Source organism: Physella acuta, unplaced genomic scaffold (assembly GCF_028476545.2).
Source record: "Physella acuta isolate Inbredline_101_S28 unplaced genomic scaffold, ASM2847654v3 ptg001176l, whole genome shotgun sequence".
Classification (NCBI taxonomy): domain Eukaryota; kingdom Metazoa; phylum Mollusca; class Gastropoda; family Physidae; genus Physella; species Physella acuta.
The window spans coordinates 236,169-379,004 of NW_026732693.1; the positions used below are offsets into that span (position 1 = coordinate 236,169).

Sequence of the window (142,836 nt, forward strand, 5' to 3'; positions counted from 1 at the left end):
AATACATTTCTATTCTAAAGTATTTCTGGCCTTAATTACTTTATTGAAATCTTTGTTTATCAATGCAATTTGCTAATCTCTATAATATATAAAGCAAAGTTGTCGGGTGCCCGATATGGCACTTCCCGGCTCTTCAAATTTGGCAGGATCTTGCCTTGGGGCAACAGAACACGGGGGTCTGTTGGCCGAAAAATCTACGATGAGGGGGTCAAAACTGACCTCGACTGACCGGCGCCTTTTATGAGCTATAAATCGAAAAGAAATGTCCACGTAGGAACCTCTTCATAGCTCCTGAGGTCGTAGACCGACCCTCGGGCGAATTAATTAAGCATTCAAATTCTAAATGTTTTCGAAAGCCTAAGCGAAGCTGGGCAGCATGACTAGTAAGTGTATAAACTAAATTTTATTAAAAGAAGGAAAATAAAAATAAAGGCATATTCGAATGTAAATCAGATTTTTTTTTTTTTTTTTTTTTAATCAAAATTTTAAACTAGTTAAACTTCAAAACAAACTTATTAATTAATTTGAGTAGGTAATGTACAGAGATGATCGTTAAATCAAATATCTTGAACGTATTTGAATTACATAAAAGGACAAATTTATAAGAGGGGAGCGGTGGTGGGTCAGTGGGGGGGGGGGGGTGGGTGGGGGTTGGTTGGGTAAGGCGACCTAGATAGCGTGATCGTTTTTGCTACGCTGAGTAAACAAAAATCGTTCACTGGGAAGTTTGGTTGGGGGTGGGGGGGAGGGGGTTGGTTGGCTGTGGCAGGCCAGGCGCTGGGAGCGTTGTTGCGTGAAATGAACGCTGTGGTGTTACATTTATAGCGTCATGTTGCGTGGTAAGGGTACAAGGGGGAGATAAAATCTCCCAGTCTCACGATAAGAGTGTAAAACTAGTAACTTTTTACTTAAACATTCACAGTGAAACATTACCAGTGGGGGGATTTCCATGTATGGCAAAGTAAAAGGGTAGTATAGTTTCAAAGATTTCAAGTAACAGATTTTTACTCTTGCTAAGTGGTTGGGGTAAAGAGGGGTTGCAAAGATTATTTATAAGTAAAGTAAACAATAATTTATTCAAGGGTAGGTTTGAGTGAGGGGAGGGGGAAGTTGGTTGGGTGTGGCGGGCCATGTACTGGGAGCGGTGTTGCGTGACCTAACGGCTGTGGTATCATATTTATAGTGTGTGTGTTTTCCCTGTCAAGTCGTCTGTTAAAAATCAAGTCCAAAGTCTGTCTGTTAAACTCTGTCTCGTTGTATTTTGCCCTATTTCTGCAGTTCCAAATTATTTGTCTGTATATTGCTACTGTTCTTATTTTTTTTTCCAGTATAGTCCGGTCTTGTTGTTTTGGTACTTTGTTTAGCGTTATTCCTATATCAACATTGAAGGTCTCGTTCTTATTTCTTATTTTGGTTTCTAACGTTTTCTTCATGGTCTGGATGGTTGGGCAGTCTAGGTAGATGTGTGTTTCTGTTTCTGGGGTGTCTTGTTTGCATAGATAGCATAGGGATTTTTGTTTGCGTGTCGCTAGTGGTGTGTTGGTCTTGTGTTGGTGTCCGTGTCTCAGTGGTGTTGTGTTGTAAATCAGTCTGTATGTTATTTCCCTTTCCTTAGGTGTTATTGTTTTTGAAATGAAGGTTTTTAAAAGTGTCAGTCGTGTCTGTTAAAGCGAATGTCCTGCACCAGGATATTCTATTGTAAAGAGGGGTGGCAAGCTTCTGTACTAATTTCCTATAAATCTGTTGAGATTTCTTTTTTAAAAGGTTTTCGTTAGTTTTAAAGATTTGTATACATTCTGTATAGAAGTTGTTTAATTTTTGTCCTATGAAATGTGGGGAGTTATTGTTAATTTTTATATGTTTATTTAGATTAATCCCTATGTAATAATGTGCTAATGGGTGGTGTTGTGGTTCGCTAATTATTCTGTTTACATGTGTTAGCCTAAATGTGTTTATTTTAGTTCGTATGTCGTGTAGATTTATTCCCCCGTGTATTTTGCTTTGGACTAGTGTGTTGTGACTGATGTTGCCTATAGTGTGTTGGAAGATATGTAAATCAGATTTCTCGCTAAAGCGTTTATTGTGCTGACAAGAACGTAAGAAAAGTAAACTGGGAGTGATCTCCCCTAAACTTTCTCGAATCTAATATATAAAGCTCAATTCTGTATATAAAAATACATGTTTGTCGTTGACATACTTGGATGGATTAAAGTGTTAGACTATTATCGTGCGCATTTGTCTAAATTTATGAGTTAAAAAATTACTATTGAAAGGGTTGGGAAATAATTTTCATTTATCAAACTGAAAGTAATAATTGTCGACATGTTCATTAAACACAAGTTTAAAAAAAAATCACCTTTTACAAAAATTCTAATTATGTCTTTATTTAGTCCTATAGCACTTACTTCCCTTAGATAAATTAGGAAAACACAATTACTTCCCTTTATAAAACCATTGCATTAGTGAAAAAGAATTTACTTTTTATTACTTTGTTTTGGTGTTGGGAAAAAAAATAATTACATAATTAGCGGGGATTGATCAAGTGCAAATGTTGTAGGTATTTTACGGATAAGCTTGGAGTACTAAAAATTGTTCATTAAATTGAAACAGGCGCGTTCGTTTAAGTGAGTGCAAAAGACTATGAATAAGTTGAGGTACTATAGTCGTTCATTAAGCTAATACAGGTGATTCCGCCCCGGGCGTTTATGTTCGCGTTAGTGTTTTCTTTGTGTTTAGGTGGGTTTGCGTTAGTGGTTGCGTTTTGATTTGGTTCGTTTTTGTTCTTTCTTTTTTAGTTTTTGTTTGTGTTTTTTCTTTGGGTTTGTATTTTTTTTGTGTTTTTGGTTGGTTTTGCGTTTGGATTTGGTTTGTTTTCGTTTGCTTTTTCGTTGTTTTTTTTGTGTTGGTATTGGTTTTGTGGTTGGGTTTGTTGTTAGGTTTTTGTTTTCGTTTGCTTTTTTGTTTGTTTTTTCTTTGTGTTTGTATTGGTGCTTGTGGTTGTGGTTGGGTTTGTTGTTAGGTTTTTGTTTTCGTTTGTATTTGTAATTGTGTTAGCGTTATGTTTGCGTTTTGTTGTTTTGGTTTTGGTTGGTTGTGGTTTGGGTGGGCAATGCCGGGTTTATGATGATTACTAAACACACAGGTAATGGTCTTTAACAGAAAGGTTTTTCACAAAACCAGAGCAGGGCCTGGCCGGGACGGCTAGTATTCTTATATAAAACAACAGGGGATGGGAACTCGGGCTATAGACATGATTTTTAATCAATTTTAAATACTTAAAGTTTTAAAAATAGAATAAAATCTCGTAGACAAATGAATTGCACACCAAGTGAACGCTAAATAAAAAAAGTGCTTAATAGTGCGCAATATTATTAGTACTTTAAAAATTTACATTAGTTTTTTGAGAAATCGGAATAACCTAACCTTAGTCTAAATTAAAAACAAAAAAAACTTTTAACAATTTAATAAAATTTATTTCATGGAACCAATCAAAATATAAAAAAGAATAGATAAAAATTACTGACACAAAACAGACAAAACAAAACAAAACAAAAGAATTCATATATAACAAAACATTACGTTTTAACATTTGCTGGTGTTGCTCCGACTTATGATGTCTAGGATGGTCCAGGCCCTGACACACAGAAACCGCCCTTCATCCATTCTCGACATCCAAAAGTCCACACCAAACAAAACACTACGTAAAACCACTACGTACAATACGTTACGTACAAAACAATACGTACACAACAAACTTTTTACACCAAACAAAACAATTCATATATAACAAAACACCCAGCCAAGTCGCACAAACAACCTCACTCCACGCGTGCGGTGCGCCACGCGCCTACACAGAAACCTGACCCGACCTACATCTCGCCGCGGGTCAAAAAAAGGAAGAAAATCCTCAGAGCGGCCAATTTATACTGACCGCTTCGGACGGAAGGGGACCCCGTGGCCATTCCCCATTGGACCACCATGCACTCCCAGATTCGCAACAAATAAAATAATACAAAATAAATAATCCATTCACCCGCTCACATTCACCCCTTTTAAAAATCTTACAGTCCCTGTAAGACAAAAAATACATATAACAATCTTAAAATAAAACATGCACCCATCTCTTACACCAAGCCTATAAGCTTGAATGCAAGAAAAAAACAATTTCCATTAACATTAATCTTGCGTCTCTGTGCTCCCTAAAAAAACTCAAGGCACCAAGATAGTGCTCCCTTCACTGAGGGCTGATCCGCGCTACTAGTCCTGTCGGTCGTTCATCCGGAAGGACAAGGGGGGGAGGGTCAGCCTAGACCCGCCCGCTACTAATGACACGCCGTTGCAACGTCTCATCTGTACACGCATTCTGGTCTTGCGTCACCGTAGGCACACCGGTGGAGCGTCCGCTTGGTCGGTCCGGAGATGGCGCAACCGCCTTTCATAACTGGCTCTCCGACTGTTACCCGCCCCCAATGATCGTGCCTCCGTTTCGACACACCTGTGGGGCGGGTGTCCAGTAGTCCTCTTTGTGGGTCAAGGAATTGACGTCATAGGCCTCTCGTTGGTAGGGAGCGTCCGCTTGGTTGGGCCAGGTGGTGACGCAACCGCCTTGCCCCACTGGCTCTCCGACTGTTACCCGCCTCCAATGATCGTGTGTCCGACTCGACACACCTGTAGGGCGGGTGTCCAGTAGCCCTCTTTGTGGGTCAAGGGGTGTTCGCCGTAGGCCTTTCGATAGTAGGTCTGCCTCACACACCAGATCACGCGCCACACACCGCGCCTTGTCCCGCCTAGCACACTAGAGGCTCACTAATGCACATCTCTCCGCCAACCTGACAGGGTGTTTTAACAACAAACAATTCCTACACTAAACAAAAACTTAACACATATGGTTCCATAAAGGGCCTATCAAGAAACAAAAATTTATCTAAGCTACACTAGCCCTAGAAAAACAAAAATTTAACTAGACTAAAGCACTGACCTCACTCGTGCTACCAATTTGTAAGCCCTGCTAGGGGGGGGGGGGTACCTTAAAATCTATCTACCCTTCCCTAGGCTTATCTATTACTACTGTCCGGTCAGTGCAAGCCCGGCTAAACCCAGGCTGGTTAATAACCTAACCTTAGTCTAAATTAAAAACAAAAAAACACTTTTAACAATTTAATAAAATTTATTTCATGGAACCAATGAAAATATAAAAAAGAATAGATAAAAACTGACACAAAACAGAACCAAACGAAACAAACTTTTTACATCAAACAAAACAATTCATATATAACAAATCATTACGTTCGACCATTTGCTGGTGTTGCACCGACTTATGATGTCTAGGATGGTCCAGGCCCTGACACACAGAAACCTCCCTTCATCCATTCTCGACATCCAAGTCACACACCAAACAAAACACTACGTAAAACCACTACGTACAATACGTTACGCACAAAACAAACTTTTTACACCAAACAAAACAATTCATATATAACAAAACACCCAGCCAAGTCGCACAAGCAACCTCACTCCACGCGTGCGGTGCGCCACGCGCCTACACAGAAACCTGACCCGACCTACATCTCGCCGCGGGTCAAAAAAAGGAAGAAAATCCTCAGAGCGGCCAATTTATACTGACCGCTTCGGACGGAAGGGGACCCCGTGGCCATTCCCCATTGGACCACCATGCACTCCCAGATTCGCAACAAATAAAATAATACAAAATAAATAATCCATTCACCCGCTCACATTGGACCACCATGCACTCCCAGATTCGCAACAAATAAAATAATACAAAATAAATAATCCATTCACCCGCTCACATTGAAATACTCGAAGTAGAAAAAGTACCACTTCCGGTTATCGGAAATCGCTCAAAAGTTGATTCGGATCTACGATTTTGATAAAATACTTATATATGAAATTTCATCAACCTAGCTGTAACGGTACTCAAGTTATCGTGTTTACACACGGACAGACACACACACAGACACACAGACATACGGACAGAGTTGCAAATCCCAGTTTTTCAAACTGGATTACGCACAAAACCTCTTTATTTTGAAACATCTGGATTGATAATTTTTGCCCGATTAAAATAAGTCCTCTATACTTCGGATGTGATGAAGGACTGAGGTGTAATACGGTGAAAATTGTTAAAATTTCAATTGATTTTTGTGCACGATTACAATACTTTCTCTATACTACGTATATACGAGAAAGTAAAAAAAAAGGAATGGGCCAACAGCGTACGATTGAGTATCAGTGGTTATCGGCCCATGAACAAAAAAAATATTATTGCGCACCAGTTACCTCCTCTTTACGATCTTTGCCTTTGATCACCAAATTTCGCATTTCGTGTTTCAGTGTTTCTTTCAGACTTTTTCCTCCCCGGAGAGGGGTGGGGGTACTTGAAATTTTCGGGGGCGGGGGTAGAATTTTCTGGGAGGGGGCGGACACTGGAAAAAGTATATAATTATATTTCGTTGAATGGGACGGTAGACATGTTTTTTTGGGGGGGGGTGGGGGGTGGGGGGGGGGGCGGTGTGTGGAGGGGGCGGTGTGTGGAGGGGGTGAGGGGTGGGGGTGGGGGTGGTGTGTGGTGGGGGGTGGGGGTGGTGTGTGGGGGTGGGGGGGTGGGGTGGGGGTGGTGTGTGGGGGGGGGGTGGGTTGGTTTTAGTTTAGAGAAAAGAGACAGCACTATCAGCCTAGCGCCCGTTGTACCCTTCCTCAACGGGCCATTTTTCTCGTCTATAATAGAATGGAAAAGTGGTTCCAAAAGTGGTTCCACTTTGTGTTGCCAGAAAGCATATTTTTTAACCAAAATTAAATATTTTATAACATTTGTGAAATGAGTACAAAGTCACTTCCGGTTTTACTAAGGCTAGAAATATTCAAACTAAAAATTACTAATAATATAATAGTAATTGACCAAACATTTTTATTTTAATTTGGATTAGTATAGTCAGGGTGTTGTGGTGAAAGGGGATGTTATATTATTTAATATAAATAAACTACTAGTCTATATTCCATTGTAATAATAAGTAAAGCGTAATTAATATCAACATTTTAATATAGGCCTAATCAATCTAGATCGACCTCTGACTATGGGGTCATCTATTAACGATGTCACAACGATGCCAGACCTCCCCCTTCCCCAAAAAAGTAAACCTAAGCCAACACCCTCCCTCCCCCCCCCCCCGCTATTTTGTTTTTAAAGCACCGATTTTCATAAAATATTTAGACCTATGAGCTTTTCCAACATTCAATGTAGGCCTATTGATGAATTATTTTATAACAATTTATAAAACAACTTTTAATAAAGCAAATTAAAGGCTTAAATTCAGTTTCTTAACATGAGTGTTTGTTGAACATGGAAAAGTGTCATCTTACTTTCTGAACCCCCTTCCCCCCTGACACAAAGGTCCAAATCTCCCCCACTACCTCAAAGTCTTTTATGGACGACCACTACAGCATTTTGCTATTATTTATAGGATATTCATTAATTAGTCATACAAACCCAATTACATTTGTTGTTTTGATGGTATCTCTGCCATTACAATTATTAAATAGTTTATCTTAACTCAACATTTCCCCTAACCTCATTTACTATAGCTGCCTATCCTTATAGAAAACATCTTTTCCTTAAATATCTGGAATGCATCTGATCAGCAACTGTCTTTTTCTTTTGTAATATATTAACAATTACAACATGTTCATAAACTTGCACGGCCAATAACAACACATTACCAGGAAACAGGTAGTGATTATAGTTTGGTGTATTTGTGGTTGATGGTTAGTTATCAGCCATGCTTCACTAAGCCTGGTCTACATTTATATGCTGGTATGGCTAGAATTGACAAAAACCCATATTCTTGATTCTTCCCTTAACATTATGTTTAACATCTATGATAGATATATGCAAATGTAAGACTTTGGGACTACATATTTGTGAACACATTTGCTAAAGCAAAAGTTCTTGAGTTGAAATTTTAATCCTTTAGGTTGTCTCTGATTCAAATTCAAAGCAGCTTTAACTGGTACCTGACTGGTTATAGACAGTACAACTTAGTAAAAGCTGTTTGACATTTTGCTGACCATACAATTTATTAATATGGAGAGGCAACAAAACTAGGTGAAATCTACTTCAGCACCATATTCTTAAAAACTATAGTTCGCCAGTTTAAGTTAATTATTGAATTAAGGTAGCAATAATATAGTTTCCGCTTACACCAGCACACACAACCAGTGCTGAAAAAAAAATAAACATAACGAAGTTTATGATTTTCTTTTTTTAATTGCCATATTCATTCAGAACTAACATAATAAAAAATAGTTGTTCAATATGAACAAGTTTTCTTGGGTCCAACATGTATCCTTGGATCAGTTTTTAAATTGAGCTTCATCTTGACTTTTGTCTTCTCTGTATGCAGTTGTATAATCCACAGTATCTAAAAAAACAAAAATAAATTTCATAAACTGTTATATTAAACTCATTATGTTTACATACTTTCAACTCTTAATGTTATAAATAAAAATATTTGCCTGTCTTATAAAGATTATAAAGCAATGATGCGTATTTATGTATTGGATTGTATGGGCTATCTAACCATTACCATTCATTAAAAATATAGGTCTAATAATTTACTTTTAATATTTTAATGTAAGGTGTTTGTCATTAAATACAATAAGCCTTCAAAAGAGTCCAAAAGTCATGTATTTATTATTTAAAAAAAAGGTATCAATAAAGATCTACTACTTATGTTTAGCCACCTCAGGAATTAGTTGAAAATTGATATTCAAACTAGGCTACTATAACTATCATTAATTCATACTAGAATAAATATTAGGATAATTATATTTATTTTATTAGTAAGTTAATCCATCTTTCGGCTTTATCAACTATTCTGCGTTTTAAGTTCTAAAGATCACTACATAAGACTAAGAGTAGACTAAGTCATATATTAAGTTAATTAAGTAGAACTAAAATAAGCTCTTTACTAGTAAACCTACTCTTCTATTCAGTAATTTTTACTATTATTATTAGAGGCCTAAAATTACTGTTAGACTACTAATCTAGATTAAACTTAAATTTTGGATATTATTTAATGTACTAGTCTGTAACCTTTTATTTAGGCTACATGTAATTTTGACAGTTTAAAATTGTAGCCTTATTAAGCCTAGTTAACTTTGTTTAACTTACATACTAATACTAACTACCTACGCTATCACAGGCCTACTAGACTACTACTAAGCTACTACATCTAAATCTACAGTCTAGATAGGCTTACTGAAACTAAAAGTAATATGACAACTGTAAAAATTAAGCATACTTTATTTTTTTACAATACTATTTTAAGCCTATAGACCTACTGCTATTAAATATGAATCTATTAGTTATTAGACTAACATAAGTCATCATAAGTCTAATTAGTAATTACCTCTAACTAGGCCCTTATCATAATAACAATGTAATTGTACCATAGCCTATATTATTCTAAATAAAATGTATTTTGTAAGATCTAGTAATTTAGTAAGTATTAACTATTAAAATTAAATTAATATAGAAATTATTGGCCTACTAAATAATTTATTCACTAATGTCATGATTTTGCAATTATGAGGTTGTAAGTATTATAATATTTATATACCTAGTAACTGTATAGAGTAACTATACTTACTAATACTACTACGATAGTAAATATATTTACTACTATTTATTCGTACAATCATTATAGAATATCAGAGTTTCTTCCAGGCATTTTTACCGCCCCCCCCGAACGAAATGAAATTTATATAGAAAATATATACTTTTAACAGTGTCCGCCCCCCCGAAGAAAGTTTACCGCCCCCCCCCCCCGAAGATTTCAAGTGCCCCCCCCCGGAGAAAAATGTCTGGAAGAAATTCTATTAGAATATAGACCTCGATCTACTTATTGAAATTGAATTATTTAATATAGATTTTTATAAAATATATTAATATATATTTATTATATAACTTCTAGACTAGAGTAGATCTCTACTACTTGACTTACTTAATAGATCTAGAAATCTACTGTCCTACAATATAACGTTACTTAAGTTACTTAACTTTAACTAACTATAAGATCTAGATCTATAGTTAGTATTATTGAGTAGTATTAAGTTTATAAATTAAATAGAATAGATCTAGATATAGGCCTAGTATTTTTATATTTATTAGGCCTAAATAATTAAACATATTAAAAAGCCGTAACATACTAGATCTACTACTAGACTAGATCTAGATGTCTATATAGTATAGTATATAGTCTAGATCTAGATCTAGATTCTAATACTAGATCTAGATCTATCTAGTATCTAGGTCTAGATCTAGAATCTAGCTAGCTTCTAGTCTAGATCTAGATAATAGATCTCTAGTGTACTCCATCTAGATCTAGATCTAGATTCTAGTACTAGATCTAGATTCTCTATAAAAATATCTAGTCTAGATAATCTAGATCTAGATTAGATCTAGAAACTTATAGCTAGATCTCTAGCTTAGACTCTAGACTCTAGAGCACTCACAGAACTCACAGTCACAGTTAGTAGTCACAACACTGAACACAGGACTAACAAAAATAATGAAACGTGCGTTAAAAACATTCTACAAAGCATTGGTAATAATTAATAAGAATAATGTTAGATATTAGTAATCTGAGCATAACAGTCATAAAAAAATAAGCCAACTATAATGAAAAGGGATACAAACGAATTTTGAAAGCCTGAATCGAACTGAAAATATTCCCTAGTTCGCCATTTTGTTTTCTTGGATAACCTTGTTCGTATTTATCATGGACAATAAATATTATGACATTTATCGTTTTACTCTCCCTGGCCACTTCAGTTCAGTTCAAGGTGGGGTTGAGGGCGGTTTTATTAAATATTTAAATTTATACAATAATTCAAAATCATTTTCAACGGCTTATGTTCAACACAAAAATATGAAAATGAGTGTAATCGATGGTTCCTAATCGACTTTAATTTTTAAAATTGTAGCTATAATTTTATCGCTTGCCATATTTTTTAAAATAATTTTTAAAAAATTTAGTATGATTACATAGACTTTTCCACTCTATAATAGTTTCGCTGTCTGTGTATCTGTGTATCTATGTATCTATGTATCTGACAAGAACGCTCTAGAGAAAACACAAGCAAATTAAAAACCTTCACAGTGAAACGAAAACTAAGTATGACGTCATATAGTAGAAAATATCAAGCCGGAGAGTGCACACAGTAATATGACGTCATTGATTCTCGAGTAAACATTGAATAAAAAGGCAATTTCGTCTAATCTAAGTGGTTTGCGTGAAGAGTTTCTTTCATACAATTCTTCGGGTAGGGGCGAAGCCCTACTCCCGCGTAAGAACGTCTGAGCCCCCCCCCCCCCCTCCCCAACTCAAAAGAAATTTCCTCATCGATACTCTATAATAAAATTACCGCCTATTTAATGTGTCTAATTTAAAAAGTGGTTTTCTTGCAATTTCTTTATTGCAATTCTTCGGGTAGTGGCTAAGCGCGACACCAGTGTTTCTTTCAGACTTTTTCCTCCCCGTAGAGGGGTGGGGGTACTTGAAATTTTCGGGGGCGGGGGTAGAATTTTCGGGGAGGGGGCGGACACTGGAAAAAGTATATAATTATATTTCGTTGAATGGGACGGTAGACATGTTTTTTTTTGGGGGGGGGGGGTGGGGGGGGGGGGGTTTAGTTTAGAGAAAAGAGACAGCACTATCAGCCTAGCGCCCGTTGTATCCTTCCTCAACGGGCCATTTTTCTCGTCTATAATAATAGTTTCGCTGTCTGTGTATCTATCTATCTATCTATCTATCTGTGTATCTATCTGACAAGAACGCTCTAGAGAAAACACAAGCAAATTAAAAACATGCATAGTATTTCGAAAAACGAAGTATGACGTCGTCACATTTAGCATAGAGCAAGCCGGATAGTGCACACAGTAATATGACGTCATTGATTCTCGGGTAAACATTGAATAAAAAGGCAATTTTGTCTAATCTAAGTGGTTTGCGTGTAGAGTTTCTCTTCTGGTAGGGGCAAAGCCCCACCCCCCCCCCCCTCCCGCCCCCGGTAGAATGCAACAAACGCTACCAGTGTTTCTTTCAGACTTTTTCCTCTCCGGAGAGGGGTGGGGGTGCTTGAAATTTTCGGGGGAGTGGTGGAATTTCCTGTAAGGGGACGGACTGGAAAAAGTATATAATTATATATAGTTGAATGGGACGGTAGAGGTGCTTCGGTGTGTGTGTGGGGGGGGGGGAGGGCTGTGCGGAGCCCCTTCCTCCCAAGTAGTTGCCTGAAAGAAACTCTAAATGCGAATTTGTCATGATTGAGATTAGGTGCATGGTTTAGAGTTTAGAGCAGGGGTCTCCAAACTTTTCAGTCCGAGGGCCGCATTAACTATCAAATTTCAGTTCGGGGGCCAGTTTCTTCCAAGCATGTCTTTGATTTTTCTGGGCAAAGTTCCTCAGCCATCACCAACAAACGATTTTTCCTTGGACAAAAAGATCTCGGCGGGCCGGATGAGAGGACTTCGCGGGCCGCATTCGGCCCGCGGGCCGTAGTTTGGAGACCCCTGGTTTAGAGGTATGGCTACGACTATATTAAATATATTTAGTATATTTAGTATAAATGCGCGATAACTACGTGTAGATCAAGCTTAAATGCGATAAAAATGACGATTCTGGATACAAATCCGTTTTCAATGTCTTTTTTCGTTTCCGGTTAAATTTAATTAAGGGGGTGATTTTGGTTTTGGTTTTAGATCTAGAATCTAGATCTAGATCTAGTTTAGAGAAAAGAAAAACAAATATTTTTAATATCCAAAGCTGTATAAAGTATAAATTGTCCATGCCATCTCTAGAGTTCATTGTAATGAGAATGACAAATGCCTCAAATGGTGTCCTTATATAAGAAAACTGGTATTGGTTGATAACCACATTTTTTTCACACTTTTATTATTGCTTTTAAAACCTAAGTACTTCTAGACCTAAGTAGTATGCTTTATCACTAGATGCACTAAATGGCACTAAATTCTAAATGCAATTATGGAAATGTTAAATAATATTTAGATTTCTAGGGATCATCCATAAACAACAGCAAACTAATAAGGGAGTTCCGAATTGTGATTGTATGATGATGTGACAGTACTTTTGGTTTTTTAAAAAGTAATGTTAGAAACAGAATTGTATTAGTATTAGTTATTTTGCATTTTAAAAGATAGTTTTTGTAAATTGTAATGTAATAGAAATTGATTATTATAGTATACCTAACCGACAGAGCTCAGTAAATAATCTTGATCTAGTAAAAAATGTTTTAAAACAAAAACTGCAATTATGAAGGGGGTTGTCGGCTGAATGCCCTTTCAGCAGGGTTTGGGGTCTTCCTTTTTGTGACAATCCGTAGTAGGGGGAAATTTTTTTTTTTAAAAGCATGACATTGCTTTAGCTTTTTTTTTTTCCACACGGTTAGCTATTTTATTATTTTCAAAATACTTTACAAACACTTTTTAGGCATTCATGTGTATATTTATTTTTGTATTCACTTGAAAAATGTTTTGTTAGCATTGTTAATTATTTGTTGGTTTACTGTTTGTAAATTTATAAAATTATAACTGCTTCATTTTACAGCTGTATCAGTGTTGGACAAAAATGATGAGTCGGGAATTGTGGAGTTGTGTTATCGCTTACCAGGACTGAAGTTAAATAAAAAGGAAAATACTGTGAAAAATGGGGAAGTCAATGTCACACTTTCCGAATGGTAAGAACCAAAATAGACATGCTAATTCTGAAAATAGCTGTTATGTCTTCTCCATTCAACCAATCTCTCTACAGCAGTAAGTGTAGTAATGAGCTAAATTTTACAATAACTATTGTAAATAAGATTTTCTGTAGTGAAAATATTACCGCATTTTTGTACAAAGCATGAAGAAACTAGAGGCATCACATCACTGCTGCTAGTTGCTTGTCAGGTACATAATGAAGATTGTATCAGTATTAGTAGTAGTAGTTACTTTGTCAAGATTCCTTTATGATAATTGATATCATCCTTTAGAAATCTTTTTATACATTTGGTCTTGCGACATTATTCAACTTCTTTGGATTTAGACTTCAAATACCAATTAGGGCTCAAACTCATATTATATAAACATTTTTAAAAATGCATTAAAAAATGGTTAATTCACAAGCTTTTATGTAATAATGCACTAAAATGGAGAAAATAAATGATTTTTTAAAAATATAATATAATACTCTACGCTTTAAATAACAATAAAGAAAAGCGAATTGGATACTTTTACTAATATTTATGAAATGACCCACACTTTTCTTTATAGTTTTTTAAATAGTAGGCCTAATTATAATATATTTAAAATTTATTTTCTCCTTTATAGTGCATTTTTACATAAAAGCTTGTAATTAAAACGGTTTTAATGCATTTTTTCAGTACTTTAAAGTTTTAATACAATAGAGTTGCATGATTAAAAACTATTGCACACAGAATGAACATGTTCACATGGTTATAATAGTGGGGAAAGAGAAGTACTAGTACAAGACAACCTACTAACTTCAGGAAACTTTAATTAATTCCTAAAAATTAGTTAGTCATCCAATTTAGTCAAATTTAATGTCATATTGCATTGTCTTCAAGTCTTGACCCCCATGCCAACTTTGAAACAAATCTGTCAGTTAGAAGAACCCACAATTTCACTCGCCTGTTTCAATCTATGACGATAGATAGACTGTTGACATACAGACTGACAATAGACAGAGGAAGCAAGTTAAATAAAAGCTTGTAAAAATATGACATTCTTACCCACTTTCTTTACCCCATATAATATTATAAATTTTTCAGAAACCACCTCACTTATTATAGATTACTACATTTTCAAGGACACTTCGTCGCCTGTAGACGCACAAGCTGTTGTTAACATTTTGGGAGTTTAAAAATAAACTACGGCAACTTCTAACATCTTCATGAGAAATAATTACAAAGCCTATATTACAGTATTTAAAAAAATATATTTTTCAGTGGATTAAAAATACGTCTGTATGGTACAGTAACGGTTAAAAACCAAACACACTCATACCATCACAGCATCAACCAATTGCCTTCAAAAGTGAAAACAGGACATGACTTCAATTGGACGGTAATTGTTTTTATAAAAATTAAACATTATTTTCTCAAGTAATCTTAGTTTTGAAACTTGAATTATTGAAAGAAAAAAATATTATTAAAAGCTACAGAAACAAATCATAGGTCTGATGCTGAGTTTTGAAATTATTTTACTTGTCTTAACCTTAGAAGTATCTAGTGTGATCAAATATACATGCTGATGGCACTGTATAGCAGACCTGTTTACTACTTGAAAAGGTCAGTAATTAATTTTCTGAAGTGTGCTCTTGTATTATTTAAACCTTTTTATTGTTCTAGGCATTAAAAAATGGAGTTGTAGTTATGCTGAGGAAGGAAGATGTCGAGTTGTCTTGGCATGATGTAATGCTAAGTACAGGTCGTCTTGACCAGTTTGTCAGAACAGTTGATCACATGGCACTTGATCCTCCTACACCACAAGCTGTAAATAGTTCAACTAGGTTACAACAAAGTAGCCTAGTTTTCCAATTGTTGTAAACATGTACTGAAATTTTGTTAAAATTAGCTAAATTAGCCTACATTCCATTTTTTTTTCAATTGTAATTTTCTCATGGAGTGCCTGTATTTTTTGTTAGCCTTACACTTACACCAGGAGTGTTTTTTTTTAATCATGTGGCATAGGCACTATGTTTAATTTTATTCACAGATGCAAGATTTGCATCCTGGCTAATGCTTTTTGTATTAGATACTAGATAGAAACTATGAAGAGACTGGGAGACCAAAGACCAAACTGAATTAAAAGTAAGAATTAAGTAAGATCCATAATGATTCCTTATTTTTTAATGTTGAAAAATGAAATGTTAAATCATTTTTTTTTCTAAAAATATTTAGATCAAATTAAACTAGTAATAGCTAAATGAATTTTTTATTTCTACTGCATTGAACTAAACAACATAGATAACAATTAATAAATAATTTTTACCTATATAACTACATAATCAATTTTAAAAAAAAAAATTTTTTTTTGTAAAATGATAAATATTTATAAAAATATGCAAACACAAAATTTACTCAGCAATGTTAAAAGTGGATATAATTACATTTTCTTTCTTAAACTAGCGACAGCACAAAGTATGACATTATTACATTATCATGACTGATGAGTGTTACAAATGCAATCTTGGCAAATCTATACTTTTCTGTGAGATGAACTCTTTAACTTAAATTTTCTCATGTTTATTTATTCTTTTGAAATGAGGGTAAAGCAATTTGTATTGGTACTCAAAGCTTCCTCTGGGCATTCCAGAAACTGAGAAGGATCAAAGTAATTTATATCGCATATGTTGAAACCAGCAGTAGAGCTGTTGGCCATCCTCAAATCCCACAATCTCAATATTGGTTTAAGTTAAATCCTTACGAATGTTTCATGTCATTTGTTTTCTGTACACAACAGACACTTGCCTTCACTCTTCATGAATAAAAAAAAGTAGAGGGGCAAGTCGAGTAGCTTTCATTTGTCTCTAAAGTGCTAGTTAAACATTATCAAAGTAATACCAAACAAAAATATTAATTTAATTGATCTCATGTATTAAATCAAATTAGATTTGTTTTCTTAAGATTATTTAAATAATTATCTGACATCAAATATAATAGTATAATGGTTTTTTAAAATGTGTCCTCTCTCCTATGCCTATACTTGTTGTGACCTGGACAGATGCCACCAACGGATATTAAATTTACAGACTCTAGCAATGCCCGCCTAAAACCTGGTGTGCAGCCCCGGGAATGTTGATCACAAGTCAACACAAGTGGTGTGCTTGTTTGTCACTAGTGGAAATATAAGACATATACTAATATATTCAGCTACCAAACACTTGTGGAAATAAAGACATACAACTACCAAGCAGCTTTTGTGTTTATCCATACCTGAACCGTTGCTGGTGTACTTATCATAAGATATCTCTCCCGTACGAAAGTTTTAATGTTCTACTAAATTATGCTTCCCAAAAAATGTTTTATGACATTTCACAGTCATGGTATCTACTCCTGAATGTATTTTTGTATGTTGGATCAAAATCATGTTGACAGAATTTTTATAACACATTTCACATACATATTGCCTCTCTGCATAATGTTTATTTCTATGTTGCTTTAAATTACCTCAATGTGAAAATGATGTAAAACATTGCCTATCAAATTGTGACTGAATTAAGGAAGATTTGTTTAAAAGTAATAAAAGCACAAAATTGTTGCAAGACACACTTGACACTCATTTTGATTTTTATCTAGACGAGTAGTTATGTTTACATCAAGTATGATTATGACAAACATTTTTATGAAGCAGATTGTCCTCCGTAGTATGTGGCCTTTTTAATAATGTGTCAAATTTTATGGCAAGTATTACAGCTATGTGGTTTCTCTCCTATATGAAATTATTCGTGTAGTCTAATACTGAACATCTCTTTACCAGCAAAGTTTTTATCACAACTTTCACACTTATTTGTATGGTTTTTCTCCTACGTAAATTGTGTGGGGCCAAATCCTGCAGGTAAATCTTACATGATGCACATCACACTCATATGAATAGGTAACACTTCAGCACCCTCAGATTGCAATTTATATTAATTGAGCAGTTTCGCTTTACTTAGGCAATATCAAATTATCTAGCAGACAATACAGTATGGCCTAGCTGTATGTTATTTTCCTCTAAAGGAATCAGTTGGCCCAATCTACCAAATGAGGTTATATCCCTTTTTGGAATGGAAACCGCAATCATACTGATGGGGCTATGATTTGATACCTTGTGATTAAGGTGGCTGGGTCAATTTAAGGGAGGCACTAATCCTTCCCCCCCCCCCCCCCCCCGTGGCCAATGTTCATAAAGAAAAAGTCTCAGATCTATTTTTTTATTGGGTAGTGTAGTTGACTAAAGCTTCACCTGTGTACAACCTTCTAGTCTTTGTGAACATTAGCTTTTGAGTCAACACAGACAGCTAATGCTGGAACTTGTAGCAGGAAACCCCAAATCTAATAAAACTACATCTTAGTTTACTTATTGATAGTCAAATTATATGTTGGAAATAGCTAAAACTAAAAAATATGAAAACAAAATGAATGCTTTTTTAATAAGTAGCACAATCAACAATTTTATAATCATAAACTATGAAGCAAAAAAGGCTTTTTTAAACAACATTTTTAAAAAACCTATAATCAATAAATACACTGTGTACTATAACCATAATAGTAAACAATGGAATGTAAACAGTTTTAATTAAACTGTCATTTATAATACAAGGGTGAGTGTTATAGCATGTTTTTAAAAACAATAAAAACAGGCAACAGTACATGAAAATAATATGTACCTTTACAAATACATATGGGTGAATATTTTATGCTCAGCTAAAAAGGAAATTTTATGGCATCAGGAGTCAAGAGCTAACAATTATATCATTTTAATCAATTTTGTGCAAGTTTAATTAATTAAGATATGCATCTGGAACAATGTATATTATGTAAGTTAACCATATAAATGTATTTTGATTTTTTCATTAATTTGAGCTAAACACATATCTGCAGAATCAGTAAAGAAACTTCAGCAAATTAAACTATATGCACAAAATTGCTAAAATATGTACAGAGCCTATCAGTGCTAATAAAAAATATTACATAAACCAACAAAGTTTGTAAATAAATTAATTTTAAAAAATGTATATGCACTGTAGTAAATAAAACTATATTTATTTTTTGAATTTATAAACCTATTTATTTTTTCTGTATTATGTCAGAGAAATCAGTACATATATAACAGTCAAAATGAAATAATAACATGATTATTAAGGTAATTCAATATTTGTAGAATAAATATCAAAAGTCTGAAACTCTCTGTCCACTTCCCTTAGCAAAATAATGACTAAAACACTGTGATGACCTAGGACATGGGCTGTGAACCAAAGATCTCCTGGATCCTCTGGTTCATGCCATCTTCTCAATTTGACTTCAGGTGTAACCATGTGTAGTGTCAGCCTGAAGGTCGCAACACAGGTGTTTTTTTTATTTCTATTTGGCACCTTCCTTGTAGGTTTCACCTTAATGCTTGCCTAATGAAAGCTGTCTATGAATGTTAAAATATTTGATTCTTTGACATTTGGTAAAATAGATTTTAAAGCACTGCGAAAACTGAAGATGGATAGGAATATCAAAAGTATTTTGTGTTCTGCTAAAGTGATGTTTTCCTATGTCTTTGCCTTGATAATACTATACCTTGTACTTTGCTAAGGTTTCATAAAGTTTGTATGTAGAGCAAATGCATCAGCACCACAATAACACAAGGAGTGCTTTTTGATTTGGCATACAAAAGCTAACATTAATGTGAGGCTTAAGTGTTCAGAGCTTAGTGTGTTGTTGAATATTTAAGAAATACTTCCATGCTTCTGCATTGGCTTACTAAAAGTCATACTCTGATTTCACAAAGGCATTTAGTGTGCTTCCACTTTTGGTGGCTTAATAATATCCATGTTGTTTTTCCATCCAACTCTCCATTGAAGTGATGGAAATTACACAGCGTCATAAATTTATGTTTGTAATTATTTTCCATTGTTGTTCTGACTTTGGTAACTGAAAAAAGTTTTTTAAAAAAATATTAATGTTAGTCAGCACTTTAATTAATAATTTCTGATGCCTGTATTAGAAAATTCAGGACCTTGGATTCAAAGCAAAGTACATTTCATGGGATTTAAGATTTATTTGAAAACCCATCTACCAATACCAATTGAAAAACCAAATACTGCATCTTTTAAAGCTGAACAAAAAAACTAAAATTTTGAGTCTTTACATGGAACCAGAAATACACCAGAAATACTGAGATTTTAAGTCTTAAAATATACAGGACCTCATTTGGGAAGCAATATTTCAGCAAGTTGATATTATTTTTCAGGATAACTCTCTTAATAAACTATAATACATAAATTGAAATGAGTGTTTCTTATACATCAGCTGCAAAGTTAGTACAAGAATTGCCTGCCAACCTCAAAACTTTCTTTCACTTTAATTGCCAATAGTTTTAATTATTTAAGAAGTGGCAGCACATAAAATCATAAATACCTTGCCATGTCTGTTTTTACAAAAATTTTGTTATACAAGGGTGTGAAATGGGGGTGGGTCCATGCAAAAATAAGTTTGTGGTTTGGGCCTTGTGTATGATTTGCTTTCTAGAAAATCATGCCATACATACTTCAAGTGTAAATACTAAGTTACCTTGGCCATCACATCCATATGAGCTGAGTGGACTAAAGTTAAGTAGAAAATGAACTGTCATTCTTATATAGTGGGGTATGTATTATGGCAGCAGCCAAATCTCTCAAACAGATTTCTGTGTAGCTCCCTTAAACTGGGTCTATGAGAGTTATTCCAATCACAGACCCTTTTGAATTAGTATTCCTTTTCTTCTCGAGGACCTCATCGTAGCTCCTGATCAAATTTACCAGTACTGGCTAGAACAGCATTCCAAGAAATGTTTTTGTGTACCTTGACCAAAGTCGCTAAAATCCCATTGTTCTGAATCTTTAAAAAAAAAGAAAGAAAAATTCATCCAAAATGCAATATCTTTTAAATTTAACTTTAAAATAGATAATGAATAAAAAAATGTTTTCATCAAGATTCTGAGTCAGGCATCTAATTCAATCACAAAAGACATCTGAGATAGATCTAAACATTTTTGCGACAAACACTTTTATTATTGAAAGTTATTTTTAGTGCATTGAAGCCTTGTAACCAAATACTAATTTAAAATGTACAATTTAAAATTTTTTTATACCTCCCAGACACACTTGTTTATTTGAACCTGTGATGGCAATTTATTCACTGTAAGCCAGTAACTAAGAGGCTCTTTGCCTTTGATTTTTGAATTAACAGAAGCAGTCATCTCTAGTTTGTTCCCACTAAAATGATTGGAAAATTTATTAACATTACATTTTATTAAATGCTTTTTTTTTTTACGATATCATCCTATAATTAATGTGTTACTCTCTTTTCAGTCACCTATCAAGCTGATTTATACCTTTAAACAATTTCATTAATAAATATTTATGTTTAAAAAGAGGATAAGTACACTTTCATTCTTAATAATTGATATGAAAGGAAGCAGAGTTAATTTGTTTCTTTGATCTAAAAGGATAGAGACATTTAGAAGTATGCCCATCCATCTTTACTTTTTCTGAATCAGGTACTCATCAAACTTGGGAAGTTCAATAAACTTGAGCCCAGGAAATGACCTAAAAACTTGCAAGTAATTAAGAACTATATGCTCTACCACTTGATCATGCTATCAATATTGTGAACAAGAACTATAGTTATGAAATAAATATTCAAAAGTTAGTGACTTATTGTTAATGATGTAAGAAGAAAAAAAAACAGTTAAATTTATAACTGATCTGTAGCCCTACATGTCTGTTTAGTTTTTAAAATTATTAATGTGCTTACTTGTCAATGATTTCTAAACTAGCACTTCCATTTTCAGCCAGTTTGGGGTAACCTTTTTTGGGAATGATACCTGGAATTCTAATTACTACGAATACAGTCCCTAAATCATCTTCCGAATCTTCAACTGAAACTAAAATAATTTATTAAATAGAGTCTAGACCTATGTCATTTTGATTTTATGGTCATAGACTGGTAAACTTTCTGACCAGAAAAAAATTAAATAGATTCTAGATCTAGACTAAGTAACAGGTCTATTCATAGGATAAAGTAAAAAGTTAAATCTGTTAAAACTCTTTTGAGAATTAGACTCTGGGTGAAATAAAAAAGGAGGCTATTAAACTATTAATAAAAGGCTTAGGCTATTAGTAGTTTGTTCACTACCAATAGCCTTCTAGCGCAGGGGTCGGCAACCTTTTGAGACGAAAGAGCCAAAAGTTACAATTTACAAAATTTTCCATTTTTAAAGAGCCACTAACATTTTTATTTCAATACCTGGTATTTGATTAGGATTTGGAAAATAAGTTTAATTTTTTGTATTTAAAATAAGTAGCTTTAAATGTGAAATAATATTTATTCATATAAAAACATACAAATCTTTCGCACAAAACATATTAAATTATTTTAGCTAGCTCTGCTATGATATACTTAGTTATCAAATTAAAAAAAAACTATAGGACTATCCAAATCCACTTTAGAAGCTCTTAACTTTTTTTTTTCTTAACTGACATTACCGGCTCAGGAGGCAGGCCTCAACACGGCAAACGCCGACTAACTGGTTTGGATATCGGTTTGATTACCGTGTCTGGGTCACTTATGTCTTTTGGTTCTCACCGGGCTGATCTTCCACCCCACAGAGCTTAGGGAAACTCGTACCCCACCGTCCAGTACCCGGCTCAGCCGTAGGAAGCTAATAACTAAAAAACTACGTCACTCAGGTCAAATTAATTATTACTGACAGATAGGTAAATGCATTCTGAATAAAATAACATTCTCCATTTAACAATATTCGAAAAAGTCGGCTGTGGGGCTGAACTTGGTGCCCAAGCTGCTGTCAGCTGCCCGAAAACTCTCTACTCCCACCTATTCTCATTGTTCGCTGATTAGAGTTTTTATTATGTTTAAAGTTGTGTTTCTTTACAGTATATAATTTGTTATGGGTTTTGAAAATCAAATAATAATTTCTAATATTTGTGCATGGAACTCGAGAGCCGCCACTTGACCTCAAAAGAGCCGCATGCAGCTCGCGAGCCGCAGGTTGCCGACCCCTGTTCTAGGGCAATTCATACACTGGCTAATCAGAGTGAAGCAATTTTTTTTGTGATTCTGTAATTTCACTATTTATGTAATACTAGCATGCCTTGAGTGTACACTAATCACTCTACGTATTCGCGAGGTACAACACATTTTGGCAACTGCCCAGGCGTCAGGGACGTAGCGAGTATGGTCACTGGCTCAGTTAAATCATTGAATATTGTGTGCTACTACTCTGTCAATATTAAAGGGTGCTCTTTTAAACAAACATGGGCGCCATAGTCACATAGTAAAGTAAAAATAAATTTCCCTTTCAAACCTGACGGTCTATAGGGCAAGTGAAGTAGAGTTCACTTGTTTCTGTGAGCTCGGCATGTGAAGAGATAGTGTGGTCAGCACTATGCCCAGCCGCCTTTACTTTCCCTAACGTGAGTTAGGTACCCTTAGAGTTGGTTGGACTCAGGGACGGTCTACTGACTTGAACCCGGATTCGAACTCGAGACTTACGGGTTAGCAGTCCAGCTCTCTACCGCTAGACCACTCCGTGCCACATAGTGCTCATGGCATAGCCTGGGACGCTAAATCGCATCCCACCCTGGTGCAGGCAGACTCGTCTGATTTGATTTAGTAATCGATTAATTGTGGCCCACTATATCCTTAGTGTATCTCACTCTTTAATACAAACTTAGGTGCCTAGGCACCAAATCACACCTTGGCGGGGTGCCCAAGAATGTGTCTAATTCAATTTAGTGAATGACTATAATACCCAATCTTATCCATAGTCTATCAAACTGTTTATAGCAAACATGGGTGCCATAGTGACTTACGGGAAAGCCTGGAACGCCAATTAGTACCCTGCCAGGGCACCGCCCCTGCAAATTTTTTTTCCCCGGAAAGCACCCCAGGAGTAAGGATGATAAATATTAAAAATAGGTAATTATCATTTTAGGTACGTAAAATCGCCCGCGACTAGTAATTTGAAAAACAGGTGACTCCTTAAATTTTAATCATTATTTTACATTTTGAAGAGGATTTATGTTTTGAAAAATACAAAAATGTTTCCTTGTTTCATTTATGCACCTGTTTTTAAACAATTGAATTAAAACTTTTGAGTAATAAATGAAGACTAGTGATGTTTCCAACAAATGCAACCATGCTCATTTACTATGGCAGCCATCTTGTTTATATTTTTTATTGTTAACTTACAGCGCAAAATTCAGGGGAAGCCAAACTTACAGATGGCCGCTTTTTATATAGCAAATCCTGCTCGCAATCACTGCTGTTTAAAGTTAATTTCTTATCTATATTGATATAGTTAGCCATTGATTTAGGTTTATTATTCATTTATCTATATTTGACACAAATAAATCACAATATACTTCTATTAAAGCCTTGACAATGAGGTAACTTTTTCGCACATTACTAGTCTCGGACGATTTTATGCACCTAAAACAATAGATTACCAAAAAATAATATGATTGGTCGGCTAAAAATAAGGAAATATGATTAGAATTTGAAGACTAGCTTATTCGTCATAGTTCGCTACAATTGCACTTTGTAATAAAAAATAAAATAACACTAGATCTAGATCTATAATTTAATAATTAATTTTAAATAATGAGTAGGCCTACCTATTGCTTTTTGTTTCGCATCAGACATCACATCCACATAGTGCAGATACTACTAGATCTAATACTCTAGCAATAGTAAGTTTTTTAGTAAGTAATAACTTAATAAGTAAGCAAATCAACAATTCAATCAAGAAATCTAGATCTTCTAATATTACTAGATCTAATAATTATTACTAATAATAGAGGCATAGGATAGGTGTAGCTAGACAACAGGCCGGCATAACATTAACTTTTAACAACAACACCTCTTTTTTCTGGTTTCTACTTAGTACTTTCTACTTTTCTGACTAACTTCATCATAGATCTAGACTAGATCTAGATCTAGAAATCTAGATCTAGATTAAAAAGATATTGATTTAGAATTACTGAATTAGATCTAGAAATCTAGATCCAGATATCTAAGTCAAGATGATGAATGATTGAATCTTCTGTTTGGGTATAGATCTAGATCTAGATCTAGATTCTACCTCTGTTTGTCTGTGACTGTGATCAAATCAAGGAACAACAACAGTGGTTGTTAGTAAAGTTACTTAGTTGTCGGTTGATAGCTTACTTTTAGTACTATTACACTATAATTACACGGTACATGGTGTTTTACCCCTCTGGACTAGGACCTAACTATTCCGTACTTAACTAGATCTAGAATCTAGATCTAGATCTATATATACAATACTAGTTTATACTTTATAGATCTAGAAAAATCTAGATCTAGGCCCCCTAAGCCCTAAATGAAAAAATAAAAAAAAATAAAGCCGTATTCTAGTTACCGCGAACTAGATCTATCTAAAATCTAAGTCATTCTAAAAACTGTTTTAATAAATTGTAATAGGAATTGATTAAAATAAGACTATTTTGACAGAGTTCAGACAAGATTTTGGAAAAATTTAGATGTTTTTAAAAAAATTCAACTGCAATTTTGAGGGGGGTTGTAGGCTGAAGTGTGCCGTCATTTTAGGGGGGGGGGGGGGTCTGGCTATTTGTGACGATGTGTGACGGAGGGGGGGGGGGGTAAAAATCGCCAAAAAAGCGTTACGTCATTTAATATGTCATTTATGGATGACCCCTTAGTCTAAACTCTTTACTCTTAATACTTAATAGAAGTGCTGAAACCTAGATTTCAGGCGAACTACATTTTCTGTGCGAGGGGACATTGGTAAAAGTCTAGATCGATATTTTATATATAAAGTCTATTTCGTTCTGTAACGGGGGCAGTAGATGTGCTTTGGGAGATGGGGCAGAGGCGTAGCGATGGGGGGGGGGGGGCGGCAGGGGGTACATATGTCCCCGGGCGCCGGCCCTAGAGGGCGCCAAATGGGTTGTAAAAACAAATTAAAATGTCATTTTAGCTGCGTTTTTTGTTGGGGGGGGGGGGTGGGGGTGGGGGTGCAAATCGAAAATTTGCTCCCGAGGGGGGCGCCAAATTGAAAGTTTGTCCCCGGGCGCCGGGAAGGGTCGCTACACCTCTGAGATGGGGGTAGGGCAGTACCTCCGAAGAGATACTTAATACTTGTAAAAGCTCTTGTTAGTTTGGATCCCGGGTAGGACGATCCTTAACTAGTCCTCCCAGCTCTGAGGGTATATGTAACATCTTCTGAGTTGCAGGGCACAAAACCACTCCCCTTTTTTATGTTCTGGGTTTCCCCTTTTCGGGTTGGCGTAGCGTATGTAAAGCCGAGTGACCGCTGGCATCAGTCATTTTTATCCTACACAAGGAGCAGCCCGAAGCCATTAGTCTACGTACACAACATCCACATAGATAACAATAAAGTTAACACACCCCGCTAAGGCAGACACAAAGCAAGTGATACTCAACATGACGTTGCAAGAAACATCACACATATTAATTTTAAAGCAAACTAAAATTCGTTTTAATCAGTCTGGATTTAGCCGGACTTGCACTGGCCGGACAGTTTATTGAGATAAGCCTAGGGAAGGAGATAGTATAGTCATCCCACCCTAGCAGAGGCGTAGCGACCTTTCACGGCGCCCGGGGACAAACTTTCGATTTGCACCCCCCCCCCCTTCAAACTTTCGATTTGCACCCCCCCCTTATTTTTCCAACCCATTTTGGCGCCTTCTGAGGTCGGCGCCCGGGGACATATGTCCCCCCCGCCCCCGCCCCCGCCCCCTTCACTACGCCCCTGCACCCTAGCAGATATAGCCTATATAACCCAATCCTGCGCGCTATCTCTCATATGCAAAAGCTATTGCTCATAAGCCTGGCAGACTGGAGCACGGTTAAGAATAGAGCACTTATCCAGTGTATTGCGCCACCTGGTTTGGACATCAGGGCAGTTCGGTCAAGGGACGACCTACATTCTCAAGCCCAGGAGCCGAACTCGAGACTTTCGGCTAGACCAGGGGTCGGCAACCTATTGAAACTGAAGAGCCAAAAGTTACATCTACAAAATTTCCCAGACTTTAAAGAGCCACTAACATGTGTATGTGCACTTCGGTAGTGGAAAGCTTGGAACCATTGCCACAGATCTGGCCACAGCATAGTTGTGGGGCTGGGCTTAATGCCCTAGACTGTCAACTGTCCATATACACTCTACTCCACATATTCTCATTGTTTTTTTAATTTCGTTTAAAGTTATTGTTCTTACAGTATAATTTTTTTTACTTTCTATAATAAAAGAATATAATTATGATAGAACTAGAGAGCCGCATATTGACATCAAAATAACCGCATGCAACTCGCGAGCCGCAGGTTGCCGACCAATGCGTGCGAGTGATTTGGTTAACACAGGGTTCGGCAACCTTTTGAAGCGGAAGAGCCAAAAGTTACAATTTTCAAAATTTCCCAGGATTTAAAGAGCCACTAACATTTTTTTTTTATTTAAAATATTTTATTTTTTATTAAGATTATTAGTATTTGTTCAAGGAGCTGGAGAGCCGCATTTGGTATCAAAAGAGCCGCATGCGGCTCGCGAGCCGCAGGTTGTCGACCCCTGGGTTAACACAAGAAATCTTGTATAGATATTGAGAGAATTTAAACTGCGACATTTGGGTAGTGTTTACAAATCAGGAATTCATTTTATTAAAGCGAAGTTATCTTACATAATTACAATTTTCGTAATTTAATTAGGGGTATTTTTTCTATTAATATCAATAAACTTTTAAAGACAGACAAAATTAGTACATAAATTTTATTAATACTTATAGAAAAGAAATAAAAATCAACAAGGATTTACATAATTATTATATTTCCACTGGGGTATTGGTATTTTTTGTCAATTTGATAACATAATTTTAGTTGTTTCCCTTATTTGTATAAACAAAAAAAACCAACCCATATAATACATATCTATCAAGTTGCAACATTGCTGTGTCGTATAGAACAGGGGTCGGCAACCTTTTGAGACAGAAGAGCCAAAAGTCACAATTTACAAAATTCCCCACCTTATAAAGAGCCACTAACATTTTAATTTCAATATTACTATTACGATCTTTGAATAGGATAAGGTATAGGTATAGGTATAATATATATATATATATATATATATATATATATATATATATATATATGTATATATATATATATATATATATATATATATATATATATATATATATATATATATATATATATATATATATATATATATATATATATTAGAAAGTTGTTGAGAATACTTCTGGCGAGTGATCTGTAAAAAAAAAATCAAATTCGCAGGGGTGGCGCCCCGGCAGGGAGCGATTCGTTTTATGACAATTAAAGTTGATTGCGGATTGACACTTTTTATCCGATCGTCATGAAACTTTGTGGAGTTGATGAGAACACTCCAGGAGAGGTTTCTGAAAAAAAAATTTTTATGGGTAGTGCCTGGGATACACGGTTTGGCGCCCATTGTTCCAGAACGGATATGTTAGCACTTGGCATCCTTTAATCGGGACTCCTACATAGTGGGAATATAGATACTACTATATTCAGCGGCAAAACTGCAACAGGCGCAGCCGCCGGCACATCGTCGATAGCGCAACTTAATCAGTGTGTTCCTGTGTTATGACTATGTTAAATGTGTCGGATTTTTAGCTAGTTAGTTATTTCTTTGCTTTGTCACTAATATCGTTCAGCGTGTAGTAAAGCACATTGCATTTTGACCAATAACTATTTATAAATTATTTTCTTAAACAAGTACATTTTAAAATATATAGGCCTATAATTCACGTGAAACGGGTACCGACGGCTAGTTCTAATAGAATAGCGAGTGTTTATTGTTTAAATTTATTATTATCTGGTTCATTACCGAGTGTTGCAGACCAATAATTTTATGAGTTTTAAAATAAAATAAAATAATTATTAATATTTGTGCATGGAGCTGAAGAGCCGCACCTTGGCCACAAAACAGAGTTTCTTCCAGGCATCTCTTCGCCCCCCCCCCCCCCCCCCCCCGAAATTTTTTTACCGCCCCCCCCCCCCCCCCCCCCGAACGAAATGAAATTTATATAATTTATATAGAAAATATATACTTTTAACAATGTCCGCCCCCCCTCCCCCGAAGAAAATTTACCGCCCCCCCCCGAAAATTTCAAGTGCCCCCCCCCCCCGGAGAAAAAAGTCTGGAAGAAACACTGCCACAAAAGAGCCGCATGCGGCTCGCGAGCCGCAGGTTGCCGACCCGTGGGATAGACCACAACGTCTTGTTATAGCTTGTAAACAGAAGCTGAAAAGCTCATTTGACAAACAGGCAGGTTTAAGACTAAACAGGACAAAATGATTACATCTTTAAACACACAGGTTACTATGCGAAAATTTTCTACACCAGCACATCTTTAAACAAAACCATTCACGGTGACGACGGGAGTAAGACAGGGATGTTTGCTATCGCCAATGATATTCTTGATGGTAATCGACTGGATCATGCTGAGGGCCACAAAAACGACACAGGAATCCAGTGGAGTTTCACAAAAAGGTTGGAGGATCTTGATTGTGCCGATTTCATCTGCCTACTATCTCATCAGCATCAACACACACAAGCCAAACTAAATCGGCTGTCTGAAGAAGCCTCCAAAATTGGACTAAAAAAATCAATAAAAACAAAACAGAGATCATCAGAATCAATAACAGCCAGGACCTGCCGATACAGCTAAATGGAGAAGATTTACGAGAAACACATTCACATATCTGGGAAGCGTGATCAATAAGGACGGGGGAGCAGACGAGGACATAAAATGCCGTATCAACAAGGCTAGATGTGCCTTCAACTCACTGCGCCCGATGTGGAGGTCCACGGCCCTGTCACTCCGGAGCAAAATTGGGATTTTCAACACAAATGTTAAGGCAGTGCTACTATATGGCTCGGAGACCTGGAAGGTTACGAAGACAAATACTGATAGGCTACAGGCGTTCGTAAACAAATGCCTACGACATATACTCAAAATAAGATGGCCGGACAAAGTATCAAACAAAGACCTGTGGCAAATTTTAAAGCAACAGCCAATAGAGAAATATATCAAGGCCCGTAAATAGGGATGGATCGGACACACGTTAAGTAAAGAAAACATCGCAAAACATGCATTAGACTGGAATCCCCAGGGGAAAAGGAGTGTGGGCCGGTCAAGGAAAACATGGAAGAGAACGGTTGAGGAAGAGGCGAAAACAGCTGGGCTCTCATGGGCACAGATTAGAGCAGAGTTTCTTCCAGGCATCTCTTCGGGGGGGGGGGGGGGGGGGGCTTAGCCCCCCCCCCCCCCCCGAAATTTTTTTACCGCCCCCCCCCCCCCGAACGAAATGAAATTTATATAATTTATATAGAAAATATATACTTTTAACAGTGTCCGCCCCCCCCCCCCCGAAGAAAGTTTACCGCCCCCCCTTGAAGATTTCAAGTGCCCCCCCCCCCCCCCCCCCGGAGAAAAAAGTCTGGAAAAAACACTGGATTAGAGGAGCAGCCCAAAACCGAGTCCGCTGGAGATGTGTGGTTGCAGCCCTTTGCTCCCCAGGGGCCACAAAGGAATGATGATGATGATGATGATGACATCTTTACCAGTTCACAAAGTGGCGGTGAGCTAGACCAATGTAAGATGAGCTTAAAATTGAAAACGTTTTTCGTACACCCTGGCCTTATCCGATCAGTGTTTCTTCCAGACTTTTTTCTCCGGGGGGGGGGGGGGGGGCACTTGAAATTTTCGGGGGGTGGGGGGGGGGGGGCGGTAAACTTTCTTCGGGGGAGATGACACTGTTAAAAGTATATATTTTCTATATAAATTATATAAATTTCATTTCGTTCGGGGAAGGGGGGGGGGGGGGGGGTAAAAATTTGAGATGCCTGGAAGAAACTCTGTATCCGATGTGGTGACGGTATGATGTCATTTTTATTACTCTGGTAGCGGCTTCATTGTAATATAACTGGAGAGATCTTTATTGGCAGTTGGAGCCTATATTACATTTTAAAACACGAAATTAGCTAGTTAATAATGACTTCGTAATACACACATTGGCTCTTAGTCACAGATGTTTAGAATGTCATCTCTTCTCCTTTCTTCTCTTCCAGGAGCAAGTCTATAAATGACGTCACACTTGTGTGGTGGTGGTGGTGTGTGGGTGTGTGTGGGGGGGGGGGGGCAGGCTTCGGACTTTTTGTGACAGTGTGTGACACTGGGGGGGGGGAGAGTAGTGCGATGTCTTAAATTTTTTTTAAAGTAGATAAAAATGGGAATAGGGGAGGGGATATGCTACAGTAACAGTGTGACGTTACTTTAAGGAGTCTGACTTTTCATACTTAGTGTGTGTGTATGTGGGGGGGGGGGGGGCTTTGGGCAAAAAAATAATAATGTTGTTATATAAGTCTTGTTATCTAGATCTAGTACATAGCCTAACTAAGTTTGATGGAAATATATAATCGTACTTAACTTTTTAATTATTTATGTAGGCATACAGGTGTAACTATTTAGACCTAGAAAAAAAGATCTAGATTTATTTTCTAGATCTTGATTATACTCTATCAGATATTTTTCGGTATTTTAATAAATGTTCATTTTAAGCGAAACCTAAAATCTACCAAAATGGCGGATGCTAAAGTACATTGTATAGAATTAATAATCGAAGGATGATGAAGATTCCTTTGATTTATTATAAATAAGATATAGATCTAAAATCATTGTAAAAAAGCTAGCTTTTGAAATACTTTCCTGTCATTTTAAAATTAAAAAATGGCTAGCAGACATCGTACTTATTCGTAAGTAGATAAAAAAGTAGCCTACTTTTTTTTTTGTTTTTAATTTTTCGAGAGAGACCAACTGAATAACTAACTGAATGAGTGATGACAGGTGACTGAACTGAAACTGAGTAGTCAGTAGACAGTAGTGAGTAGATTCTGAATCTTTATCTTTGAACTGAACAAAAGAACAATGATTGAAGTTCTTGTTCGTAATAATGAGAAAAATTCAGGGAGAATTTTGGTAGGCCCTAATACTCCATTTTAGTGTATTTTATTCCCACTTCACGTTCACCCCCAGCCCCAGTTGTGCGTATTTTATTATAAACACAGGGTCCGTAGCGGACCTTGAATCCTTGAAAAACCCTTGAATTCCAAAAAAACATCTCAAGGCCTTGAAAAACCCTTGAATTTCCCCAAAAATGAGCAAAACCCCTTGAATTTTATAGATAAACCTTGAAAACCGTGCGTAAATCGAATTTAAAAAAAAAAATTCAATTCTGATGGATCTAAATTTTTTCTGTTTTTTTTTTGACGTGGGTCTGCGTTAACTTCGGAGTCTACTATTTCCAACCCTCTCCTTCGCTGAGCCTCGCGGTATGACCTCAAACTGACCAGTTTTGCATAGCCTCTTCCTAACATAGATTCTAGATCGTGACATAAACGATAGCCGAGGGCTAAATTTAGATCTAGATTCATTGTTTTCTGTTAGGGCCTACCTACTTGTACGGATTTGTCCGTAATTTTTCAATTTTGACACCCCTGTTGCGGAATTAGGCCGCAAATGTTACGCTAAAGCCCACAGTAAACATCAAAATCAATTTAGTGTCGACCTTTTTTTTTTCTTGTGTTAAATTTCCGTGTTATCCGGTTCTATGGTTTCAAACATCTTCAATCATAATCGACCCCCCCCCCCCCCCCCAAATCCCTTCCCGACAATATCTCGGCAGTCGTTGGCTCTATTTATATTGTGAACTTTATTGACCCCGCGAGTGGTCTGTTGTCTCCTGATCGGTGATGTCTGTAAAGAAAAAAATTGGAATGTGGCCTAAATCATTAAATTTCTGGTCGCGCATGGAAATTATCTCGATTATAATTAAACCTACATCCAGAACTAATATTTTTTCTTCAAGAAAATAAGCCTTAGGTTTAAATAAAAAAAGAATAGCCTGAACTATGCGAGCGTAGGTTTCTATTTATTTAAATTAAAATTTTCTCGGTGTTTGTTAAACACAAAAGGGCGAAACGTAGCTGCGGAATTACGGGTAAATAGCGAGACATAATTTATCGAGTTATTGTGTTCTGTTGTTTTAGATGTGCGAGAAGACATGTTTTTACGAACCTAGATCAATCACGGTTCTTTGTGTACCCCACGATAGCAGATGTTTCGGTCACTGCGACCTTAGAAGGTCTTCTAGGTCTATCTCAACTTACAGTGACCTCGCAGTATATTAATAATTAATATAGTCGTGGATCTAGATCTAGATTTTAACTATTAACCAACAAGATTTCCTAATGCCAATAGACATATTTATCACGTTCGTTAAAAAAACCAATAGCAAATGATGTAATCGTCAATCTCACGTGCGCTATGGACCAAATATACATTGACTGTATCAGATGGGTGAGGCTGTAGACAGAACTTTTTTATGTCATTCTTGACGTGGCTGTCTGGTTATTTATGACGATAGAGGTTGGTGTAAAATTCGCATTAATAACGTGACGCCATCAATGGGCTACCGCTAGGCTGTGTAATTAAAAAAAAACTAAATCCTAACATTACCAGCTCATTAGCATCGCCGATTGTCTTTTTAAAAAAAGGAAAGATTTTGCGCCGACGTAAAAAAAAATTTGTATTTATCAAAAGAAAAGAAAAATAATTTGAAGGACTATGACTGTGCTGTTTTCACTTAACTTTACGGACACTTTTTTTACCACCTCTCACTTCAAGGTCGCGCTGACCGTAAGACCTACGACACGAGACCAGGCGCGAGAACAGTTGTGTCTCGCGGTCAAGGCAGTTCTACAAACGCTGTTTATCTAATTTTAACGTGGTTATCTTTAACATTGGGCTTACTGCTAGATTTAAGCGAAAACAAAAACTAGATCTGCATCGTTTTAGGTCATTGAACAAAATATGTAGGTCTGCTATAATTTAGTTACACCATCTAGCAGGGTCTAGATCTAATTGATTTTTACTGTGGTAAAACGTCCTTGAAATGTTTAAGAAGCCTCGAATTACCGTGTTTGAGAAAATTGCCGCTGTCACTGCCCCCTCCCATCCGCTTGTAAAAAAAATCCGCTTTTTACTTTGTCGGGCGGCTACATCTCTGACATGAGTATTACTAGCGCAGTTACTTGTGAAATTGTTTAAAAAAACAACTTAATTCTGATATTCCGCGATATGAACTAACTTAAAACTTCCACGATATTTCTTTACGTCATCATGTATATCATAGGTGGGGACATTGGGGGTCGTCCATAAATGACGCCACACTCGTAGGGGGAGAGGGATCCGTAATCGTGTGACGGTGTGTGATGAGGGGATGGGGGAGGGGGGGTTCAGATCGTGTGACATCACACTTTTGCATTATTAAAAAGCAATGTTAGAAAACGAATTTTAGCATTTTAGAAAACTGTTTTAATAAATTGTAAAAGGAATTGATTAAAATACTCTATTTTGACAGAGTTCAGACAAGATTTTGGAAAAAAAATCCTATTTTAAGAAAAATTGAACTGCAATCAAGGGGGGGGGGGGGGGTGGGAGGGGTTATAGGCTGAGGTGTGACGTCATTTTAGAGGGCGGGGCCTGGCTTTTTGTGATGTGTGACGGAGGGGGGGGGGAGAGGTAATAATCTTTTAAAAAGCGTGAGGTCATTTATGACATTATGCAGGATAATTTCTACAAGCATAGCTAGGTTTTTTTTTGTTTCTATACGTGTCCAGAGTCCTTTTTAAAGGACTATCAGACAGACGAACCAATGCTTCCTTTTATGTATAATGACCTGATTCTGATTATCACTTGACATTGACAAGTCATTCAATTGAAGTTGGGTTTGTTGCTGACTCTCTAATAAAGTCTCTAGAAAAAATAAAAAAAGCAAGTGAGCTTCAAATTCTCAATTTCAAATCTGATTGTAAGACAACTTTGATAGGATTTTCATCAAATTTTTTTTTAAAATCTCCATTACTTTAGTCATTAGTGAGAGACTTAGCCTAATGCAAATGTTTAAAAATAGAGCCAGTTCACCAAAAAAAATGAAGGGAATTCTTCACATCCTAGTCAACAAATGGAAACTGAAATCAGCTGAGTGTGACCAAGTTCTGTTTCAATTTTCAACATTCATAGATACATGTACTCTAAATGGTTGTCTATTTAAATCTAATTGAGAACATTATAGGCTGGACATTTTTTTCATAGAACAGCTTGGTAGCAAAATTTCTTATGTGAACATTTGGAAAATTGTTAGACATCTATTGCTTCTGTCACATGGTCAAGCCAGTGTTGAAAGAGGTTTTTCTGAAAATAGAAGTTGGAGGAGTGTCATTTGACACCAAAGATACTGATTGTCTGAAAGTCCAGCATAATCCCTTTTGCAATCTCCTGAATTAGATAATTTTGTAATAACACCAACATTATTTTAAAAATTGTGTGTGCAAAAAACATACATCACCCTCATTGTAATGCCCGTTAGTGGTAGTTTATACCTTGAAATTCCCCCCAAAATCACCTTGAAAACCTTGAAAAAGCCTTGAATTTTCTTTTGGGATCTGGCTATGGACCCTGTTTGACACAACCGCAACACAAAAACCGTTGAAAAACGTAATGAAAACACTACAGTATTTTTAGTTATTTTTAAAGATTAAATTTAAATGATAAAACTGCCCTTTGATGATGCTTACCAATGGCGGTAACTTAATTGAAATATGCAAGCAAAATTATTATATAAAATTAAAATTAGAAAATCAGTGTCAAATTAAGGGGATTGGTACATCACTATAATACTAATAGTATAGTAATAGTGCTTGCAGTGTGCTTTTTCCAGACTACTTGAACTTCCTTGTTGCTATAACATGATATATCATATACCACTATATAAAACTTTATAAACATGTAGATATTCCATGAGACTGCCTCTCACAATAGTGTTAGTGTTACTTTTAGTTTTAGGGCTATGTGACCTTGTCATTTGTGTGTGGGTTTAGCTTATGAAAGCTTATGAAGCAGGGTTGACAGTGACAATCAACGTATCTAGTTTAAAAAAAAATGCTGAGTACATGCCCAACAAAGTGAACTTAGTGTTGCCATCAGAGATTCTTTCAGGCATCTCTTCTTTATATACAAAATATATACTACTTCATCTAGTGTCCATTAGAACTTTAATTATCCCCCTCCCCCCCCCTGAGAAGAATGTCTGAGGGAAAAAAGGCTGCCATGCACACCATATGCTATTTTAAATACTATAGGCCCTAATTGAAGTAATCCAACACCACAATGAAACTGTTATATTTAGTCACCAAATATAATGACAAGCAACATTTATAAACAGTCAGTAAAATGTAGTGTAGTATTAAAAGTAGAAAAAGCTTTTATAACTAAGTTGAAAAAAAGTGGTTTAGTTACTATCACCCATTGAGCCCTGGTTTACTTTTAGTATTATACCTATTACAAAATACTATAAAGCACAATCTAATTATAAAAATATAAATACTTTATGCAAATTGATTACAATACCATACAAATCCAAAATAAAACTAATATTCTCGTTACTAGATGCCTGGTCTATTGATAACATGCAGCAATCATAACAGTTGATCTTATGATTTGTGGAGAATCTCTATCATGCCTGCCTTTATTTAATATGTCACACATTCAATTTAATGAACTTAACTGGAAGATTCAATGTAATTTACAATTTTTGTATTGATTTAATATTTATTCTTCTCTGTTAGTTATATGATTTGTGTCTTTTTTGTGTTAATCAGTTATTTCATGACAATGATCAATAATCACCTTCCCTGTAAAATGTGTCAAAACCTACACCATTTTCTGGTATCAATAACATGAGTTGATTTTATCATTATGGGACGACATCGCCTGGTGGTAGAGATTTAGACTGCTAACCGGAAAGTCTTTAGTTTGAATCCGGGTTTAAGTCAATAGAATGTCTCTGAGCACACACAGCTCTGATGGGTAACTCATGTTTGGGAAAAATGGCGGCTGGGCATAGTGCTGACCAGATTAACCCTTCATATGCCAAGGTCTCAGAAGCAGATGATTTTATCATTAAAATGTATAAAATATAATGAATATCAATTATTGGATTAAAATAAGTTAAAAAATCATCTTACAAGGAGTATTTGACCTTGACATGCAAATTTTTTTACATGCGCTAGTGAATCTTTTGTTGTAGCCATACCTTATGAAATTAGTCTCAGGAAATAATGTCAGCAACAGAGGCTAAGCTAAAGGTAGTTTTAAAACCATGTTTATCCCTGTTATTTGCTAGACCAATGCCGCTGTCAAGAAAATTGGACAAATAAGCTGTTTTGCAGTGTTTTTGCTATGTATACAGTAATTCATTATTAATTAAGTAATTAAAAACCCTTAAAGTTGGGTTTTTAAAAATTGTTTATGTATATAAAATCAGTTACATGCATAGACATGAAATGTTGTTTTGCTAAAGATTTGGTTGGTTACCGTACACACTTGTACATACAAACTAGTCTCTGGTTAATTAAAAATGGAAAAACTGTTCATGTTAATACAGTATATCTTTGTATAGATTGTTCTCAATATAAGAAATGGTAAGTTACTGTATGTTGAGCTGTTCAGACTAGATTTTTAAAATTTGCCTTTTTAAAATTACAGATGAAAATGTTTTCTTTTCCATTGTCGTGCAATAATTTTTAAAAATTTGAGAATTATTGTCTTTAAAATTAAAATTTTGCTTTACTGTTTATTGCTTATAGATAAGTATTAAGAATAAAATTTTAAGCCCTCCAATTTATAATAGTTTTTGTTAGCCCTAAATTGTAAAATTTTAAACTAACAATAAATTATCCATGGATAATTAGCTTTAAATTGTTATTGTTTAAGAAATCACTGCAGCTTGATAACTTTTAATTTAAAGTCAGTTTAAAATAGATTTTTAACTAAAAGATAGCTCTACTCAGATTAACTTTTAATTACTAAATAAATGTAATGTATTGATAAACGAAGTCTTAGAAAACCCTTTTAATTTAGGTTTACAAATGTAGTTATTTACTATTTGATCCATTAATTTGTGATTGATAAACCAGAGCTTTATTTTGTTTTGTTAAGCAGTCATCTGATAAGTGTATGTTTTGAAAGATGAAATCAGTCCCAGCTCAATGTTAAAATATAATTGGGGGTTAAAAATCCGAAGATCTCTAAACACCATGACACCATGCTGACTCAGTCTAAGCCATTTGATCATGTATTCAGCACTGAGAGCATGACTAACAGCAGATTTAAAAAAAAAGAGAGAGAAAGAGAACTAAGGTAACTCAGATCAGATAAAATACTTAGAGTTGTTCTGTTCATAGAGAATAATAGTAAATCACTAAAGACAAATTTAAGCAAATGATGACTTAAAAAAAGATATCTACCATATAAAAGATAATTATCATCAGAATGAAGCATTCTCAACTATCATTATTTGTGCACACAGTATAACTGGTTGTTTTAACTTTAAAAAGATTAAAGGTGCCAGCTTTTTTTTTGTCCATTTAATATTTTTGTCTCAAACTGTGGTGTAATTATAATGTTGTTATTTTTTGCTTTAAGTACTGGTATTTTGTGTGTGTTTGATTGTGTCACAAGCAATAATAATTGTATTTGTAAGTTTATAATTATTCAAACGTAATTTTATAATAGTTGCGATAAGTACTTTTAGAAGTAAGTTTATATTCTCGAGACTGATTTTAATTGCCTTGTCTTCAAACATTCAACTACTTAGATTGTAAAGAAAAATTAACTTCTGATTAATTGGTGTTGGGAAATTGTATCTGCATCATTTCCTAAATAATTAACAGTAAACTAATTTGCTTTATTTTTTCCAGTCGCTCAGGGAATTCTTTATATGAGTTATTGGGCCTAAAGAAAGGAGCCACCAGTGATGAAATCAAGAAGGCATACAGAAAGGTATTATTATTACATCTACGACAGCATGCCTAGTTAATAGAAGTTAATAAATTACATCACAGAGACTACTTATACAAATTTTCTAAAAATTGAACAATTTTTAGATTATATATTTTTTCATGGGCACCATGACGCAAGCTGACTATCTAACTACCCCCCGGCCCCCTCCATAGCTTTCCAGTCTGGTGAGCTGTGGTTCACGCCAAATGTTTACAATCATAGAGCCAAGGCAAATTAGTGCTTTCACGGGGGGGGGGGGGGGGGGGGAATGGAGGGTAGTGTCCAATTCACAAATGATGAAATTACTGAAAAGTAGAAAATAACTAAATAGAGGCGTATGCTACGCAGCAGGTCGGGGCTCATTTGAATAAATAAATAAATATATAGTGAATACATTATACAAATTTTGTGTTCTCTTACAGCTGGCACTCAAGTTTCACCCAGACAAAAACAGAGACAACCCTGATGCAGCTGACAAGGTAAACTGTTTACTGTCTGGAAATATTCCTTGCTCACAGCATTGGTCTTTGCATGTAACGGCAGGAGAGGCCAACCACTCAACTAATGCCAGTTGCTAGCTAAATCTTTGACACAGCCAGAAAGAGCATTTGGAATAAAGTTTTATCAGACTTAGATATACTGCAACACATGTCGCTTTAATGTTTTATAGAGGGTTAGTAAATATGTAGTGTCGCTTTTGACCAACACAATATACACTGTACTAGAGTTGTAATGAAATTACTACTATTTGATGCTATTTTAGACAAAGAAATTTCTTGATGTATATTCTAGCAATTTTTCTTTTTTGGCCCCGATGTCTTAATTTAATGGGATAACATAGCAGCTAATAGTTAGCCTGCTGTTCCACTTGGGCATAGTTTATATAAGTGTCCTCAGTGGTAAGCCATCTGTGGTAGCTCCAGATAAGGACCTGTGTTATGCTGGTCATCATGCTTATAATGTGTTGTATAGGAGCAAGCCATATTTTCTTTGCCTCTGTTTGTTACATTTAATGGGACAGAATAGACAGATGATAGCGCATGTTTACTAAAGTTGAATTTTAGGAGACCTGAGTGAATAGAGCTTCTACCCAGCTCTTTAGTTAGGTAAAGTAAATTTAGCTGCACACACTGCTGACTATACAATCTTCTCATACACCATAATCAGTGAAACTGATGGACTCTACTTTATCTGACGTGTTGACTATCTGATCTAAATAGGTTCTTTATAAACCAATGTTTTCACACATCATGTAAACAAATAACTCAGTCTTGTAAATAAGGTTATAGTTTTATTTTAGGTTTAACATTTCAATTTTTTTACCTTCTCAGTTCAAAGAAATCAACCGAGCCAACATGATCCTTTCAGATGGCACCAAAAGAGGTATCTATGATCGCTATGGTTCCATGGGAATTTATGCAGCAGAGCAGTTTGGGGAAGAAAATGTCAACACATATCTTGTTCTAACCAGTGGGTGGTGTAAGGTAAAAAACATTTATCTTTTATCTGCTTTCATAAATCAGCAGTTCTCCCCTCACCCCTCCAACAAGGTGTCTACTGGAATAATGATGCTGACACTTCAATGTAATAATAATAAAGTGTGCTTAGATTTCTTCATGACTTGGTGATTGTTGGGATAGAGTATGTTTATGTTATCATCCATAGCGGAAGCAGGTACTGACACTACATTATAGCCTTTGTGTTTCCATCAGTTTACAAACTGGTGAATTATTTTATTTGAACAGGCTCTGGCAGTACAATTTATCAATTTTGTCTTTGTTTTAGGCATTCTATTTGATTATCCATGATTTTGTTATCAACCTATATTTTATCCTCAGTATATGACTGTGTATCAGCTATATATTTTATCTATATATTGACTTAACATCAGCTGTAAATTTTACCCTTCATGTTTGACTCAGGCACTGGCCATCTTCTGTGGCATCATCACTGGCTGTATATGACTATGTATCAGCTATATATTTTATCTATATATTAACTCAACATCAGCTATATATTTTACCCTTCATGTTTGACTCAGGCACTGGCCATCTTCTGTGGCATCATCACTGGCTGCTACTGCTGCTGCTGCTGTTGCCTGTGCTGCAATTTCTGCTGTGGCAAGTGTCGCCCTCAGTCACCGGAAGAAGATGGCGACTACGCAAACCTCCATGTGAGTAGTAAAGATGGGATGAAAGATGGCCAGGTTAGATACAAAAATTGAAACAGCAATTTTTTGCACGTCAATATATCGGAAGCTTCCATGCATAGGTAGCTTTATGCCTCTGTTGGTAGCATCATGCTGCTAAGAGTATTGCATTTACTAACTGCTTGCGCTTTTCAAAGATATTGCCTGCATATACATATTACAATCACTTATATGGCAAGATGTGTCAGAAACTTAAATAAGTCTTGAAATATTTATATCCATATAAAATGCAATTGTAATTTATTAAGATAAGGTTTTCAAATGTTTATATATTTATTTCGACAAATATTTTTATTATAAATTTTTCTTTAAAACGTAAATTGATTACAAATTCAAAATCCTTATAATTATTTATGTTAATTTGTAGATTCTAATTATTTCACTAATTAATCTGCTATATAGAAAAAATAATTGTAGTAATCAAAATAATAATAACTTTGCTTTATATCTCCCATTTAATGCAAGTTTACGTCATTTAGTTTATTCTGTTCTAGAGAACAATGCCGCAAAGTGTGCTTTGATTTTAGACATTAAAACAACTGAACTTGATATGCTGCAATAATAATGCCATAACCGCCACTCACTTCTACCTATGCTGCTCTTCTAATGCTTACTACTTTCATGTTGATGGGTGTTTAAATAAAGCTTGTTTAATCCTAGGATTAAGTCTTTTTTAAATAACAAGCAGAACAGGGTTCTTACTTTGTATGTAGATTAGCATAATATTTCACTGCTAAATCTATTGTAGTTTAGCCATTTTAAATACCCATTTACATTTTAGGATTAAATAACAAATAAAATGTTCTGGAAAAATGGAAACTTTTATTTACTAACAGTGGAATATTTGTGATAAAAAATGAATTCTGATTATTTTTTTTTTTAAAGTACAAATTATTAACAGATATAAACCTGATTTCTTATGCTTGTAGAGTTCCTATTTAACTCCCTTCTGCTTTGAGCATTCTAAATCTCAATCTAGTTTGCTATGCATTGATTTGGTTTCTTAGATTATGAAATAAATGTTTAGAAATTAAAAGTTAAATCTGAATTAAATTATGATGTAAAGAAAAAGAATTTAAAGTGATTTATTTTAAAATCAAAGTAAATATCTAGACATTTTTATATATAATGACTTTAAAAATTCTTCCGTTCATTATTTTGCAACGTTAATTTTTCGAATACAAATTAATGTAAATGAAAGCTCACAATAATACCAGTGACTTTTAGTTTTAAAATTTTCACTTGTTTCAAATTAATACAATTGATTCAAAATAACTGAAATTCACACACTAACACTTCAAAAAAATTCTTTTAATATTCCTAGAGATTACAAGAGCAACCTCTTTTTCAGGAGGAAATGAGCAACTCACCAAGTACCCCTGAGGATGCCATTACCTCACAGCCAATAGCCCTTGGTATGGGGAAAGGTGAGGAAGTAGAAGTGGATGATGGCGTTGATGAGAAGACCAACTTTAACACCACAAACCTACCATCCTATGGTGCCGATGACAGTTTGTCAGCCCCGGTGGCAGGGTCAGGTGACGTCACTAGTATACAAAAATAAGAACTTTTGATACCTGAGTAAAATGGGTTTTTTTCCTGTACAATGTACTGCCATTTTTGGGTTTTCTTTTATTATGTTATGAGTTGATTGATGTTACTCTGAGCCTTTTAGTGTTCACTGAATTTTTACGTTCATCAATTGTAGTTTTTTTTGCTGTTATGAATTTGTTAAATTAAATTCTGCAAATTTTCCCAAAGAGTATGATTAGAAAATTAATCACTCTATCGAAGTTAAAACATTTTTGTCATCAAAGTTTTAGACATTTTTTTAAATGAAGGTTTTGAGTTTTGTATTTGGTTAAGCTTTAACTTATGATTTTGCTACTTTACTCTTAGTTCTTTATAATTCAATATTTTAAACAACTTTAAATAATCAAGAAATCCCCTGTAAATGAAATAGAATGTAGAAGATTTTTGTTCCAAAACAAATCAATCAGAAACTGATCTCTGTATGAAATCATTATTATTTTTTTTTTTTAGATCATTAGTTACTTACAGTGTATATTAAATCTTGTAAAATACAATTTTCTTTCTTCTCTCTTTGTATTATAAATCTTGTCTGTAGAGTTAGGTATCTTTGATACATACACTGACCGCCCAGGCACAAAATGATTTGTGTTTAGATCACACATTTTAAAAAATTATAGGTGTCTAGTTATTGTATATTACTAGCACTTAAAAATGTATATTTCATTAACTTTTGCTTAATAACTTAAACTATCCTAAAATGAAAAAGAGCTTATATTTAATTATTATTCCAAGTATGAAATTCGGTAGTGGAATTTATACTCAGAAATATTTTCAGTATGTGTAAATAGATAAAGCTTTCTACTATCTTTCTACTCCATCTACTTAAAAAAATCTATGAATAACACCTAAATGTAAGTTATTAGCCCTTCTTTTGTCTGCACCTCTTTAGCCTAACAGAAGTAGGTATTTATAAAGTAAGCTAAAAATGATATTACATTTCGTAGTGCAATCTAGAGCTGATACCATTTAATGAACAAAATAATGTATTCATATATCGTTCAGACTTTGATTTTAGCTATTACAATTTAAAAAAAAACCATTCCAGTCTTACTATAATCTCTGGTTTTTAAGCCATGCTTTCTTTTTTTCATTACAATTTATTTTAAGTGCATTTAAATTGTATTTTTAATTCTTGAAATTAATTTTTTTTTACTTTAATGTGTTGGATTTAGTGAAAATAAATTAAATGTGTTTTGTTAAAGTCAAAATATTTTTTTCTAATTTAAAAAAAAAAATTATGTTAATAGCTTATATAATATTAAAGTAGCCAAAGATTATATTTTTAATGTATACCTATAAAGAACTATGTTTTTATGTGCTTTTTCTTTTTTAAATTAATTTAATGGTTTAATGTTCAGTTTAAAACAATATAAATGTCTTTGCTGCGACATGCAGATGTCAGTTTTATTATGTCTTAAATTTAAAAAAAATAGAGCATTTTTCTTGCATGGAATGTTGTAGTGAATAAATTCCATCATTCTTCCATTCCAAGTTGAGGTATATTTTCTGTGAGTTAACTACCTACACTTGCCTAATATATTATTTTGACTAACAAAAAGCATATTCTGAAGATTCATGTTTTAAAATTTTTGAACAGTTCCTAGAAGTATTGAATTAAAAAAAAATCAAATATAAAATTGCTAAATTGTGATATCAAACTGGTTGCAAAATGGTTAATTGAATGATATTGTTGTACTAAGTATTTATTGTGAATACATGAACATGTAGCTGTTTGTTATATAATGGTGTTGACAACTCCAGTCATGGTTTTAGCAACACTTTTCTGTTTGTATATTTTTTGTATTGTATTACCTAGCTCCCTTTGTAGGCAGTGTGAGCTGCCACATAGAACTTTTTTATCCTGATTTGATCTCCATCGACTTTCATAACATGTTTTAAACAGGTGTGATTTAGGGAATGTTCATTGAACTAACTAAACTATACTTAACATGCTATGGTTAGAGATACAGGTATTTAAAATTAAGTCTGATTAAATATGGTGACAGACTCTAGGTTAAAGAAAGAATAAATTATCTGATGTTTCTACCCAAGATTTTCATCAGCTTTACTTTTTTGTGAGAAATTTTTTTTTAATTTCGCCTTTGATCAGTATTTGTTTTCTGTTAATTCTTATCGAACTTGGATACAAATAAAATAAAATAAATAATTATTTCGTGTTGTTTAGGTTCCTAGCTTTATCCAAGCTCCCTATATATTTTTAAGATGTTGTTGCTCCCATCTTTTGTCAATATAAATTGTAGTTAAAAAGTATAAATAGAAGGAAATTATATATTTCCCTTTTAATGTAGTTTTAATAGTAAGCTTTCAGTTTCCTTGCTGAGACTAAGCATCATCTACTGCTATATTTATTAGAATATGGTTCCCTACTACTAATGAACAACAGTGCTATTATATTTGTTTCCTTTAATGTTAACTTGTAATCTATTGTAATTATACTTTTTCACTAGTGACACTATCCTGTCACATACAATGAAAATTGTGTAAAATATTACTTGTTTTTATTTTGTTTTTAATACTTATTGAATATTTATGAGCTAATAATAATGCAAATTAGCTGAACATTGTTAAACATTTCTTAAATATAAAAAAAACTGCATGCAATTTCATCATTATATATTTACTACAGGCTTGTTAAATTTTCGTCTTCTCTTCAATACACATTTTTAAACTGTTGTAAAAATTAGTACATTTTATGGTGATTTTTACTGTTAACTAAATATTTTTAGTTTAAGAAATTTTTCGTGTACAAATTACCAAAATATTTTTTACATGTTTTTCTTGTGGCTAAATACACATGAAAGCAACATTGATTCTAGATTTTTAGATTCCTTCCTCTTTTAGATTGCTTCGTTTTTTAAATTCCTTCCCAGTAAAAATAAAATGAAAAGAAAAATTAAATTTAATTATCTCAACCTCTAACAGGTTCCGAACTGACACCCGTGAAACATTCACGTAAACTCTCCCAGCAACTACGGATTATAAAGTTCACATTGAAATAAAACTTAACCACTTAGTTTTGAACATGATTTTGTATTAATTGCTTAAGGGAATGGGGACATGCATTATTGTCTACTTGTATATGATTTTTTTTCATATCTTTAATATTGTGATGCTTATGTATTTACACTGGATGATTGTATGTTGGTTTTAGCACATAGCAACAAAACCATTTAGAGCTTGCCATGCTGGTATTATTTTGTTTTGTTGTTCTGTGAAGCAGATTAGAAACTTAAAGAAACACATCAGCTTCAACTATATTGTAGTAGACTTTATATATCATTATTAATAAGGTTTTTGTATTAGTAGAACAATTTCTACTTGCTAGCTTTTGGTTTAGACAATATTTACTACTATAAAGAAATTATGGGTGATCTGGTCTTTTTTTAAAAAAAAAAGTTTATTAATAAATCTAATCTATTACAATATTTTTTGCTGTCTATGATTAGCCTGACGAATTTAAGAGTATTCTGTCCACATGGATAATCTCCCTTTGGTTGATGTACTAGGAGCTACAGTTTAAACTGAAATTTCTGTAAGCTTTTGTGCTTTGCACTTATTATCTATTGAGCAAACTGTCATCTTTAAAAATTATGAACTTATTTACTTAAACTTAAAAAAAAAAAAAAATGAAACATAACCATCAACAAAATAATGTATTTTATACAATACTAAATAGTAGGTTTTTTTTTTGTGAGCACTGTTTGAAAATAAATGTCTATGTTTAGGTTCTGTAAAAATCCATTTGTAATGAGCTGAGTCATCTTCATTGTTGGGTGTAAATATAGTTCTTAAGTTTTTTTTTAAAGAAAAACTTACATTTTTAGAGCTTATTTATATTTTAATTTTTAATCTTTAAGCAGTTGTGATTTGTAGATTCTCTTTGTACCTGATGGTACAAACTTTGTAATGTTAGTTGAATTTTCTCTGACCTTTAAAAAAATCCACCTTTTTATTGGGCACATAATTATACATGAAAGAATATTTTCATCTTGGCAATGAGCCGCACAATCATCTTTTTGTAAAGGCTGACAATTTCAAAATTTTTTCATTGAAAAAATTCACAAACTATATTTTTATGTTCTTTTTACTTCTAAATTATAAGTATACTAAACTGCTAATATATGCTGTAGCCGAGTTAGTTTAGTCAGAGTTAATTCCCCTAGTTTGCTGTTGTAATTTGTGACCTCTTGTCCTAGACTCATAATTAGGCAATAGTTTCTAGTGCTGAAAATATTTTGTTAAAAGCATGAGTTAATTTGTTTTCATCATGCTGTTCTGTATAGTTTTTAAAAAGACCCCCGAACTTCTTTTTTTTTCTCAACTGGGTAGATTCAGCTTTGCTTTGTGATAGCTGCATTATACCAACGGAAGAATGGTATTCGCGTTGACTCAACACTTTTTATAAACTTCGGGAACGGTTGTTTTGTCTGCAGACTGCTTTACTTAGCTTAACATTTTGCAGTTTCTCAAGAAAGTAATGGCCTCAACTTAAAAACAGTTAATTTTAAAACAGTTAAATCCTCAGTATTTGAAATTGATATGGTTTTTTCTATTATTATGGGGGTTCTATATCTTACTTATTCTTTTGTAGATATGAGATACTTAATAATAGTTTCATTTTTCCTGATTACTTTCTTTGTATAGTTAATTAACAAACTTTTAAGACTGATGCACTAAACTAGTAAATAGATTCAGTATAGATCACTGTTCAACACAAAATGTACTTTAGATTTCTTGCATAAATCAAACTCACATGTTTCTTTAATTCTGTTGATATTTTGAAAATATTTTTGAAATATTACTACTTTAGTTTGGCAAATGATTTCACTTTTTTTTTGTGAATTAATTTAACAAAATTGTTATTTGAGTTGAAAATGAAATTGTAGTGAAAGTTTTGCCAATCTGATTTTGTTGATCAAAAATACAGTTGTGACCTTGTACTGTTTAAAGATCAGTTCAGCTTGGGTGTACGTTTTTGAGCTGATTTCTATGCAGATCTGTATCAATGTGACTAATACGAGGTGGGATTTATATAAATTATGTCATCATTTAACTCTGTAGACACAACATATAACGTGATTTGTATTAATTTTGGTAGAACTTTATTTTAAGAAGGGGGAACTAACCATTGCCTTGTTGTAGTTAAACTATTTTTCAGGTGTGGTTATTTTCATTGAAAAGCTAGTAAGTACAATGTTTAAGAAGTCTTTGTTTGAATCCTAGGACATTATTATTTGTTCAAAAAATAATAAAAACAAAAACTTTTTGGATTTAAAATCTTGAATTTAGATTTCAGGAAAATCTGAGATATAAATAGAATCCAGCTATTTTTAGATTGTGCAATAGCTCCTGAAAGGTTAGATTCTGAACAATAAATTTAAAACAGCTTATTAAAATGAAATGCTTGATGATTGAGAACTTAAACTTATTCAAATAATTTGTTGACTGAATGTATTGAAGGGTCGCTATCTGTATATTATCTTAGTTTCAACAGCATGTATCAGTGTTAAGGGTGGGTCACCTTCGGTATAGTGTCTTGGCTTCTGCTGTGTATATCAGGTTGGTCACCACTAGTGAAGTGTCTTTGGTTTCATTTGTTTTTGGTTGATTCTTGTTTATAAACACAAGTGTGCAATTCCATCAATGTGAGTATGATTAGTTCCTCCCTACCCCCCCTCTCACCATTAAAACATCCATACTAACTCCACTTTGTTGTGTTTTTTTTTTTAACTAATGCATACCCACACTACATAGGGGTAGTGATACTTACAAATCTCCCTTATAAATGTAGGGATAATGGATAGTGATAGTTTAAGTTACATTACTTACAACCTCTCCCTTAATTTTGATGTAGGGACAGTGATACTTACAACCTCTCCCTTAATTTTGATGTAGGGACAGTGATACTTACAACCTCTCCCTTAATTTTGATGTAGGGTTAGTGATACAACCTCTCCCTTAATTTTGATGTAGGGACAGTGATACTTACAACCTCTCCCTTAATTTTGATGTAGGGATAGTGATACTTACAACCTCTCCCTTAATTTTGATGTAGGGATAGTGATACTTACAACCTCTCCCTTAATTTTGATGTAGGGATAGTGATACTTACAACCTCTCCCTTAATTTTGATGTAGGGATAGTGATACAACCTCTCCCTTAACTTTAATATGTAGAAAGTGATAGTACTTCTCTTTTACTCAATTTTAAACCTAAATAAACCATATACATTTAGTTAGCATAGCTGAAATAAAATTCACCTCTTTCAGTCAGTCTTTTCTCTCGGGGGGGGGGGGGGGGGAAAGAAAGCAGTAGACTGTTGGGGGGGGGGGGTGTGATCTCACTCCGCCAACCGCCATTACTTTCCCTAATGTGAGTCAGGTACCCATCAGAGCTGGGTGGACTCAGGGACGTCATACAGACTTGACCCACGGTGTAAAGGAGCTAAGTTGTAACTAGGAGAACTATGACAACAGTAGGAGGTGATGGTAATAGTACTTGAATCCTTGGGTTAGGTTTATAGGAGATATTAGATAAATCAATGTCTAATACAGGCCTGGCCATTGTAGACCCAGGTGTTCTTACTTAATGTGTAGGGACTACCTTAAAAGTAATTCCCTTACTGGAGTATTCTATGGGTTTGGCAGACATGCCTACCGTCCCGCCAAAATCGGAACCGTCCCGCTTTTTCACCTAAAAAAGTAATTTGTTCCGTCATTCCGAAATTGACTCAGTTGGTTCCGATTTTTTTGAAAAAAAAATTAATAAAGAAAGGTAATAAAGTAAATTGAAAAAAATGTCAGGAAAAGGCGATTATCTCCCTTTGGCACACGTTTCTGTTTCCTAGTTTACTTACAATATTTACACGTATCATCTAATACTAGATCTAGTTAGTAGTATATCTACTACTACTAGATCTAGAATTGTAACTAGATCTACTAGTAGATACTGAAATAGTGAATGCTGATCTATCTTGTAAGTTTAACTTAACTAGTAACTACTATTATGAAGAACTTAGTAAGAAGTAACTAGGAGTTTTACTAGGTAGATCAAGGGTCTTTGCTCGTAACTTATATATTACATATGATGAAGCCTTCAGCATTTGTTCATATAGCCTAGAACAAAGCAAGACATAAATAATCAAATCAATAATGTTATTTCAAAGCTATGATTTTTTTTTGGGGGGGGGGGGGGAGGGGGGGGGGGTTACTGGTTAATCTATTTAATTTTTTTTTAAATATAAGCTGTATTTAAATGTATCTTAAAGACTAGTTATATAGGACTAGAAGCCTACTAATTTCATTAGAGTAATTTTTAATTATTTTTATTTTTGACTTAGTAAAGTTGCGTCCGCGCGTATGTTCCTCTTTTTTGGCTTCAAATTCCTCTTTTTAGGCATAACTGTTCCTACTTTTGGCTGACAGGGGTAGGCATGTCTGCCCTAAATTAGGGTTATTGATATGTTTAGCCTAGGTATTAGCATGTGATATTAGTTAATCGTCTGCGACCAGTAACCTAATACTACCCACTTTAAAAAACAAATATTTCAATATTAATAATATTATGTCATTCTACTTTCTTTGACACTGGGTGAAACACGGAGGCCTACCCTAATAATATTAGTATTACATTTCAATTAGCTTATATTATGCAACATTTAGATCCGATGTTTGTTTGAACATAACCAAAATTGACAAAAGTCAGCTTATCTACATATATCAACACGAAAATGGATTGGGAAGCCTATCCCTCTCTATACAGGAATGCAGTGTTTATTTACGGTATATGGGTTGCAATACTAGCACCAGTGGCGTGGGCAGGATTAGGTCTCGCTTGAAACGAGATTTTAACCCTTTACAGTCCAATGCGCTCAAATTCTTCCTATGTTTAGTACATATTTATTCGGGTAACGGAAATCTCGCCGGCAATGAGGTTTGAAAGATACCGATGGAAGCAGGAAATCATACGTTTTACTCACGTTATCTTCTTGTTCTACCACTAGCGGTTAATTTTCTACGATAATTTGAAAAATAACGTTTTTTACTTTCTCGTATATACGAAGTATAGAGAAAGTCTTGTAATCGTGCAAAAAAAAAAAAATTGAGATTTTTACAAATCTCGACGTTTTACACCTCACTGATACGGAAAAACATAATTTTGCAATCTTGTCCGTATGTCTGTGTGACTGTGTGTGTGTGTGTGTGTGTGTGTGTCCGTGTGTAAACACGATAACTTGAGTACCGTTACAGCTATGTTGATGAAATTTCATATATAAGTATTTTATCAAAATCGTTGATCACTATCAACTTTTGAGTGATTTCCGATAACCGGAAGTGGTACTTTTCCTACTTTGAATTTTTCAAAAGCCTATAACTTGAGTTCTATTTCAGATAGATAAATGAAATTTCACATGTAAGTAAAAGATCTAATTCTCTACCTGTTAAATTTTGAGTAATTTCCGTTGACCGGAAGTAGTAATTTACGCTACTTCCGATTTCTCAAAAAACGAATGTAAATTTTTAAAGTACTAATAATATTGCGCACTATTATGCACTTTTTTTATTTGGCGTTCACTTGGTGTGCAATTATTTTGTCTTCGAGATTTTATTCTATTTTTAAAACTTTAAGTATTTAAAATGGATTAAAAATCATGTCTATAGCCCGAGTTCCCATCCCCTGTTATTTTATATAGGAATATTCGAGAAAGTTTAGGGGAGATCACTCCCGGTTTTTTTTTTTTAAATTACAGGTCATATAATCAGATTTATTAAAAAAATTAGAATGTCACTGCTGTTGAGCGGGGCTTTATTTATAATATAACTGATATAGATATCCAGAAATATTAAAATAATAAAGCAGTATCATTGAGTACGTTGACATTTTTTTTTTTTTTGCATTTTAAACACATGTTTAAAATTGAAATAGGCCCTACTATTTAAAATAGCCCTCGATTTTTTTTTCTGGAATTAATAGTAAAATTCCCTTTCAAAGCTTGCGGTCTATTGGGCAAGTGAAGTAGAGTTCACATGTTTCTGTGACCTACGCATATGAAGGGATAATGTGGTCAGCACTATGCCCAGCCGCCTAATTAATAGTAATTTTGTTCATTGTAAGTAAATTTTTAATCTGTATTTTTTTCTGTATAATGTTTTTTTTTGTTTTGTTTTTATCACCCTATTTTAAAATAATTTAAAAAAAAAGTGCCGTCTTTGAAAAAGTGCGTCTTGTTTTTGCCTGGCTATATGGGAAGCAGTGGCGTAGCGAGGTCAAATGTCACCCGGTGCGGTACTTAATGGTGTCACCCCCCAGAGCCGAAGCGACCCTTCCCGGGGACAAACTTTCAAATTATCGATTTGACCCCCCCCCTCAAACTTTCGATTTGCACCCCCCTTCAAATTTTTCTCTGTATATTTTGCTATTTTTTGCCTTGGTGTCACCCCCTAAATGGTGTCACCCGGTGCGGTCCGCACCCCCCTCACTACGCCTCTGATGGGGAGTGAAATCGTTTTTGTGCCCGGACAATACAAATGGTTTAGAATGTACAACAGTTGTTGTATGACAATCAGCATATTAAAACAGTAAACTTAAAGCGACGCCCCTGCGACACCCCTGCCTACGCCACTAACATTACTAGCAAACAAGTCGTGAATAGGCAGATTATCAGAGCTAATAAGATATGAGAACACACATTACAGCTTATCAACAGAACGTTTAAAGATCCACCCGTAAAACTGTAAACCCCTCTCTTCATATTGAGTTCAAAAAGATAAACACTATAAAAACAAAACAAGTTAATAAAAAGTCTAGTGACAATTTAAGCGCAATGTCCTTAATTAATTTTTTGTGAGCGAACGAAAGGATATTTTTGAAAACTTTCTTCGGCAATATTGTTCTAAATTATGGCAGGAATCGATTGGTAAATGTTTCAAGTCGCTAAGTGGTCTGGTTGCCGAGATATGGGCAAAAAACTGCATTTTTTCGAGGTTTTTAGGCTTTTCCGGGAAATCCAGGAAGGAATTCCGGGAATTTTTTTGGCCCACAATCATCCTCGGAACTTGCTTAACATATTTGCTTTTGGAACTAGTCCTCAATATTGCTTCGTTGAGGAGGAGATACGACTTAAAGCTGGGGACACACATCCATCCAGAAATGACGAGTTAATAATCGCAATTCCTGTAAGGAAATTGCGCTAAAAATCACCCCGCGTACTTTATGTTGATAAAGAGATTCAAGGATGATAATAAAGAAAATCACAATTTACAAGAATTACGTCCCTTTCGCCGTAAGAACACTGTTTAGGGGATTTATTAATATAGTCATGAGATGAAGGCAGACGGAAGTCGTGTCGTTTTATTTTTAAAACTAGGGCGGCCTCACTGAAGTAATGGGCTATATCAATATATCATGGTTAGGTGGATAAGTTAGACATCTGAGTTCACTAGCGTGGCCGTAGGTGTCACACGTGATGAGTAGAAATCGGATCGTTTTTTAAAATTAAAACGTTTTATAAAGGTAGGAAAATATTTTGTTCATAATATTGGCCCTTTGAATGGGGCAACTCATTATATTAATGTAAAATATAAAGAAACTGAGAATTTAAAAAAGTATTTCTGAATATATATATATATATATATATATATATATATATATATATATATATATATATATATATATATATATATATATATATATATATATATATATATACACATATATATATACACATATATACATATATATACATACACACATATGCATATATATATATATATATATCGAAACCATTAGTTATTTAAAAGCTCACACACATTAATATAATATATGAAAACTCGTGAAATTTTATGAGAATCTCTTACAAATAAGTAATTAGATATAATATTCATATAATAACTGTGTCAAGTAAATGATAACTGAATTGTAATATCTAAAAATATAATAAAATCAAACTGGATGTAGGCTTTATATAGAAATAGACATTATGTATACAGGCGGTAAACACAGCCCATATAATATACATAAATATAAATCTGTTGATGGTATTTGCTGTAAGGTTTTTCTTCTGTAGTAAATATCTCTGGGTCTATATCTTCCCAAAGATAAGGTCACCAGCTAACGAAATCTGCATCACCACCGTCCACCTTTACTTCAAATTTTTGCTCCAGTTTTTTTATGCCTTGTCTGTTAACTTCGTCTGCATGCACTTTTAGGAAACTCGAAAATTGTTCAGAAAATTGAATTAAAAAGGATATTTTAAAAAAAATTATAAGCTGTAGGCATATAAGCAAAAAATCTACATATTTTGCAGCGTTTAAAAAAAAATCAAAGCATAGGCCTACATAAAAAATTACCATTAATGTGTATTTTAATCAATATCCACAATACAAACATAAATAACTATAAATTGAGACCTAAACAATACTATAGATTTTGATCTCATGATAGAATAGTTGGATACTTCATTTGCACGTTATTTGTTTGTCAATCTAGGTTATCATAAGCATTTGGGGCTTTCACTTCCACGCCATTGGTTGTCTTGTAACCTTTGAAGATAAAAATATAATAATAATAATAATAATAATAGCAACAACAACAACAACAACAACAACAACAATAACAATAATAATAATAATAATAATAATAATAAATAATTAATTATATAAATTATTAGTTAACCCTTTTGTTAGATACTTGAAACTAGTAAGCGTAAAAAGCAACACTTTATTTGTTTTTCATTTATCGTTTATTATTTATTTAAAACCTCTTTAACAGAATTGTACTTAGGAGCAGTTAGACTATAGGGGTCGTCCATAAATGACGTCACACTGGGAGGGGGGAGGGGGGGGGGTCCGTAATTTTGTGACGGTGTGTGATGAGGGGGAGGGGGGGGGGGGTTCAGATGGTGCGACGTCACACTTTTGCACTATAAAAAAGCAATGTTAAAAAACGAATTTTAGAACATTATTTCGCGTTTTAGAAAACTGTTTTAATAAATTGTAATAGAAGTTGATTAAAATACTCCATTTTGAGTCTGGCTTTTTGTGACGACGTGTGACGGAAGGGAGGGGGGAGGTAAAAATCGTCAAAAAAGTGTGACGTCATTTATGGATGACCCCATAAGATTAACTTTTTGACAATTTATCACAATGTGTGACGATAAGCGAGAATGAAATCAGCTAAATAAACGTCACGCTATTTTATTGAAACCATCGCTAATTGTTTATGTTTGATGATAGCACCGTATGAGTTCATTCTTTCACAAGCTTACTCAGCGGAAATAAGAAAACTTAGAATATTTTTTTTTACTGTACCAACACTTGGCACAATATACACTCTGCATACAAAATTGCCACGAGTTTAATGAACAGTTAATTTAATGATAATTACTAATTTCAGTTTACTGATTGCAACATTGACTACCTGGGGCAAGCATGAAGCTTCACGCAATAAAAGTCCAGTTATGTTTCTGTTTTCTTACTGTTGTTTCTGGTAAGTGAAAAGTCAAAAAAAAAAAAAAAAAAAAAAAAAAAAACATTAATTGAAATGAGATATTAATATTAACCTAAAAAGTAGACGTGTTTGGCAGTGTTCTGTGTTCTTAAAGACCGAAATGCAAAGAGTTTAATCATATGTTACAGGGGTCGGTATGTGGCTCTTTTGGTGTCACGATGCGGCTCTCCAGCACCTTGCACACATATTAATATTTATATTATTTCAATTTCATAACTCATAACAAAAATTATACTGTAAAGATACACACGTTTAAACAGGATAAAAAAACTCAGCCCTGTGACAACCATTCCATGCTTGCCACTGCCCAAGTGCCGACTTTTTCGAATATCGTTAATTGGGGAATGTTAATTTAGAATGCATTTTCCTATCCGTCAGTAATAATTAATTTGACGTGAGTGACGTAGCTTTTTGTTAGCTTCCTACTGTTGAGCCGGGTATAGGACGGTGGGGTGCGAGTTTACACTGGGCTCTGTGGGGTAGAAGATTGGCCTGCTGAGAACCAAAGGACAGAAGTTACAGATACACGGTAATCCAACCGATATCCAAGCCAATTAGTCGGAGTTTACCGTGTTGAGGCCTGTCTGGCTAATGGGAGACACTTCCTGAGCCAGTGTTATCCGTAAAAAAAAAATTAAAAAAAAATTAACAGCTTCTAAAGTGGATTGGTGTAGTCCTATATTTTTATTTTTTGATTACTAATTTTATTTTTCTGGCGAAACATGTGTATGTTTTTATATGAATAAATATTATTTCATATTCAAATCTATCTGTTTCAAATAACAAATTAAATGTATTTACTTAATCCTAATCAAATAATTAAATATTGAAAAAAAAAATATCAGCGGCTCTTTAAAAACTAGGAAATTTTGAAAATTATTATAACTTTTGGCTCTTCTTTTTTTTTTAACGTTCCCTTATTTTTTAAATTTTCTTTATTTTTTTTATTATACTTTTATTTTCCAATTTAAAACAAATACAGTAACATTCCACGCCGTTTGGGTGGATATTTACAAGATAGTTACATTGGTGTACAGAGTATAGTAAATAAATAAGGAAATATGTAAATGAATACAAAAGATACATTGAATTTAAAGCTTGTTGGTTCAAAAATTGAAAAGAGGCTGGTTTGTAACATGTTTGCCATCAAAGGTGGTGGAGGAGTATAAAAGCGTATGGAAGATTAGTTGAAAACAGGGCTGGTTTATATGGATTTCAGCAGGTGTCTATTTGGTTTTTCCGTCTTAAAATGTATTATAAAATAAGATATCGTAATTTTAAAAAGAATATTTTTATTAAAGAAAAACAGAAACCGTATTCAATAAGGTGTACAATATACTTTTATGTGTTAGTTAAATTTAGAATTTTCCCTCCCCCACGCTTAAAATTATTTGTCTACTTAACCATTTTGTTAGATGGTTGAAACTAAAAAGCGTAAAAAGCAATACTTTATTTGTTTTTCATTTATCGTTTATTTGTCTGTCGGCTACGTGCAGACGGCCTAGTGTTGATTACCGCCCTTGATTGTTACAACGCTGTGAGAAAAATCTTTCGCAATATTATTTCTTTATAAAGGATCTATTTTAAATAGACTACGAAAATTTAAAAAAGTCATGCTCTGCTAGCTGTTTACACACAATATCCTTTTGCCTTATGGGCGTTCCCAGGGGGTGGGCTTTGTATGTCAGTCACTAATTTTAGTTCTTTATTAAATCTTATATTTATCCAAATATTGATATACAGTAATTACAGGAAGGAGTGGTTGTGGAGGAGGGGGGGGGGGGGGGGGAGGGGGTAGAGTGGGGGGGGGGGGGGGGCACAAGAAGGTTAATTTGGCCTCTTTGACCTGTGCTTAAAGTCATGCCAACACCTTAATGTTCTACATGCACGTTTTTAAAAAAGCGAAGTTAAGGCCTAAAGCACATGGCAGTGAATGACGTGACTTAGCTTTCCAGGAATTTCATTCCCACCACGCCCCGTTTACCAGAGTATCAAATAAAGCTTTCAAGGGAATAATTAAACTGCTTAAAATTGTAAATCAATTAACATTTGCCATGGTTAAGAAGTTTGTGTGTGTTCCTGAAAATTATCACCCTTTAATGTATTTTTGTTGGGGCAAAGGGCGGATAATGAATTTCTAAAGGTATTCAACTAAACTTAAAGAAACTAAATGCACTGTCACGTTTTGGTGCACCACTCTCACCCCTCTTCAACATCTTGACATCATTTATGAAAGGCGATTCAAAACCGGTTTTTTAAAATTTAGATTGGAATAAAAGACACGCATCGATTTCCAAATATCAGGGTCACTAATCCAAGATCAAAAGCAGGACACACTGGGTGGGGCAGGGGGTATGGGTGGAAATAAATGTGGGGGTGGGGGTGAAGACTCGGACTTGGTGCTTGGGCATGTGTGCTCCGTCTTATAAAGTCCATGCAATAGAGAAGTAGTGCATAAAATAATTTCTATTTTTAGAAGGATTACGTTTTCCTCTCTAGGTTTTACATCGATGTAAACGTATTCTTTAATAACTCATAGAAATTGCATATACATATTAATATATAATATATATATATATATATATATATATATATATATATATATATATATATATATATATATATATATATATATATCTATATACTACTAAAAGTCAAGTTTGTTTACATGTTTGAATATTTATTTGTTTGTTTGCCTGATCGAAAATTGTGATATGTTCGACTCTATCTGGAAAGCTGTAAAATGGTATGCAGGTAGAGAATAATTTTTTAATGCAGACAGACTGTTGATCACAAATTTATTTAAAGACGTTAATTAATTTATTGATTTATTCCTACGCAGAATAACCCATTTTTTTTTAAAATGTTAAAACCTTGACTAAACTTTGTGGGAATAGTGACGTCACAGGTTTTTGTTTACTCTTTAGTACAATAAAATGGCGGCGTCTATTGAAGAAAATTGTGTTCCCATTCAAAAGTTTAACGCGTTCTAAATCTAATTTTCTGTCGGTCATAACTTTAACAATACGTCCGTTTGCTGTATTTATTACGTTCCAACACTTATATCAATTTTCAACTGTCTTTTTCATTTAGTTTTACGATAAATTTCTCTAGATCTAAAGATCAGCTATCGAAGGAAATTTATGAATCTAGCCTAGATCTAGATCTAGCCTAGATGTAGGTCACTAGATTCAATGTAAATTCTACATCTAGAATCTATTTCAGGCCTTAATTATTTTATATAAATCTTTGTTTGGCTTATTTAAGATAAAATTTAATTTGAAAGTTAGTACTACTAGACTTATTTTTAGATCTAGATCTAGAATCTATACGCGTAAATCAAGTTGCATAAGGAGACACATAGTATAGTATAAAAATTCACTTGTGACGTCACGAGTAAATAGCTAAAATGGTAGCGTAGTCAGCTCTCATGCAGGAGGCACGGGTTCTAGACCAATATGTCAATGAAATTTTTTTTTTCAATTTTTTTTTTTTAGATGTGAATGATAACGTTGCCTATCTGAACTTGGCAAGATACAGGGCAGGTGAAGTAGAGTTCATCTGTTTCTTTGTCCTAAGCATATGAAAGGATAGTGTGGTCAGATACATGCTCGGCTGGAATTGTTTTTTAAACGATAAAAACATGTTGTCTGAGACTTGGCAGGACACTGGGCAGGTGAAGTAGAGTTGAGTAGGTCACCTGTGACGTCAGTTTATGAAGGGATAGTCCGAAATCGGTGTTTTCGGTGTTTTTAAAAGATAAAAAACATATATTTGAATGTGGGGTCTGTTTTTTGTGACGATAAGTGACACTGCAGTAGCGTACCGAGGAGGGGGGGGGGGGGACGGTAGGGGAGGGGAGGCGGGGGGTGGGGAGGGGAGGCGGGGGGTGGGGAGGGGAGGCGGGGGGTGGGGAGGGGAGGCGGGGGGTGGGGAGGGGAGGCGGGGGGTGGGGAGGGGAGGCGGGGGGTGGGGAGGGGAGGCGGGGGGGGGAAGGGGGGTGGGGAGGTGGAGGGGGGAAGGGGGGGGGGACATATGTTGGGGCGCCAAAATGGTTTGGAAAAATAAATTGATAGGTTGAGGGGGGTTCAAATCGAAAGTTTGAGTGGGGGGGGGTGCACATCAAAAGTTTGAGGGGGGGGGGGGGGGGGGGGTTCAAATCGAAAACTTTGTCCCCGGGCGCCGGGAAGGGTCGCTATGCCTCTGAGTGACAGACGTGATGTTTTTTGATGGATGACCCCCGAAACCCACAGTTATCCAACGGATGACGGGTATTCTAGTATACTACTAAAAGTCAAGTTTGTTTACATGTTTGAATATTTATTTGTTTGCCTGATCGAAAATTGTGATATGTTCGACTCTATCTGGAAAGCTGTAAAATGGTATGCAGGTAGAGAATAATTTTTTAATGCAGACAGACTGTTGATCACAAATTTATTTAAAGACGTTAATTAATTAATTGATTTATTCATATGCAGATTAACCCATTTTTTTAAAAAAGATTTGAAAAGCCACTAGACTCGACGGAAACAGTGACGTCACATGATGTGTTTATTTTTTTACATCGATAATGGCGGCCTATCGAAGAAGATTGTGTTCCCATTCCAATGTTTAACGCGTTCTAAAGCTAATTTTCTGTCGGCTTTAACTTTAACAATACGTCCGTTTGCTGTATTTATTACGTTCCAACACTTATATCAATTTTCAACTGTCTTTTTTCATTTAGTTTTACAATAAATTTCTCTAGATCTAAAATTCAGCTGTCGAAGGAAAGTTATGAATCTAGAATCTAGCCTAGGGCCTAGGTCTAGATTCTAGATCTAGGTCACTAGACTCAATGTAAATTCTAGATCTAGACTTAATGTAAATTCTACATCTAGAATCTATTTCGGGCCTTAATTATTTTATATAAATCTTTGTTTAGCTTCAATGATCATCTAATTCGAGAATACATGGGATTTTTTTGTTATCTAGGTTCTATATCTAGATATAGTAGGATTACTCACTAACTTGGAGGCGTGGTCGGCTGCTAACAACAATATGGCGTACGGACCGGATATGGCGTACGGACCGGACGCATGTCTTCCGACAATTTTTAGGCCATGTTTACCACGAGCAAGATGGCGGGTGTTTACATTATTTAAACATGGTATAGGTGGCCAGGGCTAGATATGCCAGAAAAGCATTTTAAAATTTGCTTTGGAGAATGAAGGCTAAATTTTAAAGTCAGTGTCATAAACATTAATAGAACTTTTTTTTTTTTTTTTACGTTTTCAATTATTTTTTCTTAAGCCCTATATGTGAATGATAAGGTTGACTATCAGGACCTCGCGGGGCACAGGGCAGGTGAAGTAGGGTTCATCTGTTTCTTTGTCCTAAGCAAATGAAGGGATAGTGTGGTCAGAGACATGCTCGGCTGGAATCGTTTTTGTTGTCTGAGACTTGGCGGGACACTGGGCAGGTGAAGTAGAGTTGAGTAGGTCACCTGTGACGTCAGTATATGAAGGGATAGTCCGGAATCGGTGTTTTCGGTGTTTTTAAAAGATAAAAAACATATTTTTGAATGTGGGGTCTGTTTTTTGTGACGATAAGTGACACTGCATTAGCGTAGCGAGGAGGGGGGGGAGGCGGGGGGTGAAGGGGAGGCGGGGGGAGGTGGAGGGGGGCGGGGGGGGGGGGGGACATATGTTGGGGCGCCAAAATGGTTTGGAAAAATAAATTGAAAGGTTGAGGGGGGTTCAAATGGAAAGTTTGAGTGGGGGGGGGGGGGGGGGGTGCACATCAAAAGTTTGAGGGGGGGGGGGGGTTGAAAATCGAAATCTTGGGGGGGGGGGGGGGGTTCAAATCGAAAAGTTTGTCCCCGGGCGCCGGGAAGGGTCGCTATGCCTCTGAGTGACAGACGTGATGTTTTTTGATGGATGACCCGCGAAACCCACAGTTATCCAACGGATGACGGGTATTCTAGTATATATATATATATAGGTACATATATATATTTTATATACATATGTGTATATATAAATATATAAATGTGGCATATATACAAGTGGCATTCGGACATTTGTCGAATTCGGGCAAGTGTCCATTCGGGCATTTGTCGCATTCGGGTAAGTGTCCATTCGGGAAATCGGCCTTCGGGCAAAACGGCATTCGGGCAAGTGTCTCTCGGGAATTGGTCGTAGACCCGGGTTTGTCCTTTACGCATAATTACACCTCTCAATCTGATCGCCGCGGAGCTTTGAACAGCAGTTGTTCAGAATACTCCTGGAAAGGTTTTTTTTTTTTTTTTTTGAAAAAACGACGTCCAGGTAGAGTGCGATTTGGCGCCCCGGAAATCCCCATGAGCAATATGGCGACTCATTTTAAAGAGTGCGATACACTACGGATGCGAAGGGTTACTATAATCTTTCACTAAATCGAATCAGGCGCGTTTCCCAGCGCCCTTCAGGGTGCTACTTTTAAGTAATAAAAAGTAATAAAATAAAAGTAAATAACACATGGGTCTAGTGGCTGGCAGTATTGATGTAAGCAACGCTCGATTCATCACCCTACTGCTATATGCCTGGCGTCTGAGCATTGCTTGACAGTGATAGTGCGATAGAAAGATAACGAATACGTAAAAAACACAACTACAGTAACCTCCATCAAACGTGTATGTATCATGCCCCCTCCCTCCCCACCCTAACATACATATTATATAAATATTGAGTAGGCTACACTAAGGCACAATAGTGTAGGAAATATCTGAAAGCCAAGATTTGTTTCGTCATGCCAGCCATTCAACTCAAACTCGACGCCGCTATTTACAATCCAAAGCAAACAAAATTCGATTAGATGATATTTAACTACATAATTCTTGCCAATAAAAGTTCATTATTTTTTATGTCGATATATTTCTTTTCAAAAGGTGCTCCTATGCTCTACGCTACGCTATGGTTATTGCGCTAATAAAAATCATTGTAAAACTTGTATTAAAAATGCAGTTTACTTATGTAGGCCTCCTGTTTAAACATTTTATATTTTAAAATACGTTTTCTTTACCTTTTATTTCGTGTGTTAAACGTGCGTTATGGAAAATAAGTTTACTGATACTAACCCTATTTAAAGTCTCACGTTGCTTTCATGTTTAAATGTATATATATATATATATATATATATATATATATATATATATATATATATATATATATATATATATATATATATATATATTTACTATTATCAGCAAGACGTGGTCACGATATGTTATACTTTGGTCTAAATTACCAAAGACATTACTCTAACAACTAAATCTATGTTTAGATTTAAACTACGGCTTACGCATATAATGATATTATTCTGCTTTAACCTTAGGGCTAAAACGAAGGGTTATAGTTAGGTTTAGACTTTTAGAGGTAAGAAAGAACTTAAAGTTCATTATGTAAAATCTGTGGATAAGCAAAGTCGGTTGGGGTGAACGACACTATTAAAAAAGGACAAATTATTGTGAAGACTCCTCTTTACAATCACTATTTATTAAACACAAACACTCGTACACCATCCTTTATAACCCGAACTCCTCATTTATTTTATAAACGGACTCCACTTCCTGGTAGCCTATGTGAAATTTATATTGTCCGCCTACAGAGGGCGCCTTTGATGGACATGTTGACTCAAGCAGCGGGGTGTCGCCAGTCACTGTTTACCCAAAACCTTGTGGTTCTATAGTTCTATTATACCCGCTGTTGAATGACGGCGCACCGTGGGGTATTCTTTTAGTAAGGGATGCAACTCTACACGTGTTCGGTTTGTACTATTAAATACCCGAGTCACTTTTTATATTTTCCTTTGAGTATGAATTCGACGTATTTAATTTATAAAGAAAGCAATAATCGCTATATCAAAGGGGCCGTTCATATATGATTTCGTACAATTTATAATCGATTTTTAAAATTCCCGTTGTAGGTACAGTTAAAAATGGTAAAAATGACCAAGTTACCGGACTTTATTTTACACTTAGTGAGAAAAGGGTGGAGTCTAGCACTGTATTGGAATTGAGTGGCTCAGTTTAGGGATATGGGATGAAGGTATTTGGGATCTGGCAAAATGTGACAATTCGTGTCACAATCAAATGTTGTAGCCGACTGGTGGGGTCGTGGAAAATGTCACACTGTGTGACAACATCGAGTGTTGTACCAAAGTATGTGACCTCATCTGTGACATACGAGAAGGGGGCAGGACACACGATTTGGCGAAAAAATGCGTGACATCAGTAACGTCATAATGCGGGCGTGTGTGTGTAGGGGGGTGCGGACCGCATGGGTAACACCCGACCCAATGAATTGATAAATAATCCGATAAGAAATACACGCGTGAACATCCTCCTTTCTTTACAACAGCATTACAAATATAAACGACCTATTGAGGACAGAGTTTCTTCCAGGCATCCCCCAAAAAACGTCTCCCCCCCCCCCCCCACAAAAAATAATTTCAAGTGCCCCCTCCCCCCTGAGAAAAAAGACTGGAAGAAACACTGAACCAGGGCCGTAGCGACCCATTTCAGTGCCCGGGGCAAACTATCAATTTTGCGACCCTGCTCATTTTTATAGAGTTATTCTCGTTGGTGAAAAAGCCCCCCCCCCCCTCCCCCAAATTAGGAAAGGTCTTGACGTTTTTGTCTCCCTTAGGTGTATTTATTTTGGAGTCACACAACTGGTGTAGAAAATAGTCAAATAAGTCCATAAAGACAAGTAGCAGTGTGATTTATTTCTTAACTTTGACTGTGTTTAATCAAGTAATGCAGCTCAGAATGAAATGTTCTTCTTCCCCCACCAGCCCTCCCTTTACTACGCCTCTGGACCAATCCAAGTCAACCTATCAATCACACCAAACTTCACAGATAACAAAATCCGGTACACAAATTATACAATACATGTTAACACGGAAGAGCTTTAATCCTTGTTCGACTCGTGATATGATTTATCTGTACTGGGATAATGAATTAGTAACTCGATGAATTAAGTAAAAAGTAGAAGTAAAGTTCCCTTTTCGAACCTGACGGTCCACGGGGCAAATAGAGTTTACTTGTTTCTGTGACCTCAGCATATTATGGGATCGTGTTGTCAGCACTATGCCCAGCTGTCTTTATTTTCCATAACGTGAGTTAGGTACCCATCAGAGCTGTGTGGACTCAGGGACGTTCTACTGAATTGAACCCGGATTCGAACTCACTCTCTTAAGGTTGTAAATAATGCTGATGTATGCCACTAAATCAGGAGTAACTGTCTCATAAAATGGCGCAAGCTAATTGGCCGGTTTGCCTTATACATTGACAGGTTTATATTGGTTATGTGTGAGACAGGCTAGTGCTGTATGATAGCATTTTATTCATGAGACAGGGTAGATGGAGTTGTCTCCCCGAATGTTCATTTTGTGATGTCAGCCTATGCTGATAAATACTAAAGTTTATTTTGTGTTGGCAGTTTATATACACAGAAATTGTTTAAGTTTATTGCGGTTTTATAACAGCACAGTCAATTTGTTATTAATAAGTACGAACGTTCATTTTATTCTAATTACAAAGGTATTAATTTGTTAATGGAGGGGGCAGGGAAAGGTACCCACTATTTGGCTAGCATAACAGATTTGAGTGGGCTAAGTATTGGCCATAAAATCTCAAAAAAATAAATAAATACGAGGAAATTGAAAAAAAACAAACAAAAAACAACCTATGCGCGAAGATACGGAAGTAGATTAAGGTTAGGTACCGAGGTCACCTTGAAAATGGTTGTTTGTTTACAACTCTTGTCATTGAGCTTTGAGGTACAGGTTCCCCACTTTATAAAAGTACGAACCTGTATACGATATAGGTGGGTGGGAGACGACTGGGAATAAGATATGCGTGGGTGAGAGACGTCTCAGAACATGATACAGGTGGGTGGGAGACACAGAACATGATATAGGTGGGAGGGAGACGACACAGACAATGATACAGGTGGGTAGTAGGAAATTTGTGACGAGGTAAGCAATAACAATCATGGTGTGTTATTTCAACGCTCCAACGAAGATCTATTAATACTCTCTGAGACATTTCTTGTTATAAAGTGCACTTTACTAGCTACACAATCGGAGACATATTTCTAGTTATTCAGTACACATTTCTAGCGACACAATCGGAGACATATTTCTAGTTATTCAGTACACATTTCTAGCGACACAATCGGAGACATATTTCTAGTTTTACAGTACACATTTCTAGCTACACTATCGGAGACTTATATATTTAAAACACAATTGTAATTATACACCACACTCTTCTAGTTAAACACTCTCCAAATGTCGTTTCTAATCAGATTAGCGTTTCAAAGCACAATATAGTGGCTAATTATCGTAGATTGGCGGTGGGGAGGAAGTTCGAGGCTCTTATTTACCAACATTGTAAAGACTTTATTTGGGAAATTAGCGATTAATTAAAGTCCAGGAGATTTTACTTCACACAGCCGTCTAACTTGCAAGGCGTAATGACTGCGCATGTTACTGAGTTACTTCAAACCACGTGATGTTTACAGTTTATTAAACGTGGATTTGTGCCCGGATCTACTTGGAGCTAGTTTTATAGTGACCCGGATGTTTATGCCCTAAACTTGTGTATTTACATTTGTATAAAGCCAGAGTTTCTTCCAGGCATCTCTTGGGGGGGGGGGGGGGGCGAAGCCCCCACCCCGAAATTTTTTTACCGCCCCCCCCCCGAACGAAATGAAAATTATATAATTTATATAGAAAATATATACTTTTAACAGTGTCCGCCCCCCCCCCCCCGAAGAAAGTTTACCGCCCCCCGAAGATTTCAAGTGCACCCCCGGAGAAAAAAGTCTGGAAGAAACACTGTATAAAGCGCTGTCTGGGTTTAACTGCCATTGTGATTGGGCTGAAATCACCTTTTTTTATTGCAACAGACAGAAGTTTTGTCTTTAAAAATGTGAACAAAATACAAAAGAACTAATTTATTTATAATCAGAGGCGTAGCGAGGGGGGGGGGGGTGCGGACTGCACCGGGTGGCACCATTTAGGGGGGGGGGGGTGACACCAAGGCAAAAAATAGCAAAATATATAGAGAAAAATTTGAGGGGGGGGGGGCGGTGCAAATCGAAAGTTTGAGGGGGTGGGGTGCAAATCGAAAATTTGAAAGTTTGTCCCCGGGAAGGGTCGCTACGCTTCTGGGGGGTGACACCATTAAGTGCCGCACCGGGTGACACCCGACCTCGCTACGCCACTGTTTATAATATGTTTAAGCGTGCTGTGTAATGTTTTTACTTTTTCAAAAATTTGACTTCGAATGTGGAATAAAAAAAAAACTAAATCAAGGCACTGCTTTAACGTGTGTTGAATTTTTCACTTTGTTAAATGTCCCTTTTATGATATGGATTCTGCAAAAGTTAATTTATAATTTATATAGATCTATAATCTATATATGTGTGTGTGTGTGTGTATGGGGGAAGGAAGGGTGGGGTGGGGGGTGGGGGGGGGGGGTTAAGACAGACTAATATGGCCGTGTGATACAGATTAAAGTAGTGATAAAATCACTTGGCTAAAAGTGGTTGTTCACTTATCGCAATAGTTTTCGGCGGAAAACAGATTTAGAATTTTATCACATTTTTAGGCCATTTTTAAAAACTGAATGCATAATGTTATAATGTTTTATTTAAAAAAGGAAAACCTAGTTTTTATTCTTTAAAAACATTTGTCGTTTGTCTATACTCTAAACTCTAAAGAAAACACAGTCACAGTGGAATTGTTTCAATTTAGCGCAGAGAGTACACAGGGAAATATTCCAACACATTTAACTTTCACGTTGTATATAGCCAGTGGCGTAGCGAGGTCGGGTGTCACCCGGTGCGGCACTTAATGGTGTCACCCCCCCCAGAGGCGTTGCGACCCTTCCCGGGGACAAACTTTCAAGTTTTCGATTTGCACCCCCCCCTCAAACTTTCGATTTGCACCCCCCCTCAAGTTTTTCTCTATATATTTTGCTATTTTTTGCCTTGGTGTCACCCCCCTAAATGGTGTCACCCGGTGCGGTCCGCACCCCCCGCACCCCCCTCGCTACGCCCCTGTATATAGCGATATCCGCATGTTTACCATATTCCTTTCTTTTACTACAACTATGCTGAAAATAAACATCGTCACGAGATTTTGATTTTGTTTATTCTAAAAATAGCTTACCCAGGTGATGTAGTTGAGGTAACCTTACCTTCAGCAGACGTTAATGACGATGGCAGCTGCCGGTACCCCCATTCTCTGCAAGTCCAGGTCGATGACCCGACCAGCAAACAGACCTGGAGCCTGACCCTGTTTCATAACGAGGTCCCGAGGTCGCCTGGGCAAATTCACATTCTTCACCAGGATTCAGAACGAGGCGTGTACTTGGAAACTGTCGACCTTGACCAATCAGAAGTACGAAAACTGATAACACTTATTTTATTAGACTCTGCCAGTTTAATTACGCAATAGGTAATTGTTATGTGAAAAAAAGATGTCTCATAAACATGAAAAACCAAAACAACAACACAACAAAAAACAAACCTCAAGACATTTATTAAATTTCACTCCCTTCCATATTGCAGTATGTTAGTGCTCAGGGGTATCACAATTACCATGAAGGGGCAGCATTCATGGTCAAATGCTTACAGTATGATGCCACAAAACCTATCTTCGTATTGGTAAGTTCTGAAAATCTTATTAAGAATAGCCCTATATATATATATATATATATATATATATATATATATATATATATATATATATATATATATATATATATATATATATATATATATATATATATATATATATATATATATATGATGCAAATAATTAAATATTGTATAGTTTTGAAGTTTCTAATTGTATTTCCAGGAGGGTTCTGTTTTCCGTGACGGGATGAAATACCAAATTTCCCATCATTCCGCCTTGTTGAAGCCATCTTTACCCCGGTTCACCCACGTGACCCAGTACTACCGCATGGAGGTTGTAGACGAGCACAGGGCAGAGGACACGGCAGCTCGCCTGGGTAAATTGTTTCATTTAATATTGCAGTTAATGCCACGAACACTATTCGTGGTTAAACTTTTTAAATAACAGTTTGCATTGCGTTCAATCTGAATCTTAAATAGTAGTTTAGTAATACCGCTGTGGGTTTCTGCCCTTAGTTTAGTAATTCATTACAAGAGGGGAGAGTAGAAGTTATCGTCCTTGACTCAAGTATAGCGCCATTGGACAATACTGTCTTTGGGCTAAGTATGTGTTACACACATTAGTTGTATTAATCGTAAAGTTCCGTTGACATCAGTTGTATTAATCGGAAATTCCCGATGACATCTATAAATAAAAACTGCAATGTTTCTGTCTTCTGTCTGTAAACAGAGTCGGCGGTGATGGAGTCCAGAAAGAATGGGTTAAGTCAGAGCTCTGACCTTCAGAGGGTTAAACGCCAGACGTCCCAGACGTATTACATCGATGTGCTGGTGTTTTGTGATGTTTCCATGTATCAAAGGTTTGTACGTCTGTGTGTTTTGTGATGTTGCCATGTATCAAAGGTTTGTACGTTTTTGTGTTTTGTGATGTTGCTACGTATTTAAGGTTTGTACGTCTTTGTGTTTTGTGATGTTTCCATGTATCAAAGGTTTGTACGTTTTTGTGTTTTGTGATGTTTCCATGTATCAAAGGTTTGTACGTCTGTGTTTTGTGATGTTTCCATGTATCAAAGGTTAGTACGTTTTTGTGTTTTGTGATGTTGCTATGTATTAAAGGTTAGTACGTTTTTGTGTTTTGTGATGTTGCTATGTATTAAAGGTTTGTACGTTTTTGTGACGTCTGGATGTATCAAAATCTGTACGTAAGGACTGGCACCATCACCACCACCACCATCATCATCATCATCATCAGTATTACCATCACCATCACCATCATCATCACCATCATCATCATCATCATCAGTATCACCATCACCATCATCATCACCATTATCATCATTATCATCATCATCATCATCATCATCATCATCATCACCATCATCATCATCATCATCACCATCATCATCATCACCATCATCATCACCATCATCATCATCATCATCATCACCATCATCATCATCATCACTATCATCATAATCATCACCATCATCATCATCATCATCAGTATCACCATCACCATCATCATCATCATCATCATCATCCTTACTCTCCCCATCATCTCCCATCGCCGACGTCAACTTATGAGCCGTTCTTTCTTAGTGCTAAGTTATGGTACGGCTAATCGTCTAGTGTAATTTCAATTTTCCAAACCAACAATGTATTCTACCAGATATACTTATGAAAGAAACCATGCAGGAAAAAAATATCTGGCACCGAATACAAAAATGGTCTCAGTTATTGTAGTGGCGTAGTAAAGCATTTCATGCTGATTAGACTTAGAAGCATTGGTATAATAATATAATTATTTATCAAGGCACTCGGGGTGGACACCCCCCTCGTATTTATCCTATAGGCGTAGATAAAAGATAACGAGCTGTCACTTATAATCGAAGATGCCTTAAACACAAACAAACCTGTTTAACCTGTGGGTACACGCACACTTTCCATATCATCTAAACTTCCTCGTTCTTGTACACGTATTTTCCTGTACACCTGTACTTCTGTTAAACTATGTTTGACCTTCACAGGTGGCTGCTCATTGGAATCACAGAAAATAAAACACTCACCTTGATCAACAACTACCTGGACAACTTGCTAACATCGGTAAAAACACACATCTCTTACCTTATAAGTGCATAGCATAGAATATATACGCTTCATATAATAATATATAAAATAAAAACCATATATATATCTATGCATATATTATATATATATATATATATATATATATATATATATATATATATATATATATATATATATATATATATATATATATATATATATATATGTATTTCTAAATACTTTAACTTTAGGTAAATATGCGCTTGTCAACCCTAGTTCTTGGAAGCAAACAACTTGTGGTCCGCAAAATTACACCTATCATTAGTAAGGTAAACAAACAGATCTTAGTTTGATAAACGAGTAGATTGCTGCTATGTCTGGCTTCTGATGTTCTTTTATAGGCTGATGAACCATATGTTTAAATCTGAACAATGAAATGACTAAATATACGTTTCTTTAGGAGCTAAACATCGTAATAGCACAATAAAGAATACGAATGAACCAAATTTCGAATTGACTAGTGTTTATGTGTGCTTTAGGTTGACAACACGTCGCCGTGGAATGCGAATATAATTGAAAGAGAAACCCAGGAGACGAAGATTAACGCCACGTTGCTCCTGAAGGCTTTCCAGACATACCTGAAGGACGTCTTCGCGTTCAGAGTCCCACACGACCATGCCGTTCTGATGACATCGTGAGTGGTTGGTGTTGCACAGGCTCATAGTAGGCAGCAGGCTGTTCTTGTTGCTGTTGGTGGTGGTGGTGGTGTTGGATGTACTGTTCAAGTCTCTGTAGTAGTTGTTGTACTAGTTGTTGCTGTTTTTTGTTGTTATTGGTGGTGGTGGTGGTGTAGTTGTTGTTTATGCTGTTCTAGTCTTTGTAGTAGTTGCTGCAGTAGTTGTTGCTGGTTTTTGTTGTTGTTGTTGTTGGTGGTGTAGTTGTTGGTTGTGCTGTTCTAGTCTATGTAGTAGTTGTTGTACTAGTTGTTGCTGTTTTTTTGTTGCTATTGGTTGTGGTTGTGTACTTGTTAGTTATGCTGTTCGGGTCTCTGTAGTAGTTGTTGCGGTTGCTGTTTTTCGTTGTTGTTGTTGTTGGTGGTGTACTTGTTGTTTTTGCTTTTGCTTTTGCTATTATTAAAGCTGCTATTGTAGTTGCAGTTCTAGTCGCCGCTGTTTTTGGTGTTGTAGTTGTTTTTGATGTTCTAGTCTCTGTTGTAGTTGTTGTTAGTGTTGCTGCTGATGCGGTTGTTACTATTGTTAAAGTTGCAGTTGCTGCGGTTGTACTTGTTGTTGCTACTATTGATGCTGTTGCTGTAATTATTGTTGCAGTAGGTGTTCTTGTTCTTGATGTGCTAGGCTCTGCCAGTTCGTTTTTTTTTTACGATATTTCATCAGGGAGAACAGGGGAGAGGCAGGGGAGAGACAACGGAGAGATAGGGGAGAGATAGGGAGAGGCAGGGGGAGGGGAGATGCAGAGAGAGAGAGAGAGAGAGAGAGTAATATTGAAAACGTAAATTTAGTTTTGTTTTAGATAACTACTAACCAGTTTGTCTTCCATTGGTATCATTTAAGCTGTGATGGTAATTTCTTCTGCATGTCTTCTGCCATTTGTGTTTCAGGTATGATATTTATGGTGGTAACGACCAGGGCATAAGATTTAACATCACTAAAGGTAAACATACGAGAGGGAGGTGTTTTGATACTCAGAATATAACCTAACGAATAGTTGAGGTGGTGGTGTTACAACAAAAATACAACGCTAACGCTAAATTTTGTCTTTAGTATTTTGCCGTCGCGGATCGAAACTTTCGAACACAATTTCATCCACTTCTACTAAACCGATTTGTTTTAATTTTGACATGGTGTCCAAGGACTTATGTCAATGCTATATGACATAATTAGATAAAAAAATATTTATTAAAGATTGCGATGTAAAGTATTTAACAATCTTTTATTAGACACATTCTTTACGTTAACTGTATGCGCGAGTGTATTTTTAGTTATAATTTTAAAATAGAGTTTTGACGATATAGAATTATACTAAAGCTTTATCATCAACCCAAGCTTTTCTCTATAGTTTTAAATATTTCGATCGTCGGGATCGGAATACAGGTCTTTTGTAGGCCGCATAACTCCACCTAAACTACGAAAACAAACTAAGTCCTAGCTCTAACTTGAGACAGTCCATTGTATTTTTTTGGGTGGGGGAGGGGGGGGGGGTGTTGAATTATATACATTTTGTATTGGGATCGAGACGAACAAAATATTTTTTTTTTCTGCGACATTCTATGGCATTCAAGTTTCAACTTTATAAAAATGTTTTTTGTGGCATTTCATAAATCTATTTTTTTTAAAAGGATTGGCCACTGTTGGTGGTATGTGCAGCACAAACGGTGAAAGCTCTTCTATAGTGGAGGATAAAGGAGCGTACCAAAGTGAAGGGGTGTTAGCTCATGAACTGGGACACAGGTAAGAGAAAGGGGTGGAAGGACTCGATTCTTTAGATTGGCAATGTCAACATACATGATTCAGACAGTTCTCTGTGTTTGATGTAAATATTCCTTTGTCAATTGTTATTGTTTGTGTCTAGAGCTAAAAAATGTATTAAAGTATGCTTTATTATCATTTTTGGAAATGGAATAAGGACAAAAGGCTATTTTAAGGGGCGATTGTGGGAGGTAGAATTTTTTTCTTAGGGGCATAAGCAGGATTTTGTTATGGGGTGGGGATGGGCGGGGGTTATAATTATCCCCCACATGTACATATAGCCTTTATGTAACTAATATATATATATATATATATATATATATATATATATATATATATATATATATATATATATATATATATATATATATATACAAAACAGTAATCTAATGACATTCACAATTTTAAACATAAAACCGATAGAACGCAACAATGACAACAATGACACATATAGCTATAACTTAAAATGAGAAAGCTATCTTTATCTATGGGGGGGGGGGGGGTTGAGTTATTACCCCCTAACACCACTCTGCTCTCGCCACTGAGAATTTTATATCCAACATCGCCTACATTGGGTAGGGTAGGCTATTTACACTATTTACAATAGTGTTGATTGTGGGTCTGTTGTCACGTCATTATCCCTGAGCGCTACATCATGAAAGACAACTTCAATCATCGTATCTCGGAACTGTTTTGGTTATAAAAACTCTAGAATAATCTAACCCTTTAAACCTTTTCAGTGTAATCTTAACTTATACAAAGCATATCAACGTTAATGTGTTGAATAATCTCCACGTATTATCCGCATCCCCCCCCCCATATTTTCCAACCAGCCTGGGATCGAGTCACGATGGCACCAACAACAATTGCCCATCCTCCCTGAGGTACCTGATGTCTGACGCCACTTACCCGGAGAGTGACGTCACCAGGTACAACCCTTGGAAGTTCTCACCCTGCTCGTCACAGGCCGTCGCTGCCAGGCTCGCGGATTTAGAGGGAGACCCCAGGTATATTTAGATCATTAAGTGGACATTTGAGTGGACATTTGAGTTTAGTGGACATTTGAGTTTAGTGGACATTTGAGTGGACATTTGAGTTTAGTGGACATTTGAGTTTAGTGGACATTTGAGTGGACATTTGAGTTTAGTGGACATTTGAGTTTAGTGGACATTTGAGTGGACATTTGAGTTTAGTGGACATTTGAGTTTAGTGGACATTTTAGTTAAGTGGACATTTTTGTGGACATTTGAGTTTAGTGGACATTTTAGTTAAGTGGACATTTGAGTTTAGTGGACATTTTTGTGGACATTTGAGTTTAGTGGACATTTTAGTTAAGTGGACATTTGAGTTTAGTGGACATTTTTGTGGACATTTGAGTTTAGTGGACATTTTAGTTAAGTGGACATTTGAGTTTAGTGGACATTTTTGTGGACATTTGAGTTTAGTGGACATTTTAGTTAAGTGGACATTTGAGTTTAGTGGACATTTTAGTTAAGTGGACATTTGAGTTTAGTGGACATTTTTGTGGACATTTGAGTTTAGTGGACATTTTAGTTAAGTGGACATTTGAGTTTAGTGGACATTTTTGTGGACATTTGAGTTTAGTGGACATTTTAGTTAAGTGGACATTTGAGTTTAGTGGACATTTTTGTGGACATTTGAGTTTAGTGGACATTTTAGTTAAGTGGACATTTGAGTTTAGTACATTTGAGTGTAGTGGACATTTGAGTTTAGTGGACATTTGAGTTTAGTACATTTTAGTTAAGTGGACATTTGAGTTTAGTGAACATTTTTGTGGACATTTGAGTTTAGTGGACATTTAAGTTCAGTGGACATTTGAGTTTAGTACATTTGAGTGTAGTGGACATTTGAGTTTAGTGGACATTTGAGTTTAGTGGACATTTGAGTTTTTGGACATTTCAGTGAAGGGGACATTTAAGTGTAGTGGACATTTGAGTTTAGTGGACATTTGAGTTTGTGGACATTTTATTTTAGTGGACATTTTACTTCAGTTAACATTTTAGTTCAGTGGACATTTGAGTTTAGTGGACATTTGAGTGTAGTGGACATTTGGGTGTAGTGGACATTTGAGTTTATAGACATTTGAGTTAATAGACATTTGAGTTTGAGGAAATTTTAGTTTATGAACATTTTAGTTGAGTGGGCATTTTACTTTAATCAGTGGAGATTTTAGTTTAATTGACTTTTAACTTCGATTAATGGACATTTTAGTTTAATGGCCATTTGAGTTTAATAATTGTCGTCTAAAAATAACTCCGTGACGTGTCACCCACCAGTGCACGCAAGTGCCTGACAGAGACAGTCTCCAACAGCACCATCGTCAACCAAACAGTCTCCAAAACTGCGGACGACCAGTGCAAACGTTTCCATGGTAACGAGTCCTTCGTTTGCAGGGTAAGGCCGGGAACTCGTGTTTACATTTGTTAACGCCCTTGATTTGGCACTAGTGTTTAGTTATTTACCCAAACATTCCAAATACCAAATATTGTGGGAATTTATTCATTAAAAAAATCAAATCCTCCGCATTATTAGCTTATCACAGCATAAAAAATATATTTAAAAAAAAAGAAGAAAAAAAACGAACACCTTACACCTTTTTGATGTGAACTAACATACAACCCCCCCCCCCCCCCCCCCCCCAGGTGTCCCCGTTCGACAAGGTGTGTACAGAGTTCTACTGCCGCATACCTGGCACCAACAGGTGTGACCTCATGAACCCTGCCACAGGCACCTGCTGTAGGAATAATATGGTAGGTGATGGTAGGTGATGGTAGGTGATGGTAGGTGGATGGTAGGTGATGGTAGGTGATGGTAGGTGATGGTAGGTGATGGTAGGTGGATGGTAGGTGATGGTAGGTGATGGTAGGTGATGGTAGGTGATGGTAGGTGATGGTAGGTGATGGTAGGTGGATGTGATGGTAGGTGATGGTAGGTGGATGTGATGGTAGGTGATGGTAGGTGATGGTAGGTGGATGTGATGGTAGGTGATGGTAGGTGGATGTGATGGTAGGTGATGGTAGGTGGATGTGATGGTAGGTGATGGTAGGTGGATGTGATGGTAGGTGATGGTAGGTGGATGTGATGGTAGGTGATAGTAGGTGGATGTGATGGTAGGTGATGGTAGGTGGATGTGATGGTCGGTGATGGTAGGTGATGGTAGGTGGATGTGATGGTAGGTGATGGTAGGTGATGGTAGGTGGATGTGATGGTAGGTGATGGTAGGCGGATGTGATGGTAGGGAGTGATGGTAGGGATTTATGTTTGGGAGATATGGTAGGTGGTTGTGATGGTAGGGTGATGGTGATGGTAGCTGGGTGTGATGGTAGGTGATGGTAGGTGGATGTGATGTAAGGGAGTGATGGTGGGTAGATGTGATGGTAGGTGGGTGTGGTGGTGGGGTGTGATGGTATGGAGTGATGGTAGGGTGGTTGTGATGGTAGTTAGATGTTACCAATCAGATTCACTGAAACAGACTTTATTCCCTGTCTAATTGTCGTCCTTGTTTTACAGCGATGTCTAAATGGGATGTGTAACGACACGGCACCGGCTGGGGAGTGTGTTGTTGACGGTGAGTATTAGCGGGGGTGGGGGGTGTTGACGGTTAGTACTGAGATGGGGGTGGGGTGTTGTTGACGGTACGTATTTACGAGCTCGGGGGGGAGGGGTGTTGACGGTGAGTATTAGCGAGCCGGGAGTGTGTTATTGACGGTGAGTATTAGGGGGGGGGGGGTGTTGACGATGAGAGAGCTGGGGGAGTGTTGTTGACCAAATGTAAGATGGGTAAAATATTGAAATGTTAATGACTACTGGCAGACGATGACAATTCATCTCATGTGATTTATCAGCTGAGTGCCCACTCGCCGATGTGCTGGGGAAAGTTTTGAACGACCAGACATGCGCAGAGCTCAGCTCATCCTACTGCTATCTACCGGATGTACAAAAAGCATGCTGCAACACGTGCCGGAACTGGAGGTCAAAGTTTGCCAACATTTCCGGTAGGGTCATCGCTTTTTTTCTTAGGGATAGGTGGGATTGATTGATTGAGTTTCGTCCAGGCATCTTTTATCAGTGTTCGCCCCTCCCCCCCCCCCCCCCCCGGAAAATTTAGTCCTCCCCCCGGAGAAAAAAGTCTGAAAGAAACACTGTGAGTAAGTTGGGTGTGACGTGGCTAGGCGGTAGAGCGCACGAGTGTTAACTCGTACGTTTCAAATTCCAATGCTCAAGTCCACCGGACATCCCACAATTTATCCATCATGTGATATGTAATTGACTCGCGTTAGGGAAAGTAAAGACGGTTGGGTGTAAAACTGATCACACTATATGCCGTGGTCACAGAAACAGGTGGGCTCTACTTCATCTGCCCCGTTGATCGTCAGGTCTGAAAGGGTAGCTTTACTTTTAGTTAGATCTTGCAATACTCGAAGGTCTTATAAAGTGAATGTAAATATTGGTGCTGTAATCTAACAACTTCATGGGATGATTGCCTGCTTCTTTCGGTTAAGGCCGTCGACATAATATGAAGTGCTATGTCGTCACCAAATAACGGTCTTAATTTATCTACCCCTGCCTACAAGAATAGGGTTAAAGTAACCAAGTTACCATACCAAATAACGGTCTTATTTCTACCACCCCATCCTGCACATATGATAAAGTACCCATGTTAACATACCAAATAACGGTCTTATTTTACCACCCAGCCTGCACGTAATATAAAATAACCATGTTAACATTACTAAATAACGGTCTTATTTTACCACCCCCATCCTGTACGTAAGATAAAGTACTCATGTTAACACAGTAAATATCGGTCTTATTTTTATCACCCAGCCTGTACGTATGGGGATAAGCTACTCGCTTGCAGCAAAACCCAGTGTGGCACCAACGACACCAACGGAGTTCTCTACGACTTCATGTGCTGTGGCACCTGCTACCTAGCTCCTCCTGCCCTCCCCTGTGTCAATACCAAAAGTAAGTTTTCGAAATGTTCGTCTTACAATACAGCTTTGTTTAGAACCGTAATGTCTCTATATCCAGGGACATTGTGAGTATATATATTCCCACACCTTATTTTATCTAAGACTCGATAATTCGTCTTATGTAATGAGTGTCTGAAATTATTAAATGTTTGTGTGGTCGGCTTAAATAGTTCAGAACACCGGGCAATAGTATGCCAGACAAGGCTAGGGAAGGACTTGGTTTCTATATTTAAAAAAAAAATGTAAACCCTACCCCCACATATCCACCAGCAAATAAAGAAAAGTAAATAGAACCCAAATGTTTTGGAAGTTATTTGGTGCAGTGGCGTAGCGAGGTCGGGTGTCACCCGGTGCGGCACTTAATGGTGTCACCCCCCCCCCCCAGAGGCATAGAGACCCTTCCCAGGGACAAACTTTCAATTTTCGATTTGCACCCCCCCCCCCCTCAAACTTTCGATTTGCACCCCCCCCCCCCTCGAGTTTTCGATTTGCACCCCCCCTCAAACTTTCGATTTGCACCCCCCCCTCGAGTTTTTCTCTATATATTTTGCTCTTTTTTGCCTTGGTGTCACCCCCCTAAATGGTGTCACCCGGTGCGGTCCGCACCCCCCGCCCCGCCTCGCTACGCCCCTGATTTGGTGCCAGCTTGTCACAGCACTAATGTAGGAAGCCCGTATAAGATTTCAACACACAACCCCTTTCGTGTTGGGATTGTTACATTTAAGTACATTTAGAGTAGCGTCCCTTTTGTTTACATGTTTTCATTACCCTTCAAATTCGCATCACAACACGTTGCCCCCCCCCTCCTACTATTTCGTCATACATATACACGACAACGTATGGTGTCGCGAAAATGTGTTAGTTTATGCCACGTGGCGTCACTAGGTCGGGTGTCACCCTGTAACTGAGGGTGTCACCCCAACCTCCTCTTAAAAATTTGCCTTTCTGATTGGTGTCACCCCTTTTCCAAACTATTTGTTTATTTTTAACTGGGTACATCGCTGTTTTGAAGTAAATTTGACGATTTTTAAGTTAGGTTTCACCCCATAATTGGTGTCACACGGTGCTGACCGCCACCCCCACCCCCACCCCCCACCCCCCACCCCCCGATGACGCCTCTTTTTGTCACTTAAAATCCAACCATTTAAAAAAAAACTTAAAAGAAAAGTTTCATATTTAATTATGTTCGAGCAGTGGCGTAGCGAGGTCGGGTGTCACCCAGTGCGGCACTTAATGGTGTCACCCCCCCCCCCCAGAGGCATAGAGACACTTCCCAGGGACAAACTTTCAAATTTTCGATTTGCACCTCCCCCCCCTCAAACTTTCGATTTGCACCCCCCCTCGAGTTTTTCTCTATATATTTTGCTATTTTTTGCCTTGGTGTCACCCCTCTAAATGGTGTCATCCCCCGCCCCCCCCCCCCTCGCTTTGCCCCTGTGTTCGAGTATTTAGGTTCATCAATGTAATTCTATCCGAACAACGAATTTAGTTTGTGGTTATAAACTATCGAAGTTTCACCGTGTATTAATTTACAACAATTAATATTACATAATATATTGTTCGAATATCGAAGTTCAACAGTGTCGTTATGTTCGAATAACGAAACAGCAATTTTAAAGCTACCCTTTCATGTGATTGTGTTCAAAATGTAAAGAGTTCGAACGATGAAAAACTCAATTCCGTGTGATTGTGTTCGTACTATAAAACAGTTCGACCAATGAAAAAATCAATTTCGTGTGATGATGTTCGATCTCTTACAGCGCAGAACTGCACAACGTGCGTCAAGGCAATAGAAGAACTGACCAGGTCAACCTGCTACTTGAGCGACATGCATGCCAGCGCGTGCTCCGTTGAGTGTGAGTCGCAGAGAAATAAAACACAACCAGGTGAGCTACATGTCGTGCAGGAACACTGGTGGGTTAGGTGGGGTAAAGTCTAAGGTTAGGGTTTGAAATAGGGTTAGCGGTAAAGATTTGGTACGGCTAGGGTTAGGGTTAGAGCAGATCAAAGATTGGCTGGGGTACGGCTAGGGTTAGGGTTAGAGCAGACCAAAGATTGGCTTGGGTACGGCTAGGGTTAGGGTTAGAGCTAAGATGGGATAGATAGGAGGCTGGGGTTAGGGTTAGAGCAGACCAAAGATTGGCTGGGGTACGGCTAGGGTTAGGGTTAGAGCTAAGATGGGATAGATAGGAGGCTGGGGTTAGGGTTAGAGCAGACCAAAGATTGGCTGGGGTACGGCTAGGGTTAGGATGGAATAGATAGAAGGCTAGGGTACGGCTAGGGTTAGGGATTACATGGGATTATATAAAGGCTTGGGTACGGCTAGGGTTAGGGCGGATCAGAGATATGGCTGAGGTACGGCTAAAGTGGGTTAAAGAGAAGGCCGGGTTAGGGTTGATCTAGAGGTTTTAGGGTTAGGGTTAAGCCTAGGATAATCTTGAGGTTTTTAATAACCCCTGTAGACAACACTAGCAGTAATCAACATGTGAATGGTTATTCATAGTTTTTAAAGCTAATTGAAAGCTATTGAGGTGAATATTTCCCAGTATGGATTAAATCAATATCCTCTATAACCCAAGGCGTGTAACTGCGGATCAAGAAGGGACCGTCTGGACATTTGTTAGTTGTCATCATAATTAAACTAAGGTCCCTTAACGAACCTGACGGTCTTTGGAGCAAGCAAAGTAGAATTCACCTGTATCTATGACCTCAGCTTATGAAGGGATAGTGTGGTCAGCAATACGACCAGCCGCCTTTACTTTTCCCAACCTAAGTCAGGTACCCATCAGAGCTGGACGTTCTACTGACTTGAACCCGGATTCAAACTCGAGACAATCAGATTAACAGTCTGGCGCTCTACCGCTAATCCCCGGCGTCCCACCCCGTCATTTACAAATCCTACTTATTTATCTAGCCATTAATTAATTACTTTGATTAACCTCTGGTCAGACTGCCCTTGGGGAGACAGAAAGATCTGTACACAAGTCGTGAATCAGCTGCTCTCTGGCACCCCATGCACGTCTGAGCAAACTTCCTCCTGCTGCCAGACATGCGCAGACTACGCCATCCCCAGCACAGCATCACCCTCCAAATCGCCCAGCACAGCAACCAAACCAACAGCGAGCCCAGGAGCGACTCAAGCGCCCCCTACCACAGTGAAGACAGCTGCCAGTAAAAATGTCTCAGTTAGACACTACAGCAGCTACTCCACAATAGTAGCAATGGCGGTCTTTGTATTGGCGGCATTACTTATATCGTAGATCATATTTGTATTTTGTATATCAGATATAGGCCTACACCTACATATTTATGTAAACCCAAGTGTTATATATATATATATATATATATATATATATATATATATATATATAGATGAAGAGTAATACACAATAAATCGCCTATTTATAGGCTTAAACGGTAGAGTTCAAGTTTACCCGAAACTCTCGAGCTTGCTTTAGCTCTTGAGACGGGGTTTCTTTCAGACTATTGCTCAATGTTTGTTTTGGCACGAATTGCTTTCCTTCTCATGTTAATAAAAACCAATGCCATTATATCTTACTATTCTTTTTTTTTCTTAAATTTATTTTGTCATTGTAAATGTTCGCAGATGCGTGAAGATTATTCATAACATCAACTAATGTTTACTTAAGACAAGGTGGAGGGGTGTGTGGTGGGGGGGGGTGCATCTATTGGATCTCATCTGTTCCACATGACTGGTTTAGTACATAACTTATGTATGGTGGAGTGACGGGAATAGATGGCACCTGTGTCTTATTCCTGTGTCTTACTCCTGTGTCTTACTCCTGTGTCTTTGATTGTATCTAACACATGTAGCCTACACATCTGTGCTTAATTAGATAATGGGGTACCAAAGCTTAAGCAGGGTGTAAGAAGTAATCGTTAAACTAATGATCTGATCACACAGCGCTATATATTTATTACATGCTTGTCTTTATTTTATTCCTGTTCAAACAAGGTGTTGTAAGGTAAGGTAGCCATTCAGACCAACGGCCCATAAGACAGTGGAATCATTTTCCTAAACCTCGGCATATGAAATGTGGACAGCCCTACTACTCTCTCATTACATTCTCTGGATAGATTCAGGCTTTCGTGGAAGTAAGCCGGGTGCGGGATAGGAATTAGACATAGAAAATAAATACTTTAACGATTCCTCCGCCCCGATATATTCAAGTACCCCTCCCCCTCTTTCTCTTCTTCCCCCCCCCGTCTCGGGGAACAGTTTCTGAAAGAAACCTCGTACAAAGAATTGAACCAAATGCAAAAGTTTCAGATAATGTTGTCCCATTGTAAAAATATTTTAAAATATTTTCACGTAAAGAAACGCATTTTTTTTTTTATTAAACAAACTAAATTTCTTTCTTATAAATAAAAAAAAAAACCCACTTGAACGTTAAGATCATGGAGGGCTTGTCTTGCCACGCCGTGCGTGACCCATCAACACACCTGACCCTGACCTTGGCACGCCGTGTTGTTTGTGTTTTTTGTTTAACCCAGCGCCGGTATGACTTGAGAGTCAGCCAACCGTGTCTGATACGCTCCGGCTAACCGGCGCCCGACCGTGTTACACTCGCGACACACCTAACCCCCCCCCCCCCCCATTCTTCCCTGACCCAGTCCTGGGGGGTTTATTTGGTTTTGATTAACTTTATATCGATCGACGATCCTTCATAGTGTTATTGTGATATGAGAATATGATCAGCGACTCAGAAACAAAAAGTGAAATACGGTGCGCCATATATATATATATATATATAGGCCTATATATATATATATATATATATATATATATATATATATATATATATATATATATATATATATATATATATATATATATATATATATATATGTATGTATATATATATATATATATATATATATATATATATATATGGGTGTGGGTGTTATTGTATCATAATTACTATAGTTTTAATATCCCATTAACCCCAGCACTGTTGTGTAAACGAGTTAAGCAGGTAGTACTCTAACCCTGTACCATCAGCCATGCTTATAGTCCCGCAACAAAATAATTGTATCCCCACACTGTGAGAATATAAGCATCCAAGTCACCACGGGTTGTTCAACAATCATCAGCCATTGTTGTATTCTCACACTGTGAGAACATAAGCATCCAAGTCACCACGGTTGTTCACCAACCATCAGCCATTGTTGTATTCTCACACTGTGAGAACATAAGCATCCAAGTCACCACTGTTGTTCACCAACCATCAGCCATTGTTATATTCCCACACTGTGAGAACATAAGCATCCAAGTCACCACGGTTGTTCACCAACCATCAGCCATTGTTGTATTCTCACACTGTGAGAACATAAGCATCAAAGCTGAGACGGCTGTTCACCACAAAATGTTTACAATTTGGGACCCATCCAGACAGTTCGTGTCTTCTTACGTGGTAATTAAAGCAGGGAGATAAACAGAACGTAGTGAAGGGAGGGGCGACAACTGCTGTCAGGATGTCGTTAAATTGTTGTTTGTGCGGTCGTTGATTATAAAGGATTTATAGTTAAAGTGCTTTGTTGAAAGAGGCGTAACCTCAGATTTAAGTACACGGGGCTTCGAGAACCTTGATTTTGTTGCTATTTAGTATATAATATGGGGGGGGGGGCTGGTTTTGTTGCACATAGATCGGGGAGGGGGGCTTGATTTTGTTGGATAATTTACAACAAAGAATTTGGTTTTTTTTGTATAGTGTTATGAAGGGGCGCTGCTACATACTTTAGTAACTGAGGAATCTTTGGTTTTTATCGCCCATATCAACACATGTTTACGGCGAACTTGCCGTGTAAGCTGCTGTGCGTTGGAGAGCCGATACATTTGGACGTCACCTGCGCTTTGGTATGTGCGAGTGTGTGTATGTATGTGTGTGTGTGTGTGGGGGGGGGGGGGGTGACACCTCCGCACCTCTCTAGCAACACTTCTGGATTAGTGTATGTGAAATGTTGGAAACTGCGTCTAACAAATACAAACACTGCTAATAAAATAACACTAATTACCCTCTTGGTAGCTGTGTGTGTAATTAATTTGTTAGAATCTTAACAAAAACTAAACAGAAGGACACAAAGAAAAAAAACCAAGCAAAAACAAACACATCTATTAAATAAAATGATTTTTTTTTTCTAGAAATAAAGTTTTGCAGAAATAAAAACAACAAGCCGTTAATACTTGTCTCAACCAATGTCGTTATTGAAATAGGCTACAAAGTTTAGGTGGTTAGTACCGTAACTTTTCTCATGTAAGTTTGAACAAGATCTCACAGCGAGATATACTGTGTTGTATTCCCCCACTACCAGCGCCCCCCCCCCCCCCCCAATCGGACGAAAAAGAAAAAAAAATTTATATTGAAAAAGAAAACATGTACTTTAACCATGCTTATTATTACGCCCCATCTCCAGGGGGCGTTTGAAATACCCTCTCCCTCCCGAGAAAATGTCTGAAAGAAACCCTGAAAGTAACAACACAGATTTAAATACGAACCTAATTTGAAAGAAAGGCATACTTTGACAGAACATAATTTTAAAAGAACATAATTTTAAAGAACATAATTTTAAAGAAGAACGTAAGAACATAGTATGAAGAAATAACATTCTGAAGACAAGATAAATTGGGGGAAGTTTACCTTGTAAAGACTACTAATTATGAAGAAATCAATAATTGGGGTAAGCTTGCTTTGTAAAGAGAACTAATCCCCTAATCCTGAAGAAAGAACAACATGAATGGAGATTAGAATTTAAAAGAACGACGGAAAGAAACAGTTTGCTTCAACTTTCGAACAAACACAAGCTTAGTTTGCTTCAACTTTCGAACAAACACAACCCCAGTGTACGAGTTACATCGCGTTTTTTTCTGAAATGTGACGAACAATACAGGCAATAAGAACCGAACAAATATCCTCGCAATTTTTATAAGTTTATTAAATAAATAACTATAACAACATATTATGTGCATATGGGGTTGTCTTGTCTTTTAGCGACTAACTCTAAATAAGGAGTAAACGTGAACACATTTTAAAAAATTATAAACTTGTACAACCTGGTATGTTTTATTTATTTAGAAGTCAAATTAAAAAAAAAAAGACGTATAAATATTTAAAATTATATTTGAAAAAAATAGTATAATCATGCTGAATTTAGAAAATATCACAGTTATCACATTAATAAAAATATTTCACTTGCAAACTTTATACTGTTTAGAAGAAAATAAAAGCATCTTGTCTTATTTTGTGTTTAGTTTGCTGTTTATATTTAAATGTTAAATTACCGTTTTACCTCAAATAACCGGTAGGGTAAGCCCTACTTTGGCGACCTATTTTGGCCACATAGAGTGAACATTTCTAGTGCTTTACGACGCACTGAACCGTGTCTGTTATATTGCGAATATATCAAAATATTATTTTTAAAATTATTTATTTCAAATACAAAAAAAATAATGTAGAAAATTCACCCGAGCGGATGAAAACTAACAAATAACAACAAAAACATGAACCTCACAAGATTTATCTTGCACCATTGAACATTCTCTCAAACCAGTGACGCAATAGAGACAGATTGTGTCTCATGAGACCATACACAGATTAATATATTTATATATTTAATATATAATTTTATTTAGATTATAAGTGTATATTATAAAGGTATAGATTAAATACACCGAGCGTGGAGTAACAATAGTATGAATACATGGTTATTTCTTTCATTACATTTGTGGAGTTTTTTGTAACACATGGAAGTATTGCACAATACATACAATCAACATATTTAATTTACAATTTTATGTATATATATATATATGTTACGGTCAAAGCCCGAAGTCGGCCAATGCTAGGATTGGCCGGCCAATCCGCGCATTGGCCAATATCGCCTCCCATAGGTCGGTCAAAGTCCGAAACTTTGCTTGATTTCAGCCTTTGGCCGGCCAATCCGCAGACTGGCCATTGTGGACCAGCCAAAGTCTGAAATAGTTCTTCATTTCGGCCTTTGGCCGGCCAGTCCGCGGACTGGCCATGGTGGACCGGCCAAAGTCTTAATTAGAAGATCATCTGGCTAGGGACGACAGGCCAAAGTCCGGATTAGAAGATCATGAGCAGATTTTGTTTTTTTTTAATGCCGTAAGGATCATGAAATTAAGTCTTTATTGATTATTAATTAAAGTAAATGACAGAAATATTCAAATTTTTTATTGTACTATAGTCTCAATCTATCAATATCATCATTTGTTACAAGTTGAACTTTTATAGCATACAGTTGTTTTAGAACACCCTGTTCCGTTCCTAATTTGTAGAAACCACCCTCGACGCTCATGACAACTGCAATCACGCTTCAGGGATCACCGTGACCTCTGTCAACATCTGGAAAACGGATGCGTACATTGTCACCCACTTCACCATCTTTAAATTTTGTATTTGATGTTTGCAAGCCAGTATGGGCTGCTGATCTGTGTTCCATGATGTCTTGTTTGTTGTGACACAATCTGCAGGTAATGTTCCCTCCGTACCCTTCGTCTGCTTCATTGGGTATTCCACAAATAGCATGGACATCGTTGCCACAGGATCCAAAAGAATGAGCTGCAATACACTGTTTTTCACAAACTATATAGAATCTGTTGGCCACATTATTGTCACGCAACTGGTCTGGGCGTTCCGCCACGGCAGTAGATGTGTTAGCTGAGGATGTCGTTGCATTTATGTTCAATGTTCTCAAGATCTTCCTCAGTAACTATTTTATCAAGAGCCCATATATGGAAACTAACATAGATTTACATTTTTTTTCTTTTGACAGCCATCTGCTATATCTGTCTCATGGTCTGACGGCCCTTTTGATCCATGTAGCCAATGTACGAAATACGATCTTAGTGCTAAGTTCTTCGGGCTTTGGCCAAGAGAGCCGGCCAATGCGCGGATTGGCCGGCCAATCCGCGCTTTGGCCGCATTTCGGGCTTTGACCGTAACATATATATATATATATATATATATATATATATATATATATATATATATATATATATATATATATATATATATATATATATATATATATATATTATATTTAATTAAATAGAAGGCACAAAGTAAATGAACAGTAAAACTTTTTTTTAAGAAATGAATCTTTTTAAAACGATTTTTCCCATACGGTTAAAAAATGGCGAATTTAACAATTTAGATTTTAGTTTTGGTAATTTAAAAAGTTGGAAAATGCATTAAAATGAATACTATTTATAAATTGAAACTAATATTTGCTTAAAGTGAGAAAATAAATGGAAAGAACACAAAGAAAATTACAATGTAATCAACGGATTAAAAAAAATATCTCAGGACTTACCGGTAATTGAACTCTTGAGACAACATAAGCAACAGTTATTATTAGACTTTGGATTTCTTGTTTTGTAAACTGTCATTACTGTGGTGTGTAATCCATTGTCTTAACCATGGAAACTGTCACATTCTGAGTAAATAGTCTTTTACAGTTGATAGGACCAATCTTCATTATAATTCATTATTTTTAAAAGAACACCACGGGTCTTCCTTCTTTTATATCAATAAACATATCCATGTCTTTATTAAGGTGAGTAATGTTTCATCATTTGCATAGGTGCTCACCTATCCCGATAAATGTTGATTCTGAATGTTGATTCTGAATGTTGATTCTGAATGTTGATTCTGAAGGTTGATTCTGAATGTTGATTCTGAAGGTTGATTCTGAAGGTTGATTCTTTTAGAGAGCGAAAGTTTGTGGGATACGCAGACATTCACCTTAAGAGGTGGACGAGTTGGGTATCATTGATTGCAAGTGCATGAAGTTGACGAAGGAAAAGACTAGAAGAGCCGGAGTTTGGAGCTGTAGATTTGGTTTGATTCACCAGCTGTACAAGAAGTTGACATTGCAGACTTCAGCAAAAGAGCGGTTGTCGAGAGCTGTTGTATGGAGCCTTAGAATTGATTTGATTCACCAGCTGTACAAGAAGTTGAGGAGGAAGCAGACGTTCAGCAGGAGAGCTGCTATTGAGAGCTGGAGTCTGGAGCCGTAGAATTCATTCACCAGCTGTGCAAGAAGTTGAGGAGGAAGCAGACGTTCAGCAGGAGAGCTGCTATTGAGAGCTGGAGTTTGGAGCCGGAGCAGTACAGATATGGGCAGGAGTAAGTCTTCCAGGGTTTTCCGCTAACCTTTGTTGTGGTGGGGCGGGCTGTTATAGGTGCTGTTGTCGTTGGTGACTTGGTAGACACAGCTAAAGTCGAAGTCAATATAGTTAGGTAATAGACATGAGAATTTCTTTATTGATAAAATGTTCTATTTCTACTTAGCAGCAAAGTATAGATAGGTTTATTTCAATGGGAAAAGCTAACACATATATAGCTATATCTTTGGTATTAATTAAGTGTTATTGGAACAGACCTACATGCTTTCTAACCACATTACTGTAAATGTCGTGCGTTCTTATGTCGGCGCTCTTTTGTCGGCGCTCTTTTGTCCGCGCTCTTTTGACGTCTACTTACCCCCCCCCCCCCCCCCCCGCCCCGGACGAAATAGAATTTATATGGAAAATATATACTTTTACCAGTGTCCCCCCCCCCTACCAAAATTTTATAGTACCCCGCAAAGGAGAAAAAAAGTCTGAAAGAAACAATGTCGTCAAATTCGACTTTTGGCCCTTCTAGTGTTGGCCTACCTGATGTGGCCTTAGTAGTCGTCGTAGGAGCGACTGTTGTGGCCATAGCGTTCTCAGCACACGTCAAACAGCAGTTGAACTTTTCCCCGGTGTTACAGGTATATCCAGGTTTGATGCTCTTAGAAAATATTGTACAGTTGTTTCTATTGCCCCATTGACAATCTAAAAAAAAGGATAACACGTTCACAACTTTTCACATTATTTATCTGTAACTAAATACACGTTGTTAGTAAATGGTCTGCAACTTTAAAGTTGAACGAAACCGCTGCATTAAATTTGCGTCAAAATTGAGTTGCAAGATTTGTCACAAACCCACAAAAAGCAAACAGACGTTGCAAACTAAGTAAAAGCTTTTTATAAATAAGATGAAATAAGTTAAAGGAATTTGTTTAGACATTTTTCACAGCCTATATACACAATACTACTATTGCATCACGCAACTACGATGAGTTCTATGCCTAATCAAATTATTAATCATCATCCTCTTTTCCCCTTCGCGCCCAAGACATATAGGGCAGATAAAGTAGAGTTTATCTGTTTCATTAACCTCGGGATATGAAGAGAGAGTGTGGTCAGCACTATGTCTAGTCAGTTTGCTGGGTGGACTCAGGGACGTTCTACTTACTACACCCCGGATTACAACTCGAGACTCACGAATTAGCTGTAGCTCTCTACCGCTAGCTAAAGTATTGATGGTAATCTAGTATACGTAATGGCGCAGTATATCAGTTTATACAAGTGTCTAAATATCTGTCTAAATTAATTTGGTTGTTCCTCCGCAACAGGTATAAGGTATGAAAGCATGTGACCTAATCTAGTAAACTCAAAGGCTGCCTAACGTATATAGAGCAGTGGACCTTAACCTGGGTTCAATCGAACCCCAGGGATTCGACTCATACCCGACTCATATGATTCATGATATACTTTTGTCAGTGCGGACTATATAACTATAGAGCATGAAACTATGTGACCCAATCTAGTAAACTTGTATGGCGGGCTAACATGTATAGAGCAGTGGTTCTTAAACTGGGTTTGATCGAGCATGAAACTATGTGACCCAATCTAGTAAACTTGTATGGCGGGCTAACATGTATAGAGCAGTGGTTCTTAAACTGAGTTTGATCGAGCATGAAACTATGTGACCCACCAAGCAATTCCTTGTTGCGGACATTCTCACAAGTCTTGGCGCAGTATATGCTGTTGATCAATGACTGGTAGCAGTAGCTTATGGACTCTTTGACCAGCTCAGAACATGTGTATATCACACCTGAAGTGAAGTCGGATTAAAAACATTACATAATTAACTGCTGTATAGGCAATGGGCCTGTAACACGTACACACTGACACACCAACAATATTCACGCATGCAATACTTCAAAGTTATGAAAACTACAATAATGCATCTTTCAATATTACATATATGCGTACATTTAATGAACATATATGTTTTAGTCCCTCCCCCACCTCCATCTATCACCCCCTCGAACGATATATATATATATATATATATATATATATATATATATATATATATATATATATATATATATATATATATATATATATATATGCATTTATTCAAGTAATAATCTAAAGAAACTAAGAAAGTGTCCAGTCCCGTTGTATTATTTTACTGCCGCTGAGTCGGGTAAAATTATTAATACCCCTAGACAGCGACGGGCTTATTGGCTAGTCATTACTTTATTCAGCCCGCGACTGGAACATTTACTTCGAAGATTTTCCTGAAATGTTAGTTAGTCTGTGCACGATTGCATATGAAACAAGGACTAACATTATTACAATAAGGCACCCAAGTTAGGTTTGTTGAGTTGTACCTGATTTATTGACTTGAGAGCTGTCATCGAGAGGGGGTCCTTTGCACGTGGCACAACAACTAACGTTGTATCCAATGCCGTCGGTGTAACTTTTATCGCAGTTCTGCGCTAAACAACTCAAGACCTTGTCGCCATATTGGCAATCTAAAGTAAACACAAAAAAAACTATTTTATAAATATACATGCATACATGTGTGTGCTTTATTCTAATTAGTCTTTATCCTACTAAATTGTTAAAAGTAGAATATAATTAATTAAATATTTTCTCAAATGTCTTTATTTACATATACACATTAATTGGATATATAATATACTCCAAATCTCGATTACGGCCGGGTTTATAATGCTTAATAAACACACAAGTCATTGTCTTTTACTGATTCGTTTTTCACAAAAGCCAGTGCAGAGCCTGGCCGGAACGGAATAAGTTTTCAAACAAAGTAAAATAAAAACACCCAAGCAACTCAACTCACTTGGATTGTTGATCAGTTGCTCTTGTTTTTTACACTTCGCACAGCATCTGAGGGCGATGTCTGAGCCGTAGCAGTAGGCAGGTGAGAGTTGTTCACATGTCTGACCGTTGAGGACAATACCGGGCTGGTCGCCTAGAGGGCAGGTGTCTGGAGAGGAAATACATACGTTTTCTTATGTGTTGGTAGAATGTACTGATATTTTCATGTTTATGATCTTACAAACAACTTAGTCAAGACATCTTTCTTTTTTTTTTCGCCTTGCACACAGGGTTTCTTTCGGATATTTTCTCCGAGAGTAAATTTCTCTAGAAATTATAAACATTTTTCTCTGTTTTCCTTGGGGATGGGGGGAGAGGTGTCTCAAAGAAACACTGATTACAGCTCAAGTTATATTTGTCCTGACGAGTGTAGACCTACTACGAGTGATGGAGTGGGGGAGGGGGGCACAGAAACTACAATTGCATAATAGTAGTTTGGGTAGTGTCAAATGCCAGATAGTGCGATTCACTATTTAAGACAGTTGGATGTCTTCAAATCAATACGAGCAATTTGCTAACAGTAAAGTAAAATATAAACAAGCGGTTACACAATACGTCAAATTTTATGTATAACAAAAAAAAATGTGAACTAAACTTCATCTTCCTTATTACCAGCTTCTACTTTGTTTGCAACGTCTGTTTTCTTTTTGTGCATTTTTAGCAAATAGCGTAATTCAATTTTGACCCACATCTTAACCAGCGATGTCGTTCAAATTTTCTAGATACATTCTTTTTCGGTGACAATGCATGAATATCGATTTAAAAAAAATTAAATAGTCAATTAATAATTAAATTTTTATTTTAACAATTCTAAATTTAGTAACAGATCTCAAACAATGACTCGATCAGCGTGTTGACAAAAATGAAAGGTCACGGCCGGTTTATTTTTAATCTGCGCGTTGACTCAATCAGGGACAGATAACTGTGTTTCCGGAAGTACAAGCTACTGGTCGGATTTGAAAGCAAACATTTTTAGTCGAAGCCTATGTAGTGCCTTCTTTAGGCCATATTTAGAACGAATGACTAAAAAGTGGAAAATAAACCAAATATAAAAACCTTTATAATAACAAGCTTTTAAACACCCTGAAAATTAGAAAATAGAAAACTAATTTTTTTACAAAGGAAGATAAAGAGGGATCCACCATGAGAGAAAAAATAAGTTCGTTTTTACTGAATGATTACAATAGAATTGTTGAAATAAAAAATAAAAAAATTACCGTCCATAATACAACCATCCGCGTCTCCTTCACACTTGCCAGCCCTGCAGCTCTGAAATTTAGTAATTTTTACACATCAGAAACCCCACCTGTGCTATAGACAGTCACGTCAGAAACCCCACCTATCCTATAGACTGTCACGTCAGAAACCACACCTGTGCTATAGACCGTCACGTCAGAAACCCCACCTATCCTATAGACTGTCACGTCAGAAACCCCACCTATCCTATAGACCGTCACGTCAGAAACCCCACCTATCCTATAGACCGTCACGTCAGAAACCCCACCTATCCTATAGACCGTCACGTCAGAAACCCCACCTATCCTATACTGTCACTTCAGAAACCCGACCTATCCTATAGACAATCACGTCAGAAACCCCACCAGCCTTGAACCCTGACCTTTTTATTTTTGCAGCACGTCCCCTCGGCCGCCGTCATCCTCTCGCACAGGCCCGTCTTGGGGACCCTACAGTAGAACTCGTCACAAACTGTGTCAAACGACGGGATGATTCCACCCTGTGGAGTAATACACCCTACTGTAAAAAACTGTGTCAAACGACGGAATGGTTAAACCCTGTGGAGTAATACACCCTACTGTAAAAAACTGTGTCAAACGACGGAATGGTTAAACCCTGTGGAGTAATACACCCTACAGTAAATACTCACTCAACTTTACCTGTACAGAAGACAACGCGTTTGGCCAACTTTCGATTTGTTTTAAAATTTCTGATTCATTTCATTTAACCTAAACCTTAACCTTAACCATGACATTATGGAATTAAAATATATCACATATAAACTAATTAGCTTGAAAATAGTTACCATAAATAATTGAAACGTACTTGATAAAAAATATTAATATATCAATGATCGATTATTGAACTTAATGTTAGCTGCTTTAAAATACAATATCAATGTGGCTTCTAAAATATTAGTTTAGCAGAAATATTTAACATACAGGTCGACAACTTTTGAGTTCAAACTGATTTTTAAACCGACTCACCCTGCAGGTAAAGGAAGTGCTTCCATAGAAACCAATACACTGTTCGTTCGTTGTCTTGACGGTTGATGTGTTGACAGGGACGCTTCCCTGGAGTATTTTCTTTAGACATTCATTTAGATAACTGTGGTCAAGAAATAAAGAAATGTTAAGCACATTTAAAACGGCCGAATCTATAATTTATCTTACTGCTTACATTTAATTTAAATAAAAAAAATCAATCAGACTTTTGACTTTATCCCTAGGTTAAATTCCCTCTAATTATTTTTTTTCTTAGGTTAATTTCTCTTTAACTATTTATCCTTAAGTTTAATACCCTACAGTTATTTATCCTTACGTTAATTTCCCTCTAACTATTTATCCTTAAGTTTAATACCCCCCTCAGTTACTTATCCTTTCCTTAGGTTAATTTCCCTCTAATTATTTATCCTTACGTTGGATCAGCCTCCAGCAGTTTTAAATTGTTTAGAATTGCAGCAGACGAACAGGAAGAAAACTTCCAGGGGTTCAGCAGGTTACTGGGGGAGGCTGGGTAGTTGGTGTCCGACATTAGGAAACGGTCCTGGGATTTACATTCGTTCTCCTGACCGTCATGTTTGGATCCCAAACTGTCAAAAAAAAAAATAATTTCAGTAGTTATATAATTTAACCCCCTCAGTGTTAATATGGTTGATAAAAAAGGTGTTGACGGCGTCCTCTAAATATACTGACTTTGTTTGGCAACTCACTGAAATATTGATCTGGCCAACGTCCCATAATAGAAAATATCAACAGGCCAGTTTGGATGGTATATTTTTTTTTGTAAAATAAAAGCTTGATAAAAGATATATTATTAATGTTTTAACTACTAAAACAATTCCTAGATTCCCTGCTCATGGTAAGGTGCTTAAAACTTTGCGATTAATTACAAATTTGGTATATATATAATAGAAATTGATTTTTTTTTCTTCAAGTGATGATTGCATGCTGTCACCCCTATATACACACCTGTGTCCTAATTCGTGAGCTGCCACCCCTTCACTTTGGTATGCTCCTTTATCTTCAATAATGGAGGAGCTTTCAGCTTGCTTACATATTGTAGAGACATACGCTAACCCTGAATGACATAAGGGGAAATTAAACAAAGGTCCAAAGAAATATACCATAATGTAAAACTATATCAAATATTAATTATACACGCAAAATAACATATACATTACATACGGTTAAACTTGTACAACGAAATACATTGCCAAAATGTCTTGAAATAAATCTCAATAGCGACTAACGCTTTTAATTTCACTGTTTATTTTCTTATTTGACTGCATTGAAAAGCTAGTTTTAAATTACTGTGTGGCTTGTTTTTTGTTTTTTTTTAGCAACAAGTTTACAGCCATGTTTGCTGTTAGGGGTAATCCATAAATGACGTCCCGCTTTTTTTGCCGATTTTAACCTCCCCCCTCCCCTCTGTCACACGTCGTCACAAAAAGCCAGACCCCTACCCCCTAAAATGACGTCACACCTTGAAATTGCTGTTGAAGTTTTCCGAAAACTACGATATTTTTTCAAAAATCTTCTCTGAACTCTGTAAGCATAGAGTATTTTGATCAATTCCCCTATTGCAATTTATTAAAAACGTTTTCTAAAACGCAAAATAACGGATAAAACTCGTTTTCTAACATGGCTTTTTCAACATGCAAAAAAGCGACGTCACACACCATCTGACCCCCCCCTCCCCCTCATCACACATCGTCACAAAATTACGGACCCCCCTACCCCCTACGAGTGTGACGTCATTTATGGACTTGTTCTTTTCTCACCTTTAGTGACGTTAAATCGAATCCCTTCGTCGGAGCCGCCATAGATGTCATTTCTGTAGGTGTAAGAAGTGGGGTGGGGTGGAGTGGGGAAGAAGTGGAGTGGGATGGTGGAATTTCAAATAATGACATCAATATATGGTACTAGTAATTTAGCAATAGTAAACAATTTATAACATCAAAGCTAGTTACAGAAACCTGCTCCGCAAAACTGTATGATCGTACTGAGGTACAGAGACTTTACAGAAACTTTCGCCACAAAACTGTATGATCGTTGTGAGGTAGGCCTACAGAGACTTTACAGAAACTTGAAACTTTCGCCACAAAACTGTATGATCGTAGTGAGGTAGGCCTACAGAGACTTTACAGAAACTTTCGCCACAAAACGGTACGATCGTACTGAGGTCCAGAGACTTTACAGAAACTTTCGCCACAAAACTGTATGATCGTACTGAGGTCCAGAGACTTTACAGAAACTTTCGCCACAAAACTGTATGATCGTAGTGAGGTAGGCCTACAGAGACTTTACAGAAACTTTCGCCACAAAACTGTATGATCGTACTGAGGTCCAGAGACTTTACAGAAACTTTCGCCACAAAACTGTATGATCGTAGTGAGGTAGGCCTACAGAGACTTTACAGAAACTTTCGCCACAAAACGGTACGATCGTACTGAGGTCCAGAGACTTTACAGAAACTTTCGCCACAAAACTGTATGATCGTAGTGAGGTAGGCCTACAGAGACTTTACAGAAACTTTCGCCACAAAACTGTATGATCGTACTGAGGTCCAGAGACTTTACAGAAACTTTCGCCACAAAACGGTACGATCGTAGTGAGGTACAGAGACTTTACAGAAACTTTCGCCACAAACAGCATAGCATGATCGTACTGAGGTATAAAGGTTTTACATAAACTTACGCCACAAACAGCATAGCATGATCGTACAGTCGAAGACCAGTTGCGTTGAGAAGATACTTTTTGAACTCTGCAAGAAGTTTCGAGGCGTCATACTTGATCTCCGACCCATCGCTCTCTTTGATGTTGGCAGACCATGGTGAGCTAGTGGCATCCTAGATAAATGTTAAGGAAAACATAAACAGTGTAGGGTATTGTACACACTGGCGTAACTACGGGATGAGGAGGGGTTTTCTACCCCGAGTGGAACTATTTACCTGTATATAAATGAATATTAAATGAGTCAATTTTTGTGATTGTCCCTAAAAACTTCAGTGTCCAAAAAGCGATAGTATGCAAAAAAAAAGTATTGGTAATAATAGCGGAAAATTAACAGATAATTAATTGATAGTCGTAGATAGGTGTTCGAAGTGGTCGGATGGTAGAGCGCACGACTGCTAACCGAGAGTCTCGAGATCGGATCCCAGGCTTGAGTCCGTAAGACGTTCACCCAGCTCTGATGTTTGCCTGACACGGTAGGAAAGTAGTCGGCTTGGCAAAGTGCTGACAACACTATCTCTGTATAATCTCTGTATACGCCCAGGTCACAGAAGCAGGTGAACTCTACTTCTATTGCCCTTTGACTGTTGGGTCCGTAAGGATAAGTTTTCTGTTATACTTTACCATGCCCAACTAGCATTAATTAACCCCCCGCCCCCACCCACGTCCCCCTATCGAATTCTCGCCTTCTACCTGTCCGAGCATTTCTGTCTAAATATTTTCTTAGTTGAATTTTCATATTTACACAGGAAATGGCTTACCTCGGAGAATACAGGGGGAAGCATCTGGACTTTAATTTTTCTCCCATCGAGGTTGAGTGTTTCTAGCCTCATGTTTACCTGTAAGGTGAGTAGAGGTATCAAGTAAAAACCAGTTCACAGATAGCCCCAGAGACTAAGTCCATAGACCAAAGCCAGGGACCATAGACCGCACAGAGACCAAATCCAGAGACCCGGTTCTTAGACCGTCCATAGACCAAACCCATAGACCACACTGAGACCAAATCCAGGGACCAAGTCCATAGAAAAATTCAAGGACCAGGTTCTTAGACCAAGCCCAGAGACTGCCCAGAGACCAAGTTCATAGACCAAGTTCCTCGACAAACACATAGACCAAATATCCAGGCACTAAATAACAAAATTCATAGATCAACTTCCTAGACCAAGTCCAGGGACCCTTGTATGTAATGTAAGGAAATACACTACTCACTATTCACGTTCATAGTTGTCAAAAAGCTTTTCTAAAAAAAAACTGGCGTCTAGTTGTATGTAGCAATTTGCCAATGAGCCCATCACCCCTCATTCCTGCAGTATAACACACATTTTAATATTTTGAAAAAAGGAAGTTTTTTTTTTTTACCGAAGTGAAGACACCAGCCAAGTAGGTAGTGATGACGGATCTTGTCTGAGAACTGTTGTAGGCGTATAGCGACTGCCACCTGGGGTAAATATATATATATATATATATATATATATATATATATATATATATATATATATATATATATATATATATATATATATATATATATATATATATATATATATATATATATATATATACAGGGAGAGAGAGCGACAGACTCACCTTTGAAAGACAGATAAGTCTGTAAAAGGCAAGACGTCAATGTAATAGGTTGTATCTGAGTCCCTCTTCACTCGTCTTTCTGTCTTCTGTTGGTCGAAGGTCCGTGGTTCAACAACTCGCATATGTGGACTGTCTGAAAGTTAGACCGTTCTTAAAATAAACATCATTAAAAAGTGCACATTATTTCTTGGAGGAATCGGCCTTTAAAAAAATTAACCAAACAGAGGGTGTATTTTTAAAAGTCATTGGTGATTGTTGGCTGAAAATGGTCCAGCGAAATTATTAATAACCATGCTAAACGTGAACAACATTAGTTCGAATATGTATCATAACTCGGTTATATGGCTGCCCGTTGACTTTCTCAGGATGATGTCTTGCTGGCCTCTATTTGGTTGTGTGTGAAACTCTAATTACTGTAGTCAGTTTAATTCACTGATGGGTAATTAGCCCAGGTGGCTTCACAAGGTAGTCAGGTGTTTCAGGGTAGATTTAGGGTGTTTTAAATGTAAGAGTAATGTGGAGTACTACCACCATCGGTAGAGGGCTAGACTGCTAACCCGAAAGTCTCGAGTTCGAATTCGGGTTCAAGTCAGTAGAAAGTCCACCCAGTACCTGACTCGTGTTGGGGAAAACAAAGGCGGCTGGGCATACTACCTCTTCATAAACCGATGTCTCCGAAACAGATGAACTCTACTTCATCATGTGTCTTGGGCACGAACGGGAACATATGATATCAACAATCACCACCAATACGTTGGGGGTCGTGGGAGTGGGAGGAGGAGAGGATGCTCATCAATTTCTGCTAAATAAAAACAAAGAACTTGGACTATGTCTGACGAGACAATGTACCTAGTACAGCAGAAGCGTCCGCCGCGTTGTATTCCTGCACCTCCTGCATGTTGTAGTTGACGGTCACGTGATCTGGGCTCTGGACGACCCGGTGGAGCATCCAGGAGACTGGGGTCAGCTGGAATTTTTTACCTGCCGTGTAGAGAGTACCTTCCTGGAATTAGAACATGGGAACTTCCGGTTAGGGCTTGCCGTTTTAATATGGGCGAATACATGAACTCAGCATGTTGATTAGCAATTCATTTTTAAAGTTAAGTTACAGATATAGATCTAGAACCACAGAAGTGAAACGTGATTTTACAGATATACATCTAGAACTACAGAAGTGAAACGTGAAGTTACAGATATAGATCTAGAACCACAGAAGTGAAACGTGACGTTACAGACATAGATCTGACAACAAACAAGCAAACTATCAACTCACCATGGAGTAGATCTTCCCGTGGACACCGTCGTCCGTACACCGTATGATAAAAGATGCGCCCATGCTGTTGTTATGGTAACCTTCTAATTCAGTGGGCTGTAAGTAAGTTGGTGAGTTAGTGAGTTTGGTTACATGCTAATGCGTGCTACAACATTCGATCGTATACACAATTAGGTATATACAAGTATATATATATATATATATATATATATATATATATATATATATATATATATATATATGCTTGTTTTTGTATATATGTTTGATATATTTGGTTAGTTAATACGTATTGTAATACTGGACACCATTGGTGTTGACAGAGTAATGTATGACAGGGAAGGGGTGGGTTTGGTAGTTGTGTAGTAATGGTGTCGGATTTTTCGTTCCTCATTTGTTAAAATACATATGTATCAGCTGTGAGAGGAACGAACATAACGGCTGTGATCACCCCCCCCCCCCTTTGTCTCATTCCAAATAACGTTTGATGCCAGCAGTTGTCGCCCCGTCTCATAGGGTCAAGGTCGTGTCAGAAGTACTCACGTGCTCGTCCCCCAGGGGCTCAACCTCCGGCACCAGGCCCCGCCCCGGGACGTTCCTCAGGACGTACACGAAACCCAATGACGTCACCACCGTGTTGCGCTGCAGCCGGATGTCCCACGCCGGCCCCGAGCCCAGCGGTCTGCTGATCTGGATATCGAAGACATCCGGTAGCCGGCATTTTCCGGTCGAGTCTAGGTTGACACTGGGGAGTCTGACGTTTACCTCGATCCCTGGCAAGAAAAATAAAACATGTTGTTCATCTTAAAACATCTTTTTCATTAATTATTCTTATATCTTTGTAAAATTTGCTGTTGGAAATCGCTATAGATCCTCTATATCCCTAATACTGACAATACTAAATTATGCGAACATCGACGACATAACGAGGAACCTAAACACAATAGTTAACATAATAGTAACCTAACGTTAATCCTAAAACTAATGCTACTCCGAGCTTTAACTTTAACCCTTATCAGTGTTTCTTCCAGACTTTTTTCTCCCGGGGGGGGGGGGGGGGCAATTGATATATACTGGTAAAAGTATATATTTTCTATATAAATTCCATTTCGTAAGGAGGGGGGGGTGCTGTAAACGAGATTCCTGGAAGAAATTCTGACCCTTATCGACAGTCGACTGCTACCTATACCGCTTACTATACAGAAATCGAGATTTCTACATTCCATTATTGTTACATTGAATACTTAGTTCGAAATCGTGAGTGTTATGTATGTCATTAGGGTGGTAAATATCGATGACCTAGTGACTGTAATGATAAGTGATTAGGTTGGGCAGTAAATTAAGATTTAAAGGTTGTAGCAGACTTGATTATTTAATTTACACAAAGTTAATGTTGAAACTTTAATACGTATATACAGGGGCGTAGCGAGGGGGGGGGGGGGCGGGGGGTGCGGACCGCACCGGGTGACACCATTTAGGGGAGTGACACCAAGGCAAAAAATAGCTAAATATATAGAGAAAAACTCGAGGGGGGGTGCAAATCGAAAGTTTGAGGGGGGGGGGGTGCAAATCGAAAACTCGAGGGGGGGGGTGCAAATCGAAAGTTTGAAAGTTTGTCCCTGGGAAGGGTCTCTATGCCTCTGGTGGGGTGACACCATTAAGTGCCGCACCGGGTGACACCCGACCTCGCTACGCCACTGCGTATATATAAGTTAACAACTCGTATGCCATAGTGTGTACATCCTTATCACTGTCTAGATTTCATTTCTTTGCTCAGTATTTAATGTACTGGATGCCATTTTTATTCGATTGGGATATTCAAAACTGGACGCTCAGTTTAACATATTTCACATAACTAAATGGTCACACATTTCAATGCCTTATTTATTATGGGTTAGGTTTTAATGTCGCCCCTCCTGGGACATAGGCCGCTGACAAGATCTTTCCAGGCCTATCTTGTTATGCTGGATACTGACTTTCCGAATGTTTAGCCAATCATTTTGTAGGCTCCCTTAATCTACCAAGACGTCCTTCTAAATAAAAGAACCGCATCGATTCTAATTTTGGATTTAGAGGGGAGGGGATTTAGATTTTCCCATGTAAGCAGCAGACTAGATAGCGCAGTTGTCTATCAACATTCAATTAAGCTCCTTCTTTTTTTGTATCGTGTGTTGAATACACGACCTATACACTGTGTTGAATACATGACCTATACACTGTGTTGAATACATTACCTATTCATGCCGCGACCCATAGATATGACGTCACTAGACGTGCGGTTTCGCGCTAGGCTGAGTTTTGAAAATATGAACGCACAGATACCCGCAGTGGTTAAATTTAGCCCATTAATATACACATTTAACCCATCAATATAAAAGATTCGCCTGTCGGCGCTTCAATAGAGACAGGCTTTAAAAAAAGAAATTAAAATAAATGTGTTGAATTCGTCAAGGTAACCATGTTGTGTAATGTAGCTTGCAATGACTTCTGAAGTATGATCTCTCTGAGTCATTCTCTATCTCAATACACACACGCAAGCACACACACACACACACACACATATATATATATATATATATATATATATATATATATATATATATATATATATATATCGTGATAGCTCTCTCTCTCTCTGTATATATATATATATATATATATATATATATATATATATATATATATATATAATACTATTGCCAACAACACTGATAAATAATAAAAGAAAAACCCACTAAATCTAAACTTTATCCTGGTTATAATTTAAAATGATTTACCAAACCCAGTCAGGTTTCTTAAACTTCTAAGTTAAAATATGTCTTTTTTGTGTTTTTTTTTTATCCGTAAAATATGTGGTCCGGGTGACAGCCGTGATAAACTCCAACCGAGGCGAGCCGCACCCTACGCTCCCCCTACCTACGCCCCTGGTTATATACTTGACTTTAATGTGTCAGCATTGACAGCGAAAACTAGTAAATCAGCTGAATCATTGTCTGGATTACACGAAACCTGACTACGCCACTCGCAGGCATGTATCACGTGATGTTGACCATGTTATCTGCTGGTGGCGCTAGTGACGTCACAAAATATGGCTGCAGCATTTCTCTACTGTTAGAGATGTTGTTGCGTCTCAGTGCCTGGTGATGTTGTTGTTTGGTATGAGAGGTGTGTACCACTGTTGCTAGTTGTGGTCTGCGTGTGTGTGTGTTTTGTATGTGTATATATTTGTATATGATGTGTATATGCTTTTGGTATGAGAGGTGTGCACCTCTATTGATGATGGTAGTCTGTGTGTGTGTTGTATGTGTGTATATGTGTGCATATGTTTTGCAATAGTGTTGATGTGAATGAATTGTACCACAATACCAATGCTACATTAGCTATGACTAAAATTTTCCTCTAATTCCGATCCCGTATTGTGTTTTTTATGTAAAGTGAAACTGTGTCTGTATGTTTGTACGTTTGTGTGTTGTGCCAGACTGATAACATGTATTTGTCTGTGTGTGCATGTGTAAACACGTTTACGGTGCTATTCTTGACCCACATAGGACATTATGTATGGGTACGACGGGGTCAGCAGGTGATATGTTATATGATCTATCTGTTATTGATTCAATTCACTGCCGTCTGATAAGAAAGGAGTTCAAGAGGCGGCTATTGTCAGCCAGTTCCTCACGGCCGATACGTTCAATCGATCTTTACACATGATTGATTTAGTAGAGTAGGTGTAAGAACTGTCATTGAAAATACGAGCTATTGTACGTCATGGAGAACTGGCTGTACCTGTGAGAATCTCGAGAAATAGTATAAATAGAATAGGGGAAGACGCTATGCGACACCGGAACCTCAAGCTGTTGTAGATCATAGAGAAATAGTAGTTTATGTGAGATTGGCAATCTCGAGAAATAGTATAAATAGAATAGGGGAAAGCACTCTGCGACACAGGAACATTAACCATAGAGAAGTGGCTGCATTGGTCAAATGTTTGAAAGTTTTTACTGTATAAAATATCAGGAGAAAAGAAAAAGTTCAGTCCGGATCTCAAGTTTCTATTGTTGATGTTGAAACTAATGAAAGAGGCGATGTGCTCAAACGGTTGTCGACCCTTGAGCCCGGGTTCAGCAAGTAGTCAAAAGTTAAAGAGCAATTTTGTAAACTTTAAAAAATTTAACAAATGAGCAGCGTTAAAATTTAAGTTTCTTTAAATAATAATTTGAGATTTTTGCTAAAGAAGATGTGTAATGACCGATTTGTAAGCTTTTTTTTCCCCGCTGTATTGGAATTTAAAACCGGTTTAAACAAAAACCATAGTAGTTTATTTAAGTAGTCGTCTACGGAGCCACAAGGAGCCGAAAAATGAGCTACAGACTTTAGGTAACACTGGATTGAAGAAACACACAGGTGTTTTAGCAGGTGTTATGTGATTACTTAATCACCTCTCCCCCTCACCTCCACCCACACTCGCAACACCTACCCCACCACCCTCGTATACATGTAAAATGTTATATATAAACGGCATACATTATAGCGATATGGAGCCGTCTCACGTAACCTGCATAAATCTCACGTGACCTGCACAAACACCCAGACGTCACCCGACCCCCCCCCACCAACACCCAGACGTCAACCGACCCCCCCCCCCCCACCAACACCCAGACGTCACCACTGGCCCGACCCCCCACCAACACCCAGACATCTCAGCGATACTTTGCTCCATTGTTAAATAGGTCACATAAATTTAATATACCCTGACAAACAGTTCATGTAGATAATTTTTTTCCTTTGATCTTTGCCAGGATTTCTTCAATCTTCTTGACGTGTCAAATGTAATTTCATTTTACCACCTTATAAATATGCAAATACCCTTCCCACCCTAAAATGACAGGTTTTTTTCCTTATGAAATTCGACACCCCTTTTTTATTCACTACCCACCCACTTTCTCTCCCCCCCCCCACCTCTTTTTGTCCTATTTTCTCTCCATTTTCGCCAGCCTTTCAGCCACCCTTCACCCCACCCTTCACCCCACCCCTACCAGTTTTTGCCATAACGCGCCGCACAATTGCCGTTCCCACTAACATTCTTCCATATAAATCTTTTCCCCCGTGTCGAAATTACAGTCTAGAACTCTTCCATATACATCTTTTACTCCGTGTCGAAATTACAGTCTAGAATTCTTCCATACAACTCTTTTACCCCGTGTCGAAATTACAGTCTAGAATTCTTTCATATAACTCTTTTACTCCGTGTCTAAATTACAGTCTAGAATTCTTCCACAGAACTCTTTTACAACGTGTCGAAATTACAGTCTAGAATTCTTCCACAGAACTCTTTTACAACCTGTCGAAATTACAGTCTAGAATTCTTCCACAGAACTCTTTTACAACGTGTCGAAATTACAGTCTAGAATTCTTCCACAGAACTCTTTTACAACCTGTCGAAATTACAGTCTAGAATTCTTCCACAGAACTCTTTTACAACGTGTCGAAATTACAGTCTAGAATTCTTCCACAGAACTCTTTTACAACGTGTCGAAATTACAGTCTAGAATTCTTCCATATAACTCTTTTACCCGTGTCGAAATTACAGTCTAGATTTTAGAACACAACGTGTAACCTTCAAAGACCACTTACAATACTGACAAAATAATAACCTTGCAAGGTCACGCCAAGTCAGTTCTTAAATTGAATTCAATTTTTACTTTTTTTTTTTAAAAACCACTAGACCCGCCTAACCCGATAGACCCACCCCTATAGACCCCACCCCTATAGACCCCACCCCTATAGACCCACGCGTTCAAGTCGTGGACCAAGAAAAAGGCCAACGATTGAAGAAAAAAAACGATTGCACCACTAGCAAACAGCATAAAAGAATTTTGAATTAACGTTGGGAGAAGAATAAAGGCAAGCTTCGAGCTTAAAGGTTAAAATTACCCGATTTAAAAAAAAATGCGTACAATAAAAAAAAGTAATGTAAATACACGCCTAGCGTATATAAAATAACCGGCCGTAATACACAAATAATAATGGAGCTTTTATTTGTAGGTTTCTTTACATTGAATGGTATTGCAGTCAGCGAGGCTATGAAAAAACTACATTACGACAGCAACGCAATAGCACTAAAACGTACGCAGCGTGCGGCTGAATTAGACGCGTAGACAGCGTGATTTGGTGCGTATGACGTCGAAAGTAGAGCGCATTAAGATCAGTTGGAGGTCGAGACTACGGGGTGGGGGATGGGGTAGGGGGGGGGGACTGAATTGAGAAAACCGGATTTTGAGAAAAGATGAATTTTTTTTTTCAAATTTTTATCTAACACATTTTAAGACAAGAAATTATTGATGTACTAGGGTATGTGGGTTTATGACGTATTACAGAATCAACAGCAGTTTTGCGTTTTATAACTAAAGAAAATTAACCAATTAAAGTTATTTTCAGGGCTGACAATAACATACCGTATTTATACGTGTCCATTTTGGTTTTTTTTTTATTTTTATATAAGATGGGGTTAGAGAGGCCGTCAATTAATCACGTCAGGTAATTTAAGATTTTTTACCGCATCCGTTACCCGTCAAACCGTTACCACAGGCAGTGTACCCTTCCCCCCCCCCCCCCTCTCAGCACATTACTTGAAATAACCATAAAGATGTTTCTCATCAATAATAGATTTAGAAAACACCAATAGCATGCTACATATCGTTGATTGAACTTCCTCTCTAATTAGAGTTACAGAAGTCCGATCCCTTTAACTGTGGGTAACTCCTAATGAGGTAATCTTGTGGTAATCTTGTGATGATGTTGTAGTAATCTTGTGATGATGTTGTAGTAATCTTGTGATGATGTTGTGGTAATCTTGTGATGATGTTGTAGTAATCTTGTGATGATGTTGTAGTAATCTTGTGATGATGTTGTGGTAATCTTGTGATGATGTTGTAGTAATCTTGTGATGATGTTGTGGTAATCTTGTGATGATGTTGTGGTAATCTTGTGATGATGTTGTAGTAATCTTGTGATGATGTTGTAGTAATCTTGTGATGATGTTGTAGTAATCTTGTGATGATGTTGTAGTAATCTTGTGATGATGTTGTGGTAATCTTGTGATGATGTTGTGGTAATCTTGTGATGATGTTGTGGTAATCTTGTGATGATGTTGTGGTAATCTTGTGATGATGTTGTAGTAATCTTGTGATGATGTTGTAGTAATCTTGTGATGATGTTGTAGTAATCTTGTGATGATGTTGTAGTAATCTTGTGATGATGTTGTAGTAATCTTGTGATGATGTTGTAGTAATCTTGTGATGATGTTGTAGTAATCTTGTGATGATGTTGTGGTAATCTTGTGATGATGTTGTAGTAATCTTGTGATGATGTTGTAGTAATCTTGTTGTAATACCTGAATTCGCTAGAATATTCCCCCGCATAAACCGCGCAAAAAAGTATGAAAAGAAAGAGTCAAGACGTCAACATTTAGTGCCGTCAGTTTAACAACAAAGTCTTTCTTGTACAGATTTGTGTCTTAGACTGCACCATGTTGCTCAAAGTGTGAAGTAAAAACCTGATTTAAACTTGTCATGATTTGTAAAGGTGAATAATTTATGGGCAGTACTTGGATCGGAATGGCTTAAATTTTCTGGGAAAGGGTGTTGCTAGAAAGGTGATCTAGAGGGAATGTTTATCGAGAAGTGACACGTCGGGTATCACAAGGGAAAGGTTGAAAGGAAGAGTGTAATTAGGACGTCTTAAGGGAATGGACGAAAGGAAGAGTGTAATTAGGACGTCTTAAGGGAATGGACGAAAGGAAGAGTGTAATTAGGACGTCTTAAGGGAATGGACGAAAGGAAGAGTGTAATTAGGACGTCTTAAGGGAATGGACGAAAGGAAGAGTGTAATTAGGACGTCTTAAGGGAATGGACGAAAGGAAGAATGTAATTAGGACGTCTTAAGGGAATGGACGAAAGGAAGAGTGTAATTATGACGTCTTAAGGGAATGGACGAAAGGAAGAATGTAATTAGGACGTCTTAAGGGAATGGACGAAAGGAAGAGTGTAATTAGGACGTCTTAAGTGAATGGACGAAAGGAAGAGTGTAATTAGGACGTCTTAAGGGAATGGACGAAAGGTGGAGTGTTTAATTGGGTTATCATAAGGAAATTTTCGACAAGATAAGAAGCCTGGTGATTATAAGGGAATATTTAACTAGAAAAGTATCACGTTTAATGATCTTAAGGGAATACTCAACTAGATAAGTGACTGAAGATTTGTGAAAATTGACGACTTAAGACATAATCTCATTAACTAGAAAAACTACTTTGTGGCTTCTTGAAGATTTTTCTCACTCGGCGATGTATTTATATTACTGTTGTTGTTGTGTTTCTCATCTTCGCTAACCAGATGTCAAGTTAGCGAAGATGGCAGTCACGCGAGTTATGTAGCAATAATGTTAGCTATCGCAGTCACGTTAGTCGTGACAGTCACGTTATCTGTGTGTGTTCACGCTAGACGTGACCACTGACATGATCTGTTCGGATACGTTACAATACACCAGATAAGGCCAAAGCCCCCACCCACCTCTCAACCCCCATCCCCTACAAATACCTCATGCAATGTCACCTGATCATAAGGGCACATCCCACATACCATAACCCAGTGTTGCGCGCCATAAGACAGCTAACAAAAAATAATGTGTTTATTATTTTTCTATGGGCTGTAGGTGAAACGTTACCAGGATAACGTTCCGCATGACTGATTCCATTATTATGTTTTTATCTAAATGGGTCTGGTGTACTGTCGCCGGACATAAAGAAAACAGTGTAAACATCTTTGTAGCGATAAGCGAAACGTAATATATATATATATATATATATATATATATATATATATATATATATATATATATATATATATATATATATATATATATTGCAAAGATTTTTAGAGTTTGTGTCGTATGTTTGTATTTTAGTGTCTGTCATACTGTGTGTTCTTTTCTTTATGGTCTCTGTTATATGTAGGTCATGTGTTCTGTCTATATCTGTGGTCTGTATATATATCTGTAGTCGCTCTGTTATATGTAGGTCTCTGTGATCTGTCTATATCTGTGGTCTCTGTGGTCTGTCTATATCTGTGCTCTCTGTATTATCTGTGGTCTCTCTGTTATCTGCAGGGCTATGTGGCTGTATATATCTGTGTTCTCTCTGTTATATGTAAGTCTCTGTGGTCTCTCTGTATTATCTGTGGTCTATGTGGACTGTATATGATATATGTGTTGTCTATGTTCTTTCTGTGTTATCTGTGTTCTCTGTGTTATCTATAGGTCTCTGCAATCTCTCTGTTGTCTGTAGGTCTCTGTGTTCTATCCTATTCTATGGACTGTGATCAGTCTATTATATATATGGTCTCTCTATAATGTATATGGTCTCTCTGTTATCTGAGGATCTCTCTAATCACCTATCTGTAGCAGTGGCGGAACTAGAAAAAAAAGGCCACCCCGCAAAAAAAATTTAAGCCCCCCTATATATATATATATATATATATATATATATATATATATATATATATATATATATATATATATATATATATATATATATATATATATATATATATATATAAAGCCAAAATAGGAACATAGGATTCTCATTGCTGGCCTGTTCGCGTTTTGAATTTAAAAAAAAAAAATTCAATTAAAACAAATTACAATAGCATGTCATGTGTGTAAGTGCATTAGTCTGTTTTAAAAATCTAGTTTATTTTATCTCTGCTATTAACCCTCTTAAGCTCTTGTTGGTTCAAAGAATGTAAAACATGAAAGCTTTGTATAAGTAATGGTGTCTCGTGTTATGTTTATCTTTATGTTGTTTTGTATTTATATTATTAATTTTAAATGCATTTCCTTTTTATACAATGTCATTCTTTAGTAAGTACTTTATAAAAAATAATAATTAAGAGAAGTAATTACTTTTTAATTTGTTTAGTGTAAATCTAATACAAGGAGCTTATGAGCACCCCTTTTTGACTATTTAAAAAAGGGAAATAAGTCATGGAAGTGGTTTGAACGTTTACTTATCTTTGATAAGTTTGGCTGTAAGAGAAAGAGGACTCGGCTTTCACAGTGGTTTAAAAACAAAGGTAAAAAGAATATACAAGAGCGTAGGGTGGTGTCTATAGAATAAAGATAATCCAACCGCAGTTATGGTAATCTTTTTACAAAACAACCATCAAGTTAAAAATGCAAGAAAATTAATTTTTTAACTATAAAATTTTTTAATATGGTCGGCGGTGGGCCCCTAAATGGCGTGGGCCCCCCTCCACATTGCGGGGTCTGGCGGCACTGTAGTTCCGCCCCTGATCTGTAGGTATCTCTGGTCAGTTATCTGTAAGTCTGTGTGGTAAGTTATCTGTTATCTCTAAGATATTCAATGAAATGGTAAGATTGATAATACTTTGGACACATAAGATAAATCCTATAACATATAAACTAACATACAAGCCATGTGAGATAAACCCTGTGGGATAAACCTCGGGATAATCCATGAGATGTATCATCAGAGATTATCACTAAAATTATTCCTAATATAATGACTCATATAATCCTTAAAATAATCCCATAGATATAAACCCTAAGATAACCCTAAGATATAAAGAGCGCATAAGAAACGAGAGATAACATAACAGCCAGCATGTAGAACGTAGCCTGCCAACAACAATCTCATACAATAACAAGCATAAAAACTCAGTCAAAAATGTGTTTACATAATGCAGGCATTTAGATTCACGTTTAAGATGTTTGTTTTTTTTCACAAGTAATAACTTTTTACAATTCAGTGACATTAAAATATACATATCTGTATGCACGAAACTTGCACAAATATTTTTAGACGTAGACTTAGAACACTTGGGATTGTCTCCCTTAGTCCCACAATGCACCACTTAAGTTCTCTCCCCTCTCTTCATATTTTGTTACTCGGGAAGTATCAATTAAAGTTTATTATAGCGTTGTGGAGTTGACTCTTACAAAAAAATATATACAAGAGCATGAAAACATTGGCCGTATTTTTTTAACTTGTTAAAGTACCCACAATTATAACACACACACATACACACACACATAGACACGAATACACACTTCGACACGCTGACAAACACACACTACTTAGGTGCGGATTTGAGATATATATATATATATATATATATATATATATATATATATATATATATATATATATATATATATATATATATATATATATATATACATATATATATATATGAGAATTCTCCTTTCTTAAAAAAAACTTGATAAACTATATAGAACCGCTACCCTTGTCAAACACCCAGCAAATGTCACCGTAAGCTCTCAGCGTCGGAGTGTAGTAAAAGAAGTAGTTTGTTTAGTTATCATTTAAAATAATATTTTCCTATGTACGTAATCTGTACTAAAGAGTGAAGTGCCCCAAAGTCACGCCTTTAGTCCAAAGTCTCAGCAAGTGGTAGCGATACTTTGAATAGAACCGGCCCAGACCGAATCTATTAAAACAGATTGAATTCACGCTCTGGGATTTAAGTCAAGGCAATGAAGCGTAACGAATGACTAAGTGGTGTTTGAGGACGAAAAAGGTAGTATTTGAGGACATTGAATAAGGGGAGGTAAGGCTACTGGGTTGTCGGGTATCTAGGAAAGGTACCATTTGTTGTCACATGGTTGGTCTAGATGGTGGGGAAATGTAATATTGTAATGTAAACAAAAAGAAGAAAATTGGTTATAGTAGCCTCCCCTATGTCTGTTTGCTTAGGTATTCAAGGACAATTAAACGTGTGATAGTATACAAATTTGGATTGATTTAAAGTTTTATGAAGTTGAACGTTTGAAGAAAAATGCGCTACGAATTTCAGTACTGTTAAAAGTATCATTGTAAACAAATTTTGATTGATTTTAAATTTTTTTAAAGTTAAAATTTTGATCAGCAAAAAATATTCCCCTCTATTTAAAACATAGAGCACACTGCACAGGCCTGATTGGGTGCTGCCGAGGCATGAATAGGGTATCAAATCTCAAGTGTCGGTTTACAATGTGTACTTGAGTCAACACAGCTTTAGTTGGTACCTGACATGAATTTGGAAACAAGCGATGGACAGATCTCTAGATCTATTGAAGGTTGTTGATGTTTGAGGTTTCTGAGTTCGTTTTCAACCATATGATTATATCACAAATTAAAATTCATCTAAGAATTTTATTAATTTTTCATTTAAATTACAGGTTGTTTAAAAGCTTAGCTTCCTTTTAAATTTGTTTCAGTTGCGTTGTTTTTGTCGGTTTGATAATTTTTTTTTAATGTGATAATGATTATGTTTTTAAGAATTAAACTTTTGTTATTGTAAACTTTATTGTTACTTTTTCAAAGCGAACCATCATGTTATTTTTTTTCTAAAATTTAGTTTTTAAATTTTTACTTATTTTAAGGGGATTATTCAGAAGGGACGAGGCATTGCAATTTATAATTATAAGAAAAATATAGAAAGAAAACTGGGCGGTTAATCGAGATTCTTCCCACGGCCAATCTTTTTTTTTTTTTGCAGAAAATCAATTTTGATCGCTCCAACCAAAACCTAACAATGTTTTAATTGACAATATTTTAGGATGTGAAAAATAAAATATACGCTTGGTTTAAATTTGCGGATTTTTAAATTTGCGTGCGTTCGAAAGCGAGGCAAGTCGCGTGCAAATCACAAGAGCATTAAAAAAATTATTGATGAGTTAAGGCTCAACTGTGGGACGAAGTGGTCTAGCGGCAGAGAGCTGGACTACTAACCCGTACGTCTCGAGTTCGAATCCGAGTTCAAGTCAGCAGATCGTCCCTGTTCTGATGGGTACCTAAATCACGTTAGGGAGAGTAAAGGCGGCTGGGCATAGTGAAGGCGGCTGGGCATAGTGCTGACCACACTATCTCTTCACATGCCGAGGTCACAGAAACAAGTGAACTCTACTTCACTTGCCCTATAAACCGTTAGGTTTGAAAGGGAACAATACTTTTTTTTTTACTTTAAAGCGTAACTGATAAAATTTACCAACGATGTAATCCGTAAGAATGTATAAAAACATGTTTCCTTGAGGTTTAAAAACAGATTTGATCCACTCACCCGCTGCTAAAAATATCCAAACAGCGGAGACCAGAATGGCCAACAATGGCTTGAGATTTGAACCCATTCTCTTCGTGTTTGACTTGGTTGATCTGGCGCTTGCAGCAATACAGTTTGTATATGATGGATTCAGTACAGATAGCAGCGAGTTCTTTATGTAAGAGTGTAATGCTTACACGTGTAAGTTCGGTAACGCTGGTAGTGAAACTGTTATAGGAGTTATATCTTTATCTTGGCGGTTCGGTATTTTTAGAACCAGATTTCAATCTAGTAAAACTGAACAGAAAAACATAGTTTAGGTGTTTTTTTCTCAAACAGGTTCTAATTTTTTTAACGATACAAAAAGATCGATTGCATTTCTTGAAGAAATGTTTCAATTCATAAACATCATCTGGAAAAAAAACTGTAATAATAATCTAGGAAATTAACACTTAACAAATATAGCTCAAAAGATGCGCATTCATTTTGGTAACATTCTTCACCATTTAATTTATTTAGGATTTTAAAAAAAAAATAACTATCGTTAATTATACACCGAATACATTAATTTGAGTGCTAACATGTTAGGTATTCAAAACACAATTTATTTATTATTATGTCTTACTCGTGATTTAAAATAAAATATAAAAAGTTCTTACATTTTTTCAAATCCTAATAGCACAAAATGGAATTATTTTATATTTGAAATAAAACTTTTCAACTAAGCTTTATTAAGAGCTTCAAAAGTTTACTATTGAGATGAACATGGAAGTAAGTTAGCAATTTTTGAAAACAGTTTGTAGCTTTCATATTTTATTTTTAAAAAATCAGAAATTACAAGTATAAACAATGGTATAGAAATTGCTAGTTTTAACAAAATAAACTAATAGACTCAAACACTCTATTTTAAAATTAATTTACCAACGATTTCGGAAATCCTAACGGTTCCTAAATTTTCACCTAAAAACACGAATTTTTTTTCCGAAACTTTTTCCTTTTTTAATTGAAAATGAGTTTAAAACTATATTGAAGCTATCTGAGTCGTTATTTCAGTTGGAGTCTGCCGTGTCTACTGAAGAAATCACAAGAAGTCCCGGCACCAAATGGTGACCTGCTAGCCACAGCCCTACAACCCACAGAATGGCAGACGACCACTGAATTTCAGAGAATGGCAGACGACCACTGAATTTCAGAGAATGGCAGACGACCACTGAATTTAAGCTGGTCTCTGTTTAAAGATCGTCCTTTGTTCCCCCATACAATACCAGGTTCGACCAATCACATTACGTCTTCATTAAAACCTACCCACCCGTTTACAATGACCCCTTTAACTTTAGCACCTCCCCCTTTTAACTCATGCCCCCCCCCCAACACCCCCCCCCCCCCTACGAAATCAACCCCTCAAAAAAACTACTTCCGGAATGCGCGTATTATTATTTTCTTTTTCTTTTTTTGAAAACCAGTTTCGAGACAGCTAGCAGGGGGACAATGCGAGATAAAGAAGAGTTCTACGTCTGCGGCTGACAAACAGTGACGGTATTTAGCGACGTAAAGCGAAGCTCCTCGCTAACCGCCCGCGGCACGGGGTCGTGTAAGGCGAGACAGGGGTAAAATAAAATATTGCCCCGGGAAAAAAATGTGTTCGCGAGTAATGGAGTTTTTAATCTGATAATATTCCACACTGAGAAATTGACAAATTTAACTTGTTAGTATATTAAGTAGATATGGGGTAAAAAATGTATTGAACGAATTCTTTTTACAGTTTCTTTTAGGCATCTTTACCGGGGGGGGGGGGGGGGGAAGTACCCCCGAAGCAGTCCACCCCCCCCCCACCCTCCGAGTAAATAGAAAAAACAATAATTTTAATATAAGAAACATATATTTCAACCGGTGCCCCCCCCCCCTCCCACGGCAACTAAATTTTAGCATTTCAAACTAGATTTTTTTGTTTATTTTAAATCAAATATCGAAGGAAAAGAATACATCAAATAAATTATGTATTTATTGAAAAGAAACAGCAGTTATTTGTATAAAATATTGTGAAACAGTTCCTGGAGAGCAGAAACGTTTCAGTTTATCTGATTGTGGCATAAAAGAAGATGGCATAGCCAATACAGCCCACAATGTTTACTGAGATTCTCGACCTTTTAACTTTAAAACAGTGCAATGTACCACTACCCATATTCCAGTCACAACTTATGCCAGGTACCCATCATAGCTGAGTAGACTCATGAGCCTTGGGAAGAAAACTCAACACCGGGAATAGAACTCCAGACTTTCCGGTATTCGATATCTTCAATTTTTAACCCAAACAAAGACATGAACGATTTTTCTTCCGAATACATTTTTTGGACAAAAGTTTAAAACATCGGAAATTTTTTTTATACTTAAGGAGATATATTTAGCCTAGGGCCCAACACGGATGGCCGCTATACATGTTTGTGCACGTCACTTCAATTTCAAGATGGCAAGTGTAACGATTGTGGCCAGGTTTTTATAAAAGTAAAGGCCAAATGGATATGGGAGCGGGCTCGAACAAAAGATGACGTCACTAGCCGGAAGAAACCGAGGATTTTTTTTTGGACGATCCATCTGACACGATCTTCCTTATCACACCGAATATTAGACCTCATTCTTTTGTTGTTTGTTTAGGATACACATTGAACCTTCCTAGTTTAGTGCGTAGTTCTGATTTTTTTTCGTAAATAAATAAACCGAAGATTAAAAGTTGACGTTTAAGTTGTATTCGACTTTGTCGTTATTTTTTGCCCGCGATAACTACATACAAGTGGAGCATTGATTAACTTGACTATGTCGTAATGTGGACTTTTATTGTTTGCCTATGTGCAGAGTTTCTTCCAGGCATCTCTTCGCTCTGCCCCCCCCCCCCCCCGAACGAAATGGAATACATATAGAAAATATATACTTTTATCAGTGTCCGTCCGTCCCCCGGAAATATTTACTCCGCCCCCCCCCCCGAAAATATCTAGCGCCCCCCCCCCCCCCCCCCCCCCCCGGAGAAAAAAGTCTGGAAGAACACTGCCTATGTCGCACATGTGTCCACTGAATTATAATTATTTTGTTTTTCAGTTTTCTGTTTTAAAAAATAATTGTATTAAATAGATTTCTATTGAATTGAATCGTAAAAGAAGTTCAGTTAGATAGTGATAAACATTACTTCGACTCTTTACAAATATGTCAACTATTGTGTGTGAAATACATCTACAGTTTTATTCATATTGATAATATCATGCTGGCATGAAGATCACGCAATCAAATATCTGAAAACCAGAACACGAATATTTTTAACGATCTTATATACGTATCTATATATATAATTCTCTTGGTGGAGACCATAGAAAACACCACGCAGCTTAGTCACCACCCGCATCCCCACCTGTCAGGTGAGCTGTGGTTCACCCCGAATGTTTACAATAGTAGAGCCAGTTCGAATAAGTGACGGCTATTAGGGGCAGATAATTCAGTTTTTAAATGATTTGAAACTAAGGGCGGATAATAAGGTCTGCTTGATATTTTCATTGTCGTCTGTAATGGCTGCTTTCACTGGGCGGAGTGAGGTGGGTGGGGGGGGGGGGTAGTGTCGAGTTCACACATTATGAATTGTTGATAAGTAGAAATAAAACAACTAGATAGCGGCGTATGCTACGTCGCGGGTAAAGCTCCTTTGAATTATTTGAATAATGGATTGGAAATTAAAACATTTTCTGGTGATTTAGTTTTTTCTGAATATATTTTCACTTGTTATCTATAATATAGGATTTTATTTATAATTTTTGTCGTTAAGGTTTTGTTATAATAGTTAGCAGACGATACCCCGTGTATGAAGTTAACATAATTGCATACATTATGGAGCTATATTTACACAGTAACCTATTTAAGGTGAAAGTAGGTCACTAGGTCTAGGTGTGATTTATTTAGTTCGGAGTACGTGTCTAAAAACTGACGATATTTTTTGACGTGTGTGAATCGACGCCACTGGTTCTAGTGAAGTTTGGACGGTTGAGTGAGTGAAGCTTGGACAGTTGAGTGACTAAGTGAGGCATGGACGGTTGACTAAGTGAGGCATGGACGGTTGACTAAGTGAGGTGTGGACGGTTGACTAAGTGAGGTATGGACGGCTGACTGAATGAGGTATGGACGGTTGAGGTTGAGTAAGGCATGGTTGGCTGCGTAAGGCATTGACGGTTGAGATTTAGTGAGTCATGGACGGTTGAGATTTAGTGAGTCATGGACGGTTGAGATTTAGTGAGGCATGGACGGTTGACATTTAGTGAGTCATAGACGGCTGATTGAGTGAGACATGGACGGTTAAGATTGAGTTAGTCATGGACGGTTAGATTAAGTAAGGCATGGACGGCTGACTGAGTAAGACATGGACGGCTGAGATTGAGTGAGGCATGGACGGTTGACTAAATGTGGCATGGACGGCTGACTGAGTGAGACATGGACGGCTGAGACTGAGTGCAGGCCGGGTCAACCCTTCTAGCGCAGGTACGTGGCCCAGGTGTCAGGTGATGAAGACCTTAAAAAACCGGTTCTGATCGTGTCTGCTGTTCTAGACAGCCGACACCATTCAAAGAGATTTTCTTAGCGCGGGCTCCATCGTGACCTAGCCGCATGGTCATTTGAAGCGGTGCAGTTGTACCTGAACGTTAAAGTTGGTCGTAGTTGTGACGTCATTACACCTGGTCGTAGTTCTGACGTCATTATACCTGGTCGTAATTCTGACGTCATTATACCTGGTCGCAGTTGTGTCTACACCTAACTGGACGTAGCTTTCATGTAATTTCATGTCATTACACCCAGTGAAATGGGTCTTACACCAGACAAAAGAATACCCAAAGAAAAGGGTCCTTACTTGTCTATGATGTTCACCATCGTTCATTTTTAGATAAACAATGTCATATTACTCTTAAAATGTCATTATAGTCTGTTAACTCTATGTATGGTGTAATTATACCTGCCTATACTGTGGTTTCTTTATAGCTTTATATTGTGGTATCATTATAGCTTTATATTGTGGTGTCATTATTGCTTTATATTGTGGTGTCATTATACCTTTATACTGTGGTGTCATTATACCTTTATATTGTGGTGTCATTATACATGACTATATTGTGGTGTCATTATACCTTTATACTGTGGTGTCATTATATCTGACTATATTCTGGTGTCATACCTTTATATTGTGGTGTCATTATACCTGACTATATTGTGGTGTCATTATACCTGACTATTATGTGGTGTTATGACACCTGTCTATACCGTGGTGTTACGACACCTGTCTATACTATGGTGTCATTAAAAATAAATGTAACTGCCCATCACACAAAGTACCAGCAACGATTGTGATACCATTGACGACGTCGGCCTTACAAAACCCCCAACTAACTACCAACCCCAACCATAAAACTGTAACTTCAGCTTCGGTGAGGCTGAATGACTTACATCTTATGAACTAAATAACGTGAACAAGCCACTTCACCTTTGCTGAATGTGGATGCTTTATAAATGCGGTCTAAATACCGACGGCATCATTACTCGACGGGCCATTCATCGCTGTATCGCTATTCAAATCTTTTTCACAGGTTATTTTATTACAGTTGAACTCGGTCAGTTGTATAGAAAAGCAAACTAATAGACGAATTTTGTAGTTCTTAAAAAGGGAATTTATAATTTGATTGTCACTCGCAAATATAGATTTTATTTAAGATAAAGATTTTTATTCAAGCAGAAACTTCTGTAGCTACTAATGTATGGGTCAAACATGACTGTGGATAAATTTAAGTCTAAAAAAAATCTTTGTGAACGCTCTGATTAAAAAAAAATGTTTTGTGCAAACAACGAAAAACAGATTCACTTCAAGTAAACATTTTGAATAGATTTTATTCTCATGAAACTAGAGATAAAAATGTGCTCAGCTACTCGCCTGGAATGTTTAGATGAGATCCTTTAAACATTCTTTTCATTGTTGTTTTAGGTTGTTTACAGCAACAAGGGAAGGCACTCTCAATGTGGTCGAACAGCAGTTGTGACTCATGCCTAGTTTTATTCGTATTGTCTTCTTCATCATCGTTATTGTTATCATCATTATTATCATCATCATTATCATCGTCATCATCATCATCATTATCATCATCATTATCATCATCATTATCATCATTGTGATCATCATAATTATCATTATCATCATCATTATCATCATCATTATCATCATCATTATCATCATCATTATCATCATCATCATCATCATTCTCATCATCATCATTATCATTCCCGTGGACCTTTGTGGATCTTAGGGACACCAACACACCTCCACATTATAGTAGGACGAGTGATTTCTTCCAACACACCTCCACATTGTTTTTATAATTATATCGTCCTATTTACCAAAATCATCATTACTACAGTTATACCATCATTGTTACCATCGTAATGTATATGACCATTGCTACAGTTAAACCATCATTTTTACCATCCTAATATATACCATCATTTCCACCATCATACCATCCTATTTACCATCTTACCCCTGCGAATCGTGCCTTGACTGACAAGTCACACCAGTTGTCAAGCGATCCCCACCCCCCTCCCATCATAAAAGAAAAAAAAATAATGTTGACTTAACATTGTTTAAACTTGTAGCTTTTGTTGACTTAAGAGTACTAGTCAATTTACCCGTGTTAAATTCTACGGGTACTTAAGTAAACACCAACGGTTTTTGGTTTCATTTTCTTTGTACGTGGGATTGTTATGAGAATATTCATCCACCTCTACCTACTCGTATAGCAAGGTCTGAAACTACGAGGAACGACTGTCTATTTTTTCAGATCTTTAATATTATCAGTTGCAAACGTAACAAAAATAACTATCGTGATGAATGGACACAATGTCTTAAATAGACAAAATTCACATTTTTCAGCATTAATTTAAAGTCGTGAAAGTATGGGAATCTGATCAAGTATGCAATTCTTTGACTCCAAACGTCGTCATTCGCTTCAGATACTTGTTCCTCTACATTAGTCATTAAAAAACGATTAAAATTTCGCAACTGGTAAGAATTAATCTTGGGCCTTACCTGTGGTTTATATTTAGCAACATTGGATTCACCCCTTACTTTTATGCTTTCAAGTGGTTGGGGAAATTATTGTTTGGGGTTGAATGGGGGGGGGGTGGTGTTCATGTCGGCGTTCCACAAGGCTAATCAAGCTAGACGAAGCCTTGCAACACAGCATAAATACACAGCGTGCTAGGGCTGTCTACACACCCAATAAAGTAACATAAAGAAAATCAATTAACATGAGTAACATGAGTAAGGCAAAAATGTTCCAAACGGTGTCGACATGTTATATTAGGTGGGAAAGGTGGCAAAGTACCCCCCCCCCACACCCCCCTTCTCACCGAACGTAAGTCGAGATGGTGTGAAAATAGTTATGACAGACTAATTAGAACTAATAGTTTTTGTTGTAGCATGTGTAAGTCGCGTATTATAAAAGAACATGACTTTAATATATTTGATGCGGCACAAGTTTCTTCTCTATCCATTATCTGTCGATATGATACATCTTTCTGATTTTATTACAAATGTTGCCATCGGATCCAATGATTTTTTTTACAATGAAAGATATCGAAGGGAGGTAATACAATAATTTAAAAAAATCTAAACTTTACGAGTTATCCCCTGTTTATGTCTTTACTCGTGGTTGCCTTGCCGCCATGAATTCATACAAAAGGAAAGGACCTAAGGGAAACAACACATAATTTAAAAACCTGTTAAGCTATACGAATTATCCCCCTGTTTATTTATTTCTTGATATTCTTTTTCTACTTTCAATTTTTTAAAAGGCTATAACTTGAGTACTATTTCAGATAGATAAATGAAATCTCACATGTAAGTAAAAGATCTAATTCTCTGCCTTTTATCAAATGTTGAGAAGTTGCCGTTGAGCGGAAGTAGTAATCTACGCTATTTCAAATTTCTCAAAAAACTAATGTAAATTTATAAAGTACTCATAATATTCCACACTATTATGCACATTTTATTTGGCGTTCACTTGGTGTGCAATTCTTTTTTCTACGAGATTTTATTCTATTTTAAAAATGGATATATTAAAATGGATTAAAAATCATGTCTATATCCCGAGTTGCCCTCCCCTGTTTTTTTATATAAGAAAATTCGAGAAAGTTTAGGGGAGATCACTCCCGGTTTATTTTATTAGATTTTTGTACTGTGCAGATTTTATTAGATTATGGTACACACATTATGGGAAACACACAACATTTTATTTACATTCCGATTAAAAGTAAAACTGTGACTAATGTCAGTTCTGCTATCCATCGCTTTGAACCACCACCAATGGTTGGATGGGATGTAAGGAGGAATTCTATCCCACTCTTTGAACATGAACTCATCCGTCCACGAGTGTATGTGATCATCAAATTTATCCACCGGATTCACAACAATCGAGTCGTAAAAATAACGAAATGGAACAGTTTCTCCGTCAGTAGGGACTGGAATGTCTGCGAATGAAGTGAAAAAAAATTCCATCCCAGACCTGGCATCTTTTTCTTCTTCTTCGTTCTTAATTTTTTAGTGTTGGGAGGGATCGAGCCTTATCTGCCAGAGGGTTTGAACTCGAGACTTTTTTCGAATTTATCAACCATGAGCTTTGCCGACTCGACCATGCTTCCATCACAGTTAAAGATTACGCGTCAACTGGTTATGCGCCATTGAGGCCATTGACTCCGATTTCAGCCTACTTTTCTCTTTGGATTTTCTTCCATAGCCTTTGCCCAACCAAGAACAAACTACAAGGCAGCAGTTGTTTAATTTTGGAGTTGTCTCTCCTAGAAGAGTGGTTGTCCCCAGCTACCGAGCCTCATCTGCCCGAGGGTTCGAGCTCTAGACTTTTCGGTTTAGCAACAAAGAGCTTTACCGACCCGACCCCTAAAGTCTTTTTAACAACAAAAAAAAAGACTGGTCAGCTACAAAGGTTATAAAACTATTTCCTTTTAATTTAATTATTGTAAAATGGAAGTTATTCCCTAAAATTTTCTTTCAACGCTCTCGATAGACCTTTACAATTTGTCAACAGGCTTAACACACAATGAACAGAATAGAATTATTTGTCATAAACATATTGGGATCAACTTTCATTTTATTTACACATATAGTTTATTAGACTATTGTATACTGAAAACATTAGTTGTTTCCATATAAAAATCAGTAAACACTTCATACACATTTTGTCATCTATTGTAAACAAAACATTAAATTTTTTACATTCAGACAGCGTTTTGGTTAAAAGTAAAAATCGTGACTGATGTCAGTTCTGCTATCCATCGCTTTGAACCACCACCAATGGTTGGATGGGATGTAAGGAGGAATTCTATCCCCCTCTTTGAACATGAACTCATCCGTCCACGAGTGTATATAATCATCAAATTTATCCACAGGATTCACAACAATCGAGTCGTAAAAATAACGAAATGGCACAGTTTCTCCGCCAGTGGTTACTGGAATGTCTGCAAATGACGTGAAAAAAAATTCCATCCCAGACCTGGCATGACACAGCCCAGTGGCTTCAAACGTGTAAGGTAAAGCATCCATTTCTTTTGTCTTTTCATTGACGTACTCCTCCATTTCCGGTCCCTTGAAGGTGAAGGACGTGGCCATGGACTGGCTGAACTGGCGGATGTGTGGAGTTGACAGCAAGTAAGGTTTCATCTCGTATTCCCTGCCGTACACCTTCCTCATCTCAAAGACGGAAAAACTGAATCGTTTAAAAAATCTATCAAGTCGGTGTACACACCCGGTCTGTGGTTTAGTGAGATGCACTTTCAGCTTATCCAAAATTCTTGTCGTTTTGAACAATATGACGTTATGAGTCTGTTAAAAATTGAAATTGTATTAGTAATAAACCGGGAGTGATCTCCCCTAAACTTTCTCGAATATTCTTATATAAAATAACAGGGGATGGGAACTCGGGCTATAGAAATGATTTTTAAAAATAGAATAAAATCTCGTAGACAAATTAATTGCACACCAAGTGAACGCTAAATAAAAAACGCATAATAGTGCGCAATATTATTAGTACTTTTAAAATTTACATTAGTTTTTTGAGAAATCGGAAGTAGCGTAAAGTACTACTTCCAGTCAACGTAAATTACTCAAAATTTTACAGAAGGTAGAGAATTAGATCTTTTACTTACATGTGAAATATCATTTATCTATCTGAAATAGTACTCAAGTTATAGGCTTTTGAAAAATTCAAAGTAGAAAAAGTACCACTTCCGGTTGTCGGAAATCGCTCAAAAGTTGATACGGATCTACGATTTTGATATAATACTTATATATGAAATTTCATCAACCTAGCTGTAACGGTACTCAAGTAATCGTGTTTACACACGGACAGACACACAGACACACACACACACACAGACATACGGACAAGATTGCAAAATTATGTTTTTCCGTATCAGTGAGGTGTAAAACGTCGAGATTTGTAAAAATCTCGATTTTTTTTTTTGCACGATTACAATACTTTCTCTATACTTCGTATATACGAAAAAGTAATAAAAAGTTGCCTTTTTACATTAGCGAATATATATAACAGTAGTGGAAATCAATGCGAGGTAGGGGAAGGGCGGGCGGATAGAGGCCCAAAAGCTGACCATTAAAGAAAATTAAATATTTACTTTCAAACGTTTATTTACGTGATGTTTGCCTTGAAAGGGTTTTTATAAAACAAACACTATAGGATTGGGTAAACGATCTTTATGGTGCAGTTATACGACTAAATACTAGAAACAGTGGTCTGTCTTGAGGCTACCTTACATGCTATAGATGGTGGACCCTATTGAGGCTACATGCTATAGATGGTGGTCCCTATTGAGGCTACCTTAGATGCTATAGATGGTGGTCCCTATTGAGGCTACCTTACATGCTATAGATGGTGGTCCCTATTGAGGCTACATGCTATAGATGGTGGTCCCTATTGAGGCTACATGCTATAGATGGTGGTCCCTATTGAGGCTACCTTAGATGCTATAGATGGTGGTCCCTATTGAGGCTACCTTACATGCTATAGATGGTGGTCCCTATTGAGGCTACATGCTATAGATGGTGGTCCCTATTGAGGCTACATGCTATAGATGGTGGTCCCTATTGAGGCTACCTTAGATGCTATAGATGGTGGTCCCTATTGAGGCTACCTTACATGCTATAGATGGTGGTCCCTATTGAGGCTACATGCTATAGATGGTGGTCCCTATTGAGGCTACATGCTATAGATGGTGGTCCCTATTGAGGCTACATGCTATAGATGGTGGTCCCTATTGAGGCTACCTTAGATGCTATAGATGGTGGTCCTATTGAGGCTACCTTACATGCTATAGATGGTGGTCCCTATTGAGGCTACCTTACATTCTATAGATGGTGGTCCCTATTGAGGCTACCTTACATGCTATAGATGGTGGTCCCTATTGAGGCTACCTTAGAGCTATAGATGGTGGTCCCTATTGAGGCTACCTTACATGCTATAGATGGTGGTCCCTATTGAGGCTACCTTAAATGTTATAGATGGTGGTCCCTACTAATGCTACCTTTCATGCTATAGATGGTGGTCCCTATTGAGGCTACCTTACATACTATAGATGGTGGTCCCTATTGAGGCTACCTTACATACTATAGATGGTGGTCCCTATTGAGGCTACCTTAGAGCTATAGATGGTGGTCCCTATTGAGGCTACCTTAGATGCTATAGACGGTGGTCCCTATTGAGGCTACCTTACATGCTATAGATGGTGGTCCCTATTGATGCTACATGCTATAGATGGTGTTCCTATTGATGCTACATGCTATAGATGGTGGTCCCTATTGAGGCTACCTTACATACTATAGATGGTGGTCCCTATTGAGGCTACCTTAGAGCTATAGATGGTGGTCCCTATTGAGGCTACCTTACATACTATAGATGGTGGTCCCTATTGAGGCTACCTTACATGCTATAGATGTTGGTCCCTATTGATGCTACATGCTATAGATGGTGGACCCTATTGAGGCTACCTTACATGCTATAGATGGTGGTCCCTATTGAGGCTACCTTACATAATATTGATGGTGGTCCCTATTGAGGCTACCTTACATACTATAGATGGTGGTCCCTACTGAGGCTACCTTAGATGCTATAGATGGTGGTCCCTATTGAGGCTACATGCTATAGATGGTGGTCCTCTTGAGGCTAGAAGCTATAGATGGTGGTCCCTATTGAGGCTACCTTATATGCTATAGATGGTGGACCCTATTGATGCTACATGCTATAGATGGTGGACCCTATTGAGGCTACCTTACATGCTATAGATGTTGGTCCCTATTGAGGCTACCTTAGATGCTATAGATGGTGGTCCCTATTGAGGCTACCTTACATAATATAGATGGTGGTCCCTATTGAGGCTACCTTACATGCTATAGATGGTGGTCCCTATTGAGGCTACCTTACATACTATAGATGGTGGTCCCTACTGAGGCTACCTTAGTTGCTATAGATGGTGGTCCCTATTGAGGCTACATGCTATAGATGGTGGTCCTTATTGAGGCTACCTTACATACTATAGACGGTGGTCCCTATTGAGGCTACCTTACATAAAACAAAAAACTCCATTTACCGTTAATGACAAGGCCATATTCTCGTTACACTCTCTGTCTCTGGTCGCACAAAATATCTAATGAGGTTGCTCCTGAAACAACAGTAAACCCAATTAGCGGCCTTATCTGCATAATTAATTAAGCTTAACCGAGCATATATTTTTAAATTGACGTTTTAATTTGTGTATATCATGAGGTAGATGGCAATTATATACGAGGTGGATATTCGAGCCCGGGATTATAGTTTGGTTCAGTGACAGATATCCTGTCTTAAGATGTATACCTTTAATGCAACCTCTATGTACTTTTTGTGACATTCCTATGCATTTGTTTGTATTTTTTTTTAATTTAATTAAACCAGCCATAACTAAAATAAAGCGACTAAGTATTCCGTTATCTTTTTCGATGTTTATTTCGCATTGTATTTTTTTTTTACTTAACGAAGCGATTGAATATTTCGCTATTTATTTCGCATTGTTGTATTTGTTTATATATAATGATATATTAGTTAAAACCAGCCATAGCTAAAAAAAAAAAATAGCCACTGAATATTTCGCAATTTATTTCGCATATTTAATTCCAGGACGGATAGTAATCCGACTATAATGATCCGGGTCGGAATATCCATTTCCGTACACCGGGTCGGAATATCCATTTCCGTACACAATTATTGAAATAACTCTAAAGGATCTATTCAATACATAAACATAATATAGCAACTCACGCTTGCCTATATAGATTTTTAAAGAATGGCGCATTATTCAGTGTTTAAAAAAAATTAAATGCAAATATAAAATCTCGTTCATAGAATCGTTTTTTTTTTTAATTTAATTTTTTTTTTTGGTTATCGATAAAGTGGAATAAAAGGACATCAAATACACCGACAAAAATAAATATTTTTTTTTCTAACTAAAACTGAAGAATTTTATAAATTCGTGCATGTGTACTCTTTTGGCTATTTAAAGAATAAAATTATTTAACCAATTAAGCTGCCCTCTATTTTGCTAGCGGACCCATAAATTTGAAACTTACCTTTTAATGGACACCGGTCGATTTCAATCGAGTTGCTATAATGTAGGTTTACCGTCTTCTGACAAGCACTGTTGCCTGGTGTTTTGACCAGGTAATGTTTATTTGAAATAATGTTGCCAGGTTTTTTAGCCGGGCGTTACGTGGTCATGTTGCTAGATATGCTGGTCAAGTGATCTGATTGGTGGTTTTGTGACGTCAGATATGCTGTCAAGTGATCTGATTGGTGGTTTTGTGACGTCAGATATGCTGTCAAGTGATCTGATTGGTGGTTTTGTGACGTCAGATATGCTGTCAAGTGATCTGATTGGTGGTTTTGTGACGTCAGATATGCTGTCAAGTGATCTGATTGGTGGTTTTGTGACGTCCTGCATGCACGTAGATATCTGGCAATATGTTGTTTTTTTAATTGACTTGGCACAAAAGTGAACTTCATCCAACCCATTGACTGACATACAAAGTCATTGACTGACATACTACGTCATTGACTGACATACTACGTCATTGACTTACATACCCATTCATTGACTTATATACAAAGTCATTGACTTGCATTCAAATTCATTGACTTATATACAAAGTCATTGACTTACATACAAAGTCATTGACTTACAGATGCAATGTCATTTACTTACATGTAATGTCATTGACTGACATACAAAGTCATTAACTGACATACAAAGTCATTGAACTATGTACAAATTCATTGACTTACATACAAAGTCATTGACTTGCAAAGTCATCGACGTAAATACAGGAACATCGACACAAAAATATACCATAGCAGGTTAGCAAAATTTCCACCACTCCCATTAAAATATGTATTATGAACAAAGTGGTATAGGCCGACATTAAAAATCTTTAGCTTTCAATTATACTTTTGCCAAGCGTTCAGTGATCGTAGTCTTTAATGTAATTGATCACTGACGGTCGTGTATAACAGCAACATCAACGCTAATTGATGCTCGAATGTCACATTACGTCACCATACACTCGACGCCATTAGCGTGGTAATCTATTTATTGTGTGTCACACTCTACACAGAGGCGTTGCGAGGGCGGGGCGGAGGTGCGGGCCGCACCGGGTGACACCATTTAGGGGGTGACACCAAGGCAAAAAATTGCAAAATGTACAACAGAAAAATGTTGGTTTTTTTTTTTACCAGTTCCATTAATTAATGATTATATAAAGTTAAATGGTCTTTTATGTACAAATCGACAACTATTACAAGAGGGTAGAAACCGCGACGTAAACGTGCTAACTATAGTATAGAGAAAACATTGCTATACACACACACACACATATATATATATATATATATATATATATATATATATATATATATATATATATATATATATATATATATATATATATATATACTTTGTTTCGGGGGGGGGGGGTGACTCCACGAAGTGCCGCACCGAGTGACATCCGACCTAGCGACGCCACTGACTCTACATCATTAGCGTGGGGTAGGCTACTCTATTTCTTGTTTGATAATTCTGTCCTGTTTTGGTCCATTTCATGTATTTGCGTTCTTTTTACCCTTCATTTCCTGGTTTGTGTTATTTACGTCATGTTTTCTCTTGTTACGTTTACATAATTATTGACATACATATAAAGATGGTGGAGCATCCACTGCCAATATGGCTTCTATTGTCATGTTTGTGTTTGAGTGATACGGCTCAGTAGCTCTCCTGTTTGAATGTTTAGTTTTGGTTGAAAGGCTAATCGGGTGACGTATGTGTGCTGACAGGTGGTCAAGCTCTGGGTTGACCCACTTATCTCTCTTTCAGTGAAGGTCTTTGATCTGGTGTTGTTAAGGCAGTCCAGGTCTGTGATTGTCTAGACTCTAGACAATGCCGATGTTCCACCGACTGTGTCAATACACTGACCAGGATCGGACTATTGTTTTACTTGGTCCACGTGTCGTCAAACTTTAAATTTGCACTTTCTCAACCTTTCAATTTATTTTTCGAACCCATTTTGGCGCCCCCTAAGGTCGGACCCTGGGACATATGTCCGTCTCCCCCCTCGCTACTGCCTCCGCCATGTAATAATTGTCGTTTTGTACTATTTTACTTTCATAAATTATTAATGGAACTGGCAAACGCATTATTCTTCTTTATATTTTGCTAATTTTTTGCCTTCGTGCCACCCCTCTAAATGGTAAACGGTGCAGTCCGCCGCCCCCCCCCCCCCGCCCATGCCTAAATATAACATAGACTTACACCTTAACCCGAATTCCTCGCCGCAACCTACAAATAAAACTTAACCTTAAACCAGAATTCCAAACCCTAACCAAAAAGATACACCATAACCCTACCTATAAACATCACCTATAAATATACGTTCATGTCAACACAAATCTTATCCCAAACCAGTGGTGACCCAACCCCAAAAATACACCGATACTTTAACCTTAAAAAAAAGAATATTGCAATAGTTGTATGCGAAAAGTATATTCAAGCAAAAGAACCAAAAAATATAGTTCTTGAAAGCTGTCGATCAAAGAAAAAAAATGTAATAAACCTCTTTAAAAAAAATTCTTTTTTTTATTCATTACAATAAACATTCTGTTACAGAAAATCTAGTGGTAAACATGAAAGTACAAGTTCCACGAAGAACCAACAAGAAATTTAAAACCGTGAACTGTGTTTCTCGTCATTGTTCCAGTTTCATATCCTTGTAATCCAGAAAATCGTAATCTTTTTTCGGTTTGTCCTCTGACGTCATACGCCACCACCAGTGGCTGTGTGGGACGTTGGTTGGGATGACGTCATCTTCCAAAAACTGATACGTCTCCGCCCAGACCTCTAACTCCATGTCGAGCATGGTCAGATCTGACTTGAGCAGACGGAAACAAGAACTCAAAGGTTCCGTCCGACGTTTTTTGGAGTTGAGTATCGGGACGTCGCCGAATGTCTGGAGGAAAAATTCGATCCCAGACCTCATGTGGCAGACGTCTGATGGTCGCAGAACGAACCCAATTTGGTTGAGGTCCATCTTTTTGTGGTACAAAATCCAACGAATGTCCAATTTCCGGGCAGAAAACTTCCGGGCGACAGACTTGCTGTAGATCTGCAACTGGGGGGTGGACTGCCAGTAATCTTTCGGGTCAAGGTCGTTTCCATGAACTTTTTTCAGCAGCAGGATGGAAGTGCTGAGGTTGACAAAAAACTGCTCCACCGGAAACATGAAGCGTAGGTGTTTTTTCCGAGCATCGTTCAGATTTCTCCTGGCTTCTAGAAGAGTTTTGGCAAGTTGGGTGACTATTTCTCCAGATACCTAAAGAGTAAGAGGAAAGATACACATTAAATTCCAGCAGTGTGTAATGTTACATACAAAGTTTATCTGTGAGCTGTTGATTCAGTTTCTGGCTTAAGTAACATATCAAATGTTGAAGAGCTATACGCTTTTAAGATAAACACAAAAAATAGTTAAAATAACTACAGAAAAAAAACATAAGAGTACGAATATGTTCGAATAAAAAGGTTTTCTACGCATTATAAAAAATTTATGTGTTATGGATGATATATTAAAATTTTAAAGTTATTACAGATTACGATCTAGTGTAAGAATATTATCTTTTCCCTTTCGTGACGAAGATAGATGGGTCGGATGAAGTAGAGTTCATCTGTTTCAGATGACCAAGGCATCTGAAGGGATATTGTGGTCAGCACTATGCCCAGCCGCCTTTACTTTCCCTAACGTGAGTTAGGTACCCACCCGAGTTGGGTGGACTCAGGAAGATTCTACTGACTTGAACCCGGATTCGAACTCGAGACTTTCTGGTTAGCAGTAAAGCACTCTAAGGGATCATCCATAAATGATGTCACGCTTTTTTTGGACGATTTTTACCCCCCCCCCTTCCCCTCTGTCACACGTCGTCACAAAAAGCCAGACCCCCCCCCCTAAAATGACGTCACACCTCAGCCTACAACCCCCTCAAAATTGCTGTTGAATTTTTCTTCCAACATCGATATTTTTCCAAAATCTAGTCAGAACTCTGTCAACAGAGTATTTTGATCAATTCCTATTAAAATGTATTAAAACCGTTTTCTAAAACGGCTAAAACTCGTTTTCTAACATTGCTTTTTTTTTTATAAAGCAAAGAAAGTGACGTTAAACCATCTGAACCCTCCCCCTCATCACACATCGTCGCAAAATTACGTACCCCCTCCCCCTACGAGTGGGATGTCATTAATGGACGACCCCAAGGCTAGTGTTAGAATATAAAATTGTATGTTTACTTAATGACCTAGCCTTTCGAAGGTAACGCAATGAGAAAAGCTACTGAAAATTGCGATTAAAAACTTTAATAATAGTGATCATTGTATTTTAATTGAACAATTTGCTAAATATAGCTCCTAAATATGAGCTGACGTAATACCCCTGATATATACAGTGCTTTTAATAATAATTGCTTTACCTAGTTTGTTTTAATATAATAAGTATAGTCTAATTAATGTGTGTTCTAATAAAATGAGGGAAATAAAATTAATGTTTTACCTGCTTAGAGAGAGCCATGTCGTCTTTATCTAAAAGGACAATTAGGCTACTAGCTGTCCAAGTGTCAATTCGCGTACACTGATATTACACCTGAAACACAAAGGTAAACAATTTGTTTGTTATTAACTTATACATGGTTCAAATGAACATTTTGAAAATAAAGAGCCAAAAAACAACAAAAAAACACATGTTGAACTATCGACACTATAGCGTTATTAAACTATGTTCTTATTTTTATGGAAAAAAAATAAGTGTTTGTTATGGAGAGAAATTCAACTTTTTAAACTTACTATTCGTAATTTAAACTAGACAACCTACAGTTTCTATTTTTAAATATTAGCCTACCCACCTATATTGGACCGCAGAGATTGAACGATTCAGCTCGAATGACTAATGGCCTATTCTCGTGGATAGGTTGAGTTGGCCAGATAATCGCACGCTACATAATCTTAACGAAGTTAATTCAAATATTTTGGCTTCAGTGTCTATAATTATACCAGTATTGCAAAAACATAGTTGAGTGATTTTGCACTAATTATAATCCACTTTTAAAAATTATTTTAAAGTAATGTATGTGATGTAATTAGTGCGATACATTTGGGCTACGAAGCTGTTTGAACTATTGTTGCGACGAGTTGTGGACAACGAATCATATCAACAATGTATTCTTCCTATTTCATGCTGATTCAAAGTTTATGTTTTTAAAATCACGAGAACACTGAGCAGGTTTGATCATTCTACATAATTCTATTCTATAACGGAATTAAAACCTACATACTCCAGACTCCATATTTTTTTACGTGTGCTACCATACACATACAACCTACGCACACATTTCTAAAATGTTTACATAACATTTAATCAACCGCATGTTAATTAGCACTTTCTGAAAACATAATGTATTAACAAATCCCATGCAAATAACGATTTGTGGCTTTTTTTCTGCGATTTTTTTCCTGAGACTACTTTGTGATGGTCAGTCTGTCAGTTGTGATGGTCAGTCTGTCATTTGTGATGGTCAGTCTGTCAGTTCTGATGGTCAGTCTGTCATTTGTGATGGTCAGTCTGTCATTTGTGATGGTCAGTCTGTCAGTTGTGATGGTCAGTCTGTCAGTTGTGATGGTCAGTTTGTCAGTTGTGATGGTCATTCTGTCAGTTGTGAAGGTCAGTTTGTCAGTTGTGATGGTCATTCTGTCAGTTGTGAAGGTCAGTTTGTCAGTTGTGATGGTCATTCTGTCAGTTGTGAAGGTCAGTTTGTCAGTTGTGATGGTCATTCTGTCAGTTGTGAAGGTCAGTTTGTCAGTTGTGATGGTCATTCTGTCAGTTGTGAAGGTCAGTTTGTCAGTTTGTCAGCTCTACAAAACTGACTTTAAAAGAAATTAAAACTTGTGTTTCTCATCTGAATTGAAAATAATTTCTTTATTTCACTCGCTGGTCTACAAGAGAACTAGAGCCGGCTCAGTTGATGAAATAAACAAAAATCTATAAATAGACAGCATGGTACAGAATCAAATGTTGATACACAATATATATATAAATTGACAATATAGTACAGAAATTTTTTTATACAAATATATACATAGACAATATAATAGGCCACAATAAACAAAAGTTGATAAAAATATATAAATAATTAATGTAAAACAAATGTTTATGTAATAGGAATGTCAGTATCATACAAGTGATTGTGAGTTTGTTTATTCAAAGCCCAGGTGGTCATCTCATTGTCTGACGTCACAGGTGGTCATCTCATTGTCTGACGTCACAGATGGTCATCTCATTGTCTGACGTCACAGGTGGTCATCTCATTGTCTGACGTCACAGGTGGTCATCTCATTGTCTGACGTCACAGATGGTCATCTCATTGTCTGACGTCACAGATGGTCATCTCATTGTCTGACGTCACAGGTGGTCATCTCATTGTCTGACGTCACAGATGGTCATCTCATTGTCTGACGTCACAGGTGGTCATCTCATTGTCTGACGTCACAGGTGGTCATCTCATTGTCTGACGTCACAGATGGTCATCTCATTGTCTGACGTCACAGATGGTCATCTCATTGTCTGACGTCACAGATGGTCATCTCATTGTCTGACGTCACAGATGGTCATCTCATTGTCTGACGTCACAGATGGTCATCTCATTGTCTGAAAAAAAATCCTTTGTGTGATCAGTGTCTGTACATGAGTGGGCTGTGTATACACAAGTTTTGTGTATACACAAGTTTTGTGTATACACAAGTTTTGTGTATACACAAGTTTTGTTTATTGTAAACTATCCATTAAAGTAAAAAAAAAATTTAAAGGTCGCAGCCCATCCAAGGTCAAATACAGTAATATTGACAAAGGGATTAAATCAAATTAAATATCAAAGCGAATTTTTTTTTATTAATTCACACTTAATTCATTGCGCATGCGCATTGTCGAGGTTTTAAATTGTGTTTGAAATACGTAACACACGCATTTTTCTCTAGGTTATCTTATTACTTGGAACGTAATCAGACACAATGCATCTGAGAGAGCCTATTCGTATCCCTGAGCCAACCCATTCACATCACTGAGCCAACCCGTTCACATCACTGAGCCAACCTATTTAAATCACAAGACCAACCCATTCACATCACTGAGCCAACCCGTTCAAATCCCTGAGCCAACCCATTCACGTCACTGAGCCAACCCATTCACATCCCTGAGCCAACATTCACATACCCTGAGCCAACATTCACATCCCTGAGCCAACCCATTCACATCCCTGAGCCAACATTCACATCCCTGAGCCAACCCATCCACATCCCTGAGCCAACCCACGAGCCGGGTCAGTTAATGAAATTAGAAAATCTATTAATAGATAGCATGGTATAGAAACAATATGTTGATTGAAAATCTATAAATAGACGATACCCTTCTAATATATAAAGTTCAATTATGTAACGATACTTGATGGATTCAAGTGTTAGATTATTAAAGTGCTCATGGTCTAAATTTATGAGTTAAAAAATTACTTGTGAAAGTTTTTAAAAACAATTTTCATTTTATATACTTAGAATAATAATTTTCAACTAAAAACATAACATAAAATTTTTAAAAAGTGTATCATCGTTTATAAAATTTCTAAAATCGTGTCTGAAATGTATTTGCATTTTGCCCTTTAGTTCTCATAACGTCCCCTGATTTGGAAAACACAGCTACTTCCCTTTTAAAAAAAAACATTAAATCGGGGGAAGAAAGAATTTACTTTTTATTACTTTGTTTTGGTGTTAGGAAAAAAAATAATTACATAATTAGCGGGGATTGATTAAGTGCAATGTCGTTGGTATTTTTAATACTGCCTTTTATTTTTTCTATACACTGAACATACTGTTTACTAATTATTTTTTAAAATCAATAACATTTAATAAGCCAGGTCCTACAAATCCTTTATGTTTATTTCTTTCCATTTACGGATAAGCTTGGAGTATTATAATTGTGTTCACTAAATTGAAACAGGCGCGTCCGCCTGCGCCCCTGCACGATTCGATTTGGCGCCCTGGGCTATCATGTGAGAGCTATGCTGCATAATTTCGTTTTAAACAGTGCGATAGACTATTGATAACGATAGACTATGGATAAGAAAGGTTACTATAGTCTTTAAGTGAATCAAATCCCAGCGTCCTTCGGCACCCCGACAGGGTGCTATTTGGCGCCCCGGGCCTTCCCGTGTTCGCTATGGTACCTACGTTCGCGTAAGTGAGTTCAAAAGACTATGTATAAGTTGGGTACTATAGTCGTTTACTAAGTTGAATCAGGCGGTTACGCCGCACGTCGTCATGGTGCGGTTTGGCGCCCCGGGCTAGACTGTGGACACTTTGAGTTTATCTTTGCGTTTGTGTCTTCTTTGTGTTTGAGTTTGGGTTTGCGTTTGTGGTTGTGTTTGCGTTTGGATTTGGGTTTGTGTTTGGGTTTGTTTTCATTTGCTTTTTTCTTGGCGTTTGTGTTTTCTTTGTGTTTGTGGTTGTGTTTGTGTTTGTGGTTGTGTTTTCATTTGTGTTTGTATTTGCGTTTGTGTTATGTTTGTGTTGTTTTTGTGTGTGTGTTTTGGTTTTATTTGGTTATGGTTGGGTTTGTGTTTGCGTTTGGATTTGTTTTCGTTTGCTTTTTTGTTTGCGTTAGTGTTTGTGTTTTCTTTGTGTAAGTAGTTGGGTTTGTCTTTGCGTTTGTTTTTGTATTTTCGTTTGTGTTTGTTTAGTGTTAGTGTTATGTTTGCGTTTTTTTGAGTTTTGGTTGGTTGTGGTTAGGGTGGGCAATGTCGGGTAAATGCTGATTGCTAAACACACACGTTATGGTCCATTACAGATACGTTTTTCAGAGATGCCAGTGCAGGGCCTGGCCGGGACGGCTAGTAGACGATATAGTACAGAAACAAATGTTGATTTTGTAGGCTTGTCAGCGTCTTCCGGGTGTGAATGTGATTGTGAGAGTTTGTTTTTTTCAAACCCCATGTGGTCATCTCATTTTCTGACGTCACCATCACATATATACGTGTGTGTGCCTGCGTGCGTCTGTGTAAGTGTGTGCCTGTGTGCTTGTGAATGTATGTGTATTCGAAGGAAAAGAAACTATTAGTTCTAGTTCAAAATGAGTTTAAATTATTCATATTTTTTTCTTTAAAAAAATCTAAATGTAAGGTAGTTAAAAAAGAAAGTAACATTTTAAAAATTCGATTTTGTGATTGATATTCAGTAAATATGAGCTTTACCTTCATTTTTTTTTCAACAATATAAAAATAATAGAGCGAGATAATCACGCATAAAGAACGAAGTGAAATAATTTCATGTTTGCCTCCCTTAGACTATTAAAAAAAACAGACGTGATTATTTTGTAATGTTATTTTGAAAAGCTTGTTTTAATAAACCTATTTACCCTATTGAAATCCCTTGACTCAAATCATGTGTGTATCAAAAGAGTGCAGCGAATGTTATTCAATTTCAACAACATATAGATCTAGCGATATTTAATTTTTTTTTAAAAATGAATATACGATTTATTTATAAATGCTTATGGTACACTGCATTGTCAGCGGTTGAGGCCTACTGTCAAGTGTTGAACTAAATCGTTTAGTTGAAGTTTGGATTGAAGTGTCTTAAATTTTAACTGTTTCCCCAACAAATGTTCATTTTTTTAAAAATATTAAAGCGAGTTAATCGCGCAAAAATTTCATGATTGTCTCCCTTTGACCTTAACTTTGTTTCATTTTTAAAGTGAAAGTAAGATAACCCATACACTTACACAGTTAAACGACATATTTTACTAATGAAATTTGACGATAGTGCAAACAATGCCCCCCCCCCCCAACATCCCCAGCTTTTATCATTAGCGTAGGTGGGTTTTACGATCAGTCTCGTTGTTGGAAAGCGCACTTGACAACTGTAATCTAGGGCTACTCGTCTGTACGAGCAACTGATAGCCCAGTTTGGGCATGGTTCAGTAAACAGAAGGCACCCAACTTGAATCTTTTAAACAGTCAAGCCTCTATCCCTACACAGGTGTCTTGTTAACGCCCCAGTGGATTCATTGAATGTAATGCCGGCACGTTTGGTCAGTCCTTACTAAACGTGGTAAGAATAAAGGCCGTGAGTGAGGCGCGGTGTGGATCATACAAGGTGGGTAGGGTGATGCTGCCCCCCCCCCCCCACCCCCCGCCCCAGCAATATATAGATATTTACAATTTAATATAAATAAAAACTATGGTCACAATCAACAGCTCTATATGAGCAGACAGAACTTTTACCCTGGTGTTGTATTAAAGTTTAAACAATTACATTAGGTATATATATATATATATATATATATATATATATATATATATATATATATATATATATATATATATATATATAAATATATATATTTATATATGGATGGACATAGATATTATACATATATATATATATATATATATATTTATATATGGATGGACATAGATATTATACATATATATATATATATATATATATATATATATATATATATATATATATATATATAATGGCTATTTCTAATATAAAATAAAATGTCCTATATATATATATATATAATGGCTATTTCTAATATAAAATAAAATGTCCTATATATATATATATATAATGGCTATTTCTAATATAAAATAAAATGTCCCTATATATTTTATGTGAGACGTCCTTTTATGTACATTCAGCCAAAAAATTATTGCTTAAAAATGAAAATGTTTCGATACATTGTTTTATTAGGGGGTTTTGGCGTATATATTTGTTTCCTGTAGTGTACCATTTTTTGATACATTAAAACCAGACTACATAAGTGAGCATAAGGCCGGACATGAAGCAGAACACAGCTTAGCTGGCCTAGCGACCATGCTTTGTTATATTGACCAATCAGAGATTGCGTTTTCAAACATAAGCCTCGGTGCTGATTAAGTAGGTCATTTGCAATTAGGCAAAACTGCAACTTTTTTGCGAGATGTAGATTATTTTTACATTATTAATCGTTAATACAACAATATAATTTTCAGTAAAATGAATTTTAAACCTAGATCATAATTGGAACAAAGTGTATCTACATTAAGCCAGTATTGCGTTTATTTAAGAGACTTAGGTTCTTAGTTAATTACTTCATTAACTCAACGACGTAATGTTATCTGGACAATTAACATTTTAATCAGTTGAACCGGGGCGTTCTTTTCCTTTCTCTCCTAGACAGGTAAGTTGTCGACTGTGTTTATTAGTCTTGTTTTGACACAAGTTTTATATTAATATTATATTAATTTCATATTAATTGTAGGCCTATATTAAATAAAAAAAAATTAATATTAGTTCGGGGCGAATTTCTAATAGTTCGAATGCCTATAATTTAATTCATTTTTCTGAAAATTTATTTTTAAAATAGTTGCCGCGATCTAATTAAAAATTAATTTGATTCAATGTGTGTGTTTAACTACAATCCGCCATTATTATGTTAATTTACCGACGCCAAGCCCCACTCATGTTTGAGGTGTCGCTAAAATATCAGCACGGGATATCAGTTAACGCTGTCATCACTTATTCAAATGTAAACAATATCAGCACTTCATTTGTTGGGTCTTAGTTTCCACTCTACCACCCAGACATACAAATATAGACTTATATATTTATGATGTTAATTTATTTCTAGACAGGAAGACCTGCACAGTTGCGTTTGTTGTTCCCGCATCATGTCTATCTCTTTAAGGGTAAGTTGTGGCATTTTCAACATGCTTTTATTTAATTTGCTTCCTCTGTTGTTATAGATCGAAATTGCCGAGCGAAATTTCTAGCACTCCTAAGTGACCGATTCGTTTTAAACTTAGCACGTGGATCAAGACCCGATGACAATGCAATCTGATATCAAACTTTACTTAATCGGATACCTAGTTATTTTTTTATGAGTAAATTCAAATTTAAAAAAAAAAAAAAAAAAAAAATTACCTACTATTTATAAGCACTATTATACGCGCAATTTCATGTTCATTTGGTGCGCAATGGTTTTTTTTAGTCATGCAAGTTTTAAGCTACTGAATAAATGCATAGAAAACGTTTTAATAACAAACTTTTATGTAATAAAGCACTAAAAAGGAGAAAATAAATGAGGTTCTGTAAATATCGAATAATGAACTACTACTTAAAAAACTAGAAAGAAAAGCGTGGATCCCTATAATATTATGCAATGAATACGTGTACTAAAATATTTTTCCCGTGCATTGAGAAATAAAAAAAAAGTTAATAAATCATAAATTACAAATATGTTTAATGTTATTTTAGTACAAGAGCTCATTTCAACTATTTAGTACAATTAAAGAGTGAGAGTGAGGCTGATTAAAAAAAATGCATTAATTGTTCAAATTATCCTTTAATTCTGTCTCTGTGAAATGAGATATTTTACAAATATAATCATTTTTTCAGACAACCGAGGTAATCATGCTCAAAACGACCAGCCTCCTTCAAATGATCAAACAGTTTCAAGGTAACCCTAAATCTGAAGACTTACCATATAGGACACCATCGGATAAAGCCCCAGCGGAGATGTTTTTCTGCATCTACAATGACGGCATCATGCACATGAGGAGACAGTACGGTCCCACATTCGACGTGACGCCATACCTGCTTGCCACCCCACACGCCACACATCTGAGCAAGGCCATAGCCGGAAATTTTTTATACGAGATAGGAGGGCTGGAGAACATAGTAGCATGCAAAAAATATGACATGGCCTTCATAGGATACGCCTTACTGGGAGGGAACCCTTGCAGATTCAGATCTGGACTAGAATTTTTTCTTACTTCGTTTGCAGACATCCCTGTATCTGTGGGTAGGCGTAGTTTTCCTTTGAAGCATGTTTACGGTAGCGTGGACGAAACTATGAAAAGTTTTGACGAGAGCCTTGAGCGTTGGGCAAATAAGTTCACGTTTGGTAAGTATGAGACCATCCCCCCACACATTCCTACACACCATTGGTGGTGGGAGACAACTGCACGGAAAAAACCGGAGTATGTCATCTCGGAGTATTGAGGCTTTTTTTTCTAACTTGAATAGGCCTACATTGTCTCGGAGTATTCCGGTTTTTTTTCTCTAACCCATATACATTTCACTAATTTCAATCTTATACAAGATTAAATGAAAGTGGGATGAATTTTACAAAAAGTAAAAAAAAATGTTAATATATTGATAGGGGGGGGGGGATGCGAATGAATGTGTCCAGTTTTGTAATTCAAAGCTAAATCTTTGGAAAAAGATTTAGAAATGGTTGGTTAAAACTAAAGAACACTTAAATATGAATCCATAAATTATGCAATATGTTCTATATTTCTAAGTATTAATAAAAAGTTATGTTTCTGTCTACTTAAATACTTTATTTATTTATTTATTTTTTACATTGCTAATGCTCCTTTTCATGAAACGACACTCATTTCAATCACAATAGTAAGTCTCAGTCTCTCTCGTTTTAAAAATTAATATCATGTTGGCCATGGAGAAATATAATTAAAATTTATAAATATTTAATTAATTGTCTTGAACATGTTTCCCGTCAATGGTAAAAAAAATTCAGCCGATAGGCCCATGCTATAAATAATATATTAATATTGTAACTAAATTTAGGACAACTTGATACGGATTTGAATAAATAATAACAAACTATACAGTCCTTTCAAAATATTTTTACTTTAAGTTATGCTACATCTTGTCATCTAGCTATCGTTTTTACTTTCTGGTATATACGAAGTATAAAGAAAGTCTTGTAATCGTGCATTTTTTGCAAATCTCGACGTTTTACACCTCCCCTGATTCAAAATAAAACCGGGATTGATCTCCCCTAAGCTTTCGTGAATATCTATATATATAATTCTCTTCTGGGAGCCGTTAGAAAACAAGCTGCAAGCGCCTCCTTGCAGTCCCCTCTCTTTCTCTCTATCACTATCACTACCACCCCCACCCCACCCCCACATTGTCTGGCGTGAGCTGTGGTCACGCTTAATGTTTACAAAGCTAAATGTTTACAAATCGTTCGTAGAGCCGTAGAGTCGGGTTTCTATTAGGGGCAGATAATTTAGTTCGATTTTAAACTTACAGGAGGTAACTAAGAAATAACTAAGAGTAGGCTGCTTTCACGGGGGGGGGGGGGGTGTAGGGTCGGGGTTAGGGGAAAGGGGGAACAACTAAATAGCGGCGTATGATACGCTGCGGTTGGCTCGTTCTTATATAAAACAATACGGGATGGCAACTCGGGATATAGACATGATTTTTAATACATTTTTAATTACTTAAACTTATAAAATAGAATAATGCGGAATATTATTAGTACGTTTTTGAGAAATCGGAAATAGCATAAATTACTACTTCTGGTCAACGGAAATTACTCAAAATTTAAAAGAAGGCATAGAATTAGATATTTTACTTATGTGAAACTTCATTTATCTTAGACTTTTAAAAATTTGAAAGTAAAAAATGGTCCACTTTCGGTTATCGGAAATCGCTTAAAAGTTGATACAGATCTACAAATTTCATATAATGCTTATATATGACATTTTATCAACCTAGCTGTAACGGTACTCTAGTTATCGTATTTAAAGACACACTTAGACATAAAGACATGATTGCTGCAAAACTATGCTTTTCTGACTCAGGGAGGTGTAAATCGTCGAGATTTGCAAATATCTCGATCGATTTTTACTTTCTTGTATACACGAAGTAAAGAGAAATTCTTGTAAAAGTCTACGCAAAAATAGGTCGTTTACATCAATTCTTTATTGATACACGTAGCTTAACAAGTAGGCCTAAATATCAACATTATATTATACAGTGCATACATTTAAAGAAAAAGTGTGAAAAATTAATTCTTGGTTGTTTTTTTTTTTTGGGAGTGGGGGCCGTGTGACACCAAACCTAAGGACACCGTTGATAGAAATCTGTATTTAAAACAAAACTTCATACTATACAGTTCAACATATTTTGCAAGTTATAGACAGATACCACTCTGGCCTAGTGGCTTTACTTAAACAATGTATAAAATAATTTAATGCAAAGTTCTCCAGAAACCAGAATTAGATTGTCACACCTTAACACAAAGATTGCTAAGTTCATTCTGGATTCGTTTGCTTTAAAACCGCCTTATAACCCATGAAATCAAAATTCTCCTTTGGTTCGTCTCGGGCTGTCATTTCCCACCACCAGTGGTCAACTGGGATGTTGGTGGGGATGACGTCATCTTCAAAAAACTGATAAGTGCTGGCCCATCTCTTCAGCATTTCGTCATATTTTGTATATCTGTCCCTTAGCGCGTTCACTCCAATGCAGTTCTTGAACAATATCGTTCGGCGCAGATTCAAAACTGGGACGTCACCAAATGCAGTTAAGAAAAACTCCATCCCCGATCTCTGTCTACATACCTCAGTCGGGTCTAGAATAAAGCCAAGGCTGCCCAGGTCTGTTGTGTTGGTGTCCAGCGTGTAACGGATTGATTTTATATTATCTATAAACTTCCTGGCCACTGACTTGCTAATATTCAAAGTCTTTGGGGTCGACAGCATGCAATGCGTCATGCCAACTGATCCCCGTGGTCCTTTCGGAGCTGCAAGAAATTGTCACAAATTGTCAGGAAAAATTGTTCAACAGGCAGTGAAAAACCGATGCCATTTCTTTTAATGCGACGTAGATGGATCCTAGACTGTCGAAGAAACTTGGCAGTTTTATGGACCAGATCAGCGTTCTAAGGGGATAAAAGAAAACAGTTACACGTAAGTTACATGTAGGTAAAGATTATCAAATTGCAAATAAAATTAGTTACAGTAGCAACTAATAGTATTAATAAAAGATAAATTTACTTGTAATAAAAATTAGCAAAAAAAAAAACAAATTCTAGGGAACACAAAAGTCAAGTTGTGTAAGCCCCTATATTGGCCTATAAGATAAAATATTTAAAATGTCTTACTTCAGCAGAGAATGACCTGGTCCTTGCTTTATTTTTCGTAGCTTGTCTAGTAGTTGAAAAATTTCTCTGAAATTACAAATTTACACAATTTAATATACATAACGTTTATACAATACGAGTGAATGATTTGCGACTTTTCCCTTTTGAGTACAAGCTTTTATTTAGTTAGCAATGTTTGTTTGTTTATTTGTTTGCGGGTTGGTGGCATAACTTGTTACTTTTGACCCACTTCCAATGCAGCCATTTCGTTCATACTTTCCAGTTAAGTTGAACATTGATGACAATATAAATATCTATTTTCAACATTTTCAAAAATTGTCTTTTGAAAGAAGGTCCCGTCCTCTTCACCCTACCACCATTGTCGTTTGAACTAAGTCGTCGTCGTCGTCCAACCCCCCCCTCCCCGCACCAACAACAATGCTATTTAACTAGGGGCCCATCCTCCTCCCCATACGATGATTAATATGTGAACTAAGCTCCTTTCCTCTTGATTAAATCTCAAGTATCGTCCTGCTTGTTTAATACGATTGTACGATAGTTCTGGCTGTTCGAATAGGCCATTCACATCTGTCTGTAAACTAGGGCTAGACAGCACATTCTATCTATCACTCCCACCCGTTGTTCACGCTTGAGTGAACACATTGTAATGTATGGCACGTTTGGTCACTCCTCAGTCAAATATGGTACTAAGAACAATAGCCGTGATCCAGGCGTGCTGTAGCCTACGGCTGTGTTAACAAGGCGGGTAGGATGATCCGTCTGCTGCCACCCGCTGTCTACAGGTGTTTACACTTTTAAATAAACAAAAACTACAGTCAAAAACAGTAGCTCTACGTTGGCAGACATACTAGCAAACACTCAAACAGTTCCCACCCCCCGGGATAGATAATAGTCTTCTTAGAATTATATTTACTTATTACAAAATTTAGTTATTAAATATATATTACATTTACACGTAAAACATATAGCCTTTAATTATCTTTAAAATATACAAGAAATATCATATGCAGAAATTTAATAAAATCTTATTTTTTTTTTTCTAAGAAGGAAAGTCACACTAAAATTGTCAGTAAAAATGTCGATTTGTCTACACATTTTTTTTTATCTAGCCTTTGTTGATACTTGTAAAATACATTTGTCCTACTAGCATTTTTGCACTAGCATTTGACCAGGTCTTATGACTATCTATAATATAACGCTGCTGGTAGTGTGTCAGTCCTTCCTTCCTTCCGTCATCGCTATAGATTTTGGAACCATAAAAGTAAACATTCGCACCATGCTGTGCTTTTCAGTGCACCGCAGTGTCTTATTATAAGTATCAGAGTAGGGTTTGTTTATATAGCGGCATAGAGCTATTTTATAATTGCCACTGTGTTTACTCTTTTGCATAACTTAAAGAAAATATTAAATACACGCACATTGCTAAAACATATTAAAAGGATCAATGTCGAATATCATTTTCGTTTATATTCCTAGAAAAAGTGGATACATTTTAATAACATAATAACAGTACGGTAGAAAAATCAAATTAATTTAACTCTTTTCTAATTTTGACAAAGGAGGTAATTTAAAAATACATTAAACTCACGCTAATAAAAAATGTGAATGCAAATATACGTTCGTCATAGAAGGAATTAGTGTTGCAATAATATAATTAGCAAAATGTGAATGCAAATTATTCGGATGTGTAAGAGGAAATTATTGTTAGAAAATTATAATTAGCATGGATTGATAAAAGGCAATTTTTTATTTATTTTATTCACTGAATGTAGGCCCTACTGTTTATTACTTATAATTTTTAATCAACTATTCAGCACTATTATAGACGCGTCATCACGTTC

The 142,836-nt window shown here is 36.6% G+C and overlaps 4 protein-coding genes and 1 long non-coding RNA gene across 15 annotated transcripts; 3 read left to right on the forward strand and 2 right to left on the reverse strand.

Moving 5' to 3' along the window:
• The first annotated feature begins 12,826 nt into the window (after positions 1-12,826).
• Positions 12,827-17,008, forward strand: LOC131956786 (uncharacterized). 4 transcript variants are annotated; one of them, XR_009388994.1, is made up of 5 exons: positions 12,833-12,935; positions 13,644-13,773; positions 15,043-15,160; positions 15,316-15,384; positions 15,812-17,008. XR_009388994.1 is itself a non-coding variant. In XM_059321373.1 (4 exons), the coding sequence occupies exons 1-4, from the start codon at positions 12,902-12,904 to the stop codon at positions 15,640-15,642; spliced, it is 480 nt and encodes a 159-aa protein (XP_059177356.1). In that variant the 5' UTR covers positions 12,833-12,901; the 3' UTR covers positions 15,643-17,008. The 4 variants fall into 4 exon arrangements, 1 of the variants encoding a protein (XP_059177356.1); XR_009388992.1 differs by lacking the exon at positions 15,316-15,384 and having other exon boundaries at positions 15,445-15,906; positions 16,820-17,008; XR_009388993.1 differs by lacking the exon at positions 15,316-15,384 and having other exon boundaries at positions 12,827-12,935; positions 14,866-15,160; positions 15,445-17,008.
• A 1,348-nt stretch (positions 17,009-18,356) lies between these two features.
• Positions 18,357-25,169, reverse strand: LOC131956787 (uncharacterized). Of its 2 annotated transcripts, none has more exons than XR_009388996.1 (5): positions 24,932-25,169; positions 21,583-21,712; positions 20,918-21,041; positions 20,359-20,664; positions 18,357-19,719 (listed from the first exon to the last, which is right to left on the reverse strand). It is a non-coding gene; the product is annotated as an uncharacterized LOC131956787 (long non-coding RNA). The 2 variants fall into 2 exon arrangements; XR_009388995.1 differs by lacking the exon at positions 24,932-25,169 and adding an exon at positions 24,465-24,532.
• Positions 25,170-31,464: 6,295 nt separating this feature from the next.
• Positions 31,465-48,318, forward strand: LOC131956788 (dnaJ homolog subfamily C member 5). 5 transcript variants are annotated; one of them, XM_059321375.1, is made up of 8 exons: positions 31,465-31,645; positions 37,411-37,432; positions 37,950-38,150; positions 38,711-38,792; positions 39,215-39,271; positions 40,124-40,276; positions 40,834-40,998; positions 42,353-48,318. In XM_059321375.1, exons 3-8 carry the CDS (start codon positions 38,056-38,058, stop codon positions 42,563-42,565), a joined length of 765 nt encoding a protein of 254 aa, XP_059177358.1. In that variant the 5' UTR covers positions 31,465-31,645; positions 37,411-37,432; positions 37,950-38,055; the 3' UTR covers positions 42,566-48,318. The 5 variants fall into 5 exon arrangements, with proteins under 5 accessions (XP_059177358.1, XP_059177357.1, XP_059177360.1 ...); XM_059321374.1 differs by having other exon boundaries at positions 37,953-38,150; XM_059321377.1 differs by having other exon boundaries at positions 37,953-38,150; positions 40,834-40,965.
• A 4,637-nt stretch (positions 48,319-52,955) lies between these two features.
• On the forward strand, positions 52,956-80,656 carry LOC131956789 (zinc metalloproteinase/disintegrin). The gene is made up of 19 exons (XM_059321380.1): positions 52,956-53,127; positions 55,009-55,101; positions 67,319-67,554; positions 67,725-67,820; positions 68,017-68,170; positions 68,524-68,653; positions 69,821-69,896; positions 70,112-70,189; positions 70,400-70,554; positions 71,479-71,531; positions 72,217-72,328; positions 73,180-73,353; positions 74,644-74,761; positions 75,010-75,117; positions 75,878-75,935; positions 76,213-76,362; positions 77,195-77,335; positions 79,104-79,229; positions 80,293-80,656. Exons 2-19 carry the CDS (start codon positions 55,044-55,046, stop codon positions 80,601-80,603), a joined length of 2,334 nt encoding a protein of 777 aa, XP_059177363.1. The 5' UTR covers positions 52,956-53,127; positions 55,009-55,043; the 3' UTR covers positions 80,604-80,656.
• A 5,792-nt stretch (positions 80,657-86,448) lies between these two features.
• LOC131956790 (A disintegrin and metalloproteinase with thrombospondin motifs 7) lies at positions 86,449-112,608 on the reverse strand. Of its 3 annotated transcripts, XM_059321383.1 has the most exons (21): positions 112,252-112,608; positions 111,990-112,081; positions 111,352-111,627; positions 98,762-98,991; positions 98,222-98,317; positions 97,798-97,951; positions 96,949-97,081; positions 96,721-96,799; positions 96,123-96,200; positions 95,326-95,477; positions 94,410-94,462; positions 93,598-93,706; positions 93,045-93,218; positions 92,614-92,734; positions 92,010-92,126; positions 91,609-91,660; positions 90,354-90,500; positions 89,881-90,024; positions 89,193-89,312; positions 88,046-88,207; positions 86,449-87,604 (listed from the first exon to the last, which is right to left on the reverse strand). In XM_059321383.1, the coding sequence occupies exons 3-21, from the start codon at positions 111,416-111,418 to the stop codon at positions 87,414-87,416; spliced, it is 2,379 nt and encodes a 792-aa protein (XP_059177366.1). In that variant the 5' UTR covers positions 111,419-111,627; positions 111,990-112,081; positions 112,252-112,608; the 3' UTR covers positions 86,449-87,413. The 3 variants fall into 3 exon arrangements, with proteins under 3 accessions (XP_059177366.1, XP_059177365.1, XP_059177364.1); XM_059321382.1 differs by lacking the exon at positions 111,990-112,081 and having other exon boundaries at positions 111,352-111,742; XM_059321381.1 differs by lacking the exon at positions 111,990-112,081 and having other exon boundaries at positions 112,252-112,607.
• Between the last annotated feature and the right edge of the window lie 30,228 nt (positions 112,609-142,836).

Excerpts from the sequence above, each read along its gene's own strand:
- LOC131956786 (XM_059321373.1), top strand. The coding sequence starts at position 12,902 with ATGCCTCAAATGGTGTCCTTATATAAGAAAACTG. Across the intron at positions 13,774-15,042 it reads AATGTCACACTTTCCGAATG|TGGATTAAAAATACGTCTGT; the intron begins GTAAGAACCAAA and ends TATATTTTTCAG. Across the intron at positions 15,161-15,444 it reads GACATGACTTCAATTGGACG|GCATTAAAAAATGGAGTTGT; the intron begins GTAATTGTTTTT and ends TTATTGTTCTAG.
- LOC131956788 (XM_059321375.1), top strand. The coding sequence starts at position 38,056 with ATGCTGACTCAGTCTAAGCCATTTGATCATGTATTCAGCACTGAGAGC. Across the intron at positions 38,151-38,710 it reads GAGAGAGAAAGAGAACTAAG|TCGCTCAGGGAATTCTTTAT; the intron begins GTAACTCAGATC and ends TATTTTTTCCAG. Across the intron at positions 40,277-40,833 it reads TAACCAGTGGGTGGTGTAAG|GCACTGGCCATCTTCTGTGG; the intron begins GTAAAAAACATT and ends TGTTTGACTCAG.
- LOC131956789 (XM_059321380.1), top strand. The coding sequence starts at position 55,044 with ATGAAGCTTCACGCAATAAAAGTCCAGTTATGTTTCTGTTTTCTTACT. Across the intron at positions 55,102-67,318 it reads TTTTCTTACTGTTGTTTCTG|CTTACCCAGGTGATGTAGTT; the intron begins GTAAGTGAAAAG and ends TTCTAAAAATAG. Across the intron at positions 75,118-75,877 it reads CCTGCTGTAGGAATAATATG|CGATGTCTAAATGGGATGTG; the intron begins GTAGGTGATGGT and ends CTTGTTTTACAG.
- LOC131956790 (XM_059321382.1), bottom strand. The coding sequence starts at position 111,418 with ATGGGTTCAAATCTCAAGCCATTGTTGGCCATTCTGGTCTCCGCTGTT. Across the intron at positions 96,201-96,720 it reads TGGCTGGTGTCTTCACTTCG|GTAAACATGAGGCTAGAAAC; the intron begins GTAAAAAAAAAA and ends CTCACCTTACAG. Across the intron at positions 94,463-95,325 it reads CATGCTATGCTGTTTGTGGC|AAATGACATCTATGGCGGCT; the intron begins GTAAGTTTATGT and ends TTACACCTACAG.